The sequence below is a fragment of the Lithobates pipiens genome, unplaced genomic scaffold (genome assembly GCF_037356315.1).
Source record: "Lithobates pipiens isolate NorthernLeopardFrog02 unplaced genomic scaffold, aLitPip1_a1.2 Scaffold_22, whole genome shotgun sequence".
Classification (NCBI taxonomy): Eukaryota; Metazoa; Chordata; class Amphibia; order Anura; family Ranidae; genus Lithobates; species Lithobates pipiens.
In genome coordinates, this window is record NW_027507784.1 from 97,602,035 (window position 1) to 97,711,340 (window position 109,306).

The 109,306-nt window shown below is 44.3% G+C and overlaps 1 protein-coding gene across 2 annotated transcripts; it reads left to right on the top strand.

Moving 5' to 3' along the window:
• The first annotated feature begins 45,387 nt into the window (after positions 1 to 45,387).
• On the top strand, positions 45,388 to 89,025 carry KLHL23 (kelch like family member 23). 2 transcript variants are annotated; one of them, XM_077447954.1, is made up of 4 exons: positions 45,388 to 45,519; positions 46,574 to 47,788; positions 77,142 to 77,294; positions 84,437 to 89,025. In XM_077447954.1, exons 2-4 carry the CDS (start codon positions 46,576 to 46,578, stop codon positions 84,745 to 84,747), a joined length of 1,677 nt encoding a protein of 558 aa, XP_077304080.1. In that variant the 5' UTR covers positions 45,388 to 45,519; positions 46,574 to 46,575; the 3' UTR covers positions 84,748 to 89,025. The 2 variants fall into 2 exon arrangements, with proteins under 2 accessions (XP_077304080.1, XP_077304081.1); XM_077447955.1 differs by having other exon boundaries at positions 46,574 to 47,698.
• Positions 89,026 to 109,306: the final 20,281 nt, after the last annotated feature.

Consider the following 109,306-nt stretch of genomic DNA (forward strand, 5'->3'; position numbering starts at 1 on the left):
CACTGAAAAGGTTATTATCCCTTTATTAAAAGTCAGCAGCTACAGTATTTTTAGGGTGCTCTCTTTCAATTTCTTGGGGGGGAGAGTGGAGCACCTCTTTAAAGGGTAAGAACACTTATAAATATGTACCCAATTTCTCCTGCAACTGACCTTTAAAGTTGTAGTAAAGTCCTTTTTTATTTCTTGTACCTACAAGTAAGCCTATATAATAAGGCTTACCTGAAGCTACAGTGAATATGTAACAGGCACCATTTGGGAAATATTCACACTGCATGCAGCCGGAGATGTCACTGGTAGTGATGGCCGAATGGTTCGCCCGGCGGTCGTTTTGCGGCAAATTTTGGCTGTTCGTGGTCCGCCCGTTTGGCGGACTTCCGTGTTTACTGTGTAAAAGAACTTTGACCTATGATGACACATCCATCATGGGGTACAGGACAGCCGATTGAGACATTACAGCACATGGACACTTGGACATTCCCCCTAACTTATAAATACACCCGATCCGGCGGCCATTTTACATTGTTTCTTCTGTCACTATAGGGAGAGGTTGCTGTGACCCAAATCGCTAGCTATTTGGTACACAAAAGTTCTTTTCAGGACTGGTATAGGTGTTAGGTGTAGTTCAGGATAGGCAGTGCTGTGCTAGTGATTGTTGCAGCAGCCTGAGTGTCTTTTGTCAGTTTAGAGAAAGGGACAGGACGGTGTGTCTGCTGCAGGGACAGTCAGTTTAGTCATTAGCTGTTACTATCAGGTCCACAAAAGTGCTATTTCAATTATTGTTCCAGTAGCCTCTGTTTTGCCAGTTTATATAGGGACAGGCAGGAAGCAGTGTGTGAGGCAGTGAGGGTCAGTTTAATCAGTAGCTGTTACTATTAGTTCCACAAAGGTTCTTTTCAGGACTGGTATCAGTGGTATGGTAATAGGCTTGTACACGTATAATATTCTTTCTTCCAAATATAGAAAGAATATTATACTTGACTGCTGCCCTTCTGCTGCAGTCTGCTAATCATTCACAACCCACTTGTTCCACAAAGCTCCTTATAAGGACTGGTAACTTGGTCTGTCTAGGGTGCTACAGTACATAGGGTTGAGTGAGGTACAGTCTGCCATTCTATAAGGACTGGTATAGGTCCACAATACATAGGGTTGAGGTGCACTACTGCTGACCGCTGCCCTATACTGCAGCAGTCCTTCATCGGTATAGGGACTGACGTACAGTCTGCTAATCACTCACACACAACCTACTTGGTCCACAAAGGTCCTTATAAGGACTGGTAAGGTATAGGGTACTACAGTACATAGGGTTGAGTGAGGTACAGTCTGCCATTCTATAAGGACTGGTATCGGTCCACAATACATAAGGTTGAGGTGCACTACTGCTGACCTCTGCCCTATACTGCAGCAGTCCTTCATCGGTATAGGGACTGACGTACAGTCTGTTAATCACTCACACACAACCTACTTGGTCCACAAAGGTCCTTATAAGGACTGGTAAGGTATAGGGTACTACAGTACATAGGGTACTACAGTACATAGGGTTGAGTGAGGTACAGTCTGCCATTCTATAAGGACTGGTATCAGTCCACAATACATAGGGTTGAGGTGCACTACTGCTGACCGCTGCCCTATACTGCAGCAGTCCTTCATCGGTATAGGGACTGACATACAGTCTGCTAATCACTCACACACAACCTACTTGGTCCACAAAGGTCCTTATAAGGACTGGTAAGGTATAGGGTACTACAGTACATAGGGTTGAGTGAGGTACAGTCTGCCATTCTATAAGGACTGGTATCGGTCCACAATACATAGGGTTGAGGTGCACTCCTGCTGACCGCTGCCCTATACTGCAGCAGTCCTTCATCGGTATAGGGACTGACGTACATCTGCTAATCACTCACACACAACCTACTTGGTCCACAAAAGTCCTTATAAGGACTGGTAACTTCGTCTGTCTAGGGTGCTACAGTACATAGGGTTGAGTGAGGTACAGTCTGCCATTCTATAAGGACTGGTATCAGTCCACAATACATAGGGTTGAGGTGCACTACTGCTGACCGCTGCCCTATACTGCAGCAGTCCTTCATCGGTATAGGGACTGAGAGTTTTGTCACAGGGTCATTTAAAAAATGACAGGCAGAGGAAGAGGCAGGCCCTTCCGCAGGGGTGGTAGGGGTAGGGCAGGAGCAACAGGCTTGAGCCAAAGTGGGAAGTTGCAGAAGGTGCGTTCAATTACTTTAAAGGACGCACCAGACTTGGTTGAGTGGCTCGCTCAGCCTTACTCTTCTGCACCCTCCTCATCCTCTCGATCTGCACCCTCTTCTTCACTCTCTGCTATGTTCACCCCCAAAGACACTACCACCAACAACACCACCACCACCACCACCACATACCTTCCGCTTGAGTCAGAGGAATTATTTTCTGATCCATATGAAGACATTTCTGATGCGCAGCCACTCTTGGTATTGGATCAGGAAGAGGAGGCAGCAACAACCGCTACTCAGCAGTGTGACGACAGTACCCAGATCAGCCCAAGGAGGAGGTTGGTCCCCGGTGTTGCTGCCTACTCCGAGATCTCTACTTATAGCGGTGGGGAAGGTGACATTGATGATGACGTATCTAGTGATGTCATGTGGGTGCCCACAAGAGAGGAAGAGGAGGGGAGTTCAGAGGGAGATATGGACCAGCAGATAGGGAGGAGAAGCAGGAATAACTTACATTGCACAGGAGGGACAAAGCAGACTGCGAATGTATCAGGAGCGAGTCATCGACCATGTACGGTCACATCTGGCGCTCCCAGGACACCGGCACATGGCTCTGCAGTGTGGGCTTTTTTTAACGTGTCAGCTGCTGACAATAGCGTTGCCATCTGCAATCTTTGCAGTCAACGCATTAGTCGCGGTAAGCCCAACACTCACCTAGGGACGACCGCCTTAAGAAGGCACTTGAGCAGCCATCACCGAGCCGAGTGGGAGCAACGGAACACACAAAGCCACACTGCAGGCTCTCACCGTCCAGCCTCGTCTTCTACTTCTCCTTCTCCTCTCTCCTCACAATTGTCCTCCACTCCACCTTGCATCACGCCAAGCTCACGTTTTTCTGTAAAAAGGCAGGCTTCCGTGGGCCTAATGTTCGAGCGTAAAAAAATGAAGACGCCGGATAACCCTCTTGCCCAACGGTTGACGGCTGGTTTGTCAGAACTCATAGCCCGCCAACTACTGCCATATAAACTGGTGGACTCTGAGGCCTTTCGCAAATTTGTGGCCATTGGAACACCACAATGGAAGGTCCCAGGAAGGAAGTATTTCTCAGAGAAGGGCATCCCAGAGCTATATGGCCATGTTCAGCGGCAAGTGAATGTATCTCTGGCACACAGTGTCGGTGCCAAGATACATCTGACCACAGACACGTGGTCTAGCAAACACAGGCAGGGAAGGTATATCACTTTTACTGCCCACTGGGTGAACCTTCTGACGGCCGTCAAGCATGTAACCCGTGGCACCCATGTAGATTTGGTTTTACCGCCACGGATTGCATGCAGGGCTGACTCTTCTTCTCCTCCTCCTCCTACTCCATCCTCCTCCCTCTCCTCCTCAGCTGACTCCTCCTTTTCCGCTGCTAGTGTCTCTTCGTCGCCCAAGCTCCCCAGAACCTATTCGACATGCCAGGTGAGACGTTGCCATGCCGTGCTGCGTCCGTTGTGCCTGGAAGCCCAGAGCCACACTGGCCCGGCACTCCTTTCAGCTTTGCGTTCACAGGCAGATCAGTGGCTAACACCGCTCAATTTGACAGTTGGTAAAGTGGTGTGTGACAACGGTGCCAATCTGCTTAGCGCATTAAAACAGGGCAAAATCACGCACGTGCCATGCATGGCACACGTCTTAAACTTGGTCGTGCAGCGATTCCTTGTCAAATACCCCGGGGTCCAGGACATCTTGCGGCAGGCAAGGAAAATCTCGGCCCATTTCAGAAGATCTTACACGGCCATGGCTCGCCTTGCTGACATTCAGCCGGCGACACAATCTGCCGGTCAGACGTCTTATTTGCGATTGCCCAACGCGATGGAACTCAACCTTCTATATGCTTGATAGGCTGCTCCAGCAGAAACGTGCAGTTAACGTCTACCTGTATGAACTCTGCGGCAGAACCGGTTCTGGGGGGCTAGGATTTTTTTCATCACGCCAGTGGCTGCTCATGCGCGACGCATGCAGACTTCTGCGCCCATTTGAGGAGATCACCAAACTGGTCAGTCGCAGCCAATGGCGCCATCAGTGACATGGTACCTTATGCCTTCTTTATGGAGCGTGCATTGCGTCGTGTCATTGATCAAGCTGTGGAGGAGCAGGAGCGGGAAGATGAGGAAGTCGCAGTGCTGGATGAATTCCCAGGGGGGGCTACTCTATCTGAGACAAGTGAACAACAGGAGTCTGAAGAGGAGTCAGAGGAGGATGGTGCCGGGGCGGATGAGGAGGAGCAAGAAGACCTTTCTGGGATCCCTGTTGTGCGTGGATGGGGAGAGGAGAATGAAGAGGACGACATTATCCTGGATGATGAGCAGGAGCCAGGCCACCACACCGCTTCCACTTTAGTGCAAATGGGGGCCTTCATGCTCCAGTGTTTTAATAGGGACCCCCGTATAAAAAGCATAAGGGTCAAGGACCAGTACTGGGTGGCAACGTACTTAGACCCCGGTACAAACACAAAATGGCGGAAATGTTACCGCCGTCACAGAGGGCTGTCAGAATGCAGCACTTCCAGGCCTTGCTTCGAGAAATGCTGCATTCTGCTTTTGCGTGCGCTGGCAGAGGAGCAATTCCCACTCCCAGAGAAGGAGTTGCGGGTACCAATCCAACAGCGCCTGCAAGAAGAGGCCGGTTTGAAGATGTGTTGGTGACTTCGGATATGAGGTCATTCTTTCAGCCGACCCATCGACAGGTGTCATCCGGATCCAGCATCAGGGAACGCCTAGACCGTCAGGTGTCCGACTACATCGGGTTAACGGCCGATGTGGATGCTCTGAGGAGTGATGAACCCCTGGACTACTGGGTGGGCAGGTTTGACCTCTGGCCAGAGCTTGCCCAATTTGCAATCGAACTGTTGGCTTGCCCCTCATCCAGTGTCCTGTCCGAAAGGACGTTCAGCGCAGCAGGGGGGATCGTGACCGATAAGCGTACTCGCCTAGCTCACGACAGTGTTAACTACCTGACATTTCTAAAAATGAATGAGGCATGGATCTCGGAGGAATTCAACACATGTGACCAGTAGACCATGTATATGTCTATAAACAATTTTTTTAATCGAGCACAGAGACCTTCTTTCTTCATTTGGCTCACTTCCTTGTCCAAAAAAAGCACACCGTACTATATGCCCGTACCCTCCTCTTTGAAGAGGTTGAGCGGTGTCATATTTCTACTGGGGCTGCTTATTATGAGGGGCTCCCACCATCCCTTTGCTGTGCTGACATCCTCTTGGGGCTGTACCTCTGCTGTACATATTATGAGGGGCTCCCACCATCCCTGTGCTGTGCTGACTTCCTCCTGGGGCTGTACCTCTGCTGTGCATATTTTGAGGTGCTCCCACCATCCCTGTGCTATGCTCATTATGAGGGGCTCCCACCATCCCTGTGCTGTGCTGACTTACTCCTGGGGCTACTTATTATGAGGGGCTCCCACCATCCCTGTGCTATGCTGACATCCTCCTGGGGCTGCTTATTATGAGGGGCTCCCACCATCCCTGTGCTATGCTGACATCCTCCTGGGGCTGCTTATTATGAGGGGCTCCCACCATCCCTGTGCTATGCTGACATCCTCCTGGGGCTGCTTATTATGAGGGGCTCCCACCATCCCTGTGCTATGCTCATTATGAGGGGCTCCCACCATCCCTGTGCTATGCTGACTTCCTCCTGGGGCTGCTTACGGTGCAGGTGTCAGTGCTGTATATCACGGTGCTGATGTCAGTGCTCTCTGTCACGGTACTGCTGTCAGTGCTGTATATCACAGTGCTGGTGTGAGTGCTTTATGTCACGCTGCTGATGTCAGTGCTCTCTATCACTGTGCTGCTGTCAGTGCTGTATATCACGGTGCTGGTGTGAGTGCTTTATGTCACGCTGCTAATGTCGGTACTCTCTATCACGGTGCCATTGTCAGATCACTCTATCACGGTGCAGGTGTCATTGCTGTATGTCACGCTGCTGATGTCAGTGCTCTCTATCACGGTGCTGCTGTCTGATGACTCTATCACGGTGCAGGTGTCATTGCTGTATGTCACGCTGCTGGTGATCATCTCCTGCACCCTCTTCTTTGCCTACCCTGGTCCCTGACCTTCCCTCTCCTCCATTGCCTTCATGTGCTCCACAGTCCTGAATTGTCACAACAATTTCCCATATAAAAAAAGAATGCTTGTAGTTGTCGATCCCAGATTCACCTCATACATGTGTTATGTCATTGGCCATGTGGTGGGACCATGTTTGCACAGCTATTAATTATTTTGTGGCTGCAAATTTGACCTGTAGGTTTGCAAAGTTCGCCTCCGGTTCGCAAACTATCGGCCGCGTTCGCGGTCCGCGTTCGCGAAACGTCCCGTCGGAAGTTCGTCCATCACTAGTCACTGGCACATATGCCTTCAGAGCTCTCCCACGTGCATGCCAATAAGAAGGGCCAGAGTCAGGGCCGTCTTTAATAGTGATTGGACCTTGGGCAAACGTTTTCTTGGGGCCCCCATACAATTTCGCTCTCCACCTGCTCGGAGACATACAATAAATAACAGCTAGACTTAAAAGCAGTTTACTGTATCAGATCAGGAAGCGATTGCGATTGGTTGCCAGAGGTTACAGTGTATCATTACCTTTACTGACTGGTTGCTAGAGGTTACATCACACATTACGGCTCACTGATTAGTTGCTAGATGCTACATGATTTCTGCTTGTTGATTGGTTGCTAGAGATTATTGTACAGTAATACTGCTCACTGATTGGTTGCTAGAGGTTACAACACATTATCTCCTCACTGCAGGGGGCATGATATACATATGAATGCCGCCTTTATTTACATATCTATGCCACCGGATGCAGCTATTTACATATGAATGCCGGTTATTTACATGTAAACACAGGGTCTGCAGGTGAGTCATCGGTACACAACAATAAGGCAGAGCTGGGCAGCATTAATAGCAGCACTTTACACTGAGATATCAGGACAAAGCAAGGGACTAAAACTTCAAGGGCCAAGGAAATTTAAACTGGGATAGTTGGCAAGTATGAGGCAGCTGCTTTGGACCCCACAACAATGACAGGGCCCAGGGCAGCGACCCCTTTTGCCCTGCCTTAAAGACGGCCCAGGCCGGAGTACTCAAACTCAGAAGACTGGCTGAAAATGGAAACCGTGTCAGTGGTACCAACGTGCCACTGGAGGACTTAAGTCTTAAGTATTTCATAATGTGCTAGTATGAAATGTACACTAGCACGTTATGCCATTGTCTTGCAGGTTATTTTTTTTAAAGGTGTGGTTTACTATCACTTTAAGGGAATAATAAAATTCAAATCCAAGATCAGTTTTGTTGGCACCTCTCTACCCCAGCATCTTTACCCTTGGTCATCATTACTTGGACCCTGTTCCAGAGCTCCATTAGATCTGATCATTCTTGCCTATTGAATGATGTGTGGTCTAATGTGTGTCTTACAGCCAGTCCAGTCCATCCATGACCTGGGCAAGTCTCTACACAGGAATCCATTCCAAGACACCTGCTTTTGGTTATCTGCTTGTTAACTTTACAACCCCTGATGAAAGGGGCTCCATGAAATTCCTGAAACATTAGCTACTTCACTGTTACTGCGACCAATAAGAAATAACTGGACTTTTCAACCACTTCTTTGGTACTTTGGTGTGTGCTTGTTTTTCAGGGGTTGGGCTTGGCCCCTTAATTCCAGTAAAGGGAACTCTGCATACCAAGACATTTTGGACAATTTCATGCTGTCAACTTTGTGGGAACAGTTTGTGGATGGCCCCTTCCTGTTCGAACATGACTGTGCACAGTGGCTGCCCATCCATAGGGGACGACTGAGTGCCCCCCCCCCCCCCCTGCTGCAGTCACACAAAAAAAATGTTTTTAAACTGCTCCTTTAAGAAAAAAAAATTTCCTTTAACTAAGTGCTCTGTGTTCAGGCGCCAGACACAGCGCACTATAGGAAGTGCCCCATCAGTGCAATCACGAGATTGCAGACGCAGTGCTTCATTGACGAGGTTTGGAGCTGCTTTGCGGTACAATCGATGGAGGCGAGCAGCATCCGCCTGGCTAGGTACTTTGTTCGAAGTCACTTCCAGCGGGCTGCAAAAAGATGGCCACCATGAGGACTAATCCACTTGTGTTCAGTGGAAAGGGGAGGCCCCTCCCCTCTCCACTGAACACAGGGATAAAACCAGGAGCTAGCACAGACGCAGCTTAAAGGACTGCCGTGCTGCCGGGGACACAGACAGCACACAGAAAGGTGATAGACAGGGGGAATTATTGGGGCAGGATTATAGAGGACCCGGCTGCTCCACTGGGGACACAGATGTGAGGAGGACCCTGCTGCTCCGGTGGGGACACAGATGTGAGGAGGACCCTGCTGCTCCATTGGGGACACAGATGTGAGGAGGATCCTGCTGCTCTGCTGGGGACACAGATGTAAGGATGGCCTCCACTGGGGACACAGATGTAAGGAGGGACTCCGCTGGGGACACAAATGTATGGAGGGGCTCCGCTGGGGACACAGATGTAAGGAGGGGCTCCGCTGGGGACACAGATGTAAGGAGGGACTCCGCTGGGGGCGCCTGATGTAAGGAGGGACTCCGCTGGGGGCGCCTGATGTAAGGAGGGACTCCGCTGAGGGCACCTGATGTAAGGAGGGACTCCGCTGGGGGCGCCTGATGTAAGGAGGGACTCCGCTGGGAGCGCCTGATGTAAGGAGGGACTCCGCTGGGGGCGCCTGATGTAAGGAGGGACTCTGCTGGGGGCGCCAGATGTAAGGAGGGACTCCGCTGGGGGCGCCTGATGTAAGGAGGGACTCCGCTGGGGGAGCCTGATATAAGGAAGGACACCGCTGGGGGCGCCTGATGTAAAGATGGACTCCGCTGGGGGCACCTGATGTAAGGACGTGTTCCCATAGACACACTCCTAAACCTTGTGGACAGCTGTCCCAGAAGTGTTGAAGCTGTTATAGCTGCAAATGGTGGGCCAACTCAATATTGAACCCTATGGACTAAGAATGGGATGCCATTAAAGTTCATGTGCATGTAAAGGCAGGTGTCCCGATGCTTTTGACACTATAGTGTTTGCATTACATGGTCAGTAAGAGGTAAAATTCTCACTGATTGTCATTGCTGAAAATAATGGAGACTAGGACAAAAAAAAAATCACTGTATCATAGTGAATTGAGCCTGTGGTTTACTGTATTCATTCTTTTTTATTAATTACAGAAAACATATGCACTTTCTTTTTCATCTTCCATTTTCTAGCACAGTAGAGCTTTTTTAGAATGGGAAAAATGATTTACGTCTCATTACAAAAATCAGAAGGTTATTTCATATTTCAGGACAGCGGGTAGAACCATGTAAATCATTCCTTTACACCCCAGTGACTAAGGGCTCTCTTTAGATGGCCGGCCGGAAGGTGGTAAAAATGGGCCTCTGAGCCGCGATTTTACCGCTCCCTGGTCACCCACCTAAAGAGCCATTTCAACTTGGGGTGCAGAGTTTGACAAGTGGCAGCGCTTGAAAAACTCACCCATAAAGTTCAATGGAGCTATGCCGAGTTCAATGAGTTTATTGCACGGTAGTGGGGAATTACAGGATTAAATCAGGCTTTGAGGAGGCGATAGAATGCCTCCTCGCCATCTGTGCTCATTGAAAAGCAATCCAAGTAAGAATTACCATTCAGAGGGTACCACAAATGGGAGAGTCCTAACTGCACATCCAGAACAGTACAGGTGCCCCCTAATATTATAGTAGTAAACTAGTAATCTATTCCAATCTGAATACTGGAGGGCTTTTTGCAGTGCACAGCATATTTGACTTTAGTAAATCAATCTCAAAATTTTTATTTCCTGCACTGAAGATGGCCAATGGGCCAAAAACAAATGTATGCAGTGCGGAAAAACAAATGTAGCGCCGGCTCCTGAAGAACACTATGAGTTTTGTCATTTAACTTTTTCCTTGAACCGCAGTTTGGTTTTGGGTTTAATTATTCTAAATTTTGACCTCAGTACCAGTCTGGCTAGACACATGGTGTTCTGCCTGACCATGGGTGGCGCTGTCGTCCCTGGCAGGGTTCAGAACATAGTCTAGTTGGGTGCATTAAGGGTTTACTCTCTCTCGGAACCAGCCCAGTGGTAGTGTCCCTCTTGCTGTGCATTCTGGGAGAGGGTACTTAAGATGCTGACGTCACGTTTTTCAGGGTTCCGGTCCAGAAGTGCTTTCTGGCTGATGGTCCTGGTCCTCCTGACCAGCCCCCAGGACTCTAATTGCCTGGGGTGCGGATCCACCTGACTACAGGTCTCGGGGGCTGGCTAGCGTGAGGCAAAGAAACTGAAAGAAGGATTCGAAGGTGGTCCTGTGCCGTCTCGGTTCGTGGAGAGGCCCAGCAACTGTGAAGGTATCCAGGGGAGGACTCTTCAGGAGAAGGCCACACAAAGGTTGGCTTCTCAATAAGAGTCTGGACAAGTTGAAAGACCTCAAGTGAATCTGGTCTCGTGTGGTATCGCTGGACGCTGCAAGATGCTGGTACCATACGAGGGTTCTCCAGGTGTTCTAAAAACTTTCAGTTTTACTCAAGTGTTCTATAGCAAGTCTTTGGCAGAGATGTATCTGATTGAAGCACCCTGTTGGCTGCTAGGCCTGGTGAGAGAGGGACTATCCAATAAGGGTGAGAATCCAGCTGTGAATGGCTATTCTCTGGATTTCCTACTGGTGAGAGACTTTTCCTATTTGAATTAGCACAAAGAGTGCCTGGACTTTCCCACCTAAACCATCTAACCCTATGTTGAGCAACTGTGTTCGTTAACTACTTTTTGCAAATAAAAATCCCTTTAAGTGGATCTGGCGTCAGTCTCTGCAGTTCTTGGGCCATCTACCTCGGGAAACCCCTAGACACGCACAGGGTGAAGAAGGTAACGGTAAGCCCAACTAAATCAGCTGCTCCTTCGGGGGTCAGTGCTACAAAAATAAACCATGGAGTTTACTTACTAAAGGCAAATACACTGTGCACTTTGCAGGAGCAATTGCTCCAGAACTTAGAAAATGAGCAGAAGTTCTGCTGACCTGCATCATCCAATCATGTGCGAGCAAAAATGCATTTTTTTTTTAATAAAAATTTCCTTGCATGTGATTGGGTATTTTTTGCAAAGTGAAGATTTCCCTCATTTACTAGGCTCTGGAGCAATTGCACTTGCAGAGTGCACAATCTATTTGCCTTAATAAATCAACCCCATGAGTGAAAGTGTCTGAGCAGATTCCGTGCTGTTTAACCAGTTCCCGACCAGAGAACGCCGATGTACGTCGGCAGAATGGCACGGGCAGGCAAATGGGCGTACCTGTACGTCCCTTTAAATTTGCCGCCCTGCCATCGGGAGCACACCGCCGGCGTCCGGACCCCCGTGAGTGCGGTCACTCGACTCGATCGCCACGGACATACCCGCGATCGTCTCACGGGGCGGCCAAATGAAGAAATGCCATTGTAAACAGCATTTCTACATTCTGCCTAGCAACTGCCTAGCAACTAGTGACGCTGATCTCTGCTCCATGTGATTGGAGCAGAGATCAGTGTTCACTAAATGAAAGCCCAGCCCCCAACAATTAGTAACACAACCCTAGGAACACTTAACCCTTACACTGCCACCCACTGGTTAACCCCTTCACTGCCAGTGTCATTTACACAGGAATCACTGCATTTATATAGCAGTGATTGCGGTATAAATGACAATGGTCCAAAAAATGTGTCAAAAATGTCCGATGTATCCACCATAATGTCGCAGTCACAATAAACTAGTAAAAAAAAAATATTAACAAAAATGCCATAAAACTATCCCCTATTTTGTAAACGCTATAACTTTTGCGCAAACCAATCAATAATCGCTTATTGCGATTTTTTTAACCAAAAATATGTAGAAGAATACGTATCGGCCTAAACTGAGGGAAAAAAATGTTTTTTTATATATTTTTGGGGGATATTTATTATAACAAAAAGTAAAAAATAATGCGTTTTTTTTCAAAATTGTCGCTCTATTTTTGTTTATAGCGCAAAAAATAAAAACCACAGAGGTGATCAAATACCACCAAAAGAAAGCTCTATTTGTGGGAAAAAAAGGACGTCAATTTTGTTTGGGAGCCACGTCGCACGACCACGTCAGTTAAAGCGACGCAGTGCCGAATCGCAAAAAGTGGTCTGGTCTTTGACCAGCAAAATGGTCCGGTCTGTAAGTGGTTAAAGGCAGCCAGTCAGCAATCGCCATTCATATGTAAATAGGACATGATTGGTTGCAATGAGTAACAGACAGTTCCTCTTTCAAATACTTTCAGTGCAATGTTCAGAATCCAACATGCAGCCATTTTGTTGGTAGAATTGAACATCTGCCTTTCAGATTATTCCACATTTTAATTTGATAGGCTTTTTTATTTTAATGTTGGCTCATGCCTTGGAACATGATGGTGGCAGGGCCACTTTAGCACTTTGACCTACCTTTGGCAGTTTGCTTTATTTATTGACAGCCAAGATCTTTTCAATATGCTTTGCATGTTCAGGAGGTAGACTTTGACTACATCTAACTTACCTAATACAACAATCCCGAGTCTATACAAATTAAAAAGGAACATTTGCTTATCAGGCTACTATGAGGGTTTTTTTTTAACACCACAAATAGAATTATTAACCCCTTCTGGTTAAACTGTCCAAATTAATACTTGGTGGTAAGTAATTTGTATGCTGCTGGGAATAGCATATTGGGATCGGAACATTTGACTGGACCTTTATGAGAGCAAGTGACATAAGTAGATTGGGACAGGTGAATATGTATTCTAAAATGTAGTAAAGCAGAGTAAGACAGCTGTTAACCACTCGCCTTCCGGATGATTTACATCCCGACTAGGCCAATTTTTACAATACAACATTGCGGGGGTTATTTACGAAAGGAAAATCCACTTTGTACTGCAAGTGCACTTGAAAGTGCACTTAAAGTGCACTTGGAAGTAAAGTCGTTGTAGATCCATGGGGGACATGTGAGGAAAATAAAAAACAGAATTTTTAGCTTGCACATGATTGGATGATAAAATCAGCAGAGCTTCCACTCATTTCAGATCTACGCCTTAGATTTAGAGCGACTGCACTTCCAAGTGCACTTTCAGTGTAAAGTGGATTTGCCTTTCGTAAATAACCCCCTGCGTTACTTTAACTGACAATAATGCGACACTGTACCCAAATAAAATGTATGTCCTTTTTTCCACTCTCTTTTGTTGGCATTCCATCACCTCTGCAGTTTTTATTTTATTTTTGAAAAAAATATAATATGTATTTTTTACTTTTTGCATTAAAACATCCAATAAAATAATGTAAAAAAAATCGCATTTCTTCATCAGTTTAGGCCAATATGTATTCTGCTACATATTTTTGGTAAAAAAAATCCCAATAAGCGTAATAATACTGATTGGTTTGTGCAAAAGTTCTACAAACTGGAATATTTTTATTTATTTTTTGTTTATTTTTATATTATAATTGTATTATTATTATTATTAAAATTATTATTATATTGAAATATTATTATAATTTTAATTTTGTATATTTTTGTACTAGTAATGGCGGCGATCAGAGACTTGTAGCTGAACTGCGATATTATATTGCAGCGGACAAATCCATGCCACTGTGCCACTTTGCTGCCGTATATCTAAGTAATACGGTCGGCAAGTGGTAGGTGTAAGGTGTATATGGCTACATTGGGAATCTGGGCTTGTAGTCCAGTAAGCAGTCTGAGATGGCACAAAATGGGAACAGCCGGCTCAGAAGAATGGAGTGTGGTCACCAAAAGAGGGGATCAAACAGAATTAGAAATATTTTAGGAGGTACTACTCTGTTCAGTTCACATTAATGTATTTCAGCTGTGCTGATTGGCTGGAGTTATACAGTCATGCTGCAAGGACAGATTGGAGTCTGAAATGGAAAACGAATGCCACGTACACACGATCGGACTTTCCGACAGACTTGATCCGGCCGTCAGGAATCCGTCGAACAATTCGATCATGTGTGGGCTCCAGCAGACTTTTTTTCCCAAAAGTCAGATGGACCTAGAAATAAATTGTGTTTCAAAACTGTCCGACGGAGTCGACTTTCTAGCGTGCAAACCGTCTGTGTGTTAGTCCGACCGACCAAATATGACGCAAGGGCAGCTATTGGCTACTGGCTATTGGACTTCCTTGTTTAGTCCCGTTTACGACCTCCGCCAAAAGTCCGTCGGGAAGACCGTTGGACCTAGTCCATCGAAAAGTCTGGCCGTGTGTACGCGGCATTATTTCCTGCTGTTAGGCAGCATTGGCAGACACATGAGGTTTTGTATGAGCTGTTAGATTCCCATACAGCAGAATAGTATGAATAATAAATGACCTTACTGCACTATCCATTTAATGTTAAAGAGGTTGTAAGCATCAGACACGAAACATGAACAAAGCATATCCTTCTATAGTGTGCATTTGCCTCAATTAGTGGACTAAAGGGTTAATTTACCAAAACTGGAGAGTGCAATATCTGGTGTAGCTGTGCATGGTAACCAATCGGCTTCTAACTTCAGCTTGCTCAATTAACAATAACCCTGTAAGCTGATTGGTTTCTATGCAGAGCTGCACCAGATTTTGCATTCTTCAGTTTTAGTAAATCAACCCCTAAGTGTCATATATTTTTGCTACTTCGTTCCTCTGCTATCAGCATGAGTCAATTCTAACAAGTTTTCCTGACACCAAGAAAAAATTGGTGACGGAGAGCTACCTCTAGCTGATTGACAGCCTCAGCTCTGTTCCTATGTGATGTGTGGAAGAGGGGGTGTGTCTCTTCCCTCCAATCAACTCTCGGAGCTCTCCTCACTGCCCTGCAGAGTGTACACTAAGCCCTGCAGAGTGTAACTTCAGCTCTCTACCCCGTTTCCTAGAAGCTCACACAAGCTTTAGAAATTCAGCGCTTTGAATGAATGTAGAGAGGAGAAGACTGCACACAAACAGGTACAACTTATGTAAGATAATTTGTTTAATCTCTGTGTATCACCTAAGGACAGTCACATCCCTGTGTATATTTTAAGAGTTTACAGCCACTTTAATGTAATTTGATGATGGAGAATGCTGCCCGGGTTTGGTGAATCTTGTTTGAAATTCGACAAACCCCAATTTAGAAGTGAATCCCATTAGGTTTATGATGACAAATCTTGTTGCTAATTTCTGGCTATCTAAGTCTAAAAGACAAACTACTGTCCTAAAAGGCCTGTGAGCTGGGCACTGCCATTTGGGACATGTACCAATGCAGAAAACTTCCCCTATACCTCCGACCACAACTGGTTATCTGGCCTGTAGAACTGTTACTTCTGGTTAACACCAGGATAGGCCTCAGGCTTCCAGCCTAGCAGCCCAGGGCAGCACAACACACATCCACCCAGGCAGCCAACACTGACGCCACCCTAGCAGGCAGACTGGGGGAGCCTCGTGACGAGGAGAGAGCAGACTGCTGAGCGGGCGGAGTGGGCAACCGGACACGGACAGTGCAATTGAGGGAGGCAGAGGCACCAGCAGCACCACAAGAGATGGACAGTGCAGGGTGCTGTGAACCCGGCCAGGCCGACCCCCTAGATGAACATGAAAGGCCCCCTGACCAGCACTGAGCGCCACCCTGCCCTGGCTGCAGCCCCCTGGTTAGTGAGTGGTGTGCATAGTTACAACAAGCCAACTTGTTTTGAGTCCCACCACTGAACCCTGTCCCTGCCCTGGCCTAGCTGCAACATCCATCCATTGCTTGACTAAGTTGACTGGCTGCCACAGACAGGCACAGGCACTCAGGCAGCAGTTTACAGACAAAAATGGCAGTGGTGAGATTGTACAAAATCATTGTATGCAATCTCTGTCTACAGTCTCTCTGATATCCAGTCCTGTATCCTGTCTGCATGACCATCTCCTGTCCTCATTACCATCTCCTGTACCATGTCTGCAGTCTCTGACCATCTCCTGTACCATGTCTGCAATCTCTGACCATCTCCTGTACCATGTCTGCAATCTCTGACCATCTCCTGTACCATGTCTGCAATCTCTGATCATCTCCTGTACTATGTCTGCAGTCTCTGACTGTCTCCTGCACCATGTCTGCAGTCTCTGATCGTCTCCTGTACCATGTCTGCAGTCTCTGACCATCTCCTGTACTATGTCTGCAATCTCTGGCCATCTCCTGTACCATGTCTGCAGTCTCTGACCATCTCCTGTACCATGTCTGCAATCTCTGACCATCTCCTGTACCATGTCTGCAATCTCTGACCATCTCCTGTACCATGTCTGCAATCTCTGATCATCTCCTGTACCATGTCTGCAATCTCTGATCATCTCCTGTACTATGTCTGCAGTCTCTGACCATCTCCTGTACCATGTCTGCAATCTCTGACCATCTCCTGTACCATGTCTGCAATCTCTGACCATCTCCTGTACCATGTCTGCAATCTCTGATCATCTCCTGCACCATGTCTGCAGTCTCTGATCGTCTCCTGTACCATGTCTGCAGTCTCTGACCATCTCCTGTACTATGTCTGCAATCTCTGGCCATCTCCTGTACTATGTCTGCAGTCTCTGGCCATCTCCTGTACCATGTCTGCAGTCTCTGACCATCTCCTGTACTATGTCTGCAGTCTCTGATCATCTCCTGTACTATGTCTACAATCTCTGACCATCTTCTGTACCATGTCTTCAATCTCCGACCATCTCCTGTATCATGCCTGCAGTTTCTTCGGAGGAGCCTGGAGAGGAGTTAAGAGTGGGATCGCGGCCAGATTGGGGATCACGAGAGAAGTTAGATGTTGCCTGACTGAGCTGTGCATGGTGAACCTGAGAGGAGGTCAGTTTGAGGAGGGGGTCACTGATGTAAGGGGGGGGGGGGTGTGAACACAATAATGTAAGGGGGCACTGAAATAAAGGTTAACCCTTATATCAGCAACCCCCCCCCCCCCCTTAACTTGGTGTATTGACTCTGCGGAAGGTAATCTCTGGTCACCAGAGTCCTCCCCCTCTCAGAGTTCCCAATGTTCCCCTTTACATGAGAGTCTGCAGGATTTCCTCTTATAGTGCAAGGTAGAACTCTGCGGACCCTGATGTAAAGGACAATGCTGCAGACTCTGATGTAAATGGGAATTTCTGATGTAAATGCGAGCGCAGAGCCCCCCTTACATCAGAGTTCCCCCTTAGATCATGATCTGTGGCATCGCCCTTTACAGCAAGGTTCGCAGAGTTCTCCCTTGCACTGTAATGGGGAACTCTGCTGGCTGTGTTTTATTAACCTGACCTTCGTGTAAATAGAGAAATTTGGTTTTTGACTTTTGTTTAACTTAAACACATTGCTAATAGCACTAGCTACATGTTTATAGTTTAAATATTAAAAGTTGCACAGTTTAGCACCCAAACAGCCATTTTAGGTAGGTTTTTGAATTGCCAGTAAAAAATTGGCGTTGGTTGTAATTTTTAGGCATCTTGCCAATAAATTTCACTGGGGGGGGTTGGCAACACTGGACTCCACCAAATAAATAGTCTCTCCCAGCAGGCCAAGGGACCCAAGAAAATCTCTGTCCATTGGCTGAGACACCCCATTCATTCCTAATCTGTCCTTGCAATGCCCTTGTCTTATGCATACCTCCCAACTGTCCCTCATTCCTCCTCATTTTGGTCTGATCTATATAGTTGTGTATAAAATGCACTATTTATCTATCAATGCGCTAAACATTTCATTTGATTTCTAAATTGCTGCATTTGTAAATTCCAAAAGCCAATATAAAAGGAATGTGGTAAAAAAAAAGCACTTGTGGATTTAACAAATCTTGTTTTTTTTGTACAATTCTCCTTTAAGGGGGTGTGGCAAGGGATGAGTCCTATGCCTGCCTACTTTTGCTGATAGGTGTCCCTCCTTTCCATCTCACCAGATACCCGATGACCTAGTGACAGAAGAGAAAAGTGCAGCAATTCCAGAATGAAGCCGAAGCCAATTGACCTCCTAGCAATTGGCCAAGACAACTATCACGTGGCAAATAAATTTAATAGCAACCCTGCCTATACATCAGGAAACAACAAGTAAATCAACCCCTTAATGTCCAATTTGTCTGCCGTAATGTTGCAGTCCCGCTATAAGTCGCTGATCACCGCTGCTACTAGTAAAAATAATTTTAAAAATAAAAATTCCATAAATCTATCCCATAGTTTGCAGACGCTATAACTTTTGTGCAAACCAATCAATATACACTTATTGTAACTTTATTTTTATTTTTTTACCAAAAACATGTAGCAGAATACATATTGGTTTGCACATACATACATATTGGCCTAAATTTATGTTTATAGCACAAAAAATAAAAACCGTAGAGGTGATCCAATACCACCAAAAGAAAGCTCTATTTGTAGGGAAAAGGGACATCATTTTTTTTTTTTGTGTATATCGGCACACAACTGTGCAATTGTCAGCTAAAGTAACGCAGTGCCGCACCACAAAAAATGGCCTGGTCATGAAGGGGGGTAAACCTTCCAGAGGGCAAGTGGTTAAATGAGAGCTATACTTTTTCCCTTTCATACTAAAAGTTTAAATGTAATGATTCATATCTATAAATTTCAATTTATCAGACTTTCATTAGCAGTTAGATAAAAGATAAACTGTTCATCCTTTAAACATTCTGAGGGAGTGCAGGTATTGAATTGCTGGACATTGCACTGACATTTGGCACGTTCTCTGGATGTAAATACAGACACCCATTTCACACAGAGCCGTACAATAACAGCGTGCAATCTGATCTGCTCTAATGACACCTTACTCTTCACTACAGGATATGTTATCAGGTGTATCAATGGACTGCTTTTTTTCCTTGCTGCCTGATCAGAATAGTGTGCTATTATCACTTGTCAAAAATAGATCTAAAGGGGCCATTCAAAGAGCCACTTCATACAAAACCAATTCTCCATTTTTGGGTGGAGTGAAGCAAGATTTAATCCTCCAATAGGTTTTCACTGCTGCCTGGGAATCTCAACACCTTTTGCATAGTTGTTTCAGGGTGAAAGATAAGCCGCTTGTGTTACAAGTTTGTATTAACTGGTGCAGTGCCTTCTTCTTAGTAAATTGCCCCCTATGTGTCTCTCATGAGAAGTGTTCTATAAGTCCATGTGCGTGATTTTCCCATAACCTTCCCTATACACAGGAGGAGTTATTACTGTGAATAGCTAGAAAACACAAACTACTGGTGGGATTTAGGTACATAAATAAATAAGCAGGGTTGAATTACTAAAACTGGAGAGTGCGAAATCTGGTGCAGCTCCGCATGGTGGCCAATCAGCTTCTAACTTCAGCTTGTACAATTAAGCTTTAACAATAAAACTTGGTATCTTATTGGATTCTATACAGAGCTGCACCAGATTGTGCACTGTCCATTTGAGTAAATCGACCACACGTCAAAGAGTGCATGTCACAGTATTTGTGCTCCCTCTAGTGGTTTCTCCATAGGGATGCATGTTTAGCTTGGCCTGCAGCCTTATTCTAGTCCTTTCGTTTAGTAAGATCAGCCTCTATGATGTCCTGGTATAAGAAAAGACCTCCCCAGATTTGAAAACTAGTTTTGAACGGATCTTTTCCTTAACCACTTGCCGCCCGCCCTATTACAAATAGACGGCGGCAAAGTGGTTTCATAATCCTAACCGGACGTCATATGACGTGATCAGGATTATGAGCCGCTGCGCGCCCCCGGGGGCGCGCATCGCGGCGATCGTTGTTGCGGGGTGTCAGTCTGACACCCGGCAACTACGATCTCGGTAAAGAGTCTCAGACGGAGACTCTTTACCACGTGATCAGCCGTGTCCAATCACGGCTGATCACAGTGTAAATGGGAAGAGCCGGTGATCGGCTTTTCCTCACTCGCGTCTGTCAGGATTCGAGGATGCCCACACTGGACCACCAGGGACGCCACCAGACCACCAGGGATGCCCAGCAGAGGTAATCCTCCCTAGACCACCAGGGATGCCAGTCAGGCACAATGGATGCCAATCAGTGCCCATAATGGATGGCAATCAGTGCCCACAATGGGCATCACTGATTGGCATGCATTATTGTTTGGCACTGATTGGCATCCATTAGTACAGTATAACACCTGTGTTGCTAATGAGTGCCCACCTGTGCCGCTAATGAGTGCCCACCTGTGCCACCTATCAGTGCCCACCTGTGCCGCCTATCAGTGCCCACCCATGCCCATCTGTGCCGCCTACCAATGCCCATCTGTGCCGCCTACCCATGCCCATCTGTGCCGCCCATCCATGCCAATCCGTGCCAGCTATCAGTGCCAATTTGTGCCACCTATCAGTGTCCATCCGTGTCGCCCATCCGTGTCGCCTATCTGTGTCGCCTATCAGTGTCGCCTATCAGTGTCCATCAATGCCACCTCATCAGTGCCACTTCATTGGTGCCCATCAGTGCCGCCTTATCAGTGCCCATCAGTGTAGCCCCATCAGTGCCCATCTGTGAAGGAGAAAACGTACTTATTTACAAAGTTTTGAAACTGAAACAAAAAAAAAACATTATTTTTTTCTAAATTTTCGGTATTTTTTTATTTGTAGCACAAAAAAATAAAAACCGCAGAGGTGATCAAATACCACCAAAAGAAAGCTCTATTTGTGGGAAAAAAATGATAAAAATTTCATTTGGGTACAGTGTAGCATGACCGCGCAATTGTCATTCAAAGTGCGACAGTGCTGAAAGCTCAAAATTGGTCTGGGCAGGAAGGTGTTTAAGTGCCCTGTATTGAAGTGGTTAATAAAGTCTGCACAAAGCACCGTTTAAAAGTGCAAACAACATCTATTCATGACAGCTTCTCAGGCTGCACTTTTCATTATGACAGTGCTGCCAGAACAGCAGAGCTAGCCATACATGCATAGATTTCTCCATCCACGCTAAACAGCATAGATGGTGGAATCTCCAGCTATTGTATTTAAAGCAAATCTTCACCCTCGTCTAAAACATAATCCCTCTTCCCCACCCCACCTCTGGACCTCTGGTCCTCTGCACAGATAGCATTTTTTTTCTTTATGTATTTTTTTAAATGAATTGTTTGACCCCCCCCCCCCCCCATGACACTTACTGCACGTTACATATCTCAGGAGGCAAAGCTTTTCATTCAGTAAAGATGGAGGGGGTGGGCCCAGCATATATATATAATGGATAGATTCATGCATAGTATGAATCTAGCCATGGCCGCCATGGCCACCCCCTATTCATGCGTCCGGCCCCTTTCCGGGCGCATAAATTACAGCAGCTGTGTTTTTTTTATCACCTGATTAGAGCCAGAGGCCGTGATGACCTGTGGAGTGCAGGGGAACTGGAGGCCGCCATTGCTGACCAGAGGAAGCTGCCACTGATAGAATAAAGGCTACCTACCAACAGACCGGAGGAGGAGGGAGGAAAGGGAATGATGCCATCCTTCCTCCTCCGACCGGGAGGAAATGGAAGCCGCCACTGTCGTCACTGTGATGACCCGTGGAGAGCAGCCGCCGAGCAGGGGAAGCTGCTGGATATGGGGTAAGTCCTGTGCTACCTACCAGTGGGGGGGGTGTGTTATAGTGTTTGCCACCCCCTGAAAAAAAAATTTCCACCGGCCACCAATCATCAAATTCCTGCTAAATTGGCAAACGTTTGAACCATGTTACACGGTTCAAACTTTTGCCAATTTAGCAGGAATTTGAGCAAACACAGGGTGCCGGATACTGCAAATGGCGGCCGGAGTGCGGGGGACACAGGAAATTAAAATTATGAGGAGGCAGCCAGTAGTGACACACACTTGCATGAAATTTCGCCATCCCTAAACAACGCACCCGGGGTCACAACCCCCTCCGCACCCCCGACGATACATCACTGACCGTGCATGACCAGCTTAAATGATGATTGCTAATTGGATGCTATGAATTGCTGTTCATTATATGCTGCTTTTATTGCTGTATAAGCCTACATTTTGTAAAAACGTACTTTACATTAAAGTGACGTTAAACTCTGGTTTATAAAAAAGAATGCTATTCAAGTATGTATTCTTAACTCAAAAAAGTCCCTCCTATCCCCTCAGCCTCCTCCATATCTCCAAATTCCTTTTTTTTTTTTTTTTTTACACTGTGATCCGATTTCCTGGCTACGTTCGTTCTCCATTGTCCCATTGTATGTAGGAACGCAGCCGCAGTGTGTTTTTATCTGGCTCATGGAGCATTATTCCCCACCACTGTCAACAATGATGGGGCATAGTTCCTGCCACCGACAATGAGGCATGAGTCCACTCACTGACAAAAATGATGGGACACTACTATTCCTCCCACTGATACCAATGATGGGGCACTATTCCTCCCACTGGTAACAATGATTGGGCATTATTCTCCTGACTAGCAGCAATGATGGGGCACTTTTTCTCCCATTGATATCAGTGGGGGGAGGGGGATAGTTCCCCATCATTGGTACCAATGATAGACCATTATTCCTCCCACTGACACCAATGATGGGGCACTATTCCTCCCACTGACACCAATGATGGGGCGCTATTCCTCCCAATGACACCAATAATGTGGTGATATTCCTCCCACTGACAAAAATATGGGGCACCATTCCTCCCACGACACCAATGATGGAGCGATATTCCTCCCACTCCCAGGGCATTGTTTACCCTCACTGACACCAGGGCACATTCTCTTCCCACTGGCCACAGTTCGGCCCCCATAAAGTTTGAAGGACTATAAAGTGGCCCTTTGTTTAGAAAGTCTGGAGAGCCCTGTCCTAGATTATGAAGTCAAAAGTACCTGCGAATCCGAGTGTCAAAGTGACTAAAAGTGAGAGGATTAGGGTGAAATCTGACCAATATTTAAGGTCATGGCTTCAAATAATAAATGGAGTGGCAGGGAGCATTATGAGGGAAAGTCAGTGGGAACGCATTAATTATTTATTGCAGTTGTGAAACAGATATCTTTAAATGAGCTATACAAACATAACACTGAATAAATAAACGCATTCATTGAAATGTGGTTTTCACCAAACATACACTGGTGGTGAATCAGTCACTATAATTTGAAATACATCACCTGGAAGATTCACCTGCAGTGATCTTTGGTGAATGTTATGCCGCGTACACATGGTCGAACTGTTTGACGTACTTAGTCCGTCGAAACACATTTCAGCGGACAATCCGCTCGTGTGTGGGCTTCAGCGGACTTTTTCAGCGTGCAGTCCGGAGTACTAAGAATTTCGGTTTTTCAGAAAATCTGTCCGTCGTACTTTGGTTTCAGCGGACAATATGGTCGTCAGTATGCTAGTTCGACGGACTAAGAATGGCGCATGCCCAGAAAGGATTTACACGGCGGAAGGGTGCTTTGCTGTGTCTTGGACTTCCTATTTCTCGTCCCATCGTACGTGCTGTACACGTCATCGCACAAGCTTTCGACGGACTGTTTGTGCATCCGTGTGTGGTCAAGTCCGTTCAGTGGAAACTACGACGGATTGTCCGTCGGATTGTATGACGAACTAAGTACGCCATACAATCCGCTCGTGTGTACGCGGCATTAGATTGCTTTTTAACCACTTCCTGCCTGACCACCGTCAAATGACAGAAAGACGGTGCCGCTTTCCTTCTGGGTGGACATCATATGACGGCTGTTCTTGCGTGCCCGCTGAGGCACGCAAACGTGCTGACCGTGGCCGCACCGTGTTACTAGGACGTAGCACAATCCCAATCTCTGTAAAGAGCCGATCATGCAGCTCTTTAACCATGTGATCAGCTGTGTCCAATCGCAGCCGGTCACATGTAAATGCAGAAGTGCCGGTGATCAGCTCTCATCGCCTCACACTTACAGATATGTAATCAGGGCACTGATTACAGTAAAGCCCCCCATTGCCACCAATCAGTGACCATCAATGACTTCAATCAGGGCCCATTAGTGATGCCAGTCCCTGCTGCCTTTCAGTGCCTGCTTATCAGTGCTGCCCATCAATGCCTATCAGTGCCATCTATCCAGGCCCATCAGTGACGCCTATCCATGCCACCTATCAGTGCCCCCGATGGTGCCCAATAGTGCCACCTATCGGTGCCGCTAATCAGTGCCGCTAATCAGTGCCGCATATCAGTGCCCATCAGTGCGGGATCTTAGTGCCTCCTCATCAGTGCCACTTAATCAGTGCACATAAGTGCCGCCTCATCATTGCCCATCAGTGCAGCCTATCAGTGCAGTCTCATCAGCGCCCATCAGTGAAGGAGAAAAATTACTGACAGAAACTAAGAAAAACGTTTTTTTCAAAAATTTTGGTCTTTTTTTTTTTTTTTTATGTCGTCTTTTTTTCTTTCAAAAATGTCAGTCTTTTTTTTGTAAAAAATAAAAAAAATCAGCAGTGATTGCATACCACCAAAAGAAAGCTCTATTTGTGTGAAGAAAATGATTAAAAATGAATTTGGGTACAGTGTTGCATGACCGCGCAATTGTCATTCAAAGTGCGACAGCACTGAAAGCAGAAAAATGGCCTGGGTAGGAAGGGGGTAAAGTGCACAGTAGGCAAGTGGTTAAATATATCCCTAGGTGTTTATTATGTGGTATAAGAATGTTTTCTGCTTTGTAGTGTGTGTCACTGGCACAAAACCAACCATGTGAACAATGATTAAAGGAAATATAAATCCCTTATGTGTGGTTTGCTGCAGCTAAATTAACTTCCCTTAAATAAACTGAAAGTGTGAAACAAAAAAAATATATATGTATAGCTGCGCTAACCCATAAACAAGTGATAAAGTGTTCAAATCAACATGTTGCACAAATAAAATTAAATGATATCTTGATTAGTGATGGACGAACTTCCAACGGGACGCGGACCGCGAACACGGCCGATAGTTCGTGAACCGGAACGTTCGCGGCGGGCCCCATTGACTTCAATGGGAGGCGAACTTTGCAAACCTACAGGTCAAATTTGCAGCCACAAAATAATTAATAGCTGTGCAAACATAGTCCCACCACATGGCCAATGACATAACACATGTATGAGGTGAATCTGGGATCGACAACTACAAGCATTCTTTTTTTATATGGGAAATTGTTGTGACAATTCAGGACTGTGGAGCGCATGAAGGCAATGGAGGAGAGGGAAGGTCAGGGTAGGCAAAGAAGAGGGTGCAGGAGATGATCACCAGCAGCGTGACATACAGCAATGACACCTGCACTGTGATAGTCATCTGACACCAGCACCGTGATAGAGAGCAATGACATCAGCAGCGTGACATACAGCAATGACACCTGCACCATGATAGAGTCATCTGACAACAGCACCATGATAGAGAGCACTGACATCAGCAGCGTGACATAAAGCACTAACACCAGCACTGTGATAGAGAGCACTGACATCAGCAGCGTGACATAAAGCACTAACACCAGCTCCGTGAAATACAGCACTGACAGCAGCACCGTGATAGAGAGCACTGACATCAGCAGCGTGACATAAAGCACTAACACCAGCACCGTGATATACAGAACTGACAGCAGCACCGTGATAGAGAGTACTGACATCAGCACCGCGATATACAGCACTGACACCTGCACCGTAAGCAGCCCCAGGAGGAAGTCAGCATAGCACAGGGATGGTGGGAGCCCCTCATAATGAGCATAGCACAGGGATGGTGGGAGCCCCTCATAATGAGCATAGCACAGGGATGGTGGGAGCCCCTCATGATGAGCATAGCACAGGGATGGTGGGAGCCCCTCATAATAAGTAGCCCCAGGAGGAAGTCAGCACAGCACAGGGATGGTGGGAGCCCCTCATAATAAGCATAGCACAGGGATGGTGGGAGCCCCCATAATGAGCATAGCACAGGGATGGTGGGAGCCCCTCATAATATGCACAGCAGAGGTACAGCCCCAGGAGGATGTCAGCACAGCACAGGGATGGTGGGAGCCCCTCATAATAAGCAGCCCCAGGAGGATGTCAGCATAGCACAGGGATGGTGGGAGCCCCTCATAATAAGCAGTCCCAGGATGAAGTCAGCACAGCACAGGGATGGTGGGAGACCCTCATAATAAGCAGCCCCAGTAGAAATATGACACCGCTCAACCTCTTCAAAGAGGAGGGTACGGGCATATAGTACGGTGTGCTTTTTTTGGACAAGGAAGTGAGCCAAATGAAGAAAGAAGGTCTCTGTGCTCGATTTAAAAAATTGTTTATAGACATATACATGGTCTACTGGTCACATGTGTTGAATTCTTCCGAGATCCATGCCTCATTCATTTTTAGAAATGTGAGGTAGTTAACACTGTCGTGAGCTAGGCGAGTACGCTTATTGGTCACGATCCCCCCTACTGCACTGAACGTCCTTTCGGACAGGACACTGGATGAGGGGCAAGCCAACAGTTCGATTGCAAATTGGGCAAGCTCTGGCCAGAGGTCAAGCCTGCCCACCCAGTAGTCCAGGGGTTCATCACTCCTCAGAGCGTCCACATCGGCCGTTAACCCGATGTAGTTGGACACCTGACGGTCTAGGCGTTCCCTGATGCTGGATCCGGATGACACCTGCCAATGGGTCGGCTGAAAGAATGACCTCATATCCGAAGTCACCAACACATCTTCAAACCGGCCTCTTCTTGCAGGCGCTGTTGGATTGGTACCCGCAACTCCTTCTCTGGGAGTGGGAATTGCTCCTCTGCCAGCGCACGCAAAAGCAGAATGCAGCATTTCTCGAAGCAAGGCCTGGAAGTGCTCCATTCTGCCAGCCCTCTGTGACGGCGGTAACATTTCCACCATTTTGTGTTTGTACCGGGGGTCTAAGTACGTTGCCACCCAGTACTGGTCCTTGACCCTTATGCTTTTTATACGGGGGTCCCTATTAAAACACTGGAGCATGAAGGCCCCCATTTGCACTAAAGTGGAAGTGGTGTGGTGGCCTGGCTCCTGCTCATCATCCAGGATAATGTCGTCCTCTTCATTCTCCTCTCCCCATCCACGCACAACAGGGATCCCAGAAAGGTTTAAAGCATGCTCTTCTTGCTCCTCCTCATCCGCCCCGGCACCATCCTCCTCTGACTCCTCTTCAGACTCCTGTTGTTGACTTGTCTCCAGATAGTAGCCCCCCCTGGGAATTCATCCAGCATTGCGACTTCCTCATCTTCCCGCTCCTGCTCCTCCACAGCTTGATCAATGACACGACGCAATGCACGCTCCATAAAGAAGGCATAAGGTACCATGTCACTGATGGCGCCATGGCTGCGACTGACCAGTTTGGTGATCTCCTCAAATGGGCGCAGAAGTCTGCATGCGTCGCGCATGAGCAGCCACTGGCGCGGTGAAAAAAACCCCAGCTCCCCAGAACCTGTTCTGCCGCAGAGTTCATACAGGTAGACGTTAACTGCACGTTTCTGCTGGAGCAGCCTATCAAGCATATAGAAGGTTGAGTTCCATCGCGTCGGGCAATCGCAAATTAGACGTCTGACCGGCAGATTGTGTCGCCGCTGAATGTCAGCAAGGCGAGCCATGGCCGTGTAAGATCTTCTGAAATGGGCCGAGATTTTCCTTGCCTGCCGCAAGATGTCCTGGACCCCAGAGTATTTGACAACGAATCGCTGCACGACCAAGTTTAAGACGTGTGCCATGCATGGCACGTGCGTGATTTTTGCCCTGTTTCAATGCGCTAAGCAGATTGGCACCGTTGTCACACACCACTTTACCAACTGTCAAATTGAGTAGTGTTAGCCACTGATCTGCCTGTGAACGCAAAGCTGAAAGGAGTGCCGGGCCAGTGTGGCTCTTGGCTTCCAGGCACAACAGACGCAGCACGGCATGGCAACGTCTCACCTGGCATGTCGAATAGGTTCTGGGGAGCTTGGGCAGCGCAGCGGAAGAGACGCTAGCAGCGGAAAAGGAGGAGTCAACCGAGGAGGAGAGGGAGGAGGATGGAGTAGGAGGAGGAGGAGAAGAGTCAGGCCTGCATGCAATCCGTGGCGGTAAAACCAAATCTACACGGGTGCCACGGGTTACATGCTTGACGGCCGTCAGAAGGTTCACCCAGTGGGCAGTAAAAGTGATATACCTTCCCTGCCCGTGTTTGCTAGACTACGTGTCTGTGGTCAGATGTATCTTGGCACCGACACTGTGTGCCAGAGATACATTCACTTGCCGCTGAACATGGCCATATAGCTCTGGGATGCCCTTCTCTGAGAAATACTTCCTTCCTGGGACCTTCCATTGTGGTGTTCCAATGGCCACAAATTTGCAAAAGGCCTCTGAGTCCACCAGTTTATATGGCAGTAGTGTGCGGGCTATGAGTTCTGACAAGCCAGCCATCAACCGTTGGGCAAGAGGGTTATCTGGCGTCATCATTTTTTTACGCTCGAACATTAGGCCCACGGAAGCCTGCCTTTTTGCAGAAAAACGTGAGCTTGGCGTGATGGAAGGTGGAGTGGAGGACAATTGTGAGGAGAGAGGAGAAGGAGAAGTAGACGGTGGAGGTGAGAGCCTGGAGTGTGCCTTTGTGTGTTCCGTTGCTCCCACTCGGCTCGGTGATGGCTGCTCATGTGCCTTCTTAAGGCGGTCGTCCCTAGGTGAGTGTTGGGCTTACCGCGACTAATGCGTTGACTGCAAAGATTGCAGATGGCAACGCTATTGTCAGCAGCGGACACGTTAAAAAAAGCCCACACTGCGGAGCCATGTGCCGGTGTCCTGGGAGCGCCAGATGTACTCATATAATCAAATAAATAGCCATAATTGGGCAGCAACCCAAAAAATATATTTAATTAAAAAAGCAATATAGGTTGCACTCACATTTAAAAGTGCCGTTAGACCGGCAATAAGTCTATCCAGCAATCGCTCAGCCTGTATATTCCGCCGCTCCATCCTATGGAGCTGGTATGCGGTCCAAGCCTCGATTTTGATACGGGTCACGGGACTGATGTGTCATCAGCGTCGCTTCACTAGCCTCAACGCATTTTTCAGTAATTCTGCATCATCAGGAAGCTGCTGAGTTGCGCTTCAAGTTCCTTCAGTTGTTACCTCATTCACAAAAGTTTTGGAAGTGGAAGTTATGCAACCAGAAACAATGTTTTAAAACATGAAATTTCAAACCTTTTGTGAATGAGGTAACAAGTGAAGGAATTTTATATTTATATTGTGGGTGGTGTGTGCCTTTTTGGAAGCTTTTGATGGAACTCCCATAGCAACGCAGTGATTTATATATGGAAATCGCTTGGGATCCAGTTGAAGCTCTGATTTGTGTTTGGCTCTTATGCCACGTGCACACGAGCGGAATTTCCATCCGAAAAATCTTGGATGGTTTTTCCAACGGAATTCCGCTCAAGCTTGTCTTACATACACACGGTCACACAAAAGTTCTCTGAACTTTCGACCATCAAGAACGCAGTGACGTGACAGCGACGAGCTGAGAAAATTAAGTTTAATACTTCCTAGCATGCGTCAAATTGTTTCCTAGCATGCATAATTTTTTGTGCATCTGAATTGCATACAGACTATCGCATTTTCGGATAGGAACTTTTCCCAACCGAAAAATAGAGAACATGCTCTCAATCTTTTGCTGGCTGGAATTCCGCCAGCAAAAGACCGATGGAACATACACACATCACATTTTCCGTCAAAAAGCTCTCATCGGAGTTTTGCTGGTGGCATTTCCGATCATGTGTACGCGGCATTACTTTGTATATTGCCTATTTGGACCTCTCAATAATTTGAAGGTCTACTTCTTCTGGTAAGTAGATTTGCCCCTTCACTCTGGTGTCGAGTGTGTGTGTGTGTGTGTGTGTATACATCTATCACATTGAAGCTGGTGATTCTATAGACCATCTTTATTGGACTTTTTAGGAATGTTTTATATATATATTTTTTAGCACTGCACTCTGGGTATATTTTATATGTTATTCTTTGCAATCAACAAATCGATGCTGGCTGCTTGTTTATTCACAACTTTATAGTCTAGGCGCAGATGTTTTATACATTTCTAGTGTTCTGGTAATAACTTTTAGGATTTTCTTTTACCATGGTGATACTGGTAAACATGTCAAATGGAGAGGTAGAATCTCCCTAATTGGGGGCAAAGTCAACAATAAAGACCTGACAAATGTTCTAATCCCTCTTCACTCCAATTTTTCCTTTAGTTTGCCGTTAATTATACTTTAGTTTCCTGCAGGAGCCACATGAATAGTAGATCAGTGAGTGCCAACTGGATGAATGTGTAGTGCCAGTCGCAGTCACTATGCTGCAAACAGTCCCAGAATACAACATACGCAATTCACTCCAACATGGAAGAGATCTTATTTGCTGCCACTTTTCTTATCACAGATATGATGGTATTTCTTAACCACTTCAATACAGGGCACTTAAACACCTTCCTGCCCAGACCAATTTTGAGCTTTCAGCTCTGACGCACTTTGAGTGACAATTGCGCGGTCATGCTACACTGTACTTAAATGAAATTTTTATAATTTTTTTCCCACAAATAGAGCTTTCTTTTGAGGGTATTTGATAACCTCTGCGGTTTTTATTTTTTGCTAAACAAATAAAAAAATACAGAAAATCTTGAAAAAAAAATGTTTTTTTTTGTTTCAGTTTCAAAACTTTGTAAATAAGTACGTTTTCTCCTTCACTGATGGGCAATGATGGGATTACACTGATGGGCAATGATAAGGTGGCACTGATGGGCACTGATGAGGTGGCACCAATGAAGTAGCACTGATGAGGTGGCACTGATGGACACTGATATGTGGCACTGATAGGCGGCACTGATGGGCACTGATAGGCGGCACTGATGGGTGGCACTGATGGACGACATGGATGGGCACTGATAGGTGGCACAAATTGGCACTCATAGCTGGCACGGATTGGCATGGATGGGGGGCACGGATGGGCATGGGTAGGCGGCACAGATGGGCATGGGTAGGTGGCACAGATGGGCATGGGTAGGCGGCACAGATGGGCATGGATGGGCACTGATAGGTGGCACAGATGGGAACTGATAGGCGGCATTGTATTATAATATACTGTACTAATGGATGCCAATCAGTGCCAAACAATAATGCATGCCAATCAGTGATGCCCATTGTGGGCACTGATTGGCATCCATTATGGGCACTGATTGGCATCCATTGTGGCACTGACTGGAATCCCTAGTGATCTAGGGTGGCATACCTTGTCCTGGGCATCCCTGGTGGTCTGGTGGCGTCCCTGGTGGTCCAGTGTGGGCATCCTCGGGGGGGCTGTGCTGATAATCGATCAGCACAGACCCCCCCTGTCAGAGGAGCAGCCGATCAGCTCTCCTCTACTCGCGTCTGACAGACGCGAGTGAGGAAAAGCCGATCACCGGCTCTTCCTATTTACATTGTGATCAGCCGTGATTGGACGCGGCTAATCATGTGGTAAAGAGTCTCAGTCGGAGACTCTTTACCGAGATCGTAGTTGCAGGGTGTCAGACTGACACCCCGCAACAACGATCGCCGCGATGCGCGCCCCCGGGGGAGCGCAGCGGCTCAAGATCCTGATCATGTCATATGACGTCCGGTCAGGATTATGAAACCACTTTGCCACCGTCATTTTGTTATAGGGCGGGCGGCAAGTGGTTAAAGTGGAACTCCAGTCTAAAACTAAAATCTCTAAATGGCAGCCACAATCTTATCCCCTGTACACACGATCGGACTTTCCAACAACAAAACCGTGGATTTTTGTTCAAAGGTTGTTGGCTCCAACTTGTCTTGCATACACACGGTCACACAAATGTTGGCCAACAATTATGAATGTAGTGATGTACAAGTCGTACGTGATATCTCCATTACGAACGCTAGTTATACAAGACTGAGCGCTTCCGGCTCATACTTGATTCCGAGCATGCATGGACTTGTGTACACACGATCGGCAAGTATGACAACAAACATTTGTTGGTGGAAAATTTGAAAACCTGCTAGCCAACATTTGTTGGTGGAAAGTCTGACAACAAATGTCCGATGGAGCATAAACATGGTCGGACTTACCACCAACAAGCTCACATCCATCATTTCCTGTCTGAAAATCCGATCTTGTGTACGCAGCATAAGACTAATCTATCTAGCCCTGTAAAGCAAAACTCACTATACCTCCCTTTTCTGAAGCAGCACAAATCCAATCCCACGATGAGCTGTCAGCGGTGGCTTCTCTGTGAAGACGTGTGCAGAGGAGGCAGTGGACAACGGGGTCCAATTCTGTTTAACTTATTCATAAACATCATAGAGGATAGGATGGAAAGCTCAATCTCAATATTTGCGGATGATACAACGTTAAGCAGGGCAATAACTTCTGTGCAGGATGTGGAAACCTTACAAGAAGACCTAAATAAAATAATGGGGTGGACAGCTGCATGGCAAATGAGGTTTAATGTTGAAAAATGTAATGTAATACATTTGGGTGCTAAAAATACGAACGCAAGTTCTCGCTAGGGGGAAAACCTCTGGGGGAATCTAGGATGGAAAAGGGCCTTGGGGTCCTGGTAGATGACAGGCTTAGCAATGGCATGCAATGCCAAGCTTTGACATGTGCATGACGATAAATTTAGTTTTGTTTCGTTAATCTAGTTATTTTCTTTTGTTAACTTTTGGTTGATTCGTTCAATTCATATTTGGAATTCGTATTCGGAATTTTTTCAAATTTTCCTCAAATTTACCATTTTTTTTTCTATTCAAAATGTTCGAATAGAATTTTTTTTCGATTCAAATGTGGCAAAGTGAACAAACAAAAGAAAAATCTTCATCAAATGATTTCACTAACTCTTTAAATCACATTTGGCTTAACTAAAACAGCATTATTTCGAAACGGTACTGTAATAGCACACACAGTCTTTGATTTCACCAATATGTGTACAGTTAGAATTCGATTGGAGTACGACGTAAAATTAGATTCGAATTTCAGTTCGAATTTCCCAAATTCGGACTAATTTAGTTTAGTTATTCAGAGCATTCGGTGAAATTTGTTTATATTGTACTTTGGGTATTCATATATACCTGAATCTCCTATTAATGAAAATTTGTCTGAATATTAATTCAGAACTAAATGGACCAAACATGCCTAGCCAGGCTGCTGCAAGCAAGCCAACAGATTATTGGAATGCATTCAAAGGGGAATTCACTCCAGAGATAAAATGATAATTCTCCCGCTCTACAAGACTACAGGGACACCAGTCCTCAAGAAGGATGTGCTGGAACTAGAGAGAGTCAAGAGAAGAGCAACAAAGCTAATAAATCTCAGGTTCACGCTGAGCTGCGGGAATGAAACCATGCGAGTTCAGCTGATTTCACTCCCGCATGTCAGTCCCGATTTTGGCTGCGATTTCAGTGACATCTGTGCGTGTTTTTCTGTACAGATGTAAATGTAAATCGCAGCCCGAAATCGCAAAAAGTAGTACAGAAGCTACTTTTTGAAATAAGTGCGGTGCCACAAAAAGAATGGTGCCATTGCTGGCAATTGCCGCAGATTTGACATGCGATTTCACATGTCAAATCATACCAATGTGAACCAGGGCAAAGGGACTGCAGGATCTCAGTTATAGGGAAAGACTACAACTTATTCTCTCTGACAGGGGACATGATAATGATGTACAAATACCGTACCGGTGACCTTAGCACATGGAAAAAACATTTCAGTGAAAGGGAGACACACGGCCATATACTGAAACTGAAATAGAAGCAGTTTAACCTTAAACTGTGTGTAGGGTTCTTTACTGTCAGAGCGGTAAGGTTGTGGAATTCTCTTTCACAAGCAGTGGTGTCAGCAGGGAGCGTTGATAGTTTAAAAACTATTAGATAAGCACCTTAACGATTGCAACATACAGGGCTATACCATTTACTATTGGCATTGACACAAACACACGCACATACCACAGGTTGAACTGGATGGAATGGTGTCTTTTTTCAGCCATACCAACTATGTAATAGAAGCCCCATAGTATCTCTATGGGTGACGTCACTTTCCAGCCATTTCACAGCCATTGTCGGCTGTGTCCTGCACAGAGCTTCCGCCACTGGAGACCGGACCGGAGCCGCTTTATAAAAGGTATGTATAGCGAGTTTTGCTTTACAGGGCTAGATAGGTTAGGCTTAAGCCTCGTACACAAGATCACATTTTCCGCAGACAAAACCTCTGACTTTTGTCCGAAGGCACGTACCTGGATTTTGTCTTCCATACAAACGGCAAAGAATTTTCAGCCAACAAACACGAACGTAGTGATGTACTACGTGTTTTTTCAGTTCTTTAGCGCCACCCTTTGGGCTCCTGTCAGAAACCATGAATCAGACTGAGACAGAAGTACAATTAAATCACACTTGTTTATTAATAAAAATAAAAGGTAAATAGAAAAAGCGTAGTCAAGCATAGCCAGAGTCCAGTAACCAGATCGGGTAGTCAGCCAGGTCAGAAGTCAGGGATCCAAGTAGAGCAACAGCAAGCAGGATAAGGAGCCAGAAGGGATGTCAGCAAGCCAGTCTTTAAACAAACCGCAGGAGATGGTTTCTAGTGATGTGACCAAGGCGAAGGCAGAGGTGAAGTGAGCTGGAAGGCTTTAAGTAGGCAGGTCAGACAAGCATCAACAGGAACAGCTGGTAACTGTGGAGAGAGAAGAGATCTGGCAATTAGCCGACAGCTGAGCGGCCAGCCCAGAGAAGGAAGGGCTAAGCCAGCCCTGACAGCTCCTTTTGCTCATTTTGTGTTAGTAGAAGTTTGGTGAGTGTCGATTCGCACTTTTCATTTTGCGCTTTACATTTAGCGTTTTTCAGTTGGCGCTTTTCATTTCGTGCTTTTCAGTTAGTTTCTGAATGGTCGTTCGTCAACCAGACATGTTGCGGAATTGGAGGAGATAACGTGTTATTTATTATTGGCCTTGGAGTTAGTGCTTTGACCAAAGTTCAGTCCACGAACAGGAGGAGGAGTTCTTGGACCAAAAAAATTGGTTGCTTTATTATCACCGGACAACGGACCCCTGCTTTCACCAACTCTTGGCATTGTTGACCCCACTATATTAAGAAGCATGACACATGCATGAGGCTTTTATTTTTTGGTTGAATAATAATGATTTGATTTATTATATTTTCTATATTTTTGGATGCATAGAATGCACTTTTTGGTTAAGTTCTATTGGCAGATAGCATGTCAAATTTGTATTTTTTTTATTTAATGCACAATAAAAAAAATTGTGGAGAACAATACTTGGCTATGTGTTTTACTTCAAATGACAGTTTGGGAGTAGGCAGTTACATTTAAAAAAATACAACGTAAAATTAACAAGTTGTATCTTTGATCTAAAAAACTACAGGATTTTGTGTTGTGGTAACTTGCCCAAAAAAAAAGCATAATAATATTATTCTTGATATTACTAGAAGGAAAAAAAGCCTTTGAAAATGAGTTTGCAATAACTCCATCAGGATCACCAGCAAAGCAGCTTCATTATTATCCCATTAACCACTTCAATACAGGGCACTTTCGCCCCCTTCCTTCCCAGCCCAATTTTCAGCTTTCAGCGCTCTAGCGCTTTCAGTGACAATTGCGCGGTCATGCTACACTGTACCCAAATGAAATTTTTATCATTTTGTTCGCACAAATAGAGCTTTATTTTGGTGGTATTTATTCACGACTCCGTTTTTTATTTTTTGCGATATAAGCGCAAAAAAGCGGAAATTTGGAAAAAAAAAACAATATTTTCTTTTTTCTACTTCAATAAAAATCCAATAAAATCAAATTTTGTCATAAATTTAAGCCAAAATGTATTCTGCTACATGTTTTTGGTAAAAAAAAATCCGTTAAGTGTATAATAATTGGTTTGTGTGATCACGGACATATGTACGCAAATGATCATGTACATATGTGTGCAGGTGATCACGTACATATGTGTGCAGATAATCATTGGGACATGTGATTTTAGTGGGACATATGTGGGGGACATGTTTTTATTATTAGGGACATGTGTTTTTATTATTTGGGGACATGTATGTTTTGGGGACATGTGTGGGGACATTGTGTTTATACTGTGTGATGTGTTTACTGTGTGGTGTGTTTACTGTGTACACTAGACTGGTGATCAGTGAGTAAAAAGCTGCAAAAAGCAGCTCATACTCACTGATCAGCAGCCGGCTGCAGCGATCTGCTCTCCTCTCCACAGCGATGACTTCTGTGTGAGGAGAGGAGGAGCCGATTGCCTAGCAACCGGCTGTTTGTTTACATCACATGACGGCCGTGATTGGACACGGCCGTCATGTGATCAGGAGGGCCAATCACAGAGCCCTCCTGCCGATCTGAGATGCGCCGTGTCCGGGTGACACGGGCGCATCGGGATCGCGCCGCTGCGCGGGCGCGCGCGCGCGCGATCCCGCTACTCCTGAATGACGTTCCTGAACGTCATATCAGGAGTAGGCGGCTCCCACCCGGCCGTATATGTGCATTGGCCGGGTGGGAAGTGGTTAAAGAAGAGAACTGTGCGCTGCATTTCAAGACTTCATAATTTGCTACGTCATGAATGTTAATTCTCCGTTATGAACGCTAGTTTACAAGACCGACCACTTATGGCTGAAAATGCAACAACAGACATTTGTTCATGGAAAATTTTAAAACCTGCCATCCAATATTTGTCCACAGAAAACCTGTCAAACAACTGTCGGATGGAGCGCACAAATAGTCTGATTTTCCGCCAGCAGCCTGTCATCACACATTTCCCATCGGAAAATCTGATCGTGTGTACAGGGCTTTAGATTAAGTCTGTAAGTATATTTAGAGATTTTAGTCTTAGACTGGAATTCCACTTTAACGAATCTATCGCAATCAACTACCTGAATTTGTCACATTGCGTTGGAAATAATAAGAGAAATGTTGCATGACATTCATGAATTTGTTGTAGGACTTACTAATGTGGCTATGAGGCCAGAAAAATATCACAAATACTTTATTGAATGGCCCGCGGAACCTCACACCGACTACCCAGAACAATGCTCTGCATAGGTATATGTTAGATGTGCTCTACTATTACAAGATCTATTCCACACCCGTTTATGTTTAATTTATAAACCATGAACAACATATGGCTCCTACAGCAACCTTTACAGACTATTCTGTTACTTTTTCAGTGCTAACGCCTACTATCCTATAGGTACATCATGCTGCAATATAAAACTATTTTGAGTTGTGATATGTTGAACATCTTTTCTACTGGGGTAAATAGCAGATTTGGGGCCCTTTATTTACCCTTTATTTCGTTTCGTCAAATTCGGTTGATTCATTCAATTCATAATTGGGATTCATATTCAGAATTTTTTTAATTGTCCTTGAATTTACTGATTTTTTTTTTTTCGATTCAAAATGTTTGAATTGATAAATTTTGGATCGGGTGAATCTAAAACTTTACATTTTTTATATATATATATATATATATATATATATATATATATATATATATATATTTTTTTTTTTTTACAATTGAATGTGGTAAAAGTGAACAAACACAAGAAAAATCTTCATCAAATGATTACAATGTTTTGTTTTTTTACGAAAGGCAAATCCACTTTGCACTACATGTGCACACTACAAGTGCAAAGTGCACTTGAAATTGCACTGAAAGTGCACTTGGAAGTGCAGATGCTGTAGATCTGAGGGGCAGATCTGAAATGAGGGGAAGCTCTGCTGATTTTATCATCCAATCATGTGCAAGCCAAAATGCTGTTTTTTTTATCTTCCTTGCATGTCCCCCTCGGATCTACAGCGACTGCACTTCCACGTCCTTTAGGACCCCTCCATTGGCTAGCCGTGAAGGACTGGGTTACATTTAAGACCCTCTGCCTCACTCACAAATGTACACAAGGAAAAACCCTGCAATACCTCTGCGACAAAATAAAGTACTACACACCAGGTCGCCGTCAACTAACCAGAACCTCCTCCACATCCCCAAGACCCGTTATAAATTAAAACGCGAACGAAGGTTCGCAGTCCAAGGACCACGGCTATGGAGCACTCCACCCGCGCACATCCGCTCGGAAAAAAAACATCTGGCCTTCGGGAAGAAGCTCAAGACCCATCCCTTCTGAAGACCCAGATGGACACTGGCGGCAAAAGCGCCCTGGGGCGATTTACTTCATATATGTAGCGCTATACAAGTTATTCATTCATTCAAGTGCATTTTGCCCTTGTAGTTTGCACTTGTAGTGCAAAATGGATTTGCCTTTACTGAATAACCCCCACAGTCTTTGATTTCAGTGATATGTGTACAGTTAGAATTCGACTGGAGTTCGATGTTAAATTCGAATCGAATTTCAGTCTGAATTTCCCAAATTATTCCCGGTTATTCAGAGCATTCGGTATAGTCTTTGATTTCAGCAATACTCACAATATTCACAAACTGCACATAACTGCAATATTCACTAACTGCATTGGATAAATAGTTGTCAGGTTGCCCATTCACCCAGTAATCGCTGTATACCAAGCTCTCATTGGACAGCTCAATAGACAGAGACACTGTACTGCTCCGATCCAAGGGTAATCGGCATCATGTGATTGCTGTGATTGGTCATCACGGTGATCACATGGTACTGTTTACAGTGTGGATCCCGCCTCTTCCCCTTACAGCAGAGGAAGGAGAGAGATGGAGTAGTTGTGAATGGGGACAGAATGAATGGATCATCAGCAGCTGCAGCTTCACATTCATCCGTCGCACAGGGATCGTTTTTCATGCCTCCTCCTTTCCGTCACATAATATCTCCATGCTGTCTCTATGTGACCTGTACATTAACCCTTCACCTCCCTTATCCTGCACATCTGTACATTAACCCCATCATCTCCATCCTGCCACTGTATGTGACCAGTACATTAACCCCTTTCCTTCCTTCTTCCCCTGTGTATGACCTGTATATTAATGTATCTAGTGCATCATTTTCAAGCTCCGTGTTTAACCCCCTCAATACCAACATGTTTCTTCATTTCTAAAAAATTGTGGCAAGAAATTAGATCACCTTGGGACGTCTAATTTCCAAAAAAGAGGGTAATCTTAGGCCGCGTACACACGGGCGGACTGTTCGCCCAACTTAGTCCGCTGAACAATGTTTCAGCGGACAGTCCACTCGTGTGTGGGCTTCAGCGGACAGTTTCAGCGGACAGTCTGACGAACAAAGTTTTTCGGAATTTCTGTAAGACTGTCCGCTGAAACTTGGTTTCAGCGGACAGTCCGCTCGTGTGTAGGCTTGTTCGACAAACTAAGTTTGGCGCATGCTCAGAAAGGATTTACACGGCGAAGGTTGCATTGCAGTGTATTGGACGTCGAATTTCTCGTCCCGTCGTACGTGCTGTACACGTCATCGCACACGCTTTCAGCGGACTGTTCGTTCATCGTGTGTGGTCAAGTCCATTCATGCAAATTTTGAGCGGACTGTTTGTCGGATTGTTTGACGAACAAAGTTGGGCGAACAGTCCGCCCGTGTGTACGCGGCCTTAGGGATTTTCATTCTATTCTGGCATTTATATTTTAACAGAAGATAAGGGAAACATTATTTTCCCCAAAATGTTTGATCTTTTTTTTTCTTTTTATAGTGAAAAAAAGTGGTTATTAAATGCCACCAAAAGAAAGCTCTAGCGGTCTAATTTCGGTACAGAGTTGCATGACAGAGTAATTTTCATTCAAACTATCAGAGCACTGCAAACTGAAAAAAATGTCCTGGTAATGAATGGGTTATTACAGGCTGGTATTCAGGGGATAAAGTGATATTAAACCTTCAGCTGATTTATTTGCTTACTGATTATGCAGCTTCTTTATCTTTTATTCCATGTTTATATTCCAATTTAACCACTTGCCGACCAGCCGCCACAGTTGTACTGCAGCAGAATGGCACGGCTGGGCGAAACAACGTTATGTAACGTCGCTTCGCCCTGTGGCCACTAGGGGCGCGTGCCCCCTGCTCGCCCACGGAGCCGATGCGAGTGCCCGGCAGTCACAATCACCGCCGGGGGGCTCCCGCGATCGCTCTAGGCACACTGAGAACCGGGATCTGTGTGTGTAAACACACAGTTTCCAGTTCTCTGAGGGGAGAAGTGACAGATCGTCTGTTCATACAAAGTATGAACAGCGATCTGTCATCTCCCCTACAGATTCCCCTCCCCCTTCAGTTAGAACACACACTAGGGAACACAATTAACCCCTTGATCGCCCCTAGTGTTAACCCCTTCACTGCCAGTGACTTTTTTTTTTTAGCACTGATCACTGTATAAATGTCAGCGGTCCCAAAAATGTGTCAAAATTGTCCGACGTGTCCGCTATAATGTTGCAGTCCCGATAAAAATCACAGATCGCCGCCATTACTAGTAAAACAAAAGAATAACAAAAGTGCCAACCAATCAAAATATGCTTATTGCGATTTTTTTTTACCAAAAATATGTAGAAGAATACATTTCCCGGCCTAAACTGAGGAAAAAAAATCGTTTTTTATATATTTTTGGGGGATATTTATTATAGCAAAAAGTAAAAAATATTGCGTTTTTAAAAAAAAATTACGCTTTTTTTTTGTTTATAGCGCAAAAAATAAAAAACCATAGAGATGATCAAATACCACCAAAAGAAGGCTCTATTTGTGGGGAAACGTCGCACGACCACGCAATTGTCAGTTAAAGCGCCGAATCACAAAAAGTGTTCTGGTCAGGAAGGGGGTAAAATCTTCTGGGGCTGAAGTGGTTAAGCTGCTACCCTAGGTTTCCTGTTTGTTCTTTCTCTCGCAGCATCCTGGGGTCACCCTTACACACAGGGATTAGAGTTGAGTCTCCTTACACTGTGTGCATCATTAAAAACACCCAGTCCAGAGCTTAGAATGGCCTCCATCCTCCATTCCTCCCTCCTCCTCCTTTCTCCAAGCTAACAGACTGGCTCCAGAAGTTCAGGGAAGCAGAACTGAGAGAGTACTATCCAGCAGCATTGAAAGTTGGAAACTGCAAGTGTTGGGGTCAGAATTTTAGCAAATATTTTACTGGGGCATGTTTATTTTATTGTGGTCTGTGTTAAAAAACACTAACGCTCCATTCACACCTGGGCATTTGCGATTGCAGGCAGAATCGCCCGACTCTGCTCGCGATCCCAAATGCTGTGCAAAAATGATAAAATCGCACAACCATTGTTCAGGTGCCATTCATCTTCAATGGCACCAAAACACAGGTGCGATTTGCCATGATTGACACACGAAAAATCACGCTGTCATGGGATTATATTCACTTTAGGAATCTAAAATACATATGGTATGAAACACCTATGATGTAGTAATATGTATTATATTATACACTCTCAGGCCACTTTGGGTACACTTTGCTAGTACCAGGTTGGACCCCCTTTTGCCTTCAGAACTGTCTTAATTCTTCATAGCATAGATTCAGCAAGGTGTTGGAAACATTCCTCAGAGTTTTTGGTCCATATTGACATACATGATAGCATCACACAGTTGCTGCAGATTTGTCGGCTGCACATCCATGATGCGAATCTCCCATTCCACCACATCCCAAAGGTGCTCTATTGAGTTGAGATCTGGTGACTGTGGAGGCCATTGGAGTACAGTGACTTCAGTGTCATCTTCAAGAAACCAGTGGGGAGATGATTTGAGCTTTGTGACATGGTGCATTATCCTGCTGGAAGGGGCCATCAGAAGACAGGTACTCTGTAGTCATAAAGGGATGGACATGGTCATCAACAATACTCAGGTAGGTCGTGGCATTTAAACAATGCTCAGTTGGTACTATGGGTCTCAAAGTGTCATAAGAAAATATCCCTCAACCCATTACACCACCAGCCTGGACCCTTGATACAAGGCAGGATGGATCCATGCTTTCATGTTGTTTACAACAAATTCTGACCCTACCATCTGAATGTAGCAGCTGTAATCAAGACTCATCAGACCAGGCAATCATCTATTGTCCAATTATGGTGAGCCTGTGTGAATTGTAGCCTCAGTTTCCTGTTCTTAGCTGACAGGAGTGGTACCGGGTGTGGTATTCTGCTGCTGTAGCCCATCTTCTTCAAGGTTTGATATGTTGTGCATTCAGAGATGGAATTGTGTATGCCTTGGTTGTAACGAGTGGTTATTTGAAGCTACTGTTGCCTTTCTATCATCTCAAACCAGTCTGCCCATCTTCCTCTAACCTCTGACATCAATAAGGAATTTTCATCCACACAACTGCCGCTCACTGGATATTTTCTCTTTTACAGACCATTCTCTGTAAACCCGAGAGATGATTGTGCAGATCAGCAGTTTTTGAAATACTCAGAGCCACTGCCACTGACAATCATGCCACGTTCTAAGTCACTTAAATTACCTTTCTTCCCCATTCTGATGCTCAGTTTGAACTTCAGCAAGTCATCCTCACCACATCTAGATGCCTAAATGCATTGTGGTGCTGCCATTTGATTGGCTGAATAGCAATTTGTGTTACCAACCAATTGAACTGGTGTACAAATTGGCCGAAGAGTGTATTTGTACTTAAAGCGGAGTTCCACCCATTTTCTGCACTTTGTATGTATTGCTTCCGCCCGTCCCCACCTAGGCGATTAACAACAAAGCCTGGGGAATGCCCAGGAAAAACCCAAGCCTACTTACCACCAGCTCACAGACAACCAAATTAACCTGTCTAACAGTACATTTAAAACAGGGGTTTAGTCAGCACGAATTTGCAAACGCATGCGTAAGCCACAGAGCCTCGTCAAGGCACCCTGGTATCTGTGGTCCTAACACTAAAATATGAGTGTCCCCACAGTGGAGGCACATGCATTCTAATGGATAGATGAGGGCAGGTGGACTGAAGGGAAGCCCACCTCTTCTTAAAGGTACATGCAGCACACCAAATACCCAACATGTAGCACAATGGCTGCAAACTTGTTGGTGCATTGCTGGACCAATACAAATACAATATGAAAAAACTCGCCACCGCCCTCCTCTATAGCTGACTATAGCAGTAAGCGGCATTGGAAGGCTAAATCAGATAACAACAAAGCCTGGGGATAGCGGCGACATGTATCCTAGGAGCCCTTGCGAATCGCCAACTGCGGAAATCTCACGTTATTGGCCTCGAAGAGGCATCATTGGCATCAATCCCTACACTGGTTCCCAATCACCCAGCGAATTAAAGCGGAGGTCCACCCTAAAATGGACCTCCGCTCATCGGAATCCCCCCCCCCCGGCGCCACAATCGGCACCTTTCAGGGGGGAGGGGGGTGCAGTTACCTGGATAATCCAGGTAACTGCACCCACTTCCGGGCTAGCTCTCTGCGGAACGAGCGTAGGTTACGCCCCCGTTCCGCAAGCGCCCGCCCCCTTCAGCAAGTGCCCCGCTGCCTGCTGGGAAACACACAGCTCCCAGAGGCAGCGGGGACCGTCCGGATTGCGCCGCGCGGCTCGCGCATGCGCAGTAGGGAACCGGGAAATGAAGCCGAAAGGCTCCATTTCCTGATTCCCATACCCAAGATGGCGGCGGGACCCGGCAGCCGAGCGAGCGATCGGCTTCGGGTGCCGACATCGCGGGCGCGCTGGACAGGTAAGTGTCACTATTTAAAAGTCAGCAGCTGCAGTATTTGTAGCTGCTGGCTTTTAAAAAAAAAAAAAAAAACGCGGAGTCCCGGTGGACTCCCGCTTTAAATTCAAAATACTAACCACAACATACAAAGCCATTCACAGCTCTTCCCCCAAGCTACATCACCAATCTTGTCTCCAAATCGTCCTCTCCACTCTTCTCAAGACATCCTACTCTCAAGCTCTCTCACCTCCTCCTCCCATGCTCATCTCCAGGATTTTTTCAGAGCCTTTCCCTTCTTCTGGAACTCGCTACCTCCACCGGTCTGCCTATCCCCTACTCTTGTTACCTTCAGGCGATCCCTGAAAACTCATCTCTTCAAGATAGCCTATCACGTCTCCAACTAATTTCCTACCACTTCCATCAGCTCATTCCCCACAGTTACAACCTTTTGTACCACCTGCCCCACCCTATTAGATTGTAAGCTCTTCTGAGCAGGGCCCTCTTAATCCTCTTGTATTTTTTATTGTATTGTAACTGTATTGTCTCCTTTTTATATTGTAAAGCGCTGCGTAAACTGTTACATAGTTAGTAAGGTTGAATAAAGACACCAGTCCATCCAGTTCAACCTGAGTGAGTGTCTACAATTGTCCCTATCCCTGTACATTGCACACTCACATCGGTCCCTACCCTCAAGGAGGCCAGGATCCAAGGTCCCCATTCATATACTAGGGTCAATTTTGGACAGAAGCCAATTAACCTACCTGCATGTCTTTGGAGTGTGGGAGGAAACCAGACTACCCGGAGGAAACCTACGCATTTATTTTTAAAAATGGCGCCGGCGAGATGTTCTGTGTATCTCGGCGGCACCCCGGTAGTTCTTCGGCTCTTCTGGCGGCTTGTGGCCGCCTTCGGCTCTTCTCGTGGCTTTCGGACGCCTCGGCCATTCTCTGCGGTTTTCCAAGAATGGCCGAAGGCGGCCGAAAGTCGCCGAGAAGGCGGCTGAAAGCTGCCCAGAGGCTCAAAATCGCTCAGAAATAGCGGAGGATCGGCGTATAACACGCACCCGTGATTTTCCCCTGATTTTATTATATAGAAATCCTGTATTATAATAATATTAATGCGTGAGATCGGGGGGTGCATGCTGGGTAGCCACCTGCACAGAAATCCAGGAAATGGGCACAGGAGCTCTTCAGATGCCCACAGCTAAAATGGAACCTGCCTGCTTCCGAGATCTGACTGTGAGTAACAAACTCTTTCTAAAGAAAGTAAAAGCGCTAACAATATGGCATGTTATTAATGTTCATGTTCAATTTTGCACAATTAAAGTGCAGTGTTTAAAAAAAATGTTTGGGGGTCTGGAACTCCGCTTTAATGCTATTTTTTAAATAATGTGTATGCCTCTGAACTATAAATGTAATAGTTAATAATTTATAGTAATAAGCTTAGAAGGGCAGCATGAGAATAGCCCGGCACATGATCTTTGTGACGTTTGCAGTGGCTCAGGCGGTGGGCATGGGAAGAGGGATGCAGTGTGTGATAGCAGTAGATGGTGAGCAGCTGGTATACCGAAATAGGATGTGACACCCCCCCCCCCCCACCCCCCCTTCTCTTTGGAATAACAACACTTTTCCATTCCAAATCCCTGTGTGTGCAGCTCATGCCAAAGATGGTCATCAAGGAGGCGCTGCATCCAATGCTATCGCCTGTGAGCCACTGACAGCAGCCAGGATCCCAGCTGAAAACACATTAACTCTTCCCAAGCCAAGAACAGGACTGCAGGTAAACAATGGCTCTCTTATGATGCTTCAATGGCAGGTTTATGATGCACAGGCAGAAATATGGCTCTTGCACTGTTATGGAGGCTCCAATTCAAATTAGGGATTGTAAAGATGCTGCAATCATTGAATGGATGATAGTGATGTATGACAAAGGCATGGGTGATAGAATACATGGAATATTTGCATGCTGTAACCGGTGCATAGATAAAGCTACACCTATGTGTGTATCTCTTTCATTCAATGATTGACAGCTGAGCTCTATCCTGCACCACATCAGAAGGCGCCAGGCAGGATTTTGTCATTTCCAGGGATTGCATGCTACTGTCCATTGCTTTTGTTTTGCACCTGAATAGAGCCAGTGGCTTTGTGCCTTAGTGTGGTGGAGGAGGGGGTGCCAAGGCTGACAGTTCATTGCTAATCCCACTAGTTAATAGGAGGAGGCGTCTCAGGACTGATGGTAATGGATTTGCAATGAAATTTTACAACCTTAGGCTTTATTTACAGTAGCATAACCACAAGATCAGTGTACAGGCAGCTGAGACTATCCACACAATAGCAGAGCATTGTGGTTGGTGCTATTATGACATTCTGTCATCTGCGGGAGGGGAGGTAATGTTTGGGGAAACTGGCAAACGGCTGGGTAAATACCGCATGCTGTTGACTGATATTTATTTTATTATTGCCTGAAGCCTGACCATTTAGTAACATTAGGTAGTCAGCAAAGGGGTGCCATTAAACTGGATGGCTGCAGACAAATCAGAATCTTCTGTAGGCTAAATAAACATGAGATCAGAGGTTCTGAAGTACTATATACACAGGACATTGTTTCTTGTGTCTTGCTAGGACAGTGATGTTACATTGTTTCATTCATATCAATGTCCTGAGAAATGCATGCTGGTTGTCACTCAGTCATCTGACCTTGTTCTACCAGGGAACACTGGTATTAAGTATCATGTATGTCAGCATTTCATCGGTGTGTGCGTAGCTTAGTTTTACGTTGGATCTTGCTTTCTACTTTTATATTCTGTGCATTTTTCTTTTAATTATTTTCGTAGCCATGTCACAAAAGGATCTGGAAGATTATTGTTTTACCTACAACGACCCAACTCATCATGTGGATTTTTTGGAATCCTTTCGAATGTTTTATAAAGAGGGTCTCTTCACAGACATCACCTTGCTGAGCTCCTCTGGGAAAGTTTTCCATTGCCACAAGGCTGCCCTGGCTGCTTGTAGTCACTACTTCAAGGTGATGTTCACAGCTGACATGAAGGAAAAGTCCAACAGCCAGATCAAGATCTCAGGGATTGATGACAACATTTTAGAGGCACTACTGAACTACACTTACACTGCTCAGATCAGGATCACAGCCAAGAATGTCCAGGGTCTACTACAAGCTGCTGACCAGCTCCACTTTGTCTCCATAAAGGAAGCCTCTGAGCAGTTCTTAATGAGACATTTGGATGTGGACAACTGTTTGGGCATGCATTCCTTTGCAGAATTTCACATCTGCCCATCTTTAGAGAAGGAATCCAAAAGGATCATTGTGTCTAGATTCCAAGAGGTTTGGACTCAGGAAGAATTTTTGGACATCTCTTTAGAAAAACTCTTGTACATCCTTTCCCAGAAGAACCTCAATGTCTGGACAGAGGAGGTACTTTTGCAGCCTTTAGTGAAGTGGATTGGGCATGATTGCAGGAAACGTGTAGAACATATATATGACCTACTCAAATGCATCAAAATTGACATTGATGATAGCTATCTCAGGTCCTCTTTGGAGTTGCACAAGAAACATTTACTCACAGAAAACAAGATACAATCTTTATTGTATTACGCTGTTAGGAGGCAATCGCAGGAAGTGTCTAAGCGATCGGCTGCACGTATGTGTGTGGTTGGGGGGTATTATTGGCATCCCTTGTCGGAGGTACACTTGTGGGATCCAGAAAGCAACAACTGGGCTCAAGGGGCAGATATGCCAGATCATACAAGAGAAAGTTACAGTGCCACCAACCTGGGACCTCTTATTTATATTACTGGGGGGTATAGGACTGATAATATAGAAGCTCTAAACACTGTGTGGATTTATAATGCAGAGACAGATGAATGGACAGAAGGCTGCCCCATGATCAATGCAAGATACTATCACTGCTCTGTCACCCTGGCTGGCTGTGTGTATGCTCTAGGTGGGTATAGAAAAGGGGCTCCAGCACAGGAAGCTGAGTTTTATGATCCACTAAAAAAACTTTGGTTCCCTATTGCCAACATGTTAAAAGGTAAGTCATATTTGACTGTTTGTCCTGAGAGCTTGTGATTCGGCTTTGCCTCAGAATCTGAAACTTTTTTCAAATGTGTGCAAAACTATATAATCAAATTAACATACCTCAGAACACTTTAAAGGAGGCAAATGCAAAAAGTGCCCTTCTATGCTTTACAGACGCCAGTTATTTTTTAACTCTACCTTTTGTGAGCACCTGATCATTCATCTTCATCATCCTCTGCCCATTAACTGAAATTTTATGTGACAGTTGACATTTCTGCACTAGCTGCTTGAATGGAAAAGGAAGGCAGGGCAGAAGTGGTTGACAGAAATCACATCTGTAGCTTTGTTAGTGTGATATTATACATACTTGGATTAGTTGGGTAATTGTTCAGACCCCTTGCAAAATCTCACTTCATTCTTGTAGGAAGGTTTTCAACTTTTAGAAATGATTGGCCATTTTCATGCATGTGTGGGAGAAGGTGAGCCTGGCCAGGCGACTTTTCATGGACAAGATGTGCGGTTGCCAGTGGCTGCACAGCAAAGATCTCCGTGAAACACAGACAGATAAATGGTGGTCTGAGAGTTGAGGGGTTGCCAGGGCCAATATGTAAAGGATACATAACTTACAAGCTTGAAATATTTACAATGGGCATTGCAAAATAGAAAATATAATAGCATTTTTTGCCAAAGCTGCTGGGCTAGTCTGGGGTCTGTATCGGTCTGGATGGCACCAAATAGTGATGCAGCCCTTGCTTCCTTCTCCTTTCTCTCAGAGTAGTTGTCATCCCGTTGTGAGAAGATATGGAGTACCGGAAAAGGTATACAATAATATTAAGAATATGTTGTTTAAGGAGAGAAAGCCCTCATCCCTATCATAAACATGCAGAAAACAACCCCTCTAATTGGGACTTTAAGGGGCATGAAAGCATAGATAAATAAAAAGTGTAACAAGCTTTATTGTACATATTAAAAAGATATACAGTATAAGTTAAAACAGGACAAATGCAGCTGTGCATCGCAAATTTGTACACAATTACATGAAAAAAAAACACAAAATTCTGACCGTGAATACATCACAAAGACAGAGAACCCAACGCATTTCGAGATATGTATACAATGCACTGGCCCAATAATGGATAGGCAGTGCTTAGAAGCCTTTTGGGAAAGTATAGTACCCAATATTACTATTTTACAAGTTTAACTGTAACTTTTTTAATAGTTTTTGGGTGGCACTTTGCTCTTAAGTCAAAGTGTATAATGTAATGTACTGTATTATGCTGATAGGCATATTTATTGAATGTGATTATAATTGACCTATTTTGACATTTTAAAGAATAATGTTCCATATTGTAAGGCAGAGCAGTGAATTCATAGAATTTATTTAATCCCTTTCTCTTGTACAAAATTTTTAGTGTCCATAGTCTAAACCTGGGTACATACTATTCATTTTTTTTCATTCAACCACTGGGCAGATTCCTTTATCCACACAAACAAAGGTGGATGCAGTATGTACCATTGTATTCTGACAGTGGGGACTCCCGTTGTCAGAATACATTGATCAGTGCTGCAGCTGATTGGCTAAAAGCTGCTGATAGAACAACATTTTGCAGCAGGACTGTTTGACAGAATCTGATCTAACGATCGACTTCTGTCCAACAGAGAGGTCTACACACAAATCAAAACTGGTCAATTTTCTATCCGTGTGTACCCAGCTGAAGAGTGTCAAGGAAGGCGAGTGTTTAATCTCTTCTGTTGTGGAAATCATCATTACATCTACTACTATATAACAGTGGTTAGCTACAGGTTAGACTTCCCATAGACAGATACTATATATGGGGACATTCTGGAATATATCTGCTCATCCTTGAATTGGTCACTGGAGTACCAGGTTCCACCTTACCCAGACAATGATAACCATTGTGCATGTATGGTACTTTGATCTTTCACTCCTTCCCATAGAAGAGAGACGGATCAGAACTACCTGCTTCGAGTTTTCCTAATGAGATTGAGCATCTTCGTCCTGCAATAATATGCCTCTAAAGGCCAATAGTGCTTGTTATTAGAAAGAGGCCAATCGTAGCAAGTGATGTTCAGATTGGAAGGGTAGCTTTCGATTATCTGCACATTTATGGCCACCCTGACTATTGGTTGGAAATAACTGATTTCTATCATATAATATGTATCATATAGCATAAGAAATATAATGCCATGCCAGCAGGTATTATGATAATACTAGTTATGAGGTTTGTATTATTTTACATATACCTGGTTAATCAGGAATATTAGTCTCATGGTACAGATCCTGGATATTTATGAATACATGTAAATAAAATGTAATTACTAACAGTTTGGCTGACCACAAAAAAAAAATTAACAGAGTTAGGACAGCAGAATATAATAAGATAAACCATATGAAGCTGTACCTTGTAGTGTTAAAATAGCCATATAGGGTTAGATTTCATTTATTCATGGGACATGGGAAAATCAATCAACTTCCCCCATCAATATTAAACTGCATAGATGGAGGAATCTCCACTGCTGGCTATTGTATTCAGGCAGCCAGAGCAGCCATGGCTGCCTGAATACATGAAAGGAGACTAATGCCACGTACACACGATCGGAAATTCGGCCAGCAAAAGACCAATGAGAGCTTTTGGTTGGAAAATGCAATCATGTGTATGCTCAATCGGACTTTTGCTGCCGAATTTCGGCCACCAAAGGATTGAGAGCATGTTCTAAATTTTTCGGTCGGAAAAAGTTCCTAATCGAAAATCCCATCGTAATTCCGTCGGGAAAACCATCTGAGCTTTTTTCCGGCCAAAATTCCGATCGTGTGTACGTGGCATTACACGATTCAGTCAGTCAATGTTTGTCTGATAATTTTCCACCTGGCTAAGTCAATTATTAAATCAACTTTTGTCAAACCGCATAGTGAAGACAGAGCCACTCATGGCTTGGCATTTGTCCAACTGTAGAAATTTTGGTTTGATACATTTATGGATAGACTAATGCTGCGTACACATGATCGCACATTCCGACAACAAAATCCATGGGATTTTTCGTCTCAAACTTGTCTTGCATACACACGGTCACATAATGTTGTCGGAAATTCTGAATGTGTGTACGCGGCATTAGGTTGGGTTCACATATGATAAATTTGAAGAGAAACAGCGCACACAATGGGGAACTACCAGTTCAATTTGCAAGATCCTGTTTCAGGTGCTCAGGCTCAGTGTGTCCTTACACACCACAGCACAAACAAGTAAAAGGATTGAGCCGGCAACTCTGTAGTCCATATAGCAACATCTATATGACTATATATAGCATATAGCTGACGCGCTTCAACAACAGCCTTGGTCGTAGTAATGCTACAACTAAGGCTGTTGCTGAAGCGTGTCAGCTTTTTTGCTTGTCACTTCATGTAACCAACCATTAAAATCGCTATATGGACTACAGAGTTGCCAGCTCAATCCTTTTACTTGTTTGGGTTCACTTATGAGCCGCATGCGGATCACAGCAGGGGTCTGATGCTTCCTGGTTGACCATTTCAGCCGGAATCTTTGGATGAATTCAGACCTGAAATGGACCAAAAGACGCACACGTTTTTGTGCAAATCGCACCAGACACGCTGCAGAGATACATTAACTGGCTGCATAGAGAGATGGTCAAAATCTCCTGCTATTGCGAATTGGATGCAGTGAACCCGCATCCAAATCACAATGGTCTGAACCCAGCCTAAAGCTACAGCTAAACTCATTTAAAGGGAAAGAATGGGCAAATTTATGCCATGTAGGTAGATGTAGTTAATTTCAAGTTGTTCAATTTCTAAAAAACCGAAGAGGAGTAACTATCCAATTATACATAAAATCACAGGTAACAAACAGCTGGCAATTTGACAGCTTGGCATTATATATGTAATAAACAGAGTACGGACAGTAAGTATGAAATATTCAATATACAGCTCAATATCTGGCTGTAACCATGGAATACGAAAATCTCTAGAGTTGTCTCTCTAGCAATGGAACTATGTATCTGCACCCACAAGATTTGAGAAACAATCAATAAAGAGTGATCAAATCATTATGATTTTAAATAGAAAAAAAAGAAAGAAGCAACGAATATAACTAGATGCCGACCGCCGGCTGTCAAATGACGGCCAGGCGGCGCACCTATTGTGGCGGGAGGCCTTCATGTGATGGCCTCCCGTTTAAACAGGGAATGCGCGCGATCGTGCGCGCGCATCCCTGTTTCTTCGGTGGCGGCGTGTCACGGAGACACTGCTCGCCACAGAAGGGGGTGAACAGCCATTGGTTATGGCTGTTTACCACGTGATCGGCCGTGATGAAGTCACGGCCGATCACAGATGGTCACACCCCGACTGTGCACGGCGCATGCGCGCGATCGTGAGCGCGCTGCGCGCGCACATCGGTGGCGGCGTGTTCCCCGGGAACACTGCTCGTCACCGACACTGGTAAACAGCCATTGGCCGGCTGTTTACCCACGTGATCGGCTGTGATCCTTTCACAGCCGATCACTAAAATGTAAACAACCCGCGGTAACGAGATGTTACCGGGTTGTTCTCCTCCTCACACACCGATCGTGTGTGAGGAGGAGATTGCGGTAACATCTCGTTACCGCCTAGTGTACACCAATCACACTGATTGCCTGCCTGCCCCCCCCCCAATAAAGAGGACCTGTCACCACCCCTCATAGTACCTGTCAATCACAGTCCATCAGAGTACCTGTCACAGTCCATCAGAGTATTTGAGTACCTGTCCCAGCCCATCAGAGTACCCGAGTACCTGTCCCAGCCCATCAGAGTACCCGAGTACCTGTCACAGCCCATCAGAGTACCCGAGTACCTGTCCCAGCCCATCAGAGTACCCGAGTACCTGTCCCAGCCCATCAGAGTACCCGAGTACCTGTCCCAGCCCATCAGAGTACCCGAGTACCTGTCACGGCACATCAGAGTACCGGAGTACCTGTCACGGCACATCAGAGTACCCGAGTACCTGTCACGGCACACCCGAGTACCTGTCACGGCCCATCAGAGTACCCGAGTACCTGTCACGGCCCATCAGGGTACCCGAGTACCTTTCACGGCCCATCAGGGTACCCGAGTACCTGTCACGGCCCATCAGGGTACCCGAGTACCTGTCACGGTCCATCAGGGTACCCGAGTACCTGTCACAGTCCATTAGAGTACCGAGTACCTGTCACAGTCCATTAGAGTACCGAGTACCTGTCACAGTCCATCAGGGTACCCTAATATCTGTCACAGCCCATCTGAGTACCCGAGTACCTGTCACAGTCCATCAGGGTACCCGAGTACATGTCACAGTCCATTACAGTACCGAGTACCTGTCACAGTCCATTAGAGTACCGAGTACCTGTCACAGTCCATCAGGGTACCCGAGTACCTGTCACAGCCCATATGAGTACCTGAGTACCTGTCACAGTCCATCAGGGTACCCGAGTACCTGTCACAGTCCATTAGAGTACCGAGTACCTGTCACAGTCCATTAGAGTACCGAGTACCTGTCACAGTCCATTAGAGTACCGAGTCCCTGTCACAGTCCATTAGAGTACCGAGTACCTGTCACAGTCCATTAGAGTACAGAGTACCTGTCACAGTCCATCAGGGTACCCGAGTACCTGTCACAGCCCATCTGAGTACCCGAGTACCTGTCACAGCCCATCTGAGTACCCGAGTACCTGTCACAGTCCATCTGTGTACCCGAGTACCTGTCACAGTTCATCTGAGTACCCGAGTACCTGTCACAGTCCATATGAGTACCTGTCACTGCCCTTCAGAGTACCCAAATACCAGTCACCAAACCATCAGAGTACCTGTCACCAGGCCATCAGAGTACCCGAGTACCTGTCACCAGGCCATCAGAGTACCCGAGTACCTGTCACCAGGCCATCAGAGTACCCGAGTACCTGTCACCAGGCCATCAGAGTACCCGAGTACCTATCTCCAGCCCATAAGAGTACCCGAGTACCTATTTGCAGCCCATGTCTCATAGAATATACGTTGGGGTGTTTGCTTTCCAAAATGGGGTAATTTTGTGGGTAATTTCACTGTCCTGGTGGTCCAGGACCTTCAAAAGTGTGATGGGTAGGAATGAAATGAGATGTGTCATTTATGCTCCTAGAACGCCTGAACGTACTACTTCAATGTTCGGCCTCTCTATGTGGCCAGGCTGTGTAAAAGTCCTACACATGTAGTATCGCCATACTCGGGGAGGAGTAGCAGAATGTATTTTGGGGTTTAATTTTTGCTATATACATGCTATGTGTTAGAAATATCTTATAAATTGACAATTTTGTGTAAAAAAAAAATGCGTTTTAATTTTTTTCCACATATTCCAAAAACTTCTGGAAAAAAAATTAACCATTCAAAAGACTCATTATGCCTCACAGATTATAAGTTGGGGTGTTTGCTTTCCAAAATGGGGTCATTTTATGGGAAATTCCATTGTCCTGGTACTCCAGGGCCTTCAAAAGTGTAATAGGTGGTTGAGAAATGAGATGCGTCATTTTTTGCTCATAGAACGTCTGAAGGTACTACATCAATGTTGGTGCTCTGTATGTGGCCAGGCTGTGTAAAAGTCTCACACATGTGGTATCGCCCTACTCGGGAAGAGTAGCAGAATGTATTTTGGGTGTAATTTGTTGTATGCATATGTTGTGTGTGAGAAATAACCTGATAATATGACAATTTAGTAAAAAAAAAAAAAAAAAAAAAAAAAATCTTCATTTTGCAAAGAATTGTGGGAAAAAATGACAACTTAAAAAAACTCACCATGCTACTTACTTAATACCTTGGGATGTCTACTTTGTAAAAAGGGGTCATTTGGGGGGTATTTGTACTTTCCTGACTTGTTAGTGTCTCAAGAAATGAGGTACACCTGATGTACTGAAGGCCTGATCAGAAGTGATCAATTTTCAGTGATTGGCACCATAGTTTGTAGACTCTATAACTTTCACAAAGACCAAATAATATACACTAATGTGGGTTATTTTTACCAAAGATATGTAGCAGTATAAATTTTGGCCAAAATTTATGAAGAAAAATTACTAATTAGCAAAAATTTATGACAGAAACAAAGAAAAAGGCATTTTTTTCACAAAATTTACGTTTTATTTTATTTATAGCACAAAAAATAAAAAACCCACTAGTGATTAAATACCATTAAAAAAAAATTCTATTTGTGTGGAAAAAAGGACGCAAGTTTCATATGGATACAGTGTTGGATGACTGAGTAATTGTCATTCAAACTGTGAGAGCGCTGAAAGCTGAAAATTGGTCTGGTCAGGAAGGGGGTGTAACTGCACTGTATTGAGGTGGATAATGTTGAAAAAAAAATCATTATTGATAAAAAGTTAAGTTTACATGAAGACAAAATGAAAAAATATTGTGATGTTTGAAGATGCAATGAATGTAACAATGTACTCCTTTTGAGGGGTTTCACACTTAGTAGGTGAAGACTGGTACAATGTACATAATCAATGTCTTGGGGGTCATTGAAAAAGCAGGTCTCTTCTATGGGTTTTGGATTTTTTCTGGCAAAGGTCCCAGGAGGAGAAAGAATCCTGGGGCTTTGACTGCTATCCTATGGTGGTATTAAACCCAAAGATGTAATAGTTTGAGTTTGACTTTTACGCATGAAGAATTTGAAGGGCAGGAGACAATTCCCCCATATGTCCCTAAGTAATTGGAATGATATGGACTTTATTGGTACACAATAATTACAATTTAAAATATAAAACATTCATTTTATGTACAAGATATATGAAAATACAAGTATCCAAATATATATTTAAAAATATCAGTTTCATTATATGACCCGGTATTACAAAACAGGCACGTTACAGTTTCACGTTACACCGATGCTTGGTATCCTCCAGAATAGCAGATGGTAGTCCTCAGTGAACGTTAAGACCTCTACTTGTTTTGCAGATATCTCCACTTCTTCCAGAAGAGTAATATTAAACAAGGTCTGTAAGAGAAAAACATAATAACAAGTTAACACATAAAAAAAAAAATAATAGATAGTACACCACAAAATGTATCCCCTCCAGGGCCGTCTTTAATAGTGAATGGACCCAGGGCAAACGTTTACTTTGGCACACCCCCCCCCCCTCCATACAGTTTCGCTCTCCACTTGATCTGAGACATACAATAAATAGCAGATAGACTTAAAAGCAGTTTACTATATCAGATCAGGAAGCGATTGTGATTGGTTGCCAGAGGTTACAATGTATCATTACCTTTACTGACTGGTTGCTAGAGGTTACATCACATATTACGGCTCACTGATTAGTTGCTAGATGTTACAGCACATGGTTTATGCTTGTTGATTGGTTGTTAGAGATTATTGTACAGTAATACTGCTCACTGATTGGTTGCTAGAGGTTACAGCACATCATCTCCTCACTGCAGGGGCCATGATATACATATGAATGTCGCCTTTATTTACATATCTATGCCACCGGATGCAGCTATTTACATATGAATGCCGGTTATTTACATGTAAACACAGGGTCTACAGGTGAGTCATCTGTACACAATAGGGCAGAGTTAGGCAGGATAAATAGCAGCACTTCACACTGAGATATCAGGACAAAGCAAGGGACTAAAACTTCAAGGGCCAAGGGAATTTAAACTGGGATAGTTGGCAAGCATGAGGCAGCTGCTTTGGGCCCCACAACGACAGGGCTCAGGGCAGCTGCCCCTTTTGCCCTGCCTTAAAGACGGCCCTGATACCCTCCTTCCTTTCTCCCCCTTCCCTCCTCTGTTCCCCTTTTCTTATTGTTCTTCTCTCTTCCCTTTTTTTCCTCTTTTCTCAATTTTTCTTTTTGCCCCTTTCCCCCATTTTATTTGCCCTCTTATGTATTTTTCTTTTTCCTCTCAATAGGGTATAAACAATAGTACATGCAATCCCATATCCTTCTATTTTTATTTATAGTCTCTGGCTTTGGTACCAGTTTAAACATGTCTACTCTATGCCCCGTGCTCGCCGAGAATGAAACTGATGTTTGTAAAGCTATATTTGGATACTTGTCTTTTTATATATCATCTTGTACAAATAAAATGATTCGTTAATGTTTTATATTTAAATTAAAATGATTGGATACGGAAAAAGTCAATTTCATTCCAATTACTTGGGGACATAAAAGGGAATTGTCTCCTGCCCTTCAAATTCTTTATTCACAGGATGAAGGTACCCCTACATACTGTAATGGAATACTCAATCAGAGGCCATATCTCTTTTACTGTTGGTGTGAAATTTTGGAGACATTTGCCTTCATTGCATCTCTACAGTGTAAGCCCACGCACACATGGTCGGAGATTTTGCCAACCAAATCCGTCAGATTTTGTCCGTCGGATTTAGTCCGACGGATTGTGTCCGAAACTGTTGCATACACACGGTCGGGCCAAGTTGGCGAAAAATCCGATCTTTCAGAACGTGATGACGTAATTTCGTTATGATGGGACTACATTCAGGCTAGTAGCCAATAGCTTTGATGTAGGAATTTGAATGTGAGCATGCGTGGCACTTGGTCCGATCAAAATGCTCTACACATGATCGGATTAGGTCCATCCGGCCCAGTTGGTCGGGAAATATTTCCAACATGTTGGAAAATTGGGTCCGACGGAGATTCGGACGGAATCAGTCCGATGCATACCACACACAGTCGGATTATCTGACGACACGGTCCGATAAGACGCATTCCGACGGATTCTCCGACCGTGTGTACAGGGCATTAGTATCATTTGACTGTGGTGGATGTACCATAAAATTATTTTTCCCTCTTCAGTAACGAGAAAAGGATTTGTACTTGATTACTTGGAGATGTTCCAACAAATACTGGAACACTGGAAAATACCTCTTCACTTCTCCTTTCCCTCTTAGGGGGAAGGAGGTCATCATCATAGAAAGTGTAAATATTACAGGTAGTACTCACTCTCCCTGCTGATTGTAGCTCCGTACTTGTGACCAGGGAGGGCGAGCGTCTGACCTCTGAAGAACACAATGGTCTTGAGCTGCAGCCAGAAATAGAAGTGTTCTGCTGAAGAATTATAAAATAATAAACAGTAAGACACACAACACTTGCTTTTCTGAACAAAGCTGACTAGATATATACTTTATATTTTGCTGGGACTACAACTGGGCTTCAAAAGTGACTGTGATGTCATCCCTACTATTTATGATATGAAGCCTAAATGTAAACATCAATATATAACACATGATACAGCCCTGTTATAAGAGCTTTTGGATGTGCTTGAGTACCCTGGTTTTCTGGTTTTGGAGCACAGAGAGCAAATGTCCAGAGTATTTAGGGCTCAGGCTCCGTTCACATCTAGGCGTTTCTGGGCATTTTTCTGCTGTAAGTCTCAGTTCTAAAAACGCCCAACAAGACAAATCACATTCGTTTCAATGGCCCCTGTTCACATCTTAACGTTCTGACGCCTGAAGCAAAATGCCAGTCGCTCAAAAAAGTACAGGAGCTTCATTTTTGGCAGATTACCGGCACTTTACTGCTTTTACATTGGTGACATTTTAACCTCGAAAACGCCTGGACACAAATTCTGCAAAACTCAGCAAAAATGCCCAAAAAACGCTGGAAAAAATGCCCGAAAAAGGCCTGTAAAATAGCAACACTTAGATATGAACAGAGTTTAGGGAGTCGTTTAGGGAAAGGGAAAGAAAAAAGAAACATAAGGATACATTGTAGCTTTGCTCTGCTCTGGCACAGCCTTCACCAGATTATCCATTGTCAACGGTTTTCAGAGCCTAGAAGGGGATAGGCTATTTATGTCTCCAGTGACCCTTTGCCTCAGCCATTACCAAATTACCTGGTGGCAGCTGCCCTTAGAGCATAGAAGGGGTGCTGACATAACCAGCATTAACATTGTAATGAATATATTCCTGGAATTACACGTTTTACTGTATTTGCAATGAAGACATTGTCAAGAATGGAAATAACCATAGGCGTGTGCACAAGGTGTGCTGATTGTGCCTGGGCACACCCTAATCACCACGTGTGGCACATATTCCCCCTGCTATTGACACCAGCCACTGCTCTACTGACACCAACCTCTGCCCTATTGACATGTACACTGTTCTACTCACTGACACCATCCACTGTCCTACTGACACCAGCCATGTTTTAATTACATTTAAAAAAATCTGTTTATGTTTATTGCTAACAGGATGTATGTGTGTGCGTATATATATATATATATATATATATATATATATATATATATATAATATTAGATAGATATAGTGCCTTGAAAAAGTATTCATACCCCTTGAAATTTTCCACATTTTGTTTTATGTGATAGACTAACACAAAGTAGCACATAATTGTGAAGTGAAAGGAAAATGATAAATGGTTTTCAATTTTTTTATTTTTTTTACAAAATGTGGAAAAGGGGTATGAATACTTTTTCAAGGCACTGTGTACAGTATGTATGTATGTATGTATGTTTATATATATATATATATATATATATATATATATATCTATAATATATGTGTGTGTATATATATATATATATGTGTCTTTTTCTCAGCGGGAATGCAGTTCCAGTACCTCCAGCACTGAATGTATGTAATAGCAAGGGGTGTGGGGTATGCTGGAGGGCCTAATGATGCTGGCTACTGGGGCATCTATTGTCACTGGTGGGGATATATTTTTGTGCGAGGGTCTATTGTTGCTGGTAGGAATCTACTATTGAGGGAGAGGTCTATGGTTGCTGTATGCTGGAGGGTCTATTGATGGTGTCGACTAGGAGATCTGTTGTTGCTGCTGGGGGGTGTCTAATGTTACTGGGGTGGATCTTTTGTTGCTGAGGGTGGTATTTTGTTGTGGGTGGTCCATTGTTGCTGTGTGTGTGGGGGGAGCATTGTTGTATGGGGGAATTATTGTTGCTGGGGTGGGGTCTATTGTTGTGTGAGAGATCTATTGTTGCCGGGGTGAGGTCTATTGTTGCTGAGGGACCTATTGTTGCTGGGGTTGGGTCCATTGTTGCTAGGGGACTCTATTGTTGTGTGTGGGATCTATTGTTGCTGGGGTGGGGCCTATTGGCACTAGGGGATTTATTGTTGCTGGCTTCAGGAGATCTAGGTTACTGCTTTTCTAGTTATTAGTTATTATCCATACTAAATATTTAGCACCATAAAATGATGCTTGGGGCAGTACTGGGAGGTGTGTGTGTATATATATATATATATATATATATATATATATATATATATACACTACCGTTCAAAAGTTTGGGGTCACCCAAACAATTTTGTGTTTTCCATGAAAAGTCACACTTATTCACCACCATACGTTGTGAAATGAATAGAAAATAGAGTCAAGACATTGACAAGGTTAGAAATAATGATTGGGAGTAGTACACACCGTTGTAGGAAATCTTCAATTTCTTTGCAATTTCTCGCATGGAATAGCCTTCATTTCTAATACAAGAATAGACTGTCGAGTTTCAGATGAAAGTTCTCTTTTTCTGGCCATTTTGAGCGTTTAATTGACTCCACGAATGTGATGCTCCAGAAACTCAATCTGCTCACAGGAAGGTCAGTTTTGTAGCTTCTGGAAGGAGCTAGACTGTTTTTAGATGTGTGAACATGATTGCACAAGGGTTTGCTAATCATCAATTAGCCTTCTGAGCCAATGAGCAAACACATTGTACCATTAGAACACTGGAGTGATAGTTGCTGGAAATGGGCCTCTATATACCTATGTAGATATTGCACCAAAAACTAGACATTTGCAGTTAGAATAGTCATTTACCACATTAGCAATGTATAGAGTATATTTGTTTAAAGTTAGGACTAGTTTAAAGTTAGCTTCATTGAAAAGTACAGTGCTTTTCCTTCAAAAATAAGGACATTTCAATGTGACCCCAAACTTTTGAACGGTAGTGTATATATATATATATAATAATAATAGAAAAAATATAATAGAAATATATTATAATAGAAAAATGCGCTTCAATCGTCCTGACACCATATTAACCATGGTGCCGTGATGACTGAAGCGCCAACGCCAGCCATTACCCCGACAAATTGCCGCAAAAATGTTGTTAGTGCACCTCCTGAGATTAGACTCTGGATCTGCCCCTGGTACACACCCTAAAGCAATTGGCTGTGCACACCTATGGCAAAAACATTTAGGATTTGTTTTCCCACCTTCAGAAAAATAACACTAAAAATTAGCTATTGAGCCCTGTAAACAACTTTATTTTATCAGCAGGAAGTAATGAGTAACTGAAACGTGTTGGAAGAAGAGCCTAAAGCTTTACTTGCTAGCTGTATATAAGAATCCTAAATATTCTTATGCAGTATTTTATGTTTTTAACATACAGTAGCTTATACCTTTTTATCTCCTTCCCTCCTTGCGCACAGGCAGAGAGCACAGAACCTTATCAGCCCACACAATTTCTGGCAGATTCAACAGGTATTTTTTACAATTATTGCACAAAACTTGACAAAAAGTTATTTTCCTTTAATCACAGATGTTAGGGCGTGGGTCTTCAGGCCTACTTTCCTTCCTTCTCTCTTCGGGAGAGCCCCTTCCCTAGTACTCGTTGGTTGGCCTCGGCTGATCATGAAGATCAAGGCATGTTGGGCCTTTTGGCTAGGTAGATCTGAGTATACCTTGTCCCCTTCAGGAGTCTTGCGTCCCAGAGGAGCCAGAAAGGGGTACATCCTCTACAGGAGACACACTCTAGTGCAATTTTTTAGAGTGTTCACATGCACTTGTTGTTCCTTTTGGTGTTTTGTTTTTGCGCACTGCACAGTGGGCTAAAAAAATGAAGTATAACAAAACACTTGTAATGGATCATTTGGCCAATCAAAAGTGCAGAAATAGGAGAAGTTCACTGTTAGGGTTTACATACACTATGTATGTTTTTTTTTTTTTTTTGTAAAATCTTTTTTTATTGAATTTTTAATGGCATACAAAATCGCCCACGCAGGGGCCAAACATTTCCCACACAGGGGTAATCTTCCAAATGTGGCAACAGGCCACAGAAAGGCACATTACATAACACATATCCTGCCTCTGATGCAGCAACCGACCACAACAGGGCAAAACAACACAAATCTAACCTTATCTATCTATACCCCACTGTGGGGAGAGGATATTTTAGGATAATTCGTGCTAAGTATTAAAATGACTGGATAAGGTGTCATAAGTGCAGGTGGGTCAGCCTATAACCGTACTACATCTATAACGATGAACTATGGGTCATTCACTACATCCGTTGCCGTAGTGTTATCATCCAACCAGCAGCTCCACACCTTCTCAAATTTCCGTGGGCAACCCCTGCTCAAGTAGGTGGCCCTATAGAGGGGTAAGCTAGCGTTCACCAGGTTTTTCCAGAATTTAATAGAGGGGGGAGACGATTGTTTCCAGGTCATGGTGATGGCCTTACGTGCATAGTAGAGTAACAGGGATATGAGTGTTTTCCTAGCCCTGAGGATCGACATTTGTTCCACCAGCCCCAGCAGACAATATTTAGGATCGTAAGGAACATTCACCTCTGTGGTCTTAACTATCACCAGGAGAACTTCTTTCCAAAAGCATACAATCGCTGGGCAAGCCCAGAAAATGTGAATGAAGTCTCCCGGCTGATAGGGGCAGCGCCAACACTCCGGGGAGTGCATCCGCGACATCTTGTGGAGTCTGTGGGGCGTGAAGTGGACTCTGTGTACAATTTTGTATTGGACCAATTTGTCCCTGGCTGAAACCAAAGGGGAGAACGGGAAATCCCAAACCTCCCTCCAGTCATCGTCATCCAACTCCGGTATGTCCACCACCCATTTCCTGCGGAGGGAGGACAGCTCGGGGACGGCAGCAACCAGTAGGGACCCGTAAATCTGAGACATGGGTTTCTCCAGGTCTTTTACCCGAAGGATGGATTCAAGCTCAGAGTATTCCAGTACGACCGGTTGTCCCAAAAATTGACAGCGATAAGCATGTGCGATTTGAAGATAACGGAAGTGGGCCCATGCAGGCACATTAAATTTATACACTATGTATGGTTTAAAATGAATATGCCATGTGTACTTAAATTAGAATAATGATGTAAATATAATTCTTGCCCTGCAATGTAAATTGTACTATATTTCTTTTTAACTGTATGTTCTAGATTCATTAAAATATTCTCTTTTCTACAATTATATGCCTTTTTTGAAGTGGTGCCAGGATGAAATTCAATGCTCCCTGGGGTGACAGATAAGACGGGAGCAGCTGTGATTAGAGGACATTTTCCGTTTTCCAAAGCAGATTTCCAGCACTGAAGTGGTGTCCAGGGAATACGACTACACTGTCTGATTTCATTATTATTGGGGCAGACAGTGTAGGTGTCAGCTAATGCTGTAGAGATCAGATGATGTTTGGAAAGGGAAATGTCATCCATATTCCAGACCATTGGATTGTGCCCAGACCATTAGACATGTATAAATACAGGACACAGCCATATCCTTATGAATTAATTAGCTGTCATTTAAGAGTAAAAATAAATGTAAAGCAGTTTTGTATATATTTTACTATTTTTCTTTACGTCTTTCTTAAATTAAAATTTGGAAAGCAAATTGTCTTTTTGTTATGCTGACTCTGGGTCAGCAACTAAAGCCTCGTACACATGATGGGATTTTTGGCAGGGAAAATTGGTAGGGAATTGTGTGATGATAGATTGTTGGCCTAAAATCCGACCGTTAGTACGCTCCATCAGACAATTGTTGTCCAATTTTCCACCAACAAATTTTGGATGGCAGGCTAGTAAATTTTCGGAGAACAACGGTCTGTTGTCAGATTTTCCTATTGTCTATACACAAGTCCGTCACACAAAAGTTGAAACTACAAACACACATGCTCAGAATCAATTCTCACCAAACATGACAGAAAGTGCCCAAAGGATGGCGCTCAAGAGCTGAAATTCTTGCCACACGCCCTTTGGACAAAAGTCTGATGCTTTGTTGGCCAAAAATCTGATTGCATACCTCCCATCATTTTGAGATTGGAATGAGGGACATCTACTAACAAACGTAGGTAGGCATAGGACACACCCCACGCCACACCCCCTTAAAGGAGAATTAACCAAAAAAAAGGTTAATTAAATCCACAAGGACTTTTTTTTACCACTACTATTCCTTTATATTGGCTTTTAAAATGTACAATTGCAGCAATTTAGAAATTGGATGAAAAGTTTAGCACTTGGAAACACTTTTTGAAAGATAAAAAGTACATTTTATATACAACTATATAGATCAGACCAAAATGAGGGACAAATGAGGTGGAATGAGGGACAGAGGGACATTGCTCCAAATCAAGGACAGTCACTCCAAATCAGGGAGCTATGTGATCATGTGTACCAGACTTACGTGTGTGGATCACTAATATCACTGAAAAACACTGTCCGTATACAGTACTGTACATGTTTTGTTCAGTCATTAAAAGTAGATGAAGCAAGAGGATCAGTATGGCAGACAGGCAACTATCATTTTCAGGAAGTGAAGTCACAAATGGCAGCCTCCATGTCTCTTTAATGACGGGCTTCGATAATGCTATAGGGGGATAATGTGATGTGAGTATCCAAAAGTGCAGACAAAAACGACACCATGAAGCTACATGTCCAAGTGCTTCTTAAATTGTAAAAGTTATAGCTGTACCACATACATTACAGTTGTTCTCAAACAAGAAAGTACCAGCTTCCTAATACATGTGCAGGGCCTGACCTGTGGATTGTCCCAGTAGGGTAGAATGGCCACCAGACTGCAGAACTAGCACCCCTATAACACTCCAGGTACTAAAAAAGAAAACTCTTATGCCGCGTACACACGATCAAACTAAGTCTGCCTGGACAAACCGACGGACTTTGCAGCAGAGGTCCGCCGGACTTTCCGAACGAGCGGACCTGCCCACACACGACTGGACTTTTAAAATGAATGGACTTGCCCACACACAGAGAAAAGTCCGTTCATTTTGAACGTGACTCCAGGTAGACGGGACTAGCGAAGGAAGTCAATGTCGCCGCCTCCATCGGCGAGATTGACACCTCGCTAGCCCCGTCACCTGGTATGGACTTAACGGGGAAGCCCTACGCAGAAAAAACGGCGTGGGGGTCCCCCCAAAGTCCATAGCAGACCCTTATTTGAGCACGCAGCCCAGCCGGTCAGCAAAGGGGGTGGGGACAAGAGAGCCCCCCCCCCCCTCCAGAGCCGTACCAGGCCATGTGCCCTCAACATGGGGGGTGCTTTGGGGAAGATGGGCCCTGCGGACTTCAGACTGCCCTCCACTGAGAACGGGTCACAAGACTGCAAAACGAATTGCACTCCTGTGACCCAATAGGAGAAGTGCAGCCTAAAAAGCTCAGGCTGGACTTCTCCTTTAAATAAAAATAATCACACTCACATTTGTAGGTGCACTAGCTCTGGTGCACACAGATGGATCGCTTTGTACAACTGGGATTATAAAACCCCTTTGCTGGTCACTCAAACATTTGCAGATTCTCAGTCCTGTGCTCCTCAGTGACAATCTGCTTCCTGGTAGTAGGTGAATTACATTACAGGCTCCACCCGACATGTTTTGTCACCGGTCACGTGACTTTTTAAAGAGACCACATGCAGCGGTTATTGTGGGACACTACATTTTCCACTCAAAAGCAACTGCATGCATGTGAATGGAAAATACAGCGTTTGACAATAATGCTCATTGGCATGAGCCCTTTGCTTGTTAATAGAGCCTTCAGGTTGCTCTGTAAATAAAAAAAAAGCATACATACAGGTGCTTACGCTACAGTCCAGCAGCCAGTTCACCCTACCGGAGCTTCCAGCCTTTCCTTTGAAAAGCCAGCTTTGAGTGTGTTCGCTGACTTGGCCATCTTTCTTTTTTCAGTTTGCATTAAACCTGCTGGTTGAAAAAAAAAACTCTACCTGTATACCTAGCTTTAAACACTATGATGACTTGGTTATCCCACTGTAGTTTGTGTCACCATCTCCTCCTAGAAGTCCATAACAAAGGTTATCTCTCTAGGTTCCCTCTTAATTCTATAATGAGGGGATCTGTCTGTATCATGAGACCACATTATCTGGCTCTATAATAGACATGACTGTCAAGCATTATTAGAAATCTGGTGGGGATATGTCTTCAGTCACCACTGTTGTCTCAGAGAGATATGAGTAAACAGGAGTAGATTAATCTTGCAACAGTCATAGCAAACTTCAACAACAGTTTTAGGTAGACTTGGTGTATAAGATTAAAGATTCTTATAGATAACAGACAGAGAAGAGTTGAATAGACTTTAATGATTGTCACCTTTAACCCCAAATGTAGGAAATTAGTACTTCAAAAGTATAAAAAAAAAAATACAAATATCAATCAGCTAAAATATCTAAAAACACATGAATTCCAAATTCATCAGACATTGTATTCTAGATTCCACATAAAATGGAGGCACCGGTCTGAATGTGCTGAAACATGTATAGAGTGGCCCAATATAAATCTAACATATAAGTATAGAATTGTAATATAGGTTCTTCCGTATGGTTGGCCAAATACAGGGTTCACTCATGTGGATCTCTACGTGTTTCGCCAAAAGGCTTCCTCAGGTGATCATCTGTGCACAAAGCCAGAACCTATAAAGTGTCCAGTCCCCAGTACACAGCTTCAAACAAATGATGGATGGTGGAAGCAGATAATCAAAAGGGTGATGTGTCCAAGTAACAGATGGAATTCACTCGCACAATGCCTTGTGCATGTTAACCATCAATTTGCTGCTAGTAGCCGGTCCATAAGAAGTCACCACAACCCCATTGGAAATAGATGGCTCACTTGTTATTTTTTAACATTCTTACATTCAATTTATATGACGGATAGCAAGAAAGTTTTTCTCAAAATGTTGCTGAAAATGAGGTGATTTTGACAAAATTTCACCATTTTGGGGAAATGGGAGTCTATAGTTTTTAGAGCTGTTTTGTGGATTTTAGGGGGGAATGGGCTTTAAATGGTTGGTAACGGTTATGGAAACTCCTTTTTATTATCCTGGCCTTGTATTTTGGCCTCTGATTAGATTCATTATTTTACTTTTTTTCTCACAGCAAAAAAAGGAAAATAAACTATGACAATACATAAATAATGATCAAATTCACAAAAATTACAAAGAGGACTAAATTAAATAAAAAATACTACTATACACCCCAAAAAAAGTCAAAACAAAGGACAATAAAAGATGAAGTTTTTTATCAATAAATGAATAAGTGGTACCAGACATAAACATTCTACCTAACAATTTCCAGTCATGTGAAGTTATGTAATGAACTAGCTTGTGGAATGCTTTTGTGGCTGCAGGGTTAATATGTGGTACACTAAAACTACTGCAAATGATTCCTCCTGGCACGACATGGAAACCAAGGCCTTAAATGGAGATTATGTTTTTAGTATTTTGATCTGGCTCTATATATGGAATTCTTTGTTCTTTCTATAGATTAGGTGGGAGTATTTTTAGAGATGCGTATAAAGTGCTGTGCTCAGACATCATTATATCTTCTTGGGTACACCTGAATAATGATGTCCGCCCCTTGTGTTATAGGATTATATTAGTAAATACCAAGTGAGGGCTGACATAGAAAGAAAAATTGAATATTACTATTAAAGTAGAACCATAGGCAAAACTTTTGTTGTCCTTTTGGATAGAGTAAGGGAGGGCCATAACCCCTGTGTGAAGATTTCCCTTCACTTCCCGTCCCATAGCCAAACAGGAAGTGAGAGGGAATTTCTGCAAATTAAGGGAATTTATTGGGGACCCCCAGGTCACCATAACTAGTGTGCCCATTGGGTGATTTCCCCTCTATTACTCTTCTGGGGAAACCCCAAAATTTGGGGTTTTCTTTTACTTTCACTTTCAATGATAACAGTAAACAGGATCAATCGAGAGGATGAATCTCCCAAACGGGGGCATGGACAGCAGTAAAAACTGACAAGGGCTCTAATCCCTCTCCATTGTATCCAAAACAAAAAAAAAGTTTTGCTTTTAGTTATACTTTAAGTCTTCAACAGACACTGTGGTGAGCTATCTTAGGTATGCCTGAATAATGATGTCCGCCCATTTGTTATAGGATTATTCTAGCATATACCAAGTGGGGGCCGATATAGAAAAAAGAGCAGATATTGCTATTCAGTCTCCAACAAACACCACCATTTTTTATTTCTACATTGTGCTCTGAATTTTACAACTAATTCATGAGGTTTAAAAGTCATGTGTTAGCTTGTGTTTTTTTATGGGATATTTTTCCATGAATTCTTGTGGCTGAAATGACAGGTACTGTATGAATGAACAGCAGCAGCCACTCAGCCTCTACAAGGTTATGATGGGCTGAGAGGGGTCATCACTATTTACATGTAGCCACAGAGCCAGAGGTTATCTGGGGTAGGCGAGAGGATTGTCCGTCCAACTTAGTCCGCTGAAACGTGTTTCAGCGGACAATCCGCTTGTGTGTGGGCTTCAGCGGACTTTTTCAGCGGACAGTCTGGCGGACTAAGTCTTTCGGAATTTCCGTAATATTGTCCGTCCAAACTTGGTTTCAGCGGACAATCCGCTCGTGAGTAGGTGTCAGGAACTTACCAGCAATAGACAGGTACAGCTGCGTGCACACAGGCGTCGGCGTGTGTCTTCTGCGCGTTCGTTTACGCGTTAGTGTGCACGTTCGCGAGTGGCGTTCGTACGCGCGCTCGTCCACGTGGTCGTGCGTGGCGTGCGTGCGCTCCTTCCCGCCACTGAGCGTTTAAAGGACTCTCAAGTGCGCCGGTGCGGCGCTGTTTCGTCTCAGCTTCCGTGTGTCTGAACATCTGATCCTGAACCCGGTTACCTTTGAATACCTGATCCTGAACCTGATTACCTGCTACCGTTATCGACCCGGCTTGCTTGACTTCTCTGCCTTCTCCAATCCCGACCCGGCCTGCCTGACCTCGAAACCTCTTCTGCTTGTGATTCCGTTGCCGACCTCTGCCTGCTTACCGACACCTCTTCTGCCTTCCGTTACCATCAGTCTGCTTACCTTCTGACCCGGACCGTCTGACTCTTCTCCAGCCTGCTGCCAGTTCCAACCTTCGGTCTCTGAAGCTACTGCCTGCATTTCTCAGCTTCCAGCAACCCGCAGTCCACTCAGCCTTCAGAGGGATCTCCGCTCTTCTACCAGCTCCAGCGGCTCTATCCAGCAGGCCCTCCTACCCACTGTGCTCTCGAGACCGCTGTTCCCATTCCAGCGGCTCCTGAACCAGCGCTGTAAGAGAGGTCTCCTCCTACAAGTCGGGCTCCACATCTGGACTCTAACAGTACGAAACAGCCATGACTGAGCCCGCAGGAGAGACCTCTCCCATGAAGGAGATCTGCACGCACCTGTCGGCCCTTACCCAAGCGGTAAAATCGCTTCAAGATAGCTACGCCAGGCTTGAAGGACAGGTCCAGGACCTTACAGATACTGGTCACATGGCCTCTGCTCCTGCCTCCTTATCGGCACAGCCCGTCGCCTCACCATCCGTTGTCATGCTTCCACCTGAACCAAGGGTACCCATTCCGGAAAGGTTTTCTGGGGATCGAACCAAATTTCGGGCTTTTCGGAGCGCTTGTCAACTCTATTTTGCCCTACAACCACGGACTTTCTCCCTGGAAGCCACGAAGGTAGGATTTGTAATCTCCCTCCTACAAGGAGAACCGCAGACCTGGGCCCACCGTTTACTTGAAGGAGATTCACTCGCAACCTTCTCTCTGCAATCCTTCTTTGAGGCCATGGCTCAGCTTTACGAGGACCCCCAAAAGACTGCCACGGCTGAATCTGCTCTGGTTGCGCTCCAGCAGGGCCGCAGACCGGCTGAGGATTATGTCTCGGACTTTCGACGCTGGAGCGCAGACACGGAATGGAATGATGCGGCTTTAAGGCATCAATTTCGCATGGGGTTATCTGAAGGACTTAAGGACGAACTGGCTCGAGTCGGTATACCAGAAACCCTGGAGGCCCTGATCTCCTTGGCAATCCAGATTGATCGCCGTCTCAGGGAGCGAAGATCAGAGCGCTCCGCTCAGCAAGTCCGTCCAGTCTGGATGACAGCGAGAGCCCCAATGCCTGCTTCTCGCTATGTATCTCCGTCCAGCCCTATTCCGCCCTGCACGGCTCCTGACACCTCCGAGCCCATGCAATTAGGACTACTGCGCCCCGCTTTGCTTCCAGAAGAGCGTGCACGTCGCCGGCAGCAGAATCTCTGCCTCTACTGCGGTGGTTCGGGTCACTATGTTTCTAATTGCCCTGTCAAGACAAGTAAGTGCCTACCTTCTGCTTCTACCAGTCTCTCTGCATTGACTGCCAATTCAACCCACCTTGCTGTTCCTCTCTCACTACAGCTCCAAGGAAGGACGGTGACAGTCAACGCTATCATTGACTCCGGGGCATGCCGCTGCTTCATAGACTCCACCTTTGCGGGCCGACAGGGCATCCCGTTACGAGGCAAGGCTCATGAACTCTCAGTTTTTCTGGCCGATGGGTCTAGCATCAGTTCTGGAAAGGTAACTCAAGAGACTCTCCCTCTACCTGTCATTATCTCCTCTCAACACAAGGAATTCCTGACGTTGGATGTCATCTCCTCTCCAATGTTCCCAATCATTCTGGGCATACCCTGGCTCCAGGCCCACAACCCCTACATCAATTGGGTTACCAGAGAAGTCACATTCCCATCTTCCTATTGCTTGAAACACTGCCTAACAGATTCCACCAAGCCTTCCGCCACCCTTTTATGTGTAGACTCTGATCAAGACCTACTGCAGACTGTGCCCAAGCACTATCATGACTTTATTGATGTGTTCAGTAAGAAGGGAGCAGACACTCTGCCTCCTCATCGTCCCTATGATTGTCCGATCGAACTCCTCCCTGGGGCCGAGATTCCTTTCGGACGCATATTCCCTTTATCAGAAAAGGAGCAGGGGGCACTGAAGACCTACTTGGACGAGAACCTAGAGAAGGGGTTCATCCGTCCTTCAACTTCCCCAGCAGGAGCTGGAATCTTTTTTGTCACTAAAAAAGATCAGTCCCTCCGTCCATGTGTGGACTATAGAGACTTAAACAAGATTACGGTTAAGAACCGCTACCCCTTACCCTTGATACCCGAACTCTTTCAGAGACTGAGATCCGCTAAGATATTCACCAAGTTGGATCTAAGGGGGGCGTATAACCTAGTTCGCATCCAGGCCGGGCATGAATGGAAAACAGCCTTCCGGACCCGATTCGGTCATTATGAATATTTAGTGATGCCCTTTGGGCTCTGCAACGCCCCGGCCACATTTCAACACCTAATCAATGATGTGTTTAAGGATTTCCTCGACGTGTTCGTGATTGTCTACCTGGACGACATTTTAATATTTTCCAACTCTCTTGATCAGCATCGAGAACACGTCCGTAAAGTCCTGGACCGCCTTCGCCAGCACCGACTCTACGCAAAGGCTGAGAAATGCGAATTTGAGTTACAGAGCATCCGATTCCTGGGACTAGTGATCTCTCCAACGGGTATCAGGATGGATCCCCAAAAGGTGTCTGCTGTACTAGATTGGCCAGCGCCTCTGGATAAGAAGGGTGTACAACGCTTCATTGGTTTTGCGAACTTTTATAGAAAGTTCATAAGAGACTTTTCAGCTATAATTGCGCCCATCACGCAACTGACCAGACAAAACTTCCGCTTCTGCTGGACTCAGGAGGCCCAGAGTGCTTTCGAAAGACTTAAAAAACTCTTCACGTCCGCCCCAATTCTCAGCCATCCGGACCCGTCTCTACCCTTCATCCTCGAGGTAGACGCCTCTGAAGTGGCCGTAGGAGCGGTCATCTCCCAACGTCAAGGCAACAAGGACCTAATGCATCCCGTGGGGTTCTTCTCCAGGAAACTCTCTTCCGCGGAGAAGAATTACGACGTAGGCGACCGAGAGTTGCTCGCCATTAAGGCCGCCTTGGAGGAGTGGAGATACCTATTGGAGGGCGCTGCTCACCCGGTACTAATATACACAGACCACAAGAACCTAGAATATCTACGGTCTGCCAAGCGACTGAGACCCCGACAAGCCCGCTGGGCCCTGTTCTTTTCACGTTTCTCCTTTCACATCACGTACCGACCCGGATCGAAGAACGTGAAACCGGATGCGCTGTCACGGATGTATGACAATCCTAAGGACTCATCTGTTCCTGACACCATTTTACCTGCCGGGAATTTTTTACTTTTACAGCCTGATCTCCTCTCTCTGATCAGAGAAGCATCCTCTGACTCCTCAAGACCCCCCGGAATCACCTTAATGTCCAGAGATGGCTTGTTCTGGAGGGGAAGTCAAATTTTTGTCCCCGAGAATGTCCGAGTTAAGGTGCTGTCCCTTCTTCATGACCACCCACTGGCAGGCCACTTTGGGGTCCGTAAGACCCTTGATCTGGTACAACGCACGTTCTGGTGGCCCAATTTGAAGGACTTTTGCGAAAAGTACATCAGCTCTTGCCCCGTCTGTATCCAGAACAAGACACCCAGGAACCGGGCTTGGGGACTGCTGAAACCCCTACCTGTACCCGACAGACCCTGGAGAATGATTAGTATGGACTTTATTGTCGAGCTTCCATGTTCTGAGGGATGTTCAACTATTTTTGTGGTTGTAGACCGGCTATCCAAAATGGCCCACTTCTCACCCTTAAAAGGCACCCCATCTGCCGTGGAGACTGCCCACGTGTTCATTAAGGAGATTGTGAGGCTACACGGGATTCCAGCGAATATAGTCTCCGACAGAGGAGTGCAGTTCACTTCACGCTTCTGGAGGGCCCTGTGCGAGATCCTGAAAATTGAGCTGGCACTGTCCTCGGCCTATCATCCCCAAACTAATGGGCAGACAGAAAGGACCAACCAGACTCTTGAGCAGTACATTAGGTGCTTCACATCATTCGTACAGAATGATTGGGTGTCCCTGCTGCCTTTGGCAGAATTTGCCTACAATAATGCTTGTCATTCGGCCACCGGTCAGTCCCCTTTTTTCGCCAATTATGGCTTTCATTTAACCTTTTTGCCTGACTTTCTTCCAGAAACCTCAGTTCCAGCGGTCCAGAAGACAGTGGATTTCCTCAGCCACAATAACCGGGTGTTGCAGGAAGCAGTGGCCAAGGCCCAGGCAGACAGTAAGAGAGCCTTTGACCGGAGAAGAAGAGGGGAACTGATCCTACAACCTGGCGACCAGGTATGGCTTTCTACCAATAACATTAAAATGGCTTGTCCCTCCAGGAAACTTGCACCTAAATTTATGGGACCATTTCCGGTTAAGAGGAAAATTAATGAAGTTTCCTACGAGCTAACCCTGCCTGAGTCGCTTAGGATTCATCCTGTGTTCCATGTGTCACTGCTGAGACCTGCCACCCCTGATCCCTTTCCGGATAGAGGAACTAGACCTCCAGAACCCATCTTAGTGGATGGAAACGAGGAGTACGAGGTGGAGGCCATCCTCGATTGCAGAAGAAGACAGGGACGCATCCAATTTCTGATCAAATGGAAGGGATTTGGGCCAGAGAACAATTCCTGGGAACCAAACAGCAATATCCATGCCAGGCGGTTAATTCACGCATACTTGTCTGCCCATCCAGAAAAGAGGAACCTGTTGGGCATCCGGAGGCTGCCCCTTGGGAGGGGGCAATGTCAGGAACTTACCAGCAATAGACAGGTACAGCTGCGTGCACACAGGCGTCGGCGTGTGTCTTCTGCGCGTTCGCGTACGCGTTCGCGTGCGCGTTCGTTTACGCGTTAGTGTGCACGTTCGCGAGTGGCGTTCGTACGCGCGCTCGTCCACGTGGTCGTGCGTGGCGTGCGTGCGCTCCTTCCCGCCACTGAGCGTTTAAAGGACTCTCAAGTGCGCCGGTGCGGCGCTGTTTCGTCTCAGCTTCCGTGTGTCTGAACATCTGATCCTGAACCCGGTTACCTTTGAATACCTGATCCTGAACCTGATTACCTGCTACCGTTATCGACCCGGCTTGCTTGACTTCTCTGCCTTCTCCAATCCCGACCCGGCCTGCCTGACCTCGAAACCTCTTCTGCTTGTGATTCCGTTGCCGACCTCTGCCTGCTTACCGACACCTCTTCTGCCTTCCGTTACCATCAGTCTGCTTACCTTCTGACCCGGACCGTCTGACTCTTCTCCAGCCTGCTGCCAGTTCCAACCTTCGGTCTCTGAAGCTACTGCCTGCATTTCTCAGCTTCCAGCAACCCGCAGTCCACTCAGCCTTCAGAGGGATCTCCGCTCTTCTACCAGCTCCAGCGGCTCTATCCAGCAGGCCCTCCTACCCACTGTGCTCTCGAGACCGCTGTTCCCATTCCAGCGGCTCCTGAACCAGCGCTGTAAGAGAGGTCTCCTCCTACAAGTCGGGCTCCACATCTGGACTCTAACAGTAGGCTAGTTCGACGGACTAAGTATGGCGCATGCTCAGAAAGGATTTACACGGCCGAAGGTTGCATTGCAGTGTATTGGACGTCGAATTTCTAGTCCCGTCGTACGTGCCGTACACGTCATCGCGCAAGCTTTCAGCGGACTGTCTGTTCGTCGTGTGTGGTCAAGTCCGTTCATTCAAAAGTAGGACGGACTGTCTGTCGGATTGTCTGACGAACTTAGTTGGCCAGACAGTCCGCCCGTGTGTACGCGGCCTTACTCTAATGCCCTGTACACATGATAGGATTTTCCGACAACAAAATCCATAGGATTTTTTCCAACGCATGTTGGCTCAAACTTGTCTTGCATACACATGGTCACACAAAGTTGGTCGGAAATTCCGAACGTCAAGAGCGTGGTGACGTACAACACGCACGACGAGCCGAGAAAAATGAAGTTCAATAGCCAGTGCTGCTCTTCTGCTTGATTCCGAGCACGCGTGGCACTTTATGCGTCGGTATTGTGTATACACTATCGGAATTTCCATCAACGGATTTTGTTGTCGGAAAATTTGAGAACCAGATCTCAAATTTTGTGTAATGGAAATTGCTATGGAAAATATGTGATGGAGCCTACACACTGTTGGAATTTCCCGACAACAAGGTCCTATCACACATTTTCCATCGTAAAATCCTATCGTGTACACAGGGCATTACTGTTCACATCCACCATCACAAGAGCAAGCTCTTAAATGCTGAGCTCATAGCTACTGCATTGGGGGAAAGTGGGAGGGTTTAAATCAGAGAAAGAGCTCGCTCCACTGATGGTAGATTTGCAGAGTAAGTCACTGAACACTAATATATACAGTGCCTTGTGAAAGTATTCGGCCCCCTTGAACTTTTCAACCTTTTGCCACATTTCAGGCTTCAAACATAAAGATATAACATTTTTATTTTTTGTGAAGAATCACCAACAAGTGGGACACTATTGTGAAGTGGAACGAAATCTATTGGATTTTTGAAACTTTTTTAACTAATAAAAAAATGAAAAGTGGGGCGTGCAAAATTATTCGGCCCCCTTGCGTTAATACTTTGTAGATCCACCTTTTGCTGCGATTACAGCTGTAAATCGCTTGGGGTATGTCTCTATCAGTTTTGCACATTGAGAGACTGAAATTCTTGCCCATTCTTCCTTGCAAAACAGCTCGAGCTCAGTGAGGTTGGATGGAGAGCGTTTGTGAACAGCAGTTTTCAGCTCTTTCCACAGATTCTCGATTGGATTCAGGTCTGGACTTTGACTTGGCCATTCTAACACCTGGATACGTTTATTTGTGAACCATTCCTTTGTAGATTTTGCTGTATGTTTGGGATCATTGTCTTGTTGGAAGATAAATCTCCGTCCCAGTTTCAGGTCTTTTGCAGACTCCAACAGGTTTTCATCCAGAATGGTCCTGTATTTGGCTGCATCCATCTTTCCCTCAATTTTAACCATCTTCCCTGTCCCTGCTGAAGAAAAGCAGGCCCAAACCATGATGCTGCCACCATCATGTTTGACAGTGGGGATGGTGTGTTGAGGGTGATGAGCTGTGTTGCTTTTATGCCAAACATATCGTTTTGCATTGTGGGCAAAAAGTTAGATTTTGGTTTCATCTGACCAGAGCACCTTCTTCCACATGTTTGGTGTGTCTCCCAGGTGGCTTGTGGCAAACTTTAGACGAGACTTTTTATGGATATCTTTGAGAAATGGCTTTCTTCTTGCCACTCTTCCATAAAGGCCAGATTTGTGCAGTGTACGACTGATTGTTGTCCTATGGAAAGACTCTCACACCTCAGCTGTAGTTCTCTGCAGTTCATCCAGAGTGATCATGGGCCTCTTGGCTGCATCTCTGATCAGTCTTCTCCTTGTCTGAGCTGAAAGTTTAGAGGGACGGCCAGGTCTTGGTAGATTTGCAGTGGTCTGATACTCCTTCCATTTCAAAATGATCGCTTGCACAGTGCTCCTTGGGATGTTTAAAGCTTGGGAAATCCTTTTGTATTCAAATCCGGCTTTAAACTTCTCCACAACAGTATTACGGACCTGCCTGGTGTGTTCCTTGGTCTTCATGATGCTCTCTGCGCTTTCAACAGAACCCCGAGACTATCACAGAGCAGGTGCATTTATACAGAGACGTGATTACACACAGGTGGATTCTATTTATCACCATCAGTCATTTAGGACAACATTGGATCATTCAGAGATCCTCGCTGAACTTCTGGAGTGAGTTTGCTGCACTGAAAGTAAAGGGGCCGACCACTTTTCAGTTTTTTATTTGCTAAAAAAGTTTAAAATATCCAATAGATTTCGTTCCACTTCACAATTGTGTCACACTTGTTGGTGATTCTTCACAAAAAAATTCAAATTTTATATCTTTATTTTTGAAGCCTGAAATGTGGCAAAAGGTTGAAAAGTTCAAGGGGGCCAAATACTTTCGCAAGGCACTGTATTTACAGCTATTTTTTTAACCTATACAGTCCACCAAACATAAGAAAAAAATAGATTGTTTCTTGTTTCCTGAACTGTAAAAAGTCTTGTTGCTCCTCCCAATATCCCCTGCACCCCCCCTTGCCACCCTACTTGCTTTTGGGTGCTGTGCATGCGCAGCTGGTCTGATGCATTATGAACACAGGAGGTCAGCCACTTAGCACGGGTATGATTCAGAGAATGCTTTGCTTTTTTTTAAATTAATGGAACACATTTTCTGATTAGATGAGGTAGAGAGGCGAGGCAAACCTATTCAACTATTTAAAAATGTGAAGCCTGATGCTGCCTCTCTTTATCTAGGTACTGGCCCTTGAGCACCATTATGGTAAATAAAACTGTGTCCTTAATGTGAAATTTATTTATTTGAATTCACCTTATTTGACCTTATTTCTTGTAACAGGAGTGGGAAATGCTACAGCCTGCGTACTGCGTGATGTCATCTATGTCAGCGGTGGTCACTATGGGTACAGAGGAAGTTGCACGTATGATAAGATTCAGAGTTTTCACTTGGATATAAATGAATGGAGCATCTTATCAGTGTGTCCCCATCCAGGTAAGAAAACATGTAACAGCAAGTGCTGTAGTACTCTTCAAAGCACATACTCACCTGCATTGATAATCCAACATCGTCCCACTGTGATTAGCTGTTCATATGCCAAACAGTGGGTCCCATACCTTCATCTTGGCAATCTTTAGCTGGCTGCCTCTTCTGGGTGTAGACAGCAAGCTCTGATTTCATGCCTGACCTGTCCCCCTGCCCATCTCTAGAGAAGCCCCCAGGCTTTGTGTACCAATCTTGCAGCCTCCTGGGAGATGCAATATAAATATCCCAGGGGTACAGGGCCAGGTACATGTCATTCTGGCCTAGGCTGAAAAGGCAGTGAGAGGTGGAGCTAAAGAATAAAAAAAAATATTCAAATTATATAAAAAATAAAATAAAAAAAATACTCAATTCTGATTGTGTTAATTCTGATTGTGTTAATTTTGGAGTGTTAAAGCAGAACTAATTTCCTTTTTGGGAGTTTATTTGCACTTTAATATAATGTTTTACCTGTTTCAGTGGACAACACTCTCTGAAAGTAGGAAATCTCTTTAACCCCTCGCTGCTGCCCCCTAACCTTTTAAGAGGAACTAAATGGCAGTTGGCGGAGGCGAGTTTTAGGTTTTTGTGACCTTTTTGATTGGCCTTCACAGAGGTCACATGATCATAAGCTCCTGATTACACGTATGTAACCTCTCATGACATCTTAGTTACTGTGTTGGTAGTGTGCCGTAAGCGCACTGTCAGGACAAAAAATATTTTTCCCCGTGGACGTATTTATATGTATTTATATGTAGCTCTCAGTAAAAAACAAACCCATCCAGTTGCTGAGTATATGCTTATAGCTGGCGGGCACAGGTTAAAGGGTAACGCATGAAAACTTGCTTGATTCCCTCATCAACACAGTGTTGATGCAGGGATCCCTCCTGCTGGGCCATTGTCTTCTCCCGGTGTGGGGGGGGGGGAGTCAGTGATTATTGCTAGCTGCTATAGCAGCTGCTAGCGATAATCGCAGGGAAAACCAGGCATGCTGGTTGTACCCAAGTTGATAGTTCGATCAACTTGGTACAGTCAGCCTGCCCATACACGCTTAGAATCTTGGCTGGTTCCTGCTGAACCAGCCAAGATTTGAACCATGTATGGCCTGCCTAACAATGAAGCGCTTTGCTTTAGACCACTATGAAAATAGCAGACATCACCTACAAAGTTATTTAAATCAACAAACTGAACAAAAATGTAATATACTGCATGTTACCAGTCCTTAGGTATATAAGTATATTTTCAAAATGAACAGAAATGTACCGTATTTATCGGCGTATAACACGCGCCGGCGTATAACACGCACCCCAAGTTTAGGAGGGAATTTTAAGGAAAAAAAAAACCTTACATTTATATGCCCATCAGTGTCATCTGCAGCCTTGTCCACCATTGCAGTCTTATGCAGCCTTGTCCACCATTGCAGCCTTATGCAGCCTTGTCCACCATTGCAGCCTTATGCAGCCTTGTCCACCAGTACAGTCTTGTCCCCCATTGCAGCCTTATGCAGTCTTGTCCCCCATTGCAGCCGTGTCTATTTTATTTTTTAAAAATGCTGCAGCCGAGATACAGAGCTGGATGTGTATCTCGGCGGCGTGCGGTAGTTCTCGGCGGGCCTCCGGCCGCCTTCGGCTCTTCTCGGGCAGCTTTCGGCCGTTCTCGGAAGCTTTCGGCCGCTGAGAAGAGCCGAAAGGCGGCCGAAAGCTTCCGAGAACGGCCGAAAGCTGCCAAGAAGAGCCGAAGGCGGCTGAAAGTCGCCTTGAAGAGCCGAAGGCGGCTGAAAGCCGCCCAGAGGCTCAGAATTTCGGGGGATCGGCGTATAACACGCACCCACGATTTTCCCCTGCTTTTAAGGGGAAAAAAGTGTGTGTTATACGCCGATAAATACGGTACATTAAATACTTGTAGATCTGGACAGAAATACAGTTTCATTGTCACTTCCTGTGAGCTGAACTGAAGGCACAGATATCATTATCTTCCTACTGTAAACTGTAAACGAATCTCCCCAACCCCCATGTAATGAGAATAAGACCTTTTGTAGTCCAGTCTGTATGATAACAATGCCATGTCTCATATTTAAGCACTAGTGAACTGTAATAGGGCAAATTACTGTATGTGTTGGGTTTTAGATACTCTTTAAAAAATACATAGTACTAGGCTGTCATATAACACTCAAAATTGACAATGGATGAGGTGTGACCAGTGTGATCATGACTAAAGCTTCGTACACACTAGTAGTTTTTTTTTTTTCATTCAACCTAGCAGGGCTGAACGAAAAAAAACTGACAGCTCAGGAGGGGCAGCTGTTCTAATAATATTATTATTATTATAAAATATTTATATAGCTCCAACAGTTTACATAGCGCTTCACAACTCGAGGAGAGACAGTACAAATACAATACACTTTAATGTAGTAGGAATCAGAGGGCCCTGCTCCTTAGAGCTTACTATCTAAGAGGGAAGGTCAAGAGATACAAGAGGTAATAACTGTGGGTGATGTGCTGATTGAAAAGATTAATGTACAGTTGTTAGGTGGGGGCCAGATAGGCTTCTCTGAAGAGATGAGTTTTCAGGGATCGTCTGAAAGGGGATAATGTAGGAGAAATTTGGACGGATTGGGGTAGAGCATTCCAGAGGATGGGAGAGGCTCTGGAGAAGTCCTGAAGGCGATCACGGGATAAGGTGACAAGGGAGTTTGAGAGCAGGAAGTCTTGGGAGGAGCTAAGAGAATGATTAGATTGGTATTTTGAGACTAGCTTAGAGCTGTAGCTGGGGGCCAGGTTGTGGATGGCTTTGTAAGTTATAGTTAGTATCTTGAATTGAATTCGGTGACTGAGTGGCAGCCAATGGAGGGATTGGCAGAGGGGTATAGCAGACGCTGAGCGGTTTGTGAGGTGGATGAGCATGGCAGAAGCATTCATGATGGACTGAAATGGGGGTTGCCTATTTAGAGGTAAGCTAATGAGGAGGGAGTTGCAGTAGTTGAGGCGGGAGAAGACCAGGGAGTGGATTAGAAGCTTTGTGGTGACATTGGTTAGGAAGGGGCGTATCTTGGAGATGTTGTGGAGGTTGAGGTGGCAAATTTTGGATAGTGATAGGATATGGGGCCAAAAGGTTAGTTTAGAGTCCAGGATTACACCTAGGACCTTGGCATGGGGGGACAAGTTGATAGTTGAGCCATTGATATTGAGAGTGAAATCAGGGGAAGCGGCCCACCTAGGCAGGAAATATCATGAGCTCAGTTTTGAATAGGTATAATACGATGTTAGTGCAGCGATATCCTCTCGTGTTCTATGGTGTTCTGTCAGAACATTCTGGTCAGAGATTGATAGGGAGACAATCGGCAGTTAAGCCCCTTCGACAGAAGCTGGCTGAACGTGGCTTCTGTCGAACCAACTCCAGTACACACAGGCCGAATGACGACCGGTTTCTATTGAATTGGGCCGATGCCGTCCGACCTTGGAATGAACATGTTATCTCCCATAAGATAAAAAGAAGCACTTATGTGGAAGGAAAGTTGATGTGTAATCAAATAGCTGATAAGCATGGTATGTTTTGACAGAAGAGACTTTATTGGTCTCTTCTGCCATAAATGCATCCTTTTGCCTGTCAGCTGTTATGTTCACTGAGCCGCGTACACCGAGCTCAGCAAACATTTACGGCCCGATCCATGCCGTGGTGATATGACGCCCGTGCGAATGCGCGAGAATGGCGTCATTGTGGCCTGGCCTATCAAATGGCCGAAGGCACGGGTCCCGGAAGGAAGAGCACTCAAAGGTGGAAGCGCCGTGGGCTCTCCGGATCGAGCCCAGTGCTACGCTGGAGGACACCATATGACAGGTAAGTCTGTCATAATGTACATTAGTACATGCTGTGCATACTAATACATTATGGCATAACCCACCTGGGGGGCCTTAAAATATATATTATTATATTAATATATTATATATTAAAAAATATATTATATTAATATATTATATAGCAGACTTTACTTCAGTTTTTAAACTCATATAGGCATTTTTCTATTGTTTTCTCCAAAACAAAATTGAATTGAATCCTCAACCTGGACATTGGCCACATTGAAAAGAAAACTTGCAATGGCCATGATGATGTTATGATTTTACTGAGTACAGGCTGGAGACTGCTCAGACCAAACACCATCAGAAATTAAGAGTACGCTATGTACAGAGTGAAGAATTCAGAAATGCGCTATGTACAGAGTTACGGGTTCAGGAGTGCGTTACATACAGGGTGCAGGCGTGCATTAGGTACAGGGTGCAGGAGTGCGTTATGTACAGGGTGCAGGAGTGCGTTACATACAGGGTACAGGAGTGCATTACGTACAGGGTGCAGGAGTGCGTTACATACAGGGTGCAGGAGTGCGTTACATACAGGGTGCAGGAGTGCGTTACATACAGGGTGCAGGAGTGCGTTACATACAGGGTGCAGGAGTGCGTTACGTACAGGGTGCAGGAGTGCGTTGCATAGAGGGTGCAACATGTCATTCTCATCCCTCCTCCTAGGTTCTGGTTGCAACCACCACTCCCCCCCACACATTGACCTCCACAGCCTCCACAGGCTTCACCCCCCCCCCCAAAAAAACAAACAAACTTCCTTACATCTGTATTCTCTCCTACCTTGTCCAGCTCTGGTACCTCCCTGTATAGCAAGTCCTCAAAAAAATCCTGCCCACAGGATGCAGCCCACTGGATGGTAAAAAAAACAAAAACATTGCCGTCCAAGGTGACGGGACCTCCGCCACTGACAGGGACCTGCAGTGCTGACAGCTATGCCGAGCCGACCGCACATGCGCTTAGTGCACCGGCCCTGCTGAATGGACTGAACAGAAGAGCAGGAAATGTTTACTCTAGTTCCCTAGGAGACGGCCAGCCACACATGCGCTCACACAAAGCCAGCGCCGCTTGCGGGACTAAGGAGAAGGATGTTTCATCTTGTCTGGGAGACAGGCAGTGGGAAAAACAGCTGGTGGCTGGTGGATGCTGCGCGGGCCACATGACAAGGCCTGGTGGGCCGGATTTGACCCGCGGGCCTTGTGTTTGCCACCTGTGCTGTATAGTGTAACTCTATGAGCACTATTTTAAGTGTTTGATTACCTTTACAGATTTTCTGTAAAGGTAACCTAGCACTACACTCCCCCTCAGTTCCAGCTGTACTTACCTCCCACGATCCTGAGATGTCTAGGCACCTACATTCCGCTCCACTGGTCCAGGGATTTAAAATTCCTGCAGTTTTCTCTCCATCCAGCACTGCCAGTATGGACCAAATGGATTCTGATTCATCAGCACCATCCATGTGACAGTGTTGACCAATTAAAATCCATCTGGTCTATAATGGCAGTGCTGGACGGAGAGGAGAGAAAGCAGTAGGGATTTCAAATCCCCAGACTGGTTGAGTGGCTTGTGGAAGGTAAGTACAGTGGGGACCAGGGGGGTGGGTAGGGGGTCTTGTGTTAGGTCATCTTTTTCGTACATTTTAGAATCTGAGGAAAATGATGAATTGAATCCATTTTGGAATAAGGCTGTAACATAATAATATATGGAAAAATAATACATTCTGGATGCACTGTATGCCAGTATGGAATAGGGCCCACTGCATGCTGCCACGTATATGCATATAGCAGATGGGGTACCATACTTGGGTTCAGTATAAGCTGAATAATGTACTAAATGTCAAACGTTACTTAAAAATCTCTAGAATTATTCATATATACTGTTACAGTAAAACCTTGTTTTAGTAGTAACTTGGTTTGAGAGCATTTTGCGAGAAAAGCAAACATTTTTAATACATTTTGACTTAATATGCAAGCTATGTCTTGATCTACAAGAAGCGTCATGTCACAACTGAGTATAAAAGAGAAGAGAGGCGCCTCTAAGTGTAGCAATATGGTTACATTTAATGAAGGTACAACATTTAGCAACTCTCATGGTTGATGATTAAAACAGACACATCTAAGTATGCAGGCATCCGGGGGGAAACCTGTCCACATAGACCATCCTCTGCACCACCATCGATGTCAACCCTTCCAGGCTGCGCTCCACGAACGATTCAAGCCTCGCTTTCAGATTGCTCTTCTGCAGGGTAGTCTTCCCGGTCACGATTGCAGACTGACAGCAGTGAAGACAGTCTATGTGGACAGGTGCCTGCATACTTAGATGTGCCTCTTTTAATCATCAACCATGTGAGTTGCTAAATGTTGTACCTTCATTAAATGTAACCATATTGCTACACTTAGAGGCGCCTCTCTTCTCTTTTATACTCTGTAGCTCCTGTTGGATTTTGCTTCGAATCCCCTTGTGAAGCTTCCATTTGTGGATGGACATTTAATGGTTACACAATCTATCACATTACTATAATCTTTCTATATGGACTTTAAACTGAAAGACCTATGAATAAAGGGTTGTGGAACGAGTTTACATTATTTCTTATGGGGAAATTCGCTTTGATATACAAGTGCTTTGGATTACAAGCATGTTTCCGGAACGAATTATGCTCGCAATCCAAGGTTTTACTGTATAAGGATCATAGGAGTGTGGAATTTTATTTCATGTCTTACACAAATGTATCATTATTTTGCAAATAAAAGGAGACATAAGTATCTAGATGTAAGTATGTTAGAGACTACAGAAAAGATTAAAGTGGAATTCCACCCATTTAAAAGTCCGCAGCTACAAAAAGTGTAGCTGCTGACTTAATAATCGGACACTCACCTGTCCCACAGTCCAGCGATGCGGGCACACGAAGCCACGCTCCTCTCCCCCTCCTCTCCACGGCACCGACATTCTAACTGTGGGCATGCACTGCACGCTGTGAATGGTCGTGCAATCGTCACAGTCACTGGTCCCAGAAGATTGCAGGGAAGGGAGGAAGGAGGGAGAGGTAATCTTCCTTCCAGCGCCGTGGCGCCAGGGGAGGAAGTGGGAGCTGGGTGCCTCTAAAAACAGGGAACCCACCCCCCCAAAAAAATTGACATGCCCAATGTGACATGTCAGGGGGTCACCAGCACTTAAAGCAGAAGTTCCATTTTTGGGTGGAACTCCACTTTAAATACATTTTTTTATTATTTTCTAAAGCTGAGATAATTTCATTTTTTTTTCCAGAGTATGGACTGTGTTCGGTGGCACTACATAACAAGCTGTACCTGGTCGGAGGTCAGACAACGACTACTGACTGCTATGACTTTGAGCGCAATGAGTGGGTGGAGCTTGCCCCAACAATGGACAGGAGAATGGAATGCGGAGCCATCATCATGAATGGATTTATTTATATCACTGGTGGTTACTCCTGGTCTAAAGGCACCTACTTGCAGAGTATGGAGAGGTACAATCCAGAGACTGATAAATGGGAACTAGTTGGAAATCTCCCCAGCCCTATGCGTTCCCATGGCTGTGTCTGTGTGTATAGTGCATAGGCACTAACTATGTACATTGATCCAATATGTGATACCAATATTTCAGCTCAGGTTTGAGGAGCTAAAGTGGCTCCAAACAACTCCTTATGCAGCCTATATACAGCCATCTTCATGAATATAGAAGCATATTTTAAGCTACCCCTAAGGGGTAGTTAGGTCATTTTGAGGAATGTCATGCCATTAAGCCACGCTTCTGTGGAGTGCAAATGAATGGCTTGCATGTTCAATATCTACTGAATGGATGGGGGGGATACAGTAGTACAATGGCAGACGTAATCATTGTACTGTATAATAACTGCTTGATTCAGGTGCCAACAACCAGATATATGTTAATGGATGAATGTTAATGGATGAATCCTTTAAGACGGGGGTGTCCAACCTGTGGCCCTAAATGGCTATGAATGTTTGATTTTTTGATGCCCACCAAAAAATGTTAGATTTTTTTTGTAAAAATGCATTTACATTTTATCGAGCACGTGTGGCTGAAGAAAAATTTGACAGTGTCTCATGCTTATTGGACTTTTCACAATCACACTTTATTCATGTCATCAGTTTTTGGCAGCACCTATATTTGTGGGCAACTATTTTAACCACTTCAGCCCCAGAAGGTTTTACCCCCTTCCTGACTAGAGCACATTTTACAATTTGGCACTGCGTTGTTTTAACTGGTAATTGCGCACTCATTCAATGCTGTACCCAAACTAAATTTGCGTCCTTTTTTCCCCCCACAAATAGAGCTTCTTTTTGGTGCTATTTTATCACCTCTGCGGTTTTTATTTTTTGCTCTATACACAAAAAAGCGACAATTTTGAAAAAAAACTAACAATATTTTGAACTTTTTGCTATAATAGATATCCCTCAAAAATTAAAAAATAAACAAATTTCTTCATCAGTTTAGGCAAATATATATTCTTTTACATATTTTTGGTACAAAAAAAAAATCGTAATAAGCGTATATAGATTGGTTTGCACAAAAGTTATAGAGTCTGCAAACTATGGGAAAGATTGATGGCATTTTTATGGCATTTATTATTATTATTTTTTTTACTAGTAATGGCAGTGATCTGCGACAGACAGATCGGACACTTTTGACACATTTTTGGGACCATTGACATTTATATAGTGATCAGTGCTATAAAAAAGCACTGACTACTGTGTAAATGACACTGGTAGGGAAGTGGTTAACACTAGGGGGCGATCAAGGGGTTGATTGTGTGTTCCCTCAGTGTCTTCTAACTGTATGGGGATTGGACTGAGTAGGTGAGGAGATATATCGCTGTTCCTACTTACTAGGAACAAATGACAAGTTTCCTCTATTCTGACAGCACAGGGATTTGTGTGGCGCTCGTGCACGCAATTCCACGTGGCCAATGGCGATTGTGACTGCCGGCCACGGGCATGGGGTTCCCCTCCGTGCAGCCGGCGTGTGTGTCCCCACTGGTGGCTCTTAAAGGAACCCTGTACCTGTATGGGGTTTTGTGCAGGGGAGCCATTCTGCCCTGTAAATAGATGTGAGCTGGTTGGGAACTGGATAAAGGATGAAGCGAGTGAAGGGCAAAATTTAGAACCAAAATATCTGATGAGCACCTTGAAAATTCATTAAGAATCGCTACTACGTCTATCAAACCAGATAACAGATGTGTTCTTTTTCATTTCATTTGTTTTTTGCGGAAATTTGAAAATTTGGAAATTTGAAAATCCGTAAATTGGAAAATTCGAAATTCGTAAAATTCCTAAGTTCGAAAATTCAGAAGATTTTAAATCTGAAAATAAAAAAGAGAATCCGAAAATTCGAAAAAACGAAAATCCAAAATTATAAATAACTATCCAATAATAGCTATTAAAGCGGAGGTCCACCCTAAAGTGGACCTCCGCTCATCGGAACCCTCCCCCGCTCCGGCGCCACAATTGGCACCTTTCAGGGGGGAGGGGGGTGCAGATACCTGTACAGTACAGGTATTCTGCACCCACTTCCGGGATAGCTCTCTGCGGAAAGGGGCGTAGATTATGCCCCTTTCCGCAAGTGCCCGCCCCTTTCCGCAAGTGCCCCGCTGCCTGCTGGGAAACACACACATCCCAGAGGCAGCGGGGACCGTCCTTATTGCACAGCGCGACTCGCGCATGCGCAGTAGGGAACCGGGAAATGAAGCCGAAAGGCTCCATTTCCTGATTCCCATACCCAAGATGGCGGCGGCAGCACTCGAGACGATCTAGAGATCGGCTTCGGGTGCCGACATCGCGGGCGCTCTGGATAGGTAAGTGTCACGATTTTAAAAGTCAGCAGCTACAGTATTTGTAGCTGCTGGCTTTAAAAAAAAAAAAAAAAACGCGGAGTCCCGGTGGACTCCCGCTTTAAATCATAGGTATTGGAATTTCCTTTCAAATTTTGCTGTTAGTGAACATAACGAATACAAATTTATCTGAACTTACCAATTATCGGAAATAATGAATGCCATATCTAAACAAATGGAACGGAACAATTTAATAATAAAAAAAATAATATGCTTTTGTTATTATTATTATTGTTATTTATTATTATTAATTTGTCACTTTCCATTTGTTTAGATACAGCATTCGTTATTTTGGATAATTTGTAACTTCAAATAAATTCGTATTCATTACGTTGACTAACCGTCAAATTTTTCTATTTTCTGGTCTTTCGTTCTTATTTTTGGATTTTTGAATTTCTAGATTTCCGAATTACAGAATTTAGAATTTCTGAAATTTCTAAATTCTGAATTTTGGAATTTCCGAAATTTCGAAAACGTCAAAAATTCGGATATTATATAACAAATTTGTAATTAAACAAATTGCACATGTCTACCAGATATTCATGTGTTTGTTTATCAAAAACTGTTGAATATGGCACTAGTTTTATGTTGCCCTCTTTTACTTTTATAATAAAAATATTACAAAAAAATTCAGTTTTATTACGCAGGTAAATACAATTATCTATATCAGTGATCGGTAACTTGTGGTTTGCCGACTCTTTCTTCTCATCAGCTCTCCTTATTGTTGGTGTATTTTATGTGTGGCCCAAGACCATTCCTCTTCTTCCAATGTGGCCCAGGAAGGTCAAAAGTTTGGATATCCCTGTTTTAGGAGAAGGATGGCTGTCTGATCAGCAGCTGTCATCAGCAGAGGCGAAAGAGAACACTGGGTTACTCGGTAACTAGACTGGGAAAAGATGATAGCCTCTACTGACAGCCACACGTTAGCATACTCAGGTTGTCTTTCCCAGCATATGGCAGTCATATGGGCATCTTTAAGTAAAATTCAATTCCAGCCAAAACATTTTGTTTTAATGTGGTTGAAGTAACTCTGTCAGGTTTTTATTGTCGTCTACGTCTCTACTAAAAAGCTTTTCCTTTAGTTGAGACATAGGTGTTGGGAAATCTTTCCAATAGGGACAGAAACAAATTTTCTTAAGCCTCCGATCACAGCGGTGCAACTCGTAATGCGATTTAACGGTTCAAAATCGAATGCAAGCCGCACCCTATTTGGCCCAAAAATTCAGGCTGAAAAAGTGTAAATGAACTCTACATAGAGTTTGTGTACCTAGAAATATGTAAATGTCTCTCTAGATAAAATGTGTCTGTGTTGCACCAATCAGCATTGTATATCTGCACATCACTAGACATTATATGGTTATTAATGGATATATCTTAGCAATGCTGATGGATGACTTGCTGCTAGTAAGACATTAGCAGGCCTGCAGACATGTACAGCAATGCAATGTTCTTACGGTAGTAATGGGATTGTTTTTGCTGATTTAGAACAAACACTTATACTTGGATTCAGTAAGAGGTTTGTCAAAGCTGCTTGCAATTATGAGCATTAGAAGAATACATCCTGCCAGTATGGTAATGGCCATAGACAGCAAACAGACCTCATGCATCCCATATCAGTTTATTAAACATATCGGTATTAGACATGTGCAATTCGTTTAGTTACAAATAAATTTTTCAACAAATTTCAACAAATTCCTTAATGTGGAAATATGCAAATTAATGAAAAACCTGTTTAACACATTTTTCCAAATATTTGGAAATTCTAAAATTTGAAATAGGGAAAATCAGAAATTCGAAATACGAAAATCTGAAAATTTGAAAATCCGAAAATAAGAACGAAAATTCAAAAGGATGAAAATCCAAAAATAGGAACGAAAATTCCAAAACCGAAAATGAAAAAATCTGAAATAATAACTAACTAATAATAACTTAACTATTACTAACTATTAAATTATAGGTATTGGAATTTCCTTTCAAATTTGGCTGTTATTGAATGTAACGAATATAAATTTATCCAAAGTTACGAATTATCCGAAATAAGGAATGCCTTACCTAAACGAATGGAACGTAATGAATTAATAATTAATAAAAACTTTTTAATATTATTATTATTATTATTTATCAATTAGTTCTGTTCTATTTGTTTAGATGCGGCATTCATTATTTTGGATAATTTGTAATTTTGGATAAATTCATATTCATTACGTTGACTAACAGCCAAATTTGAAAGGAAATTCCAATACCTATAATTTAACCACTTAAGTACTGGACCATTTTGCTGGCCAAAGACCAGACCACTCGTGATTTGGCACTGCGTCACACTTTAACTGACAATTGAGCGGTCGTGCAACGTGGGTCCTAAACAAAGTTGATGTCCTTTTTTTTCCCCACAAATGGTATTTGATCACCCCTGCGGTTTTTATTTTTTACGCTAGAAACAAAAAAAAGAGCGACAATTTGGAAAAAAAGCGCATTATATTTTACATTTTGCTATAATAAATATCCCCCAAAAATATATAAACATTTTTTCCTCATTTTTGGTAAAAAAAAAAAAAATCGCAATAAGCGTTTATTGATTGGTTTGTACAAAAGTTATAGCGTTTACAAAAAAGAGGATAGTTTTATGGCATTTTTATTAATATTTTTTTTTTTTACTAGTAATGGCGGCGATCAGCGATTTTTATCGTGACTGCGACATTATGGCGGACACATCGGACATTTTTGACACATTTTTGGGACCATTGTCATTTATACAGAAATCAGTGCTATACAATGCACTGATTCCTGTGTAAATGACACTGTCAGTGAAAGGGTCAACCACTAGGTGGCAGTGTTAGGGGTTAAGTTTGTCCTGGGGAGTGTTTCTAACCATGGGGGGCGTGGCTGTGTGTGACACATCACTGATCTCTGTTCCCGATCACAGGGAGCAGAGATCAGTGACACTAGGCAGAACGGGGAGATGTTTGTTTACATTAGCATCTTCCTGTTTTTCCTCTCCGTGACACGATCGAGGGTATCCTCGTGGCGATCGAGTCCACAGGACCTGCGATCCGACTCACGGAGGTCCCGACCAGCCCCAGCGTCGGTTGCGTGCACGCGATGGCGCGGCGACAAATTTAAAGGGACGTATAGGTACGTCCATTTGCCTGTCCGTGCCATTCTGCCGGCGTACATCGGCGTGCGCAATAGTTAGTTATTATTAGTTAGTTAGTTAGCTATTATTTAGAATTTTCGAATTTTCTGACTTTCTTTCTTATTTTCAGATTTACAAATTTTTGAATTTCCGGATTTTTCGAATTTACAAATTGTTGACTTTTTTTTAATTTACGGATTTTTTAATTTTCAAATTTCAGATTTTTCGGATTTTCAAATTTATGAATTTACTAATTTTGATCATAATGAATGACCCAATAACCAAACAATCAAAAAAAAAAAAAAAACGAATTAAACGAAAACTAACACATTTTTTGGCAGTGCACATGTCTAATTAGTTTAGTGATACATATACTTGGCTAAAAAGCACAGGAAAATGTTGAAGTAAAAGTTACACTTTTAGTGCAAAGAAAAGGGAGAGGATGGGGTAAAAATAGTAAACTTAAAGGGCAGTTCACCCTAAACAATCATTTACATTTTTAGTTGAAGCTGGAGAGTTCTAGAAATGATGTAGCTTGAGAAAATGACCTTTCTTCATAAGCCACCTCGGGAGAGCTTTTGGAGATGCTGCAAATGGCTGTAGTAGCTTGTGCTACATACAATATGTGCCGAGTGTTCAAACATTGCTCACTCCCTTCCCTCAACCATTCAGGAAATGCCTTGTATTTTCTTACTGAATACAAGGCATTCTCTGATTGGATGAGGTGGAGAGAAGGGGCGGATGATATCTTGATCCACGCCATGATCCACCCGAAGGTATCTTTTATCGGGGGGGGGGGGATTTATTAGGCGGGATTCACACTGTCGCTTTGTGATAAAACATGGCATAGCATCATTCTGAATGGCACCCCAATGCAGTTCCGTTTGAGCTTTTCATAATTTTTAGTCCCGTGTTTTACACTGTTTGTTGCAAAAATGTGCATAATGCTTCATGCATTTTTGCGTGGCATTAATAATGACTGGAACTGCAAGTGCGACACATTTTTTTGCAAATTTTTTGTACGCATAAAAAAAACATGCGATTTTGTGGGGACTCAATACTGTGATGTGAAAGCAGCCTTAATGTAACAAGGGTTAAAAATTGACATAACACATTAAGACCCCTTTCACAATGAGGCAGTTTAGCACTAAAAATAGCGCCTGAAAAGCACTTCCTATTCATTTTAATGGATGCTTTCACACTCAGGCGGTGCGCTCGCAGGGCGGTAGAAAAAGTCCTGCAAGCAGCATCTTTGGGGCCTGTTTGGAGCGCTGTAAAAGATGTCCCTGCCCATTAAAATGCATGGAAAGCGCTTTAAAAGCATTTAGAAAGCGCCAAAAAACAGGTCTTTTTTGGGTTTTTAAAAGGCCACGTTTTCACGTGACCTGCCTGAAAAGCACTGCTAAAGCACCGCAAAAACGACCAGCACTTTAGTGGCTGTTTTAGCAGAGCTTCAGAGTAAAGGGTTGGTACTGACCTCAGAGATGTAAATGGGTCCTGGGTAATATGTGTGCTTGTGTTCCTGGGTCTGCACACTTGTCGTGGCTACTATGAGGTGTTCCCATTTTCCCAGCCGGAGTTCTATTTCTACCAAAAACTCCCAGGTGGAAAGAAAAAGAGCAGGGAGAATTTTTACAGTGTAATCCCACTTTCGTTTAAAAAAAAAAACTTTGTTGCAGATTCCTACCTTTTGTTATTCTGAAGGATTAGCTGTGTTTTTGTCTGTGTCCATGTGTACTGTATACTGTATACAGTACACATGGACACATGTATACTGTAGCTGCTGACTTTTACGACTAGGGCACTTACCTGTCCAGGTATCCCACGGTGTCCTCACCCAAGACGATTCTTGAACTGGCTCTTGGGTGCTGGCGCAGCCATCATGGGTAAGGGAAACTAGCAGTGAAGCTTTGCGGCTTTACAGCCAGTTTCGTACTGTGCATGCTCAAATCAAACTGCGCTTTCTCAATTGGCCAAAAACTTTTGGCTGAGTTTGCTGCGGGAACGGGTATCTGTCAAAACCAGAGTTCGCCAGAGCTTCACAGGTTGCCACTGGAGTCCTCTTCCACGCTTCCATTACGACATCATGGAGCTGGTGGATGTTAGAGACCTTGCACTCCTCCACCTTCCATTCGAGGATGCCCCACAGATGCTCAATAGTGTTTATGTCTGGAGACATGCTTGGCCAGTCCATCACCTTTACCCTCAGCTTCTTTGGCAAGGCAGTGGTGATCTTGGAGCTGTGTTTGGGGTCAATATCATGTTGGAATATGGCCCTGAGGCCCAGTCTCCGAAAGGGAGGGGATCATGCTCTGCAGTATGTCACAGTACATGTTGGCATTCATGGTTCCCTCAATGAACTGTAGCTCCCCAGTGCCGGCAGCACTCATGCAGACCCAGACCAAGACACTCCCACCACCATGCTTGACTGTAGGTAAGACACAATTGCCTTTGTACTCTTCATATGGTTGCCGCCACACATGCTTGACACCATCTGAACCAAATAAGTTTATCTTGGTCTCATCAGACCACAGGACATGGTTCCAGTAATCCCTTCAACCTCTGCAGCAATGCTGGCAACACTCATATGTCTATTTCCCAAAGACAACCTCTGGATATGACGCTGAGCATGTGCACTCAACTTCTTTGGTCTACCATGGTGAGGTCTGTTCTGAGTGGAACCTGTCCTGTTAAACCACTGTATGGTCTTGGCCACCGTGCTGCAGCTCAGTTTCGGGGTCTTGGCAATCTTCTTATAGCCTAGGCCATCTTTATGTAGAGCAAAAGTTCTTCTTTTAAGATCCTCAGAGAGTTCTTGCCATGAGGTGTCATGCTGAACTTCCAGTGACCAGTATGAGAGAGTGAGAGAGATAACACCAAATTTAACACACCTGTTCCCCATTCACACCTGATATCTTGTAACACTAACGAGTCACATGACACCAGGGAGGGAAAATGCCCAATTGGGGTGTACTCGCTTTTGTTGCCAGCGGTTTAGAAATTAATGGCTGTGTGTTGAGTTATTTTGAGGGGACAGCACATTTACACTGTTATACAAGCTGTACACTCACTACTTTACATTGTAGAAAAGTGTCACTTCTTCAGTGTTGTCACATGAAAAGATATAATAAAATATTTACAAAACTCACTTTTTTTTTTTACTGTATGAACGGTTATCATAGGGAAACATGGGGTGCGATTTGTCATGCGACTTTGGGGTCCAAAGCCACATGACAAGTCACACAGGTGTGAATGGGGCCTCAAACAGAAATAAATATAAAATAATACTTTGTAAAATATTTTATTATGTCCCCATACTGTCAAATGCCATACAACATAATTTTCATAAAAACCCATCCCAGCGGTGTAAAGGGTTAATCAAAGGACACCTGTACTGGGAAAATATTTATAATGTCATTGCTGATGTTTTCTTTTGAAAGTGATTGTTTCATGGCCAACATGCTTATCCAATGGCCTCATTACTTTCAGTCTGACTTCACTTGCTGCATGCTTGATCTGGATCATTGATTCAGAATGGCTTGACAGAGACAGTCAGGCAACTGGCATTTTCATAAGGAGGCCAGCAAGAAGGACTTGCCATTGGATTACCTCCATTGACATGATTAAGCCTGGGTTCACACATATGCAAACCCAGACATCGCATGTGATTCGCACCCGCATTGCTGTGCCGATCACATGCGATGTCTGTCCAATGAGAGTTCAGGCCATAGAGTTTGTATTTAGAAAAAGTTTTTCCTCACACCAATAATTAAAATAAGTGAATTATATTAACTGCTGTTCCCCTGATAGTGATAAATAAAATGTGAGGGGGGCGCTCGTATGAGGACCATAGGTCCAATGGTGTGTGAAATTTGTAAATATTTAAATTATTTGGTGGAAAAATTTTTCCATATCAATATTTAAGTGCAATGTGCTCTGATATAAAAAATATATTTTCAATCCATTTTACAATTTGTAGTGAACACAAAAAGAATATAAGCAATGGTGAATCAAATAATGCTTCCTGAGGACGTAGCAATAGGAAACGTACATCGGGGAGCTTCTTGGTCACGTCACATCCGATGATCGCGCTGGATGGTGGAACGAATGCCAACAGCCAGTGTAAGCCGGGAGGCAACATTGATCCAGACACACACGATTAGCCTAAGGCACCTATATATGTAAGCAGACATTTGGCTTTGTTTTTATCCATTAATTTAATAAAACTGGGGTTAAACTATTGGTTTCCCTTTTACATTTTTTTACATACCTCACTCATGGTCTTGTGCAGGAGGGATTCATATCAAGAGCAGTCTCCTCCTATATCGAGCAATTTCATACCTCCCAACTTTTTGAGATGGGAATGAGGGACACCTATCAGCAAAAGTAAGCAGGTATAGGACACACCCCTTGCCACTCCCCTTTAAAGGAGAATTGTACAAAAAAACAAGATTGGTTAAACCCACGAGTGCTTTTATTTTAACCACTACTATTCCTTTATATTGACTTTTGGAATTTACAAATGCAGCAATTTAGAAATCAGATAAAAGGTGTAACGCTGGAAAACACTTTTTCATAGATAAAAAGTGCATTTTATATATACCTATATAGATCAGACCAAAATGAGGGACAAATGAGGAGGAATGAGGGACAGAGGGACATTGCTCCAAATCAGGGACAGTCCCTCCAAATCAGGGACAGTTGGGAGCTATGAGCAAGTTTACTTTACTAAAAAGTGCTGTTTGACCTTCTTTTGAACTAAAGAGGTCTCCTCTATCTGGTAAGCAGAACCTGCATAAGGAGCACTTTGGGTGCATATCTCCCAACTGTCCCTGATTTCGAGCAATGTCCCTCTGCCCCTCATTGCTCCTCATTTGTCCCTCATTTTGGTCTGATCCATATAGTTGTATATAAAATGCACTTTTTATCTTTCAGAAAGTGTTTTCCAGCGCTAAACCTTTCATTTGATTTCTAAATTGCTGCATTTGTATCTTCCAAAAGCCAATATAAAGGAATAGTGGTAAAAAAAGCTCTTGTGGGTTTAACCAAACTTGTTTTTTTTTATACAATTCTCCTTTAAGAGGGCGTGGCAAGGGGTGTGTCTTATGCCTACATAATTTTACTGACATGTGTCCCTCATTCCCATCTCAAAAAGTTGGGAGGTATGTGGGTGTATAATTTACAGTTGGTGATGGATTATTCACTATTGATGCCCTATGGAAGATAATCAGCACTGAAGAAATATAAGCACAAGGACTTTATTGGATTCACCATTGTTTACATTCTTTTTGTGTTCACTACAAATTGTAAAATGTATTGAAAATATATCAGAGCACATTGCACTATTGATATAGAGGATTTTTTCCGCCGAATAATTTAAATATTTACAAATTTCACATACCATTGGACCTATGGTCCTCATACAACCCCCCCTCACATTTTATTTATCATACAGTTTGTATGGCTGAACTCACATTGGATTGGCAGATTCACACCCATGCGATCCGATTCTTGTCCAAATCCATAGTTCGCACTGCGATCTGTGTACCGATCTGGGGGTGTCATTAACTTTGTATTGGCACCCGCAGTGGGTGTGAACTGCCGGTGGCGGGAGATGCGATGTGAGGATTCGCACTGAAATCGCACTCTGGTTCCCGCATCGCAAGAGTGCGAACCCAGGCTTAAAGATCAGTTTGGGGATGACTGCACCACTGCTAATGCACAAGACTGTAATCTATTTTCATGGATACAAATAGGTGTAGCGGCCATAACCCTTGGTAGGGCAGCCTTGACTTTTGGGCTTAGCGGTTACCTCCGCTTGGCTTGTTCTTCCATGTCTAGGGGTTCCCAGGGTTAGTACCCAACAACTTTGGATGCTGACACCATAAAAGTCCTTTAGAAAGGTTTTTATTTATAGGGGTAACATCCAAAAAACACAGTCTCGTATGGGAACAGAGGGCCAGGGTGAAGAAAGGATGAAAAAACTCAGGCACCTTGAACCTGCTAATCATTAGAAAGTCTCTAATACCACCCAGAGAGTAGCCACTCGCAGCTGGGCGCTTCAAAGCTGAAAAAATCTCTAGCCAGAGATTATGGCAGTCAGGACTTCAATCCAGAACTTGTAAAATCTCTGACCTTGAAAAAGTTTTAACAGAAAGTGAACAGGAACCTTTTCCTCAGTACCTGGAATGTTCTCTGTCTCCTTGGCAGTACTAGAAAAGTGTGGATTTGTTCACAACCCAGCAGCCAAGCACTTCTTGGGATACCAGCTTGTTTTTTTTTTTTTCTTATTCTTTATTTTCCACGATAAAAATTTTTTTTTTTTACATATTACAAATTATCATCTTTACAATAACCTATCCTTACAACAATGAATTACATTTACCCCGAAAACCTCCCCCCTTCCCTCCCCCCCCAAAAAAAAAGAAGCTTGTTGGCACTCCTCCGAAGAGTCCTCCCCCGGTTGCTTACACGAGCTGCGGTGCCCCTACAAGCCGAAAGCACACCCGGACGCCTTGAATCCTCCCTCAGTTACTGCGCCTCGGACCAGCCGGTTCTGAGACTCGGGAACAGATGGATCCCTACCCCCAGACCAGGCAGGTCTATTGGGGTTAATCAACAAAGTTAATCAACACTCCCGTGACCGGGACCCCTCGCGGGGCTACCCCGGTCCAGAATCAGGAACAGGCAGCTATGGCCTCACGAAGGAACTCCGAACACGTGACTCCAACATCTTAAGTACCCTTCCCCAGACTCCTCAGCGGGGCCCGGCGCACCCACTGATTGGTTCCGGGGGAACGCCCATAACTAAAACGTCCAACCAGGCCTGGTTCTGCACCTAACTGTACACATGACCAGGCAGAACTCTAAGCCCTTGTAGACACAGTCGGAGATTCCGACAACCAAATCCGTCGAGTTATTCCATCGGATTAATTCCGGAAGAGGTCCGGAAGTGATGTTGCATACACACGGTCGGACTCAGTTGTCGGAAAATCCGATTGTGCATAACGTGATGACGTTATTTCGTACGGTACTACATTCAGGCTAGTAGCCAATAGCTTTGGTCTAGGAATTTGATCTGAGCATGCGTGGCACCTTGTCCGTCGGAGTAGGCTACACATGATCGGAGTATGTCCGATCGGAGCATTTTGTCGCAAAATATTTCTGGCAAGTTGGAAAAGTTGGTCCGACGGATATTCCGACGGAAACAGTCCGATGCAAACCACACACAGTCGGAATATCCGACAAAACGCTCCGATAGGAAACATTCCGACGGAATCTCCGACCGTGTGTACAAGGGCTAACACAGCCCAGCCAAACTGATGTCAAAGTTAAACCTACATAATTAACCCTCAGAACCCCTTTTACTATTCTGAGGCAAAAACTAAATTTGTACATAATAGGCACTTTTCCGAAGTGTCATCGCTACATAGGTTTGATTTTTTTTCCCAGTACAGATTCCTGCTGACATTTTCCAATGATACTAAATCAAGGCTGTTTTAAAAATATCCCTAAGTTATTAAAATGTGAACTTTTCCACTTTTAGAAATGTATATTTATGGTCCATTGTTTTTAAAGAATTTTATGAAGAAACAATTCTTGTAACATTGTCGGAGCACAAGCTTTCTTTCTGGGCTGTGAATCGGTTCATTATAGTTGAAGTTTTGTACATATTTTGAAATGTTTGTATATAGCTCTTTGTTGAAAATAAAATAAATTCACCTAATTATTTGTCCTATTCATAATCTGTCATTCTCACAATCATATTTATACTGTATATTCACATAATGTATATTTTATTAATATATTTAAGGAATATAATATTAACCCTTTGACGCCAGCCGCACACAAATATGCAGCCTCTCGGCGGGTGGACCTCGGTACCGAGCGGCTGTATATTTGTGTGCATTAGCTGTGTGGAGAGTGCATGCCCTGCGGGCTCCCGGTCCAGTTACTGCCCGCTAACAAAAAGCTCCTGATTGCTACTTGCGATCGGGAGCTTTCTGATCATGTGACCAGCGTGACAGCCAATCACGACACATGATCATAAACCCCATGTGAACCTCTGCGGGTGTGTAGGTTAAGTTAACGACACCTCGAAAACGGTTCGCAAAGACAGTGCGATTCTGGTGTGGCAAGAAAAAAAGGATCCTGCACGATTTTGGTGCAGATGCTGTGCGATTTGAGCTATACAGAATAAATGGCTCAAATCGTAATGCTGCAGAATCGCATGTGATTTGAACAGGAATGCGGTGTGATTCCTGTTCAAATCGCATGCCGTTTCTGGACCACACCAGTGTGAATCGGGCCTGACACTGATGCAAAGGCCCTGTTCACATTGATGCGGTGTGGAATTTGCAGCGAATTCTGTGTGATTTCCACACCGCATCGAAATCGCACCCCATTCGTGTGAACTACTGTGGGTGTGTATGGTAAGTTAACAACGCATCAAAAATGGGTTTGCAAAATGCAGCGTGATTTGCAGAATCGGATCTGATTCTGGTGCAGCAAAAAATAAAAAGGATCCTGCACGATTTTTCTGTGGATGTGGTGCAATTTGAGCCATACAGAATGAATGTCTCAAGTCTCAAATCGCACTGCTGCAATATCACATATGATTTGAACAGGAATGCGGTGCGATTCCTGTTCAAATCATGTGCGGTTCCCACACCGTTCCTGCGTGAACCCGGCCTGAATTAAAAAAAAAAAGATTTTATTTCTTTTAAATCTTGCCTAAAATTCACTGACCTAGATCATAACCTGAAATAACGATTATATTGTTATTTTATTATATATACACAATTTATTTGTTTACATTTCTCCACTTTAGCAAATTAAAAAAAAAACGCAAAGTTTTTCTCCATTCAAGTGGAGAAAGTGTACAGGTTCCTGACTGTACAGATCACTGTGATAGCCAATCGCATGCTATCACAGCAATCATGTGATTGAGAGTCTGTCTTCCTGGCCCTCAATCATTAGTGTGAGACCCAGAACTGTCAGTGACAGCTCAGTATCCATTGGCACAAACACGGAAGAATAACCACTTCAGTGCGGCTGCATAAGTGTATATGCATGTTGGCAAGGGGTTAAAGGGGGGTTCTTTAGAATTCTCACCTTGAGAGATAGAGATAGAGATAGAACAACTGGCCCTGACACTGTGTATGGAAAGGTAAGCAGTAATTCCTTTTTGTCACTATGCATTTTTCAAAGTTAAAGTTATGCCTGAACTGCAGTTTGGTTTGGGTACAATTATCTAAATTGGCATCAGTCTGACTGGACTGTGAAATGTTCAGCCTGGCCACAGGGGGCACTGTCTCTTCTGGCAGGCATGGAACTATAGTCTGGTTAGGTGCTTAAGTTACTCTCTTTCGGAGCCCGCCCAGTGGGAGTGGCGCTTTCACTGTGCTTTCTGGGAGAGGGTATTTAAGATGCGGAGATCACGTGGTTCGGGGTTTCAGTCCAGAATGATGTACTGACTTCATGGTCCTGGTCTTCCTGACCAGCCCCCAGGAAGGCTATGGCCTGGGCTGTGGATCCACCCGATTTTGATGTCTCGGGGCTGGCTAGCCCAAGGCAAGAAAACTAAAAGAGCATTCTGAGGTGGTTGGGTGTCGTCTCCGATTTGGGAGAGACCCAGTGACTTAAAGCATTCCAGGGGAGGACTCTTCAGAAGAAGACCACGTACGGGTTGGTTTCTTAGTAAGAGCCTGGAAGGGCTGAAGTACCCAAGAGAATCCAGTCTCATGGATATCGCCAAGCTGGCTGAAAGATTCAGGTATCCTACGAGTGTTCTTCACGTTAGTGTTCTACAACAACGTCTGTGGCAGAGACTTGTTCCTGAGTAAGCACCTTGTTGGCTGCTGGGCCTTGTGAGAGAAGGACTGTCCAACCTGAGTGTTTATCCAGCTGCGAATGGCTATTCTCTGGATGCAGTTAAAATAAGCAAGTTCTTCAACATTTTGACTTTGACACTAATGCCGCGTACACACGATCGGAATTCCGGCCAGAAAAAGACAGATGAGAGCTTTTCATCGGAAAATGCGACCGTGTGTATGCTCCATCGGAATTTAGCTGTCCGAATTTCCGCCAGCCAAAAATTGATAGCATGTTCTCAATTTTCCAGACGGAAAAACTTTCTATCGGTAATTCCGATCGTGTGTATGCAATTCCGACACGCCAAAAATCACGCATGCTCAGATTCAACTGCGAGACAGAAGCTATTGGCTACTGAACTTCCTTTTTCTAGTCCCGTCGTACGTGCTGTACGTCACCGCGTTATAAACTATTGGAATTTGATGTGACCGTGTGTAGGCAAGACAGCTTGAGCCAAAACCATCAGAGCTTTTTCTGACGAGAATTTCGATCGTGTGTACGTGGCATTAGAGTACCTGAAATTCCTTTCCAACCCTCTGATCCCAATTTAGGAAACTGTTCATTGTCTACGTTTTGCAAATAAATTCCATTCAAGTGGATCTGTTGTCAGTCTCTCGAATTACTGGGCCATTCACCACGGGACACCCCTAGACGTGAAACGAGGAGAACAGAAGGTAACGGTAAGCCCAAATCTAACCAGCAGCTCCTTCAGGGGTAGTGCTACATACACTATATTACCAAAAGTATTGGGACACCTGCCCTTACATGCACATGAACTTTAATGACATCCCAGGCTTAGTCCGTAGGGTTAAATATTGAGTTGGTCCACCTTTTCAGCTATAACAGCTTCAACTCTTCTGGGACGGCTGTCCATAAGGTTTATGATTGTGTCTATGGGAATGTTTGACCATTCTTCCAGAAGCGCATTTGTGAAGTCAGCCACTGATGTTGGATGAAAAGGCCTGGCTCACAGTCTCCGCTCTAATTCATCCCAAAGGTGTTCTATCGGGTTGAGGTCAGGACTCTGTGCAGGGCAGTGAAATTCCTTGACCCCAAACTTGCTCATCCATGTCTTTATAGACCTTGCTTTGTGCACTGGTCCAAATCATTTAGTGGAGAGGGGATTATGGTGTGGGGTTGTTTTTTCAGGGTTTGGGCTTGGCCTCTTAGTTTCAGTGAAGGGAACTCTTAAAGTGGGAGTAAACCCACTGACTTTTTTTTACACCTGTAAAGGAAAATGCATAATGAGCTAGTAGGCACCACATAGACACACTCCTAAACCTTGTGGAGCACTGTGCAGCTATGCTGACTTTTCATTGCGGAGGCTGAGCAGTGATCCCCGGCCTCTCACCAATGTCACTGGTCCTGGGGAGCATGATTTAATTAAATTTTTTTTCTCCGCTAGAGAAAAGTGCACCTCCACTGCATAGAGTGTGTGCTTACCAGAAGGCAAGCTCTCCTGAGCCTGTGGCTATAAACCCAGCCTGGCCTCTGTCCGGAAGGGTATTGAGATGGCAGATCACAGGTACTGGATGGGAAGGAACTTGGACTAACACATCAGGCGACCAGGGAGACTCGATCGTCAGCCAGGCAAGGAAGTAGGTCAAGCGTTACCCAAAATGCAAACAAACTCACCATAGTGTGAATTGCACCATACAAGGTTTATTAAGCCTAAGGCCGCGTACACACGCGGGGACTGTTCGCTCAACTTTGTCCACTGAACAGTGTTTCGGCGGACAGTCCGCTCGTGTGTGGGCTTCAGCGGACAGTTTCAGCGGACAGTTTCAGCGGACAGTCTGACGAACAAAGTTTTTCGGAAATTCCGAAAAACTGTCCGCTGAAACTTGGTTTAAGCGGACAGTCCGCCCGTGTGTAGGCTTGTTCGTCAAACTAAGTCTCGCGCATGCTCAGAAAGAATTTACACGCCGAAGGTTGCATTGCAGTGTATAGGACGTTGTTTTCTAGTCCCGTTGTACGTGCCGTTCACGTCATCGCGCACGGTTTCAGCGGACTGTTCGTTCGTCGTGTGTGGGCAAGTCCGTCCATGCTAATTTTGAGCGGACTGTCCACTGAAACTGTTTGACGAACAAAGTTGAGCGAACAGTCCCTGCGTGTGTACGCGGCCTAAAAGTTGCACTTACAAAAATGCAGGATAAAAACATCAAGGAAACAGCCTGCCAGGTTGAGAACATCTGTCCACTACGTTACAACGCGATGACGTCAGCACGCCAATCCTCCGATGCACATTTTGTTTCAATCTGATGTCGTCTTGGGAAACGGCGACGCACTGAGTCATTGCGTTATATAATACACACAAGGAACCACGACTCATTCTGAATCTTAGGAGGCGGGATCCAAACCTCTAAAATAGGAGGCTAAAAAGCACTTGTTGAGGATTAAAAAACTTTATTGAAGATTAAAAAAATATAGACCACATTTACGGTTTAGAAGGCACAGGAACATTACGGGGGGGGGGGGGGGGGGGGGTTAGACAATACTGATAACGTTAGTAGAACTACACAGCAATACAATTGTTACAACAAAGTTGGAAGAGCTAATCCCCATATGTGGAGGAAAAGATCAAACTATTATATTCTGGGGACAAAACTTTATTTATCAATCGACATCAAATAAACTTATACTGAAGGGATACCAGATGAAGAAAGCCATCTTGAAGGTTGCCTGGGATAACTTATAAGGGTGTTTGACCCTCTGTAATACAAGGTCAACAACATCTGGTAAGAGACTGTGAGTGGTGGTGTTGAAGGTGATCTTCTTCAGTCTGGATATTTAAAGCGGGAGTAAACCCGCTGATGTGTTTTTTTTGTTTTTTTTTCTACCTGCAAAGAAAAAGGCATAATTAGCTAGTATGCACCGCATACTAGCTCATTATGAAATACTTACCTTAGAACGAGGCCCCGACATCTGGTCCGATCCACGCCGAGGGAGCTGATATGCTCCCTCTGCGTTTCTTCCAGGTATTGCGGCTCCGACGCTGTGAGTGGCTGGAGCCGCGATATTGTCACTCCCGCGCGCACTTCCGCGTGCACTTCCCGGCAGCATCCGTAGTCTGCCGGGCTTTTAGCCGGGAATCCCCTGTGGTCAGTGGCGCATTGCGAGGGGAATATCTCCTAAACCGTACAGGTTTAGGAGATATTTTTTTTACCTACAGGTAAGCCTTATTATAGGCTTTCCTGTAGGTAAAAGTCCCAAAAAAGGCTATACAACCACTTTAACTTTTGTCTAGCTACAATTTCACCTTAAAGCTGAAGGACTCTACATGTGTTATTTTAGCTTCACCATAATTTGGATCATAGTTATTGCTATTCCTTTTTAGGATAAAGGACACGATTATTACTGTAATGTAAGTAGAGAAGCGCTGCAATAATTTATACCTTCTAATCATCTACAATAGACCAAAAGGGCTTTACAGTACATACAAGACCAGTGAATTTTCATTTTTAACCAAGGAGTCACAACTATGCTAAATTTGCTAAATAATATTTACAACATGCACCCAACATAATGGGTAATACAGTATTACTCAATGAGAGTCAGTGTTACTACTCAGTTATGGCTGATTGCGCTTCATGATTTTTGGAGCTTTTGGTGTCCATTTATGTCCTGAGGATCGCCGCTGATCTCAGCTCATAAACGATTTATGAAACAGAGATGATCGGGGGGAACATGTTCTCTGCCAATTATCTCCGCACACTGACATACCTCCCAACATTTTGAGATGGAAATAAGGGACACCTACTAGCAAATGTATGTAGGCTTATGACACGTCCCTTGCCACACCCCCTTAAAGGATAATTTACCAAAAAAAAAAGGTTAATTAAATCCAAAAGGGACTTTTTTTTACCACTACTTTATATTGGCTTTTAAAATTTACAAATGCAGCAATTTATAATTTGGATGAAAGGTTTTGCACTGGGAAACACATTTTTGAAAGATAAAAAGTGCATTTTATATACATCTATATGGATCAGACCAAAATGAGGGACAAATGAGGAGGAAAGAGGGACATTGCTCCAAATCAGGGACAGTTCCTCGAAATCAGGGACAGTTGGGAGCCATGCACTGAGAATCCGTCATTGACTGACAAAGAAATGGACAGTTTATGAATCTGCGCTCTCAGCACTTCACTGGCGATATGTGTCAGAATTCGACCTCCCCGATTCATCAGCTCAAAGGTGGAGAATCGAGGAGTGAAGAGAGAATTCCAGGGGAACTGAGGGGGGAGGAGGAAAATGAATAACTTCCTTCTACCTCAATCAGACTCCCAAGACAGTAAACATGTCCCCTGACATATTTATGTGTGTATATATATATATATATATATATATATATATTATGTAGGGGGACTATTTATTTTATTAACATGAGGTGGGCCGCTTGTCCGTGTACTGAGCAGCAATAATTTATCACTGTTTAACCACTTCAGCCCCAGTAGACTTACCCCTTAATGACCAGGCCATTTTCTGTGATACGGTACTGAACCGCTTTAACTGACAATTGCGCGGTCGTGCAACACTGTATCCAAACAAAATTGACGTCCTTATTTTCCCACAAAGTGAGCTTTTGTTTGGTGGTATTTGATCACTTCTGTGTTTTTTGATTTTTTTTGCACTATAAACAATTTTGAAAAAAAAACAAAACGATATTTTTAACTTTTTTGCTATAATTAATATCCAAATAAAAAAGAATTTATTCATCAGTTTAGGCCAATATGTATTCTTCTACATATTTTTGGTAAAAAGAAATTGCAATAAGTGTATATTGATTGGTTTGCGCAAAAGTTATAGTGTCTACAAAATAGGGGACATATTTATGGCATTTTTATTATAATTTTTTTTTTTTTTTTTTACTAGTAATAGCGGTGATCAGTGACTTTTAGAAGGACTGCAACATTTCAGCAGACAGATCAGACGCGTTTTTTGGGACCAGTGACATTTATACAGCGATCAGTGCTATAAAAATGCACCGATTACTGCATAAATGACACTGGCAGGGATTAACATTAGGGATTAAGTGTGTTCCCTCGGGAGGGGTTCCTAACTGTGGGGGGAGGGGACTGACTGGGATTACAGAGAGATCGCTGTTCCTGATCACTAGGAACCAATGCTCACTCTGTACTCCCCTGACAGAACGGGGATCTATTTGTTTACATTGTCTGGCGTGCATCAACTCCCCCACCATGCAGTGTGCATGTGCACGCCTGCTATAGCTGTTAAAAGGACTTATGTACAGCTATGGTGATTTGCAGTATGACGGTGGCTGGTTGGCAAGCGGTTACTAAATGGATACCCGGGTGGTTCGGTGAATTTCTGGTGCTGTAATCTCACTACGTCTTACAAGATTCCAGTATATGGGGCCGTTCTCCACTGTTTGAAGCGTTTTTAGATCGCTTCACTTCACAAAAGGAGAAGCGATCTAAACCGCTTCATAAACTGGCACCCAGAGGAGAGAGATCTCCTTTGTGCATGTCGGAGAATGGAGCTGTGGATATTTTCCACTGCTTCATAAACAAACATCTTTATGAGATATGTTGAAAAATGTACACCCTTATCACTGAAACACAATTTCCAAACCAGAACAAAGCACTCAATATTTCCAAATCCACCCATCAGAAAGAAGAGTGTAAGGAATTCTCTTCTAAACTGGAACAAGCAGCAACCAAGGGACTTGATTTACCATTAGCCAAAATTCACACCTTCGCATTTTAGAAGTGCATGTAGAAATGCATGCTTCTGCGAGCTTTCCTGTGAACGGCCCATCTTGCATGCAGTGTCATTATATACGCTATGGTTGCCCCATCAAGAAAGTTGATTGACCAAGACTTCACTGGGTAGAGACATAGGAAATTCGTATGATACTTAGTGCCATCTAGAGGCAAAAGTCAGTATTTTCCATTTTAAATGAATACATTTGACCAGCACAATAACTTAAAGAGGGAGTCCGCCGGGAGTCCGCGTTTTTTTTTTTTTTTTTTTTTTTAAAGCCAGCAGCTACAAATACTGCAGCTGCTGACTTTTAAAATAGTGACACTTACCTGTCCAGCGCGCCCGCGATGTCGGCACCCGAAGCCGATCTCTCGATCGTCTCTCGGGTGCTGCCGCCGCCATCTTGGGTATGGGAATCAGGAAGTGGAGCCTTTCGGCTTCATTTCCCGGTTCCCTACTGCGCATGCGCGAGTCGCGCTGCGCAATAAGGATGGACCCGCTGCCTCTGGGATCTGTGTGTTTCCCAGCAGGCAGCGGGAGACTTTCGGAAAGGGGCGTAATCTACGCCCCTTTCCGCAGAGAGCTATCCGGGAAGTGGGTGCAGATACCTGTACTGTACAGTGCAGGAGGGGGAGAGGATTCCAATGAGCGGAAGGTCCACTTTAGGGTGGATCTCCGCTTTAACAACATTGATCTGTTGCACAATTCACCCAGAACAAATGTACATGCACTTTCAATACAATGCTAATTTTTTTTTTTTTTTATAAGTGTCCACCATGAGGTCAATTTACTAAAGAATTCCGCATGCGATATGAAGGTCTCATAACTCGTTTTTCAGAAATATTGCATGAGGTAATAAAAGAGTTCATAAAAGTAAAATATTGAATGTGAATATATGAATGTGAGGTAAATATCACAGAAAAAAAAAGAGATAATACATTAACCACTTCAATACCTGGAAATTTCCCCCCTTCCTGCCCAAGCCAATTTTCAGCTTTTAGTGCTGACACACTTTGAATGACAATTACGCAGTCATGCAACACTGTACCCAAACAACATTTTTAGAATTTTGTTCCCACAAACAGCGCTTTCTTTTGGTGGTATTTGATCACCTCTGCGGATTTTTATTTTCTGCTAAACAAATAAAAAAAGACCCGAAATTTGGAAAAAAAAAGGTATTTTTTTTTTCCATTTCTGTTACAAATCTTTGTAAATAAGTATGTTTTCTCCTTCACTGATGGGCACTGATGAGGCTGCACTGATAAGGTGGCAATTATGGGCACCGAGAGGTGGCACTGATGGGCACTGGTGATAACTAATATGCGGCACTAATAGGTGGCACTGATGAGCAGCACTTATAGGCATGGATAGGCAGCACTGATAGGCACGCATAGGTGGCACTGATAGGCGACATTGCTGGGCATTGATAGACGGCACTAATAGGTGGCACTGATAGATGGCACTGATGGACACTGATAGATGGCACTAATGGACATCACTGATTGGCAAGCACTGACAGGCATTAGTGATGGGCACTGATTGGCATCAATTGTGGGCACTGGTTGGCATCCCTGTTGGCCATGGGTGGCATACCTGGTGGGCACAAGTGGTGGGCATCCCTGGTAGTTCTGGTGGCATTCCTGGTGATCCTTGGGGGGGGCTACGCTGATAATCAATCAGAGCAGATCTCCCCCCCTGTCAGAGGAGCAGCCGTTCGGCTCACCACTACTTGTGTCTGACAGATGCAAGTGAGGAAAAGCTAATGCACGGCTTTTGCTGTTTACATCATGATCAGCTGTGATTGGACAAGGCTGATCACATTGTAAAGAGTCTCCGTCAGAGACTCTTTACCTAGATCGGAGTTGTAGTGTGTCAAATTGACACACCGCACCACTGATCGCCACGCTATGCAATCCTGCGGTCGCATGCTGGCTGGTTATCCTGATCACGTCACATGATGTCCGAACAGGATAACTAAACCACTTTGCCGACGTCATTTTGCTATATGGTGGGTGGCAAGTGGTTAAAGTCAACTCACTAAAGAAGACACACATTTGTGATTTATCACCTGGTGTAGGTAGTCAGCTTTTTACCAATTTACAAAACAAGAGGGGAACTCTGTACTGTCCAGTAGGTTAACCCCTTTCCACCACCACCTCCTGCCCCCTTAGGAGCTACTAAATATCAAAATATCAGGAGGCGGACATTTGGGTTATGTGACCACTGTGATTGGCTGTCACAGAGGTCAGACGATCAGAAAGCTCCCAATCACAAGTATGCCTTGGAAGCTTTACGGCCCCTGCCAGTGACTGTGCGGGAAGCATGCAGGGCATGTGCTCTCAGCACAGAAACGTTCTTACATAGGGACACATATATGTGTACCAACGGCAGGAAGAGGTTAAAAGTATACAATGTATCTGTGTAGAAAATGTTCTGCCCTGAGCTCAGGAATGAAAATAAAATGTAACATTTCACCAGAGGTGGATCGTTCTGGGAATGAAAGAACACAAGAATGTTTTCACAGCTTCACTATATTTCTATGTGCATTTATTTACAGAATTATCTTCTCTGGTGCAATGTTAGCATTTTAAAAAAATGCCAAAAATAAAGCTAAATTTGAATGATAAATATCACAAAACATAAATATTTAATGCATTCAGTAAATAGTGAATATTTTTTAGGCTACTTTCACACTGAGGCAGTTTTCAGGTCTGTAAAGCGACTCTCATGCCTCCCGGAGTGAATTTCACACTGGGGCGGTGCACTTGCCGGACGAGAAAAAAAAAGTTCTGCACGCAAGCATCTTTGCTGCCAGGATCTGAAGGCTGAGGTGCCTGCATGCAGGACTTTTTTTTTTTTTTTTTTTAGTGCACTGTTCCCACTGCCCAATATCAGCAGGGAAAGGATGCAGAACTGCACCCCCCATCACCACTGTTAATACATGTCATAAAATAGGTTTACTGTCCTGTGTCCACTCTCTGCCCCCTTGGCTGTGCCCAGGGCAGCTGGCCCTTCTGCCCACCCCTTGTCTTAGCCCAGACCGTGCCACACAGTGGGCACATAGGAGGCATTTTGCATTCCCCATTTGGTGAGACTGTGCTGGAATAACCGCTTAATGCAGTCCAACCGAATGTGGCGTAAACCCAGCCCGCCCACAGGACCCAAAAATTGGACGATAATAATCAATAATCGGATCGTTAGTACAGAGCTTTCGAGAGCCGATCACCACAGTTCATCTGATACTATCTGATTGGACAAACACAAAAAACTTCTAGTATGATCTTACGATTTTCATTTAATCAGTACAGTTGTCCGAAAATACAAATCCGCTACAACACATGGCATCACTTCAGAATTTTTATATTGTCATATGAGAATTTTCATAACTTTAGTAACCTCTCCATTTTCGATATATACGACTAGCATTCCAAAAAAAGACAATCTCATAGCTCCCAACTGTCCCTGATTTGGAGCAATGTCCCTCTTTCCCTCATCCCTCCTCATTTGTCCCTCATTTTGTTCTGATCCATATAGAT

Bases quoted from the DNA above. Each gene is read 5' to 3' on its own strand.
- KLHL23 (XM_077447954.1), top strand. From the start codon at position 46,576: ATGTCACAAAAGGATCTGGAAGATTATTGTTTTACCTACAACGACCCA. The intron at 47,789-77,141 runs GTAAGTCATATT...TTCTTGTAACAG, and splicing joins TATTGCCAACATGTTAAAAG to GAGTGGGAAATGCTACAGCC. The intron at 77,295-84,436 runs GTAAGAAAACAT...TTTTTTTTCCAG, and splicing joins ATCAGTGTGTCCCCATCCAG to AGTATGGACTGTGTTCGGTG.